We start from the raw sequence: 137,909 nt of genomic DNA, 5'->3' as shown, positions 1-137,909 counted from the left end.
TTCAACATTCAACGTCCAGGAAGGGTCCCTGGATGGCTGGGCTGGGAAGACCCTTCCTTCCCCCAATGAAGATCCACCGAGCCAGGTAGGGTCAAAGCTCAAAGCTATGGCCACCTGTCTGCCTGCCCATTCCTCTCCCTGGCTCTCTAGCGGTCCCTCATTTTCTGCCTTGGTGAGAGATGAGCTCCAAGGTCCTCTCCTGGCTCTTCTTTTGTTGTTGTTTTTAAATTTTACTCAGCCTGTGAAGTTGGCCAGCAAATATACCACTCCTCCTCTCTCTACAGATTTTTGAAAGTCAGAGAGTTCTTGTGCAAATGGCCTTCTGTTGCAGGGCGAATTTGGGCTGTCTAGTCAAAGCGATGGGAGAAGGCAACGGCAACCCACTCCAGTACCCTTGCCTGGAAAATCCCATGGATGGAGGAGCCTGGTAGGCTGCAGTCCATGGAGTTGCTAAGAGTTGGGCACGACTGAGGGATTTCACTTTGACTTTTCACTTTCATGCATTGGAGAAGGAAATGGCAACCCACTCCAGTATTCTTGCCTGGAGAATCCCAGGGACAGAAGAGCCTAGTGGGCTGCCCTCTATAGGGTTGCACAGAGTCGGACACAGCTGAAGCGACTTTGAGCTTAAAGAAAGCTGGGCCCTAAAAATTGATATTTTCCAGCTGTGGCGCTGGAGAAGACCTTTGAGAGTCCCTTGGACAGCAAGGAGATCAAACCAGTAAACCTAAAAGGAAATCAGTCCTGAATATTCATTGGAAGGACTGAGGCTGAAGCTGAAGCTCCAATACTTTGGCCACCTGATGTGAAGAACTGACTCATTGGAAAAGACCCTTATGATGAGAAAGATTGAAGGCAGGAGGAAAAGGGGACAACAGAGGATGAGATGGTTGGATGGCATCACCAACTCTACGGACATGAGTTTGAACAAACTCTGAGAGATAGTAAAGGACAGGGAAGCCTGGCGTGCTGTAGTCCATGGGGTTGCAAAGAGTCAAGAAAGACATGACTGACTGACTGAGCAACAGCTGGTTTTCTCTAAGTATAGGTGTGGCATTGCTGGGTGATATGTTGGTTCTATTTTTAGTTTTTTAAGGAGCTTTCATACTGTTCTCCATAGTGGCTGTAATAATTTACATTCCTGCTAACAGTGTAAGAGAGTTCCCTTTTCTCCACACCCGCTCCAGCATTCATTGCTCGTAGATTTTGTGATGATAGCCATTCTGATCAGTGTGAGGTGATACCTCATTGTAGTTTTGATTTGCATTTCTCTAATAATTAGTGATGTTGAGCATCCTTTTATGTGTTTGTTGGACATCTGTATGTCTTCTTTGGAGAAATGTCTATTCAGGTCTTTCGCCCATTAAAAAAAAATGCATTTAATTTTTATTGAAGGATATTGCTTTACAGAATTTTGCGGTTTTCTGTCAAACTTCAACATGAATCAGCCATAGGTATACATATATCCCCTCCCTTTTGAACCTCCCTCCCATCTCCCTCCCCACCCCACCACTCTAGGTTGATACAGAGCCCCTGTTTGAGTTTCCTGAGCCATACAGCAAATTCCCGTTGGCTATATATTTTACATACGGTAATGTAAGTTTCCATGTTACTCTTTCCATACATCTTACCCTCTCTTCCCCTCTCCCCAGGTCCATAAGTCTATTCTCTCTGTGTGTTTCTCCACTGTTGCCCTGTAAATAAATTCTTCAGTACCAGTTTTCTGGATTCCGTATATATATGTGTTAGAATATAATATTTATCTTTCTCTTTCTGCCTTAATTCACTCTGTATAATAGGTTCTAGGTTCATCCACCTCATCAGAACTGACTCAAATGCCTTCTTTTTTATGGCTGAGTAATATTCCATTGTGTATATGTACCACAACTTCATTATCCATTCATCTGTCAATGGACATCTAGGTTGCTTCCATGCTCTAGCTATTGTAAATAGAGGTGTGATGAACAATGGGATACTTGTGTCTCTTTCAATTTTGGTTTCCTCAGGGTATATGCCTAGGAGTGGGATTGCTGGGTCATATGGTGGTTTTATTCCTAGTTTTTAAAGGAATCTCCACACTGTCTTCCATAGTGGCTGTATCAATTTACATTCCCACCAATAGTGCAAGAGGGTTCCCTTTTCCCCACACCCTCTCCAGCATTTATTGTTTGTTGACTTTTTGATGTTGGCCATTCTGACTGGTGTGAGATGATATCTCATTGTAGTTTTGATCTGCATTTCTCTAATAACGAGTAGTGTTGAGCATCTTTTCATGTGTTTTTTAGCCATCTGTAGGTTTTCTTTGGAGAAATGTCTGTTTAGGTCTTTTCTCACTTTTTGATTGGGTTGTTTGTTTTTCTGGCATGGAGTTGTATGAGCTGCTTGTATATTTTGGAAATTAATCCGTTGTCAGTTGTTTCATTTGCTATTATTTTCTCCCATTCTGAAGGTTGTCTCTGAACCTTGCTTCTAGTTTCCTTTGCTGTGCAAAAGCTTTTAAGTTTAATCAGGTCCCACCTGTTTACTTTTTATTTCTGTTACTCTAGGAGGTGGGTCATAGAGGATCTTGCTTTGATTTATGTCATCAAGTGTTCTGCCTATGTTTTCCTCTAAGAGTTTTATTGTTTCTGAGCTTCCATTTAGGTCTTTAATTCATGTTGAGTTTATCTTTGTTTATGGTGTTAAGAAGTGTTCTAATTTCAATCTTTTACATGGATCTGTCCAGTTTCCCCAGCACCATTTATTGAAGAGGCTGTCTTTGCCCCATTGTATATTCTTGCCTCCTTTGTCAAAAATAAGGTACCCATAGGGGCATGGGTATATTTCTGGGCTTTCTATCTTGTTCCATTGATCTATATTTCTGTTTTTGTGCCAGCACCATACTGTCCAGATGACTGTAGCTTAGTAGCATAACCTGAAGTCAGGAAGGTTGATTCCTCCAGCTCCAGTCTTCTTTCTTGAGACTGCTTTGGGTATTCGAGGTCTTTTGTGCTTCCATATGAATTGTGAAATGTTTTGTTCTAGTTCTGTGAAAAATGCCACTGGTAATTTGATAGGGGTCACATTGAATCTGTAGATTGCATTTGGTGGCATAGTCATTTTCACAATACTGATTCTTCCTACCTAGGAACATGGAATATCTGTCCATCTGTTCATGTCATCTTTGATTTATTTCATCAGTGTCTTATAAATTTTCTGTGTACAGTTCTTTTGTCTCCTTAGGTAAGTTTATTCCTAGATATTTAATTCTTTTTGTTGCAATGGTGAATGGGATTTATTTCTTAATTTCTCTTTCCGATTTTTCATTGTGAGTATATAGAAATGCAAGCTATTTCTGTGTATTGATTTTGTATCCTGCAACTTTGCTAAATTCACTGATTAGCTCTTGTAATTTTCTGATACTATCTTTAGGGTTTTCTATGTACAGTATCATGTCATCTGCAAACAGTGAGAGCTTTACTTCTTTTTTCCCTATCTGGATTGATTTTATTTCTTTTTCTGCTCTGGCTGCTGTAGCTAGGACATCCAGAACTATGTTGAATAATGGTGGCAAAAGTGGACACCTTTGTTTTGCTCCTAGTCTTAGAGGGAATGCTTTCAGGTTTTCACCATTGAGAATAATGTTTGCTGTAGGCTTAACATATATGGCCTTTACTATGTTGAGGTAGGTTCCCTCTATGCCCATTTTTTGAAGAGTTTTGATCATTAATGGGTGCTGAATTTTGTCAAAGGTTTTTTCTTTATCTGTTGAGATGACCATATGGTTTTTATCTTTCAGTTTGTTAATATGGTGCATCACATTGATTGATTTGCATATATTGAAGAATCCTTGCATCCCTGGAATAAACCAAACTTGATCATAGTGTATGAGCTTTTTGATGTGTTGCTGAATTCTTTTTGCTAAAATTTTGTTGAGGATTTTTGCATCTTTGTTCATCAGTGATATTGGCCTGTAGTTTTCTTTTCTGTGTGTTGTCTTTGTCTGGTTTTGGTATCAGGGTGATGGTGGCCTCGTAGAATGAATTTTGAAGTGTTCCTTCCTCTGCAGTTTTTTGAAAGAGTTTTAGAATGATAGGCATTAGCTCTTCTTTAAATGTTTGATAGAATTCTCCTGTGAAGCCATCTAGTCCTGGGCTTTTGTTTTTTGGGAGATTTTTGATCACAGCTTCAATTTCAGTGCTTGCAATTGGGTTGTTCATAATTTCTATTTCTTCCTGGCTCAGTCTTAGAAGATAGAACTTTTCTAAGAATCTGTCCATTTCTTCCAGGTTATCCATTTTACTGCCATATAGTTGTTCATAATAGTCTCTTATAACCCTTTGTATTTCTGCATTGTCTGTTGTAACCTCTTCTTTTTCATTTCTAATTTTGTTGATTTGATTCTTCTCTGTTTTGTTCTTGATGAGTCTGGCTAAGGGTTTGTCAATTTTGTTTATCTTCTCAAAGAACCAGCTGTTAGTTTTATTAATCTTTACTACTGTTTCTTTCATTTTTTTTTTTTTATTTTTTTCTGCTCAGATCTTTATGATTTCTTTTCTTCTACTAATTTTGGGGGTTTTTTGTTCTTCTCTTTCCAGTTGCTTTAGATGTAAAGTTACGTTGTCTATTCGATGTTTTTCTTGTTTCTTGAGGTAGGATTGTATTGCTGTAAACTTTTTGCTGCATCCCATAGGTTTGAGTTGTCATGTTTTCATTGTCATTTGTTTCTAGAAATTGTTTGATTTCCCTTTTTATTTCTTCAGGAACCTGTTGGTTACTTAGAAACGTGTTGTTTAATCTCCATGTATTTGTGTTTCTTATGGTTTTTTTTTCTTGTAATTGATATCTAGTCCATAGCATTGTGGTCAGAGAAGATGCTTGATACGATTTCCATTTTTTTTTAATTTACTGAAGTTTGATTTGTGACCCAAGATGTGGTCTATGCTGGAGAATGTTCCATGTGACTTGAGAAGAAGGTGTATTCTTCTGCATTTGGAGGGAATGTCCTGAAGATATGAATGAGACCCATTTCATCTAATGTATTATTGAAGACTTGTGTTTCCTTATTAATTTCCATTTTGATGATCTGTCCATTAGTGTGAGTGGGTGCTAAAGTCTCCACCTATTATTGTGTTACTATTAATTTCTCCTTTTATGTCTGTTAGTTTTTGTCTTATATAATGGGGTACTCCTATGTTGGGGCATAGATATGTACCATTGCTATCTCTTCCTCTTGGATTGATCCCTTGATCATTATGTAGTATCTTTCCTTATCTCTTATAATCTTCCGTATTTTAGGGTCTATTTCATCTGATATGAGGATTGCTGGTCCAGCTTTCTTTTGCTTCCTGTTTGCATGGAATATGTTTTTCCATCCTCTCACTTTCAATCTATATGTGTCTTTAGGTCTGAAGTGGATTTCTTGTAGACAGCATGTATATGGGTCTTGTTTTTGTATCCATTCAGCCAGTCTGTGTCTTCAGGTTGGAGCATGTCATTTATTTACATTTAAAGTAATTATTGATATATATGTTCCTATTGCCATTTTCTTAATTATTTTGGGTTGATTTTGTAGATCTTTTTTCTTCTCTTGTATTTCTTGACTATATAAGTCCCTTTAACATTTGTTGTAAAGCTCATATGGTGGTACTGAATTCTCTTAATTTTTGCTTGTCTGAAAAGCATCTTAGTTCTCCATCAATTTTGAATGTGATCCTTGCTGTGTACAGTAATCTTGGTTATAGATTTTTCCCTTTCAGTACTTTAAATATATCCTGCCATTCCCTTCTGTCCTGCAGAGTTTCTGCTTAAAGATCAGCTGTTAAGCATATGGGGTTTCACTTGCATGTTACTTGTTGCTGCTCCCTTGCTGCTTTTAATATTCTTTCTTTGTGTTTAATCTTTGTTAGTTTGATTAGTATGTGTCTTGATGTGTTTCTCCTTGGGTTTATCCTGTATGGGACTCTCTGTGCCTCTTTGACTTGACTGACTATTTCCTTTTCCATGTTGGGGAAATTTTCAACTATAATCTCTTCAAAATTTTTTTCAGACCCTTTAATTTTCTCTTCTTCTTCTGGGACCCCTATGATTCAAATGTTGGTGCATTTGATATTGTCCCAGAGGTCTGTGAGACTGTCCTCAGTTTTTTTTCATTCTTTTTACTTTATTCTGCTCTCCAGAGTTAGTTCCACCATTTATCTTCCAGCTCACTGATTTGTTCTTCTGCTTCATATATTCTGCTATTGATTCCTTCTAGAGGATTTTTATTTCTTGTAATTGTGTTGTTTGTTTTGTATGTTTATTCTTTAATTCTTCTAGGTCTTTGTTAATTGATTCTCACATTTTCTCCATTTTGTTTTCGGGGTTTTTGATTATCTTTACTATCATTATTCTGAATGCTTTTTCAGGTAGTTTGCCTATTTCCTCTTCATTTATTTGGAGTTCTGTGTTTCCAGTTTGTTCCTTCATTTGTGTAGTATTTCTCTGCCTTTTCATTATTTTTTTGTAAGTTATTGTGTTTGAGGTCTCCTTTTCCCAGGCTTCAAGGAAAGTTGAAATCTTTCTTTGAAGAAAATTGAATGCTTCCTTTTGGTTTCTGCCCTCCTAAGATTGGTCCAGTGGTTGGTGTGAGCTTCATATAGGGTGAGATTTGTGCTGAGTTTTTGTTTGCTCGTTTGTTTTTCCTCTGATGGGCAAGGCTGAGTGGGGTTTGTAATTCTGCCTGCTGATGATTGGGTTTGCATTTTTGTTTTGTTTGTTGTTTAGATTAGGCATCCTGCACAGGGTGGTACTGGTGGTTGGGTGATGCTGGGTTTTGTATTCAAGTGGTTTCCTTTGTGTGGGTTCTCACTATTGGGTACTCCCTAGGGTTAGTTCTTCACATGAGGTGGCCAAAGTACTGGAGTTTCAGCTTTAGCATCATTCCTTCCAAAGAAATCCCAGGGCTGATCTCCTTCAGAATGGACTGGTTGGATCTCCTTGCAGTCCAAGGTATTCTCAAGAGTCTTCTCCAACACCACAGTTCAAAAGCATCAATTCTTCGGCGCTCAGCCTGAAGAGTTGACTCACTGGAAAAGACTCTGATGCTGGGAGGGATTGGGGGCAGGAGGAGAAGGGGAAGACAGAGGATGAGATGGCTGGATGGCATCACTGACTCGATGGACGTGAGTCTGAGTGAACTCTGGGAGTTGGTGATGGACAGGGAGGCCTGATGTGCTGAGATTCATGGGGTTGCAAAGAGTCAGACACGACTGAGTGACTGATCTGATCTGATCTGAGGGTTAGTTCTCTGGTAGTCTAGGGTCTTGGAGTCAGTGCTCCCACTCCAAAGGCTCAGGGCTTGACCTCTGGTCAGGAACGAAGGTTTCACAAGTGGTTTGTTATGGCATTAAGTGAGATTAAAACAAATACCCAAAAACAAGAAACCAAAGATGAACCCCAAGCAAATGGCAGTTACAAAATAATAATTAAAATAATGGATTATACACATATACACCCATAAGCAAAGTCAAAATAGTCCAACTAAAATACAGTAGATTGACCCAGCAAACAAAAGAAACCAAAAATTATACTTACCAGTTAAGAACAAAACTAACCTAAGCACCAACTGGAAAACAGAACTAAAGCAAGTGGGGAATAAAGCAATGAAAACAAGACTAACAGATATGTTGAGAGGAAAGGAAAGAAAGAAAAGAAGGAAAGAATAGATATGTAACTTAAATGGATGTAGATAAAGAAGATTTATATATGTTAAAGTTTAACTGCAAGGGGAAAAGAACAGTAGGAAAGGCAAACAAAGGAATAAATGTAGAAAAATATAATAGGTTAAAAAAATTAAAATTATAAGAAATAAAAGAAAAAAAAACAGAAGAAAAAAAAAAGGAAATAAAAGGAAAACTCCACAGTACTGCAAAAGCCCAACATAAAGGCAGAGGTGTATAACAACAATAAAAAATGTGACTGAATATAGACATATACATATATACCCATAATCAAAATCAAACCAGTTCAACAAAAATAAAGTACAATAGATTGACCTAGTGAACAAAGGAAACCAAAAATTATACCCACCAGAACAAAATTAACTAAAACACAAACTGGAAAACAAAACTAAAGCAAGGTGCCAATTGGGGAATAAGGCAATGAAAATAAAACTAACAAATATGTTGAGAGTAAAGGGGAGAAAGAAAAGAAAGAAAGAATAGATATGCAAAGTTAAATAGAGATAGATAAAGAAGATTTATATATATAAAGATTAACTCCAAGGAGAAAAGAACAGTAGGAAAAGAAAACAAAGGAATAAATGTAGAAAAAATAATAATAGGTTTTAAAAATTAAAAATGAGAAAAATTTAAAAAAAAAAAAAAAAAGATGGGGGAAAACTCAACAGAACTGCAAAAGCCCAATGTAGAGGCAGAAGTTTATAACAGCAATAAAAAAATATGACTGAAAAAAAAAAGCAAAAAATCTTAACTGGATTTCTTAGTGTCAAAAATATAGACAACTACAACAGAGTGGGGGTGAGGGGAAGAGAAAGAAAAAAAAATACAAAAGAATCTACAGAATAAGTAAAAAAATAAGAATAATAAATGTTTTTCTTGAGTCGCTGCTGTAAGCACCCTTTCCCTCGCTGGGAGTCACAGCCCACCTCACCTCCCTAGGATGCCTTCCAACACTGTGCTGATCTCTGGACCTGCTGTGGGGGCAGCTCAGAGTCTAATCTGGTCCTACCCCTGTGTGTTCTTGCCTCCAATGTCCAAAGCTATCTGAAGTAGTTCATTTTCTTTTGTGGGAACTCTCAAAGGCCTTTTATATATTCTATAGATACAGAGTCTGCCTAGTTGATCATGTGTATTTAATCTGCAGCTTGTACAGCTGGTGGGAGGGTTTTGGGTCTTCTTCCTTAGCCACACTGCCCCTGGGTTTCAATTGTGGTTTTATTTTCACCTCTGCATATGGGTCTTCCACTGGGGTTTGCTCCTGAGGCTGCCCTGGAGGACTTGGGTTTGTTCCTGTGAGGGCCAGGTGTGGAGGTAGTGCAGCTGCTTGGGTCCCAGGGGTTCTGGCAGCACCAGGTACTCAGGGGAATTGGAGGCTAGGGCAGCAGGAAATACAGTGCTCTATAAGAGTGTGGCAACCAGTATTGGCCAATACACTCCAGTATTCTTGCCTGGAGAACCTCCCCCCCCACCCCCCCCGCGACAAAGAAGGCTGCCAAGCCACAGTCTACAGGGTTGCAAAGAGTTGGACATGAGAGAAACAACCCTGAGTGCATAGACACAAGAGTTTTTTTTTTTTTTTTTTTTTTTTTGCCTGTGGTAGCTCTGCTCCACTGAGGGTTGAGCATGAAGTTGGCACAGCTGCTTGGCTTGCAGGGACCCTGGCGACACCAAAAGTGCAGGGACATGGACTGCCTCCACCGCAGGAGTTGTGGCCTGATCAGAGTCTTTTTTCCAGCCTCTTGTAGCTGGTGATTAGAAGGCCTCTTTGGCCAGTCTTTCTCCATAGCTCCGCCCGTTCAGTCACTTAGAGGGCTCCCTTGCTTGGGGTCCTTCTCTGTTGTTTGCTGTGTCAGGCACATAGAGGGGCTCCCCTGGCTGGGGTCCTATTCTGTAGATTGGTGCATCAGGCATTTGATGGGCCAGCCTGTCTATTGTTCTGCTGCCTATGCTGGCATGTGAAGAGAGAGAGGCTATGGTGATGGCTCCACCCCTGTGCCCCCCCTCCCCTGCCCCCATGCATGACTCACATTATCACCTTGCTTCCATGGTTCCTGGCTTTCCTCCACAGGCATTTCCCACCACGATCTCCTCCCTCACATCCCCTCAACCCATGTCTCCACAGTCAACAGCAGCCCATGCCCTGGGATTTTTCCATAACCCCAAACTCCAGCTCCCAGTCACTGCGCCTTCCAGAGGACCAGAGTTCCTGCCTGCTCTATGTATGGCAAGAAGAGGTGGCAAGAATACACAGAAGAACTATACAAAAAAAAAAAAAAAAATCTTCAGGACCCAGATAATCACAATGGTATGATCATTCACCTAGAGCCAGACATCCTGGAATGCGAAGTCAAGTGGGCCTTAGGAAGCATCACAAAGAACAAAACTAGTGGAGGTGATGAAATTCCAGTTGAGCTATTTCAAATCCTAAAAGATGATGCTGTGAAAGTGCTACACTCAATACACCAGCAAATTTGGAAAATTCAGCAGTGGCTACAGGACTGGAAAAGGTTAGTTTTCATTCCAGTCAGAAAGGCAGTGCCAAAGAATGCTCAAATGACTGCATAATTGCACTCATCTCACATGCTAGTCGGAGAAGGCGATGGAACCCTACTCTAGTACTCTTTCCTGGAAAATCCCATGGATGGAGGAACCTGGTAGGCTGCAGTCCATGGGGTCACGAAGAGTCAAGCACGACTGAAGTGACTTAGCAGCAGCAGCAGGAGCACACGCTAGTAAAGTAATGCTCAAAATTATCCAAGTCAGTCTTCAACAGTACGTGAACCGTGAACTTCCAGATGTTCAAGCTGGTTTTAGAAAAGGCAGAGGAACCACAGATCAAATTGTCAACATCTGTAGGATCATTAAAAAAAAAAAAAAAAAAACCCACACACAAGACAGTTCCAGAAAAATATCTATTTCCGCTTTACTGACTATGCCAAAGCCTTTGACTGTGTGGATCACAATAAACTGTGGAAAATTCTGAAAGAGATAGGAATACCAGACCACCTGACCTGCCTCTTGAGGAATCTGTATGCAGGTCAGGAAGCAACAGTTAGAACTGGACATGGAACAACAGACTGGTTCCAAATGGGAAAAGGAGTATGTTAAGGCTGTATATTGTCACCCTGCTTATTTAACTTATATGCAGAGTATATCATGAGAAATTCTAGGTTTGATGGAGCACAAACTGGAATCGAGATTGCTGGGAGAAATATCAATAATGTCAGATATACAGATGACACCACCCTTATGGCAGAAAGTGAAGAAGCACTAAAGAGACTCTTGATGAAAGTGAAAGAGGAGAGTGAAAAAATTAGCTTAAAACCTAACATTCAGAAAACTAAGATCATGGCATCTGGTCTCATCACTTCATGGCAAATAGATGGGGAAACAGTGGAAATAGTGACACTGTTTGGGGCTCCAAAATCACTGCAGATGGTGACTGCAGCCATGAAATTAAAAGACACTTGCTCCTTGGAAGAAAAGTTATGACCAACATATAATATGACAGCATATTAAAAAGCAGAGACATTACTTTGCCCACACAGGTCCATCTCGTCAAGGCTATGGTTTTTCCAGTAGTCATGTATTGATATGAAAGTTGGATTATAAAGAAAACTGAGCACTGAAGAATTGATGCTTTTGAACTGTAGTGTTGGAGAAGACTCTTGAGAGTCCCTTGTACTGCAAGGAGATCTACCCAATCTATCCTGAAGGAAATCAGTCCTGAATATTCATTGGAAGGACTTATATCAAAGCTGAAACTCCAATACTTTGGCCACCTGGTGAGAAGAACGGACACATTTAAAAAGACCCTGATTCTGGGAAAGATTGAAGGCAGCAGAAGGGGACGACAGAGGATGAGATGGTTGGATGGCATCAGCGACTCAATGGACATGAGTTTGAGTAAACTCCAGGAGTTGGTGATGGACAGGGAGGCCTGGTGTGCTGCAGTCCATGGGGTCGCAAAGAGTCGGACACGACAGTGACTGAACTGAACTGACTGTATGGCTGTGGCAAGCAGCCATATGTCTGATTCTCATTCCATTTAGGCTGCCACAGATCAGCTGTTTCACTCTCATACTTAAATGTTTCTCCTCTGACTCAGACAATTGCCCCGATGTGGGGATTTGGACCCCTGCATTGAAATGCCCCCACCTGCTGAGGGCAGGTCTAGTCCTACTAACACTCCTGTTTTCCCCCTAGTTCCTTCATCCTACTAAGTTTTGTGTGTTCTATATATTCTTTTCCACTGGTCAGGTCCTCCTGTCTGCTCTCAGCTGGTGTTCTGCGTGCCCTTTTGTGTCTAAGCTGTATTCCTGATGTATCCGTGGAGACAGACATACTCCATGTCCACCTACTCCTCGGCCATTTTTGTATCTGCCCATTATTTGACTGGATTGTTCATTTCTTTGATATTGAGCTGCATGAGCTGCTTGTATATTTCAGAGATTAATCCTTTGTCAGTTGCTTCACTTGCAAATATTTTCTCCTATTCTGAGGGTTGCACTTTGAATTTTGAACATGCTGCTTCCTTCATCTGGACGTCACTTCCACCATCCCTTTCCCTACTTGCTCTCTATTCAAGTCTAATGTTTCTTGTGTGTTTTTGTTCTGGAGTGATTTTTAACATATTTTTAAGCTTCCAGGACTAATTCTGTCAAAGAGCAAAACTTTCTCAAGTTATAAGTCTAAGTATTTAAGTTTGCACAGTTGTTCAGAAAAAAAATTTAAAGCTATTTTCCCCCCATTCCCTCAATGACTGGGTAGACTTGAACAAGTGGTTGTCATTGGGTGGAAGATTATTCTCCTCGTATACTAATGACTTTATAATGTCTTCTTCAGAGCACTGGTCTTGGCCATTAGACTTTATCTTTAGGTCTTTGGGCCACTTGTAAGATCCCAGTTATGCAGACATTTCAGTAAGAGCTCAAACTTCTTCATTCTCAAGACCAGCAGGTGAATTATTTTTGGAAGTGTGTATGTGTTATTACATATTTCTGAGGAGAAAGAGAGGAAATTCATGAGAAGATCACAAACCCACTTGGGATATGTCCCTTGTATAATTAAATCTCCTTAACAATATAAGTGGAATATTGCCTATTCTGAATTGAAATTGATGTTCAGTTTCATATGCCACATTTGCACTTTTCCAAAAGTGTCACCCTCCTCTCCAGCCTACCTTCTGCCAAACCTCACCAAGTTCTGTCTTAAATACAAAGAAGTAGACCGAAAACTGGCTACTCTCTTAAGAAGCTCAGTTCAGTTCAATTCAGCCACTCAGTCGTGTCCGACTCTGTGATCCCATGGATGGCAGCACATCAGGCCTCCCTGTCCATCACCAACTCCTGAACTTTGCTCAAACTCACTTCCATTGAATCAGTGATGCCATCAACCACCTCATCCTCTGTCGTCCCCTTCTCCTGCTGCCTTCAATCTTTTCTAGCATCAGGGTCTTTTCCAATGAGTCAACTCTTCGCATGAGGTGGCCAAAGTACTGGAGTTTCAGCTCCAGCATCAGTTCTTCCAATGAACACCCAGGACTGATCTCTTTTAGGATGGACTGGTTTGATTTCCTTGCAGTCCAAGGGACTCTCAAGAGTCTTCTCCAACACCACAGTTCAAAAGCATCAATTCTTCGGTGCTTACTTTTCTTTATAGTCCAACTCTCATATCCATACATGACTACTGGAAAAACCATAGCTTTGACTAGATGGACCTTTGTTGGCAAAGTAATGTCTCTGCTGCACAAAAAGACTTGGGGAAGAAGTATAAGAATATACAATGAAAAGAGAAAGAGCTAAAAGGGAAAAGACCTTTGTTCTCTAGTACTTTGAGTATGGCCACTTTCTAAGTGCTGCCTAGGTGTCCATGGCTGATGGTGTGAGTTAGAAATAAAATGTGACAAGCCAAGGAGCTCCTCCACAGATGCATCCCACCGTAGTCTTCTTATGACTGATATATAGATTATTCAGTATGTATATATGTATATACACATATATATACATACTGATATATATAGGATCTTGTGCAGGAGAATGAATGCTTTCTATTGAACTGTACCTCTCCCTTCAAATGTCAAGGCCCAAATGAGAATTATAGAACATTTATAATTTTATTTGGTTTAACTGTTCCTCATTTAACAATTAACTTTTAGGTTTCAGTGCTAAATACAAAACTACACAAAACCTAGAACTTTTCTCTAGATATCAAAATTAAATTAAAGAAAACATATAAATTTGTAAATGTCAAAACAATAATGTAAAAATCTATAGTTCAGAGTTAAGTGAAAGTAATTACATAAGTTTTAACTCTCTCTCTCCTGTTATCTTCTAAATAAAATAGAGTTGTAACACTGATTTGCCTAAGAGCTATAACACGATTTGTCCAAGACCCGAGAGCTGTGACGCGCTGAGGGCTTTAATGTCCGTCGCTCCAAATCTTTGTTGTGACGAGACAAAGAACCGAGGAACATACACTCGCGTGACATCTATGGTGCTGTGACTCAGGTTTAACCTGGCTGAAACAACCTCCGCATGGAAGAGGCCAAGCACAGCAGGAGCCCAACTCAGCGAAGCTCCCGCACTAGAAGCAGAATGTGAGGAAGGAAATGGCAACCCACTTCAGTACTCTTGCCTGAAAAATCCCATGGACGGAGGAGCCTGGTATACTGCAGTCCATGGGGTCGCGAAGAGTAGGACACGAATGAGCGACTTCACTTTCACTTTACTAACTAAGCATATAAATCTGCTTAGGAAAGTCTTAAGCCTGCTGACAGTTAAACTAAATTCCTTTTTTAATTTTTAAAGTAAAGAAGTAAAAAATCATTTAATTGCAAGTGTGTGCTCACTTGTTAAATTCCTATAATTGGTCTCATCATTTGTAGGAAAATTCAATTAGGTCAGGGATTCTGGGTTCTCTGGGCACTCTGTAAAAATGATATGTTAATAAATTATTAAAATCATTGTGGAATACAAAAGTCCTAATGTACTCAAAATATTTTTCAAAAATAACAAAGTTAGAAGATTTACATTACCCAGCTTAAAAACGTATAGTACATTTACTGTAATGAAGACTATAATGAACACAGAATGTGGTGTTAGCATAAAGTGAAATATATAAATACGTACAACAATGAAGCAGAGTTAGAATCCAGAAATAGATAACACCATGGTCAACTAATTTTCAACAAAGATACCAAGATAAATAAAAAAATGGAAAGGACAAATATTTTCCACAAATAGAGCTTAAACACTGAGACTATATGCAAAATGAACCTCATCCTCACATTATACCATATAAAAATTTAACTAAAAGTGGATCATTGATCTAATTGTATTTATAAAAAAGAAAAATTAGTGACCTCGTGTTAACAAAGATTTCTTGCACATGGCACCAAAATGAAACAAAATAAAAAGCTGCTAAATTGTATTCATCAATATTAAAATTTTCATTCTTCAAATGAGATATTTAACAAAATTAAAAGATAAGCTATAGATTGAAAGAAAAAAAATTTGTGAAACATGTATCAGCTAAGGGTTTTGCATCCAAAAGAGCACTTACAATTCAAGAAGACCAATAATCCAAAGGAAACCATGGTACGAACTAGAAGACTTGAGTAGACACTTCACCAAAGAAAGTATTAATATCTCCATGGCAAATAAGGACCTTGCCTTTGTCTGTTCTAGCTTCTAGGACAAAAATACCATAGACTGGATGGCTTTTAAGCCCCAGAAACTTATATCTCATAGTTCTAGAGGCTGAAAAGTCAAAGGTCAAGATGCTGGCAGATGTGCCGTCTGCTGAAGGCCTGCCTCCTGGTTCAGTGTCTCCTGGTGCCCTCACAGGTTAGAGTGAGTAAGGGTGCTCTCTCTAATAGGACTCTAATTCTATTCATGATGGCTTCACCCTTATAACCTAGTCATCTCCAGAAGTCCTACCTCCAAACATTATTACAATGTTGATTAGCCTGTTAGCCTCCTCTGTCCTTGGAATTCTCCAGGCAAGATACTGGAGTGGATAGCCATTCCCTTCTCCAGGGGATCTTCCCAGCCCAGGGATTGAATCTAGGTTTCCTTCATTGCAGGCAGATTCTTTACTGTCTGAGCCACCATGTAAACCTGATTAGGCTTTAACATATGAGTTTTGAGGGAAACAGACATCTAGTCTAGCATACATAAAACGATGCTCAACATCCTTAGTTATTAGTAATACATGTGCATATTAAAACTACGATGAGATACCATTACACAGTAAAAAGTGAAATGGCTTAAGTAATGAAGGCAAACAATACTAAATGCTGGTGAGAATGTGGAGGAATTAGAACTCTTGTAAATAGCTGGTAACAAAATAAAATGGTCCAAAAATAAACAAAATGGTCCAGCTATCTGAACAACAGTTTTACAGACTCTTAAATGATTAAATATATAAAACAAGTAACTCAGCACTTCCACACATCAATATCTACCCACAATAAATGAAAGACACATGAAATTTCATAGCAGTGTTATTCACATTAGATAAAAACTCAAAATAATCCAAATGCCCATTATTTAATGGATAATTATGTAAATTACAATATATTCATAAAATGCAATGCTATTCAGCTAAAATGGAATAAACTACATTGACGAAAAAGGCACAATAAACTCAAAATATTTTGTTAAGTGAAGGGGGCCAGACACAAAGGACTATGTGCCGGGAGCCGGTGAGAGACATTCCACTCGTGACAAAGGTCATGAGGAAGGAGGCTCGGCATTCGCAAAGGCGGGATCAAGCCTCGGGAGTCCCCCCGGATATTCTTGAGCATCTACCCCCAACAAACCAGAGTCTGCCTACTTTATTGCTTTGTGCTCTCACCTCTGACTTTACTGGGGGCTGTTGCCCACCACCATCTCGCTCTCTCTGTCAAAGAGTTAACTTACAGCTCCAATTAATATAGTTCCTGGGCAATTAGGAATGTTTAAATCCAAACCCCTCAGATGGCTCTCTAACTTGCCTGACAAGTTTACCCGGACTCCTACAGCTATGCATACGATTGTTTACAGTCTCCCAGCCTCGAGGGGCACGGGAAGCTTAAGATATTCAAATAGCTTAGAGCCTCTCAGAGAGTTAGAAACTGTCAGAATAAAACTAGTAAAAGATTTCATTGATGAGCCAATGCTTGCTGCCAAGTTTCCACATCCCCTGTATTGTATCCTTGAATGTGTATTAATTAATATAGTTGGTATGTAGAAAAAATAAGTGGTGGCCTTGGTGTTAGTAACTTTAGACCCTTAAGGTAATAAATTTTTTCCTTTGTTGTAAACCCATTACACATCTGCCCTATAGGAATGCAATTTTATCTAACACTTTCGGAAGATGGCGCCAAACCTTAAAATAATTGCTCTTAGAGAAAATAAGTCTTAGGATTGACAAACCTTTGTCAAGAGTCATAAAGTTAATAGGCCTTCTGGCCAGAAGATGATGTAAATCACCTAAACCATTTGTATACGATAAATTTGCAGGATAGAAACCCTGGTTTTTGATAAGGATCAAAGACTGCTGACTTTGCATCCCCTATTATCCTCTATGTGTAACTTAGGGTATAAAAACCCCTGTTGAAAATAAAGCTACGGGCCTTGCTCACCAAAGCTTGGTCTCCCCATGTCATTCTTCCCCTCAGTTTCCAGCTGAGTCTCCATCTGGAGCGCGGATATCCTCTGTGACCATTTATTTGCCTGGGCTTCTAAGACCCACTTGAGAAGATGTCTAAGGTGGGGCACCTTCCACTATTTGAGAGGGCACCTGCGGCCTCCGTGGTCAGAGCTAACCCGGTGTCACGGGTTATATTGATTTTCCGCGTAAAGCTACTCAGCTTCTTTTCTCCACTGAATTTTCCTACTGAGCTATCCTCATTCTATTATTCTTTACATCTTTGATAAATAAACAAATAAATAGGTCGCCTACGCCGTCTCTCCTTCAAATACCCTGGATCAGCTGGGGCCGGGCCCCGGCAACTATGTGTAATATGATTTCATACATGTGATGATTCTAAAAAAATAAAACTAGAGAGACAGAAAGGTATCTGGTTGCATGGAGCTGAGGATAGGAGTAGGGACTGACTGTGATAGATCAGGAGGGATCTTTTGGAAAGACAGATGTATACTAGAAGTGGACGTGATGATGGTTGAATAAAATAAACTTAACAAACATTTATTAGAAGTCATTAAACTGTACATATTAGGTGGGTGAATTTTATGGTATATACATTGCACCTCAGTTAAACTAATAAATTATTGTACAGTCCCACAAGCTTTTTGTTAACTGGGCTTTTTTTTTTTTTTTTTTTTTTTAATATCAGAATATGCCATATCCCCTGGAGAAGGGAATAGCAACCCACAACAGTATTCTCGCCTGGAAAATTCCATGAACAGAGGAGCCTGGTGGGCTACAGTCCATGGGTTGCAAAGAGTCAGACACAACAGAGACTAACACACACACACACCATATTAGAAATTAAACCTAAAAATAATTAAATATTTATTTACTAAATAATTTTATAAAATTAATTACTAAATAATTTTATAAAATAATTTATAAAATAACATTTATAAAGCCATCTAGGCCACAGGACAAATATTCTCTAAATATTATTTTAAATATAATTTTGACCTCACAGACTCCCACAATTCTCAAAAACACACTTTGAGAACTGATGTAATAAGGACATATTTCCTGTGAAGTTGGGATAGGGAAAGGAATGATCCAGAGGTGGGGCTGCCTGGGCCCCTGGACGAGAGGCCTGTACCTTGTTGCTAGATTTTCTGGGCCCTGCAAGCTAAGGATGCATGGTGGTACTCCTGCATTCCTCTCAAGGCCCTGTAGCTATATGGGAGAAAGAGCCAGCATTTTCGGCCACTTTATGCTTTCCACCACAGACTATAAAAGGCGATAGTAGCAAGGTCAGCAGCAGCAGCAAGGTCACAGTGTGCTTCCAGCCTGTGCTTGGCAATAAGATTCTTTATAAACTATCCTTCCTGTACAACCTAAAAGTATCACCTGTAATAGACATAGTCTCAGTCAGAGATTCTCAAATTATGGTCCAGGAAACAGCACCTTGTGAGCTATGCAAACTCGCCTCTCATTAGATATGCAAACTCGCCTCTCACTAGACGTGCAAACTCTGTGACCCCAGACCTACTGAATCAAGAATCGTTGTGGCTGAAGCCTAGCAGCCTGTGGTCTACCAAGCCCTGCAGGTGATTCTGATGTACCTACTAGGCTACGTCGGCCTTGACAATTAACATCAAATGGGCCTAGCATCCCTTTTAAGAAGGGAAACAGCACAGCTGGGAAGGGGAGCTTCTTTTGCTCTCTCTCATCTCCTCACCTTCCTGAATGTGGACAGCGGGCAAAGACAGAGAATCAGTCCCTGGTGTTGGGGACAAACAAAATCAGGCCACAGAGGTTCCTTGAGAAGAAGCACCAACTGAAAGGTGAGAAATGTGAGTTGTATAAAACAAGATTGCCTTGCTTTTGGTTAGTGTTTGTCTTTCCTTGTAGTTTTAATTGAGCTTTTAAGAAAGCCTGTAATCAAAGTTCCAGCCTCCTCTCTGACCCTTGTTTGAATAAAAATGAAACCAGGACCATATTATGTGGAAAAACCCCACCTGTGGTCCCCTCAAGGGTTATCCAGAAAATCTTCAAAGAAGTGGAGTTGTGGTGAGAGCTGCTCTCTGCACCTGGAGACCCCCTTCTGGATGCCTTGGTGGTTCTGAGTTTGCTTCCATTAAAGGAGGCTTTATTACAGTTCATTCCAAGGTCTGTGGATACTGCAGAGACAGCCATCTACATCCTCTTTCCTAACACAGTCTTGCACTAATATTTTTGCTACTTGCAAATTTGTAAAGTACCAAATAACAAAAATAAACTACTTTAACTCATAATACATAATTAGCACCTATTAGTGATTTTTTAAATATTTGTTTATATTTTTGGTATGAGTATTTTCTTTATTTTAATTTTGTGTTTCATTGGAGAAAGTTTTATTAAAAAAAATTAGCCAGCAAAATTTATTGAGATGGACTGGTAAGGTTGCTTTCATAAATATTGAAATAAGGATTGAGGGGAAGATAAATAGAAAAGATCCTCATGGTGTGAAATCAGTTATAGGGTTGATACCCTTTTTGGGAAAAATTCTGAGCACATATCAGTTCAGTTCAGTCGCTCAGTCGTGTCCCACTCTTTGCCACCCCATGAACCGCAGCATGTCAGGCCTCCCTGTCCATCATCAACTCCCAGAGTCCACCCAAACTCATGTCCATTGAGTCGGTGATGTCATCCAACCATCTCATCTTCTGTCGTCCCTTTCTCTTCCTGCCCTCAATCTTTCCCAGCATAAGGGTCTTTTCAAATGAGTCAGCTCTTTGCATCAGGTGGCCAAAGTATTGGAGTTTCAGCTTCAACATCAGTCCTTCCAATGAACACCCAAGCACATATTCTAGGGATTAAATAATGTTTTAAAATGTATTTCACAAATCGCAGCAATCTCTGCATTTTTGAAAAACTCTTGAATGTTAGTGTTTGGTGGCAGGCACAAATTCACATGAGAAGGGTAGAAAAGAAAGTCTGATATTCCCACTTTTCCAAAAGATTTTGTCATCTTTGAGGGGAATCTTGTCTCTGGAGAAAAATAGCCTGGTGGGCTATAGTCCATGGGCTCACAGAGTTGGACACGATTGAGTGACCAAGTATAGCACAAGATCCTCTTTTTCCCCAAAGACCCAACTCAGCCCACAATCAGAATTCAACTTTCCTTTTGCTTGATAAGACCCATCGTCCATCAATTGTCCCTGAATACAGGGAACTTAGAACCCTGAGTTTGGAAAACAAATGAAATCCCCAACCTGGATTATAAACATAGATATATGTTTTCCTACATCATTCTTCTATAATAAATTTTAAAAGTTTCAAAAATCTTTTAAATGCTTTTCCTGAACTCAGCTACCTTTTGACGAGGGTGTTTTCCTTTCATCAACTACCATCTCAAATTTGGTTTTTCTTTTCTCTCTTTGCTTTATTTTTATTAGCTTTTCCTTAAGACTCTCTACTTTTCTTCCAATTCTTACATTGTTGTCTTTCTCGTGACTGAGCTCCCTTTCTCTTTTGTTGTCATTTTTACTTGATAATTAGTAGAAATTAACTCTTCTACAAGATGCTGATCCAATTATCCCTCTTTCAAATAGGTACCTGGTTTGTTTTGCAAGTGAAGATACAGAATCGTCTCAAGATGGCAGGGTCTAGAGAACAACGGGTCTAACTCAGCAATGTAGCTTCAGGATCTGTACTCTTATCCACAGACCATAGTGGTCTCCAATGTCTTTTTCACTTTGGGTGTTAAACTGCAGAAGCTTCATGCCAACTTCTTGAAATGGGAGTTTTCTACCACCAAGAATTGGAGAAGGAAATGGCTACCCACTCCAGTAATCTTGCCTGCGAAATCCCGTGGACAGAGGAGTCTGGTGGGCTATAGCCCATGGCGTCACAAAAGAGTTGGACGCAACTCAGCAACTAAACATTAACCACCAAGAATAGTTTTGAAATGTGCAGAAAATTTTGCCTGTTGCCTCCTTTATCAGTATCTCATAGTCTCTACAATTTTGCTGATATTGCCCAAGGGTTGTCTTTCTCTTGGGTTCATCAATTAAAGCAAGGGTAGTTTACTTTGGACCAGGCACTGTTTGAACTTCTTTTTCTCTATAACTGCCCGCAAGGTCACGTAACCCTGTTATCCAATTTTCTCTACAATTACATTTCTTTTCTTTTTTCATACTGCTTTCTCTAAGTGCCTCTCTACTCCTGGTATCTCTTGTTTCCCTCTCATCTCTGATCCTTTGGACGTTACTTTCTTCTTCCTCTCTTCCTATGATATAATACCCCAAATCCCTTGTCCTGTAAGTCACGACCTCCTCACGTTTGTGGAATCAGTCAAAACAAGAGAAACGTCACTCCAGTTTCTTGAAGTCACATCATAGGAAAAAGACTGAACATTCTGGAAAAGCTTCACCTTTTGCCACCTCCTCTTTGCTGCTGTTGCTGCTAAGTTGCTTCATTCGTGTCCGACTCTATGCGACCCCATAGACGGCAGCCCACCAGGCTCCCCCATCCCTGGGATACTCCAGGCAAGAACACTGGAGCAGGTTGCCATTTCCTTCTCCAATGCATGAAAGTGAAAAGTGAAAATGAAGTCGTTCAGTCATGTATGACTCTAGCGACCCCATGGACTGCAGCCTACCAGGCTCCTCCTTCCATGGGATTTTCTAGGCAAAAGTACTGGAGTAGGGTGCCATTGCCTTCTCCACACCTCCTCTTTAGGATCCTATATATTTATTGCTGGTTCTCAGGTAAGAACTGGCAGCCCTGACTCTTCATTCTGGCATATTTTGACGATCAACACACCTTATGTTATGAAAGCAAACAGAAAGAGCAGAGTCCTGGAATGTGGCTTTTTGCTGAGATCTGGGCCAGACAGAGAATGAAGGAGAAGGGAAAGGATTTCAGGGTGGCTTTGTCAGACATCCTGATTCAGTAGGCCCAGAGTAGAGATACACACAGGAACACTCAAAACTGTGTGGCAAGGATGGGGCCTATTCCTTCACAGCAGAATGATAGTACAGACACTAGATGTTAGCAAAGAGATGCCATGTCTCAGAGACCGCATCAGAAATTTCCAGAGTCCAGAAGAGTGGGAGGTCAGAAGAACTCGCCTGACTGTCCTTCAGAGTATTGGAGGCACAGGGACTGTGCAAACAGAGCAGTTTCTAAAGATGGGGCCACGTTTCAAGCTCTGCAGGCCACACTTAGTGGTAAGGTCTAGGGGATGGCTTAGCTACGGATTTTGAATATCTGTCTACTACAGGCTGGATATGCTACCCTCTCCTCAGGAAGACGCACATGGACACAAGTCCACAAGGCCTGCCTTTTTATTTTTTATCATTTTATTTACTTATTTCTGTCTGTGCTGTGTCTTCATTATAGTGCACGGCTTCTTAGAGTGGTGGCTTCCTTTGCTGCTGAGCATGAGCTCCAGTAGTTTCAGCGCGTGGGCTCAGGAGTTGCTGTTCCCCAGGTCCAGAGCCCAGCTTCCACAGTTGTGGCACCTGGCCTTAGTCGCTCCTCGGCGTGTGGGATCTTCTTGGGCCAGAGATTGAACATGTGTCTTCCACATTGACAGGCAGGTTCTTTTACCACTAAGCTCCCAGGGAAGCCCCAAGACCTATATTGATAAGACTTTTCAGTGAAATATGGAGACATCAGAAGGGGCTTCCTGCTGAAGAGAGGTTCTGACCTTCTTCACTCCATTGGCCTGGAATTATCAAGTCTGTTCCTGGTGCCCTGTGAGGAAACGAACATCTCTCCCATTCAGAATTATGCATATCTGTATCAATATGCCTTTTATTATGTTGTATTCAGAGTGATTGTCCAGTTGACACCAAACCCTTAAAGGGCCCTCTCACATAAAAAATATTTATTGTACCAAATTTCCAGAGAGCTAGAGAACCATTTAATAGAAATCTGGAGCTTGAAAGGTAGATCTATAAAAGACTCATTGAATCCAGGGCCTTCACTCTCTGGATCCAGATCCCTGAAGTCAACTTATCAGGAAGAGCAGATATAGCAAGATTTATTCCTCTCCTCCTCATCCCCAAAGAGATTCAACAATATCCCATTTCCCATTCTTTTCCTACAGTGTAACTTCAAAACTGCTCACATTTCAAAGTGTTCCATCCCTTTGAATCTGGGTAGGGTTATGACCATAACAGGTGAGATACGCTGTGTTGCACAATTCCTCCTGACAATATTGGGATGGAAATAACTAGGAAACTAATTACCAGGCTGTGAGGAAGCCCATGAAGCTACATGAGTGATTAGGTGAAGATATTCTGGGCAGCAGCCCCAGCAGAGGTAACCCAGACAGTGTCATCTGCCAGACTTGTGAGTGAGGTCTTTTGTGTCCAGTACATATTCAGCTTCCAAGAGAATGCTATTAGGTGAGTCTATAGACCCAAGAGACTCAGGATGCTCAGGAGTCTTCCAGAGCTGCTTTTGTTAAATGATTCTCATTTGTTTTTAGTCTAACATGAGATGAGGATTATGCTTCAGGTCTTCAAGTGTCAATGAAAACTCCTACCTTGTTTGAAGTCAAACTGAATGCATTTTCCTAAGTCATTTTCCTAAGTCATTTTGGTTATTGACCATAGGTCCCTTTGGATAAGGATTGGGTAGTCTCTACAGTACATACTTTTCATGATGTCACAGAGAACTTATTCCAAGGGATGTGGTCACCTTATCAATCAAGGAGCTCTAAGTCTGAAAATAAGGAAAGTCTGGCAAGAAGGATCATTAACTAGAGAAAAAACCCCTCTGCCTCTTGATAATACTTTCTTGCCTTCTGTTCATATCTTACAGCAGTATTATTGGCTTCTCTTGTATCTATTCTGCCCCTGGAGGTGCTATTCATTTTATTAACTATCTCTGCAATTCCATGTGGGTCAAGTCATCTTGGTTCCTGCTCAACCCTTGCTAGTCATTACACAGATTCAGTCTGCTGGCACCTGGTAGTTAAATACCCTATCATCTGATTGAGATCAGTAGCCAAGCTACCTAAACACTCTTTATCACTGTCCTAATCCTGGAGAGGACAGCTACCATTGAACGGCATTCTGATGCTATCTCTCTTGGCAGCACATTTGTGATAATCTTGGTGGATAGTGTATCCTCTTGGCTTTATTGATAAACACAATGCTGTGATTGATCTTCTGATTTCATAACATATTCACTTTAACATGAAAATGCCCTTTGGCTTTTTAATCCTGTCCAGTCCCATCTTACACAGCAGTTCTTGCATTTCATTGTTAAGCATGGGCCATCATTTTCCTAGGGTTGTAGGAGCCTGCAAGCATCAAATGTGCCCCATCTTCTAATGTCCTTGTCAAACTATTATATTCTGTATCCTGAGGAAGTGTCCCCATCCAGTAAACTCTCTCTTATCCTGTTTTATGTCCCAGCCCTTTGATCAAGTATTTCAAAATCTAGTCCTAAGGGAACTCTCACAATCTCTGCCAGTGCACACTGGATAATTATCCCAGCTTCTTTGGGATACAGTCCCTTAATTCTCAGTTAGACCCAATGTCTTCATGGTTAGGTTTTGCTGAGGATTAAATAAGCCAGGAGAGAATCTGAAGGGCTCCCTATTGACTCTTAGGGGAGAAACTTCTACTGTGTTTACATAGCAGCTCCAGGTTTAATAGGAAGAGTGAGATATCTCTGTAATCTTTGTGGATCCAGAGAAGTCTTGTCTTGTCTTGTCAGTCTTTTCAGTTCATTTGGATAAATACTTTGGAGTGAAATAGAATCTGCCTGCAATACAGGAGACCCAGGTTTGATCCCTGGATCAGGAAGATCCCCAGGAGAAGGGAATGGCAACCCACTCTCCAGTATGCTTGCCTGGAGAATTCCCTGGACAGAGGAGCCTAGTGTGTTAATTTCTTTCATGGATTGTGCTTTTGGTGTTTTATCTGGATAAAGGCTATTCTTTCTCCAGTGAAGTGCTGATGAAAGTTAAAGTGAAAGTCTCTCAGTCGTGTCCAACTCTTTGCGACCCCATGGACTATACCATGGAGTTCTCCAGGCCAGAATACTGGAGTGGGTAGCCTTTCCCTTCTCCAGGGGATCTTCCCAACCCAGGGATCGAACCCAGGTCTCCCATATTGTAGGCAGATTCTTTACCAGCTGAGCCACAACGGAAGCCCAAGAATACTGGCTACAGTTAAACACTTGTAAAAAAAAAAAAAAAATCAGCTGACTATATCTTTGCAGGTCTCTACTTTCAGTTTCGTTCTAATAATCAGTATGTCTTTCCTTTTCCCAATACTGTGTGTTTTTAGTACTATAGAATTCTACTAACTTTTAAAATCAAGTAATGTGAGTATTCTGATTTTATTTCTTAGGATTGTTTTGGCTATTCTATTTGTTTGGTATGCCATAAAACATTTCAAAACCAGTTCGTATATACCTATAAAATTTTTCTAGAGTTTTATCAGAGATTATGTTAAATTTATATATCATATAGAAGAAGATTGCCATTTTAACAGTATTAAATTGTCCAGTGTATAAACATAATTCTCCATTTATCTAGATCTTAATTCTTTTCTTCCGTTGATATTTTATTAAAATTATAACTAGTTATTTCATTTTTTTGGCATGCACATATGCCAAGTCACTTTACTTGTGTCCAACTCTTTGTGACCCTACAGATGTAGCCCCCCAGGCTTCTCTGACCACGGGATTCTCCAGGCAAGCATACTAAAATAGGTTGCCATGCGCTCCTCTAGGGGATCTTCCTGACCCAGGGATTGAACCTGCATCTTTTATGTCTCCCGCATTGGCAGGCACGTTCTTTACCACTTGCGCCACCTTCATTTTCTTAAAATTTAATAATTGTGTTCAGACATAATTGACAAAAAATAAATTCTGCATACTTAAAATGTACAATTTGACAATCTTTTGATACATGTATACACTTACAAATCCTCCATCAAAACCAAGATAATGAACATATCAATATATTACCTGCAAAAGTTTCCTTTGCCCTTTTTTTTAAGTTGTAGTATAAGAACACTTAACATGAGATCTACCCATTTAACACATTTTTAATGATACAATACAATATCACTAACTATAGGTACAATTTTTTTTTTTATCAAATCTCTAGAACTTATTGCATTTGACTAACTCATTATTTGAAGTTATTATAAATGTGAAGTTTAAAGAAATTCAAATACAAAATTTTCATACAGGTGTGTGGCATTAAAATCAATTTTTATATATTGGCCCTTTGTTTTCTGACCTTGCTAAATTTGCTTATTACTTCCAGGATGTTTTATATTAGATTCTGCCAGAGTCCAACTCCAGCAGCCAGGGATTCAACCTGAAGAGATGGACAGTGTCTGCAATGAGACAGCCTCTCATTTTTCTGTGGACTGCCTGTTTATTCCAAGTTTAAGATTCTCTTTTATATTTTTACAAAAACACTGGGCCAGAGGTTTGACATTTTCAGTCCCTCCTCTCCCAGATTTATTATCTCCATAAATCATTGTTGCTCTTCAAACAGAGTTCCTGCTTTAGTGATTCTCTGGGAATCAGCCTTATCATCTATTATCTACCTCTTCTAATGTGTCCTGTAGTTAACTTGTGATTACATTGTAACTCATGCTACATTCCTCAGTTTACTACTTATCTTCCTAAATCCTGTTTGCCCCTAACATCCTGAGCTCACTATCTCTTAAAAAGGCTTCTAGCTATAGCATCTCTAAAAATTCCTAACTTCTATAAGCTATAGTAAAATATGCTAACTTTACAACATTCCTTAAATCTTTAACTTCTGTTTTAATTATTTCTAAGCCCTAAATTCAGTAAACTCCTTTGTCATAAACATTCTCCTCACAAATAAGCTTCAGATAGCAATCCCTCCCATGGCCTCAAGCTATGGCCTCTGTGCTCATCCTGGAACACTCTTTTGTAAAAGTCCTTGAACAAATGTCAGTGATTAACTTTATGAATTATTTTCTGAGCACAGCTACAGAAGGCTTTTGTGCCTTCTTACGCTCCTCTCAAGAACAATAAGCACCTTAATATTCCTTTTCAGTCAACTCAGCTGAGGAGAAGAAAAGACAAGTCAGAATTACAAGGCCTAACTCCTTCATCCCGGGATCCGTGCCTGCGGAATGAGGAGAGGGGTCTGGGGCCATGCCTCCATTTTGTCAGTAATGCCTAACGCAGCTCCCGACAAGATTCTTTGGGATTTTCTACACTCATAGCTTTATCATCTATGAATATACATAGTTAGCTTAAAATGTTCTTGTTGTTTAGTCACTAGCTCGTGTCCGACTCTTTTGCGACCCCAAGGACTGTAGCCTGCCGGGCTCCTCTGTCCATGCAATTTCCCAGGCAAGAATATGGAACGGGTTGCCATTTCTTTCTTCAGGGAATTTTCCTGACCCAAGGATCAAACCTGCATCTCCTGCATTGCAGACGGTTTCTTTACCACTCAGCCACCAGGGAAGCCCCGTTCAAAATATATCTCTTTAAATAATCTTTGTCCACTTTCAGTAATACTATATTGCTTTTCATTTAATGTAAAATCCTTATAATATTTCCAATTCCTCTTTTCTATTTCTTGTGTCATTTTTGTCATAAGTTTCATAAACACATGGTTCATTGTTAAGCTGTTGCTTTAAATAGTTGATATATGGCAAAACCAATACAATATTGTAAAGTTTAAAAAAAATTAAAAAAAACAGTGAGTTAAAGAAAAATATAAGAGCTTATGTTTTGCCTTTATTCAATTTCCAGTATCACTTATTTTTTGTGAGTAGATCAATTTTCTTCTTAGCACACCATATGCTTTTAAATGAAGAGCTTCTTTATCTCTTTCTTATAGATTAGACCTGATAAAACTGAATTCCCTCAAGTGTTCTTTCTTCTTTTTGAAAAATTCTAATACTTTACTTTTGAAGTATATTTTCACTAGATATGAGAATTTTGGGTGAATAGTTGTTTTCTTTCAGCAATCTAAAGATGTCACTTAATTGTTTTCTTGTCTGCATGGTTTCTGCTCTAATTTTTATCTTTATTTTTCTGTGCATAATCTTTATTTTTCCTATTTCTGTGACTCCCTTAATGAATTTATCTTTGTAAAAAGAAAGAAGGAAAGAAAGAATTTCTCTTTGTTATTTGTTTTTATTTAGTTTTAATATAACTTGCCTAGTTGTGTTTTTGTTTGCTTATTCGTTTTGTATTTTTCTGTCTGATATTCTCTGAATATCACAGATCTCTTTTATGCTGTCTGTCACTAATTTTGGAAGAGCCTCTAAAATTATTTCTTTAAATGCTTCTTTTGCCCTGTTGGGTTTCCCTGGTGGCTCAGCTGGTAAAGAATCTGCCTGCAGTGTGGGAGACTTGGGTTCGATCCCTGAGTTGGGAAGATTCCCTGGAGAAAGGGAAAGGCTACCCACTCCAGTATTCTGGCCTGGAGAATTCCATGGACTGTATAGTCCATGGGCCTGCAAAGAGTTGGACATGACTAAGTGACTTTCACTTCACTTTGCCCTATTATATCTTCATTTTCTTTCTGGAAATCTAATCACACAGATGTTAAACAATGTTAAACAACATTTAATGTTGTCTTACTGCTCTTTGATGCTCTGTTCTGTTGTAATTTTTTATTCTTTGTTTTTCCTTTTTGTGTTTAGTTTTTGTATTTTACACTGACATACTCCCATGCTCACTGGTAATTTTCTTACTTGTACCTACTTCTGAACCCAAACATAAAATTCTCTGCATATGTTATATCTAGCCTATCTGCTTATCTTATACTTTTCATCTGTTTCCTGAAATTACCTATCTTGCATGTTGTCAACATTTTTTTAATAAAAGTCTTTAACATACTAATCATAGTTATTATTATTTAAATTGATTAATTTATTTTAACTGAAGGCTAATTACTTTACAGTATTGTAGGGTTTTTGCCATACATTGACATGAGTCAGCCATGGGTGTACATGTGTTCCCCATCCTGAACCCCCCTCCCACCTCCCTCCTCATCCCACCCCTCAGGGTCATCCCAGTGCACCAGCCCTGAGCACCCTGTCTCATGCATAGAACCTGGACTGGTGATCTGTTTCACATATGATAATATGCATGTTTCAATACTATTCTCTCAAATCATCCCACCCTCGCTTTCTCCCACAGAGTCCAAAAGTCTGTTCTTTACATCTGCGTCTCTTTTGCTGTCTTGCATATAGGGTCATCGTTACTATCTTAGTTATCTTAATAGTTCTAATATCTGTTTTATATCTAAGTCTGGTTTTGATGACTGCTTTGTCTGTTTAGACTAAATTTTTCTTGCCTTATGATATGCTGCATGATTTTTGTTGAACCCCCGACATGTATATGGCAGTAGATCCTGTGCAAAGTTCTTTTTGTATGTGGTGGTAAACACAAACTTTCTTCTGCTAGGATTTTAAGTCTAGAGATTTGTGTTAATTTAGTTGGGAATTGGCTTCTTCAGAATTAGTTAACTATTGTTCAATGCCATTGTTAAAAACCATTTCTTTCTGTTTTTGTTATCCTTAGACTATTGGCTTTTCTCCTCAGGCCAACTCATTCTGTGATCACAAAATGGCTATGCAAGTGGGCATTATATCTGGAAAATGACCAGAAACAGAAAAAGCCATCCGTTAATTCTGTGCATCTCTTCTGGAACAAGAAAATTTTTTCTAGAATTGTCCTAGGAATTTTAGCGTCTTATTTCATTGGCCAGGATTTGAACAAATACCTTGTGTTAACCAATCAGAGAGAGTAAAAAAGGGGAAAATTGTGATAGTTTCGGACACAATATGATTAGCTACCTATGAATGATCCCAGAACCTCTGATTCTTTGTCTTTGAAAAAGAGATAATATATGTGGAAAATACTGGATTTCTAATAGGGAACTGAGAAGTAGTGCTGGAGGCCAATGGTGGAAAATAATAACACATTTTACTGGTCTATAGGACTCTCTTTTCTTCACCATCCTCAAAACATGGGCTGTCCTCCTATAGGACATATGTGTATTGGCGAGAGAAAGCTTAAGCTCAGCTCACATGCTGAAAGTCAAGAAAGTCCTTTCCTTTTGTTTTCTTAGAAACATGGCATCTGCTTCCGCACAGTGTCTCCCCACTGAGATCATCTGCTCCATCTGCAAGGACACGTTCACAGACCCTGCCACCATTAGGTGTGGGCACCGATTCTGTACTCCCTGCCTCTGTCTCTTGTGGGAAGATGCCCCAACAGTTACTTGCTGTCCTGTGTGCAAGGCGGCATCTCCAAAAATGGACCTCAAAAGCACTATTCTTGCTAAGAAACATATTCGTTCCACCGGAAACTCAGTTATCTGCCAGTTACCTGGCTCTGCCAAGCAGATGTGTAGGACACACCAAGTGATAAAGCTCTACTTCTGTGAAGCTGACAAGAGCCTGCTGTGCTTGTTCTGCTCTCGTTCCACAGGGCATGCCACTCATGAACACTATTCAGTAATGCAGGTTGCAGAGCACTACAGGGTAAGTAATATCTCTGACTGAACTTTAAAATGTGGAAGACCCTGTATCTGATAGGCACTGAGGAAAATACATTGGTTAACAACCATTATCACTTTATGCTATTAACAAATACAATTTTTGAACACCATGTGCCAGGCACTATTCTGAAATCTAGAGATAAAGCAGTGAAGAAACTAGATATCATCCTTGCTTTCCTGATGTTTAAATTCTGTTGAGCTGAAAGAGAGGAATGATGATGAAATTGATGAGGATTAGGATGCTGGTACTTCAGAAGTAATGTGGTAGATGGGCTTCCCTGGTGGCTCAGACAGTTAAGAATCTGCCTGCAATACAGGAGACGTGGGGTTGATCCCTGGGTCAGGAAGATCCCCTGGAGAAGGGAATAGCTACCCAATCTAATATTCTTGCCCGGAGAATCCCATGGACAGAGGAACCTGGTGGGCTACAGTCCATGGCGTCGCAGAGAGTCAGATACAACTGAGCCACTAAGCGTGCACACAGTGTGGAAGATAAATATCTAGTTTCAGTAAAAGTCATTGGCTACCACAAACATGATTATAATGGTCCTGTTCTAATTATAGCAGATTTAGAAACACTGGCCAACATTTTCTAACAGTGCCACAGGAAAACTGAGGGCTAATATTTCACAATTAAATATAAAGCAAGAGACCTCACAGAATGAACGAAAAGGTAGTCCTTCCTCTTCCGCTATTTTAGAAGACTTGGAGAAAGATTAGTATTGATTCTTCTTTAAACGATTGGTGCATTTCATCAGTGAAACCATCTGGTTCTTGGCTTCTCATTGTTGGAAAATTTTTCATTATCGATTCACTCTCTCTACTACATACAGGCCTGTTCACATTTTCCATTTCTTCTTGAGTTAATTTTGGTAATTTGTGTCTTTCTAGGAATTTGTTCATGTTGACTTAAAAAAATGTGTAACATGAAAAAAAAAAAAAAAAACAAACAAACCCAGAAACAAAAGCAAGATTCACTTCTGAAAACTGACCAGGTTATTATAAATTCAATGCTAGATTCCTCAGATAATGGATTACATTTTTTCAAATTTAGACATTCCATCTTTGTTTGATCTCCCCAGATTTAGGAGATAGTATTCCAAAGGAAAATTACTGACATATCTGCTCTTTTTACTGTTTGTCCCATGTTCATCCCCTTATATCTTCTTTAAAATATCTGAAATGTACTAACTTTGCTATTCTAGTGCTACAAATAATAGTTATTTTGCAGGAGCACCTTCTGATGCAAATGAAGTCTATTTGGAAAAAGAAACAGGAAAATCAACGAAATATAAAAAAAGTGACCAACACATTCAGAGCATGGGAGGTAAGCCGCAGACCCTGGATCCCTTAGAGCCAGTTTGGAACAAATAACCTGGTAACTTACAGTGTAAGAACTTGAATTAAATCATAATGTCCCCTGAGAGGGTGATCAAAGAGAGCTGCATATGGAAAAACATGACCTTCCATGTAGGATTTCATGTTGAATGACCCCAATAGGTAAATAAAAGATTCTTCCTGATTATCTTGGTAAAGCAATATCTACCACTAATACTTCAGTAGAGACAAGAAAATGCAGTATCACAAAACAAAATGCAAGGGTCACTCGGATGAAGGTAAAAAAACAGTTCTGTAGGACTTTAATAAACTTTGAATGTAAAGCTTCTCAAAAAAATAAAAATCACCCTGAAGCTAATGTTTTAGTAGAACCTGTAAATTCATAACACAGAGATCTAAGGGACAAGAAAGCTAAATATGAGAAAAAATCATAGAATTATTTGGGGCATGTAGATAGCTCCTATTAATTAGTACATATGGTACGAGGCAGGCAGTGAGAGATATGGCTGGCAATGTAATTATAGCCATGGCAAGATGCCTAGCTAAGGATTTGGGGTTTTATTATTCATTGGTTCACATTTATGAATGGAGAGCCTGAAACTAAAGAAGTTGAACTACATTTTCATTTTCAAAGAACTCAATGACTTCTAAAGAAGATACATCAGCAGGCTATATTACAGAATATTTCATTAAAGAGAAATCTGTACATAGTGCTGTAAAAATACTGCAGGACAATAACAAAATTACCTTGATCATTTAAGATGGTTTTCCTAATGAACCATTCTTTCATAGGAGGGCATGTGATATGTTGCTCACTGTTATAGGTCCACAGAGAGATATGGAAATGGACAAAAAGAAACAAATCAATGACTTCAGTAGGATATAATCTTGTAAAAGAAGTCATACAACAAATAAAGAAGAATAACATTTATAATACATCACATTTGTAAAGTTCTTGGAAGAAAATTAAAGCAGGGATATATATAAATAGTACAGGTTTGGGGGATGTATGCTGGCCAGAGAATACCCATCATGAAGGTTACATCTGGGTAGAGATCTAAAAGGATCAAAGGGAGTGAGCCAGAAGGTCTCTGAGAACACATCCTTCTGGAGCACAGAAGACAGAAGCTATGGTCTGAAAGTCTGGGTCCCCCACAGTTCAAATGTTGAAATTCTAACCCCCAAAATGATAGTGTTAGGAGGTTTGGCCTTTGGAAAGTGATTAGGTCATTAGGAAAGAATCCTTATTAATGGGATTCTTATAAAAGAAGCCCTAAAAAAAAAAAAAAAAAAAAAGAAGCTTAGTAGAGACTTGCCCCTTCTGCCATGTGAGGACACAACCAGAGGATGGCTATCTAGCCAAGGCATAGAAGAAACCTAAATGTTCGTTGACAGATGAGTTGCTGAAGAAAATGTAGTATATTTATACAATGAAGTACTGCTCAGCCATAAAAAGAATGAAATAATGCCCTTTGCAGTAGCATGAATGGACCTAGAGATTATCATACCAAGGGAAGTAAATCAGAGAAAGGCAAATATCATATGATATCACGTGTGGAATCTAAAAGAATGATACAATTACACTTATTTACAGATCAGAAAAGGCCAATAGTCACAGAAAACAAGCCTATGGTTATCAAAGGGGAAGGTGAGGGGAGGGATAAATTAGGAATTTAGGATTAACATATATACACTATTCTACATAAAAACAGATAAACAACAAGGACCTACTTTATAGCACAGGGAGCTATCAGTTCAGTTCAGTTGCTCAGTTGTGTCCAACTCTTTGCAACCTCACAGACTGCAGCACGCCAGGCTTCCCTGTCCATCACCAACTCCCAGAACTTGCTCAAACTCACATCCATCTCATCCTGTCGTCCCTTTCTCCTTCCACCTTCAATCTTTCCCAGCATCAAGGTCTTTTCTAATGAGTTGGCTCTTTGTATCAGATTATCAAATTATTGGAGCTTCAGCATCAGCCCTTCCAATGAATATTCAGAGATGATTTCCTTCAGGATTGACTGATTGGATCTCCTTGCTGTCCAAGGGACTCTCAAGAGTCTTCTCCAACACCACAATTCAAAAGCATCAACTCTTCAGCACTCAGCAGGGAACTATAATCAATATCTTGTAATAACCTATAGTGAAAAAGAATTGGAAAAAAGAATTAGCTATACACATGTATATGGATAACGGAATCACTTTACAGTATATCTGAAACGAACACAATATTGAAAATCAATAATACTTCAACAAAAAAATACATGCATATGGTAAAAAATGAAAACCAAGTATGTGAATGTGCTTTGTAAAGTGGAGTATATTTTAATTATTATTAAGCCAAAAAAAAAAAAAGATGCCTATTTAAGAGGAGGGCTCTCACTCTACACCAAACCTGCTGGCACTAATTTTGTATTTCTTACCTTACTGAACAGTGAGAAGTAAATTTTGGTTATTAATAAGCACTCGGTCTTTAGTACTTTTGTTAGTAGTCCAAATGAACGAAGACAAGCATTCTATATACAACACATAGACAACAGATAATAAGGGAAGAATAAAATCCCATCCAAATACATGATCTAATTCATCCAATGTCACTGCAGGGTTTTATAAATCTACGACTGGTGATGATACGAGCTGAATACCCTCAAGTGTGTCAGTATCTCCAGGAAGAAAAGCAAAAACATTTAGAGATGTTGGCAATTGAAGGCACAGTTATTTTTCAGCGACTCAATAGAAATGTAGCCAGAATGATTCATATGGGAAAACTCCTGAGAAAAATATATGAGGAACTGAAGGAAATGTGCCTTAAAGCAGATGTGGACATGCTCCAGGTAAGGACTAAGGACGGATGTTGGCTGCAGAACACCAACCTGCTTGGAAAACACTTGTATCATTTGACATTATATCTTCCTTGACTTCCGTTATTTTTCTGACTCCAAAGTCCAGATTCTGACTCTTCTACCTCTGTGATGGTAGGTTTTGTTCCTCCAGTATAACCTGGAGACAAAACATCAGTTTTGCCTTCTATGGAAGAAGGAGGGCTATGTGGCAAGATTCAAGTAACAGAGCCAGAAAAAAAAATCTCCCAAACCTTCTTATATCCTTCTACCATACAGTTGCCCTTCCAACTCTCTACAGGTTTTGCATCTAGGGACTCAACAAACCACCAATGGAAAATATTTTTTAAGAAAATTCAGAAATTTCAAAAAAGAAAAACTTCAATTTGCCAATGCTGACAATGATTTACATAGAATTTACATTATATTAGATCTTATAAGTAATCTTGTTATTTAGTCACTAAGTCGTGTCCAACTCTTTGCGACCCCATATATAGCCTGCCTGGCTTCTCCGTACATGCGACTTTTCAGGCAAGAATACTGGTTGTTCATTGTTCAGTTGTTAAGTTGTATCTGACTCTTTGCAACCCTGTGGATGGCAGCACGCCAGGCTTCCCTGTCTTTCACTATCTCCTGGAGAATCCTGGAGTGGGTTGCTATTTCTTTCCCCAGGGGATCTTCAACTCAGAGATCTAACCCTTGTCTCCAGCTGGGCAGGTGCACTTTTTACCACTGAGCCACCTGGGAAGCCTTTAAGTAATCTAGAGATGCTTAAAGTATACAGGAAAATGTGTGTATATTATACAGATATACTGTGCCATTGTATATAAAAATTTGAACACCCGATGGATTTTAGTATCCAAGGGGGTTCTTAGAATGAATTCCCTTCATATAATGAGGGATGACTGTGTTGAACAGATAAGTTAACTTTATATTTGCACTTGATAATATGTGTAACATGTGTAACCATAGGATGCATTCATCCTTTCTATTTTGAAGTTCTAGATTCAGAGAAGGCAATGGCACCCCACTCCAGTACTCTTGCCTGGAAAATCCCATGGATGGAGGAGCCTGGTAGGCTGCAGTCCATGGTGTTGCTAAGAGTCGGGCATGACTGAGTGACTTCGCTTTCACTTTTCACTTTCATGCTTTGGAGAAGGAAATGGCAACCCACTCCAGTATTCTAGCCTGGAGAATCCCAGGGACAGAGGAGCCTAGTGGGCTGCCATCTATGGGGTCGCACAGAGTCGGACACGTCTGAAGCAACTTAGCAGCAGCAGCAGCAGCAGATTTGGAGTCCACACACCAAAGAACTTTGGGGAAACCCCTGTGAATACTTCTGTATATCAGGACAAAGAACAGTCATTCATGCACCCTAAGAACGTTTGACTTTCAATTTTATTAAGATTATGATCTTGTCAGTTAATGTAAATGTGAGATTGGATTTCATATTTATAAGGAGAAGGGAAATGACAAATGATTTTAATCTAAGGAAGAAAACTGGAAATAATGAATTTTTCAGTATAATCTCATATCCTGAAACTAGACTTAAGAGGAGAGTTTGTGCTGAAAACTAAGCCTCCCTCTCTTTTTCTTTACAGGGTGTGGAAGACACAATGAAAAGGTAAGTTTGCTCCTCTATTCAAATCATGATAATTGTGACAGTGATCAGGCTATTTCTGCTAAGATGAACCCTCCCTTTCAATACGAAGTATCTTTCTCTCTGTATTTATTCCTTCCTTCTCTAATAGTCTGCCAGGTTTTATATAGTCTACCCTTTGGTGACCGTATGGTGGAGAGGAGCGCAGTTTCTATTGCAAGGCTTTCTGTAGAAGTTGCAAAGAGATGACGATTTTTCCTGCCCCTAATTTCCAAATCCTAGTTATCCAAGGATTATTCCTGGTCATCCATGGGAAAGGCAGATAAGCTCAGAGAAACAGTAGGTAGAAGGATGCTGAGAAAAGGAGTGAGGTAGAATTCATAAAGAAAGAACATACAATAGTGCTGAGCTTTCATATGTATTAAATGATAAGTTCCAACAATTTTCCGCCTATTAGATTTCAGGAATTAGATGTGAATTGCTGTGTGGATCCTCTAGGGAAGCTAGAAGGAAGGAAACACAGTTTTGATTGCGGCGGCACATTCTACTAGGTTTGATATGCCAAGAGCAAGGAAGTAGATTGTAAAATATCATAGCAACTGCAGTGTTCATCCATCTGAGCAGTTAAATTCATACCCTTTAAAGGTAATTATGAGGATTCTGTTGAAGCATCATCAGTGGGTTGCTAATGATACCTTTGGGCCTATTAGTAAGTGGGCCTTTCTCTTTACAGGAGTCAGTTAATGCAGCTGTATATTCCCCAGCCTTTGGACCCACAGCTCAGTACATGGACCATCACTGGGATGCTGGAAAGGCTTAACAGCTTCCGAGGTGAGAGGCAGCACTCTGCGTGAAGGCAATCACATTGGAAATCACATAGGAAACTACATGAATAGATAACACATTGATGATATCTCTTCACCGCTCTGTCTGTTCTTTGTAGAGAACATATGCAAACCCTTTTAACTTATTTTATTGCTAATTATCAGTCAGAAAAGTTAACTGAAGGCTGTCAAAAATAATCAAATATGACACATAGTTTTTTATTTAGCTACTTGCAGTGAGTTAATAATAAAAAGAACACTTTGACTTATAAAAATGCATATCCATTCAGTGTATTTCATCTTGTAGTTAGCTGTGGATATTTAGATTATATCTGGATATTGAGACTCTTAGAATCACCTTAATGCTGTTATTTAAATGTTTACCTGAATATTAAAGGTAATGCTTGTATATGAAAAATCACAAGACTTTCAAAAAGCTTGAAAACAATCCATAATTCATTGTGTAGAGGACTCCCTGAGACAAATGCAACTGACAGTGAGCCCAGCGGACAAAGGAGAAGCTGGACTGAGATGGGATGCGTTGGATTCTGATTTAGCAGTGACTCCGTTAGAAATTCTGAGAGAAATCACTGCAAAAAAAAAGCACATATAGATATTTGGTTTATTTTATTTTTACTTCTTTAAATGTTAAACCCTTATATCCTAGGCAATGTGATCCCTGTTCAGGACTAAAAATAACAATGTCATATAAAATATAATATATATTTATCATGATTATTTTTTTATTTTGTGATGATTGATTAATGAGATGACTTAAGGGCCATTTTGCTATTTTCTTGACATCTATGAACGGACTCCCAAATTTTTGGTGAGGTAGTGAAAATAAGCCAGAGTCGGACATCCTATATCTTTATGTATTCTCAAAGTTTTCCTTCCTCCAGTTGTATAATTAGGGATTTCCTGGCTCTTTAGATAGATAACAAGCCCTTCCTGTTCTTTCTATGTATTTCCAGTGACACACTCTGTATAAAAGGGTGTGGTAACACAGGGTGTCTAACATCTGTGATTAAAGGGTATTCTGGAACGAGCCAGTACTGCCACACTTGTGGGAGCTAATTGTTACAAGTTCCAGAACTTTAGGAGCAATTATTAAAGGACTGGCGCCTTGAAACCAGTCATGGTGGGTTGAAACATTCCCAGCAAATGAAACAAATCAGTTTGGCTTCATTTCAGAGATTTGGTTGCTACACATTTGTCACAACACCACTGCAGTTATATGTTCTTCAGAACTTGAAACGCTGTTCTCTGACTTCATTGCTTTCATTTTCCTGAAGTGTATATTACGTTGGATGGGAAAATAAGAAACGGTTGCGTGCCTCTGATTGAAGCCCTGAGACGTCTGCAATGCGGTCCTGTCCATCGAGATGTGCCTTGGGACGCAGCATGTCCAGAGAACACGCCTACATGGGGTGCTCAGACCTTCACCGCTGGCAAGCACTACTGGGAGGTGGATGTGGGAAACTCCGGTGACTGGGTTATAGGGCTCTGCAAGGAGTCCTGGACAAGCAGGAATGATATGCTGCTCAACTCTGAGGACATTTTTCTACTTCTCTGTGTCAGTAAGGATGGCCATTTCAGTCTCTTTTCTACCTTCCCATTCTTACCCCACTATATTCAAAGACCCCAGGGCTACATAGGGGTGTTTCTAGATTATGAATGTGGTATGATAAGCTTTATTAATGTTGCCAGAGGTTCCCTCATTTGTAATTTCCTCTCACGATCTTTCTCTTTCCCTCTCAGACCTTTCATTTGGTGTGGACCCAAATGATCAGGAACAGGTCACAAACCTAACCAAGGTTTTGGGAATTCTAGTAGCTGAGGGGGCTCCTATCCTGGTGACTTCTAGAATGGGGAAAATCAATTATAACTTCACTGTGTTTAACTTCATTTTACCTTTAGGACTTATAATGGCTGCATTATTTTTTAAAGTGGTGGTAGTGTTAATGATGTCCATTTGTCTTTTGTATTTTATTTAAATAAAAGCAATCACATTCATTTTTTTGGGTAGGATATAGGCACTTTTCATCTGCCATCTGAACTTACTAGAGATGAAAGAACACACAGGTGTGGAAACCCAGTCAAATGCATGAATGCAAAGCACAGAGGATTCTTCTTCCAGAGAATCCTTGTCAAAACTCAAGGGCAGCATAGAATTTTCCTCTCCTTCCACTCATCTGGCTAAATTCTACCCCTCCTTTAATCCTGGGTTTCCTGAAGTAGAGTAGATCAATTATAATATGACCTCAAGAACAGCTTATTCTTTCCCTTTGCAAAGCTCACAGTAGATTTTGGATCTTCTTTTGTAGTTTTCAGACTGCAAAAAAGGAAGGCCAATGTCCATCCTCTTCATAACCACATTCCAGGGACGAAACACCAGGTTAAGGATATGAAAGACATCTGAAAAATATTTGAACAAACGAATATGTAGGAAAAACATTAAAAGCAAAGGCTATGTAACCAAAAACATTTACTATCGTGTAGACACAGTCAGTAGCTCGAGAAGTGATGAGAAACATTAAAGAAGTGAATTAAGTTATTGTTCAGGTTCGTGGTGCAGAAATTCAGTTTAGTGGGCGAGATATAGACTGTGTATGATTTGATTCCCAGTGTTGCTCTTAGTAGTTCTCAATGATGAACAGATTTTCAGGAATACACACATGCTTTTACCAGAGGGATCGTAGTACAGATAATATGGCTTAGCTGCTTGGAATCTGCAGTATTTTTAAGGAAGATACATAGAGTGAAAATACTCTGAATATTTATTTTCAAGGATGGACAATGCACTTTATTTCTCACATATAAAAAACATCCAAGCTGTCAAAAAATTTCATTTCAAAGAGTGTTACTGACTTAGAGATTAAAACTTTGCAAAATAATCAGACATTGAAATTCATCTCTTTGGGGATGTATTGCCCAGTATAATGACTCTAGTTAACACTATTGTATGATAGATAAGAAAGCTGTTAAAAGAATAGATTCTAAGAGATCTCATCATAAAGACTTTTTTCTTTTTTCTTCTATTTTCATATATATATATATGAAGTGAAGTGTGAAAGTGTTAGTCACTCTGCAGTCTGACTCTGATTCTGTCAGTTGTGTCCAACTCTTTCTGACCCCATGTACTGTAACCTCTGTCCATGGAATTCTCCAGACAAGGATAGTGGAGTGGGTAACCATTTCCTTCTCCCGGGGATCTTTCCAACCCAGGGACAGAACTGGGGTCTCCTGCATGGCAGGCATATTCTTTACCGGCTGAGCCACCAGGGAAGCCCATATATATACATATAAATATTTCTCTTCCCACTCTCCTTTCTTCCATCTCTGCATCTTTTGTTCACTCTCTTTACAGAGAAAGTGGTTTAGGGAATAATCTTGGGATTAAATGTATTTTTATGAAATTGTAGTGGAAAATAAATTTTAATTAGAGTTTCAAGTAGTTGCTTAGGGATTATTTAAAGCAGTCCAATAATGCCCAGGTGGCGCTCAGTTCAGTTCAGTTTCTCAGTCCTGTCCGGCTTTTTGCAACCCCAGGAACTGCAGCACGCCAGGCCTCCCTGTCCATCACCAACTCCCGGAGTTTACTCAAACTCATGTCCACTGAGTCAGTGATGCCATCCAACCATCTCATCCTTTGTCCTCCCCTTCTCCTCCTGCCTTCAATCTTGCCCAGCATCAGGGTCTTTTCCAATGAGTCAGTTCTTTGCACCAAGTGGCCAAAGTATTGGAGTTTCAGCTTCAACATGAGTCTTCCCAATGAATATTCAGACTGATCTCCTTTAGGATGGACTGGTTGGATCTCCTTGCAGTCCCAGGGACTCCGAAGAGTCTTCTCCAACACCACAGTTCAAAGGCAGCATTTCTTGGGCGCTCAGTTTTCTTTATGGTAAAACTCTCACATCCATACCTGACTACTTAGAAAAACTATAGTTTTGACTAGACCGACCTTTGCGGGCAGGTGGCGCTAGTGGTAAAGAAACCGTGTGCCAGTGCAGGAGAAATGATTTGAGGTTTCCATCCCTGGAGGAGGGCACAGCAACTCACTCTAGTATTTTTGCCTGAGAATCCCAGGGACAGAGGAGCCTAGAGGGCGACAGCCTATAGAGTCCCAAAGAGTTGGACACGACTGAAGTGACTTAGCACACACACAATAATGCCCTTATTTTTGGAAGGGATCCAAAAATTGTTGCATACCTAAACTTTTTAGATTGATTCTGACACCTGCCCAAACGGGATAAATTGTCAACAGTAGGTCTCACGCACAGATAACTGAAAACTCAGAATCGACTATAAACAGTAACTATGTGAGGGCTGCGAAAAATGAAAAGTGAAATGAGGAGAGAAGTTAAAACTGGACTCATTACCCGCAATGGAGTGGGATTTTGTGGCATGTTTTTCCGCTTCTCTTTCCCGGCATTGACTGAAAGGAAGGGAGACAGAGCCCTCTGGTTTGCACGGCTTGGGCATGCAGCAAAAGGTCACACACAGACGCCTGCTCTCTGGTCAAAGAACCGGGAAAAGACGTTTCTGGAAAAAGAAAAGTGTGGCAGAAAGATTTTTTTTTTTAAATCTTTTTTCTTTCTATCTGCTGGGAAGTTTCCCTCCGGGCCCTGGATGGGTAGGCCTCCCGGCTCCCCGCGGCCCCCGCGGGCCTCAGTTCCATTTAGGAGGCGGGGGAGCCCTGGCCACCGGCCTCTCCGAACTCAGGGCTGCCGCTCCTCCCGGAGGGGAGGGTCGCACTGCCCCGGGGCTCGGGAAGCACTGCGGCCGGCCGTGCTCTGAGTCCCGGCGCAGCTAGGTCCCCGCCGCGCCGGCTTGGTCTACTGCGCTCGGCCGAGTCCCGCCTTGCCCCAGGTGACTGCTGCAGCCCCTCTGGCCGCCTCCCTTCCCCACACCTAGAAGAAGAGTTTACTAGGTTGTCGGTCACCTATGCACGCGTGCTCAAGCGTCTGTGCTCCTTGACTGCTGTGGTGGCCTTCTCTCGGTGACAGCATGGACTGTAGCCTACCAGGCTCCTCTGTCCATGGGATTCTCCAGGCAAGAGTACTGGACAGGGTAGTCATTCCCTTCTCCAGGGGATCTTCCCGACCCAGGGATCCAATCTAGGTCTCCTGCATTGCAGGCAGATGCTTTACCATCTGAGTCACCAGGAAAGCTCCAAACCACTTATTCTTCAATTTAAAAAGGAGGGGAAATTTTTCTTTCGCAATACAGTTGTTCAGGGGCCCAGTCATCTGGGACTCTCTGCAACCCCATGGACTGCAGCACGCCAGGCCCGCGTCCCCCACCGTCTTCCGGAGTTTGTCCAAGTTCGTGATCATTCATTGGTGATGTAGTCTAGCCATATCATGCTCTGACACCCTCTTCTCCTTCTGCCCTGAATATTTCCTAGCATCAGGGACTTTTCCAATGAGTTGCCTATTTGCATCAGATGACCAAAATACTGGAGCTTCAGCATCAGTTCTTCTAACAAAGTATTCAGGGTTAATATCTCAAGATTGACTGGTTAGATCTCCTTGCTGTCCAAGGGACTTTCAGGAGTCTTCTCCAGCACCACAGTTGGAAGGCATCAATTCAGTAATACAGTAGTAATCAATTAACAATACAGTACACCATATAAAAAAACTGTTTAGATCTTTCAGAATTCAAAGATATTGCTGGCCATGTCCACACCTCAAATTTCTCACATTGTTAAACAGCTTGGTATTGTGACTGATGATTTCTTTTTACTGTGGCAAAAACAGAACATTCCAGTCAAAGTCAGATTTTGAATTATTATAAAGGTTTCCCAACTAAGAGTCATCCTCCTCTCCAACAGTTTTCCTCCTGTATAAAAAAACAAAACAAAATAAAAATATGGTTTTGTTGTTGGTGTTAATTTCCTCCAAATAGCTTGGACTTCCACAGTTTGATTCATCCTATAGCTCCAGGAGGTGAGTCCTATTTGGTCTGGAAAATCAAACAATAATAGTACCAGCCAGGGACTGGTTTAGCAAAGAGTAGTTAACTAAACTTTTCTACTTCCATTGTTTGATTTAAGTGTCACAACCATCCCAGCAGGATTTCTTGTTCAAAATCACCCTGCTGAGAAGTGCGGGAGTAAGAAATCACTTTTGACCCAAATTAAAATCCACAAGTCATCAAGTCTCCTAGATCAGGCAAAATACAAGCAACATGTTGTTTTCTAAGCAACTATGTTAATTCATTCAACAAGTGTTTTCTGGCAAGCTGACAGTTCAAGGGACAATCTACCAGCTTGAGAATGTAATGGTTAATAAAACAACATCCTTATAAGAGATAATCAAAGATTTAAAAACAAAACCACAGCTGTTAAAATGAAGAAATGTACACAGTGCCACTGATCTGTACTTCTTCTGCCCTCACCCACGGTCTAGAAAATGCTTTAAGGCCTCCTCTGGTGGTCCAGTGGCGAAGACTCCTCACAACCAATGCAGAGCGCCCAGGTTCCATCCCTGGTCAGGGAACTAGATCCTATATACCACAACTAATATCAAAGTTCCAGTGTGCTACAACTAAGACTCAGCACAGCCAAAATAAAATAAATAAAAGTAACATTAAAAAAAATTTTTTAAATGCCTTTATTGCAACCCATTGATTAAAATGTGGGAAAGTGCACATACACAAGATATAGTCACAAACTAAGTGGTTTCCTTTGATGCCCTTTATCTCAAATAGAATTTGTCATTAAAAATAAGTTTCCAAATATATGAATTAATAGGGTTAATTTTTGTAAAAATGGTTTGGATTTCAACTAAAGTCTACTTATATGAATATAGCTACATTTTTAAATTTGCCCTTCTATCTTTATTATTGACACCCTTGCATTTAAAAACAAAACAAAGGGATTATTCTAAAGTTCTCTGAAACTATTATCAGGAACTCCTCGCCACCGTGATGTAACTCTCATTCGTAACAGACAACACCAGAAAACAAATCCTTTTAACATTTTCTTTTGTAAAAAACATTTCAGTTCAGTTCAGTTCTGTCTGACTCTTTGCGACCCCATGGACTGCACCACAACAGGCTTCCTTGTCCATCACCAATTCCCGGAGCTTGCTTAAACTCATGTCCACTGAGTCGGCGATGCCATCTAACCATCTCATCCACGGTCGTCCCCTTCTCCTCCTGCCTTCAATCTTTCCCAGCAACAGGGTCTTTTCTAAGGCGTCAGTTCTTCCCATCAGGTGGCCAAAATACCGGAGCTTCAGCTTCAGAATCAGTTCTTTCAATGAACTTTCAGGGTTGATTTCCTTTAGGAGGACTTCCCTAGTGGTTCAGATGGAAAAGCATTTGCCGACAATGCGGGAGACCCAGGTTCAATCCCTGGGTTGGGAAGATCCCCTGGAGAAGGAAATGGCAACCCACTCCAGTACTCTTACCTGGAAAAATCCCATGGAAGGAGGAGCCTGGTAAGCTACAGTCCATGGGGCTGCAAAGAGTGGACATGACTGAGCGACTTCACTTTCTTTCTTTCTTTTCCTTTAGGATGGACTCATTCAAATTCCTTGCTGTCCAAGTGTCAGGGGACGTTCAACTTTAAGGGATCCAATGTGTTCTTCTTTTGTGTGCTGTTTCTCAAGGACTCTCATTTCCTTATCAGTTCCTGGAAAACAGGAGCGGGCAGAGCTACATGCAGTTCTGAGATCATGAGAGAGGGCACCTGCTTGGATTCCTTTTAGTGACTCCCTTCCTTGACCTTTTACTTAAAGTAATCTATTCAGTTATGCCCCTCTTACTCAGGATACAGAATGCTTTCTGGCCCTTTGAAGACTGCTATTTGCTTGACTTTGTTTTGCTCATTTTTTTTTTACTGCCTAATTTCTGCTTTATTGACTATGCCAAAGCCTTTGACTGTGTGGATCACAATAAGCTGTGGAAAATTCTTCAAGAGATGGGAATACCAGACCACCTGACCTGCCTCTTGAGAAACCTATATGCAGGTCAGGAAGCAACAGTTAGAATGGGACATGGAACAACAGACTGGTTCCAAATAGGAAAAGGAGTACGTCAAGGCTTTAACTTATATGCAGAGTACATCATGAGAAACACTGGGCTGGAAGAAGCACAAGCTGAAATCAAGATTGCCAGGAGAAATATCAGTAACCTCAGATATGCAGATGACACCACCCTTATGGCAGAAAGTGAGGAGGAACTAAAAAGTCTCTTGATGAAAGTGAAAGAGGAGAGTGAAAAAGTTGGCTTAAAGCTCAACATTAAGAAAACAAAGATCATGGCATCTGGTCCCATCACTTAATGGGAAATAGATGCGCAAACAGTGGAAACAGTGTCGGACTTTATTTTTCTGGGCTCCAAAATGACTGCAGATGGTGACTGCAGCCATGAAATTAAAAGATGCTTACTCCTTGGAAGGAAAGTTATGACCAACCTAGATAGCATATTCAAAAGCAGAGACATTACTTTGCCAACAAAGGTCCGTCTAGTTGAGGCTATGGTTTTTCCTGTGGTCATGTATGGATGGGAGAGTTGGACCGTGAAGATAGCTGAGTGCCGAAGAATTGATGCTTTTGAACTGGGGTGTTGGAGAAGACTCTTGAGAGTCCCTTGAACTGTAAGGAGATCCAACCAGTCCATTCTGAAGGAGATCAGCCCTGGGTGTTCTTTGGAAGGACTGATGCTAAAGCTGAAACTCCAATACTTTGGCCACCTCATGCGAAGAGTTGACTCATTGGAAAAGACTCTGATGCTGGGAGGGATTGGGGGCAGGAGGAGAAGGGGATGACAGAGGATGAGATGGCTGGATGGCATCACTGACTTGATGGATGTGAGTTTGAGTGAACTCTGGGAGTTGGTGATGAACAGGGAGGCCTGGCATGCTGCAATTCATGGGGTCACAAAGAGTCAGACACGACTGAGCAACTGAACTGAACTGAACTGAAAACTGCCTTGTATGAAGATATATAAACATGCGTTTCTGCAAATAAAGCACCCTTGCTTCACTTGAGACTTGGGTCCCCTGCATCCCTCTTCTTGTCTACTGCAGTCCCCAGGTCCTGGTCTACAAAGACCATGACATCCAAGGGACTCCAAGAGTCTTCTCCAACAACAGTTCAAAACCATCAGTTCTTGATCTTAGTTTCTACATCCCATGAACGGTCACTTTAATTTCTCATATTTATGCACAGTTACAAATGTCGCTTTCCTATAGATACATTCATTATTGCTTGCTCCAAGTCAGAGGTTTCTGAAGAGTCATTTGCCAACACTCAAAACCAACTTCTTTTTTTTTCTCAAATCATTTACTGCACTATCTACTTATCTATTGCTAAACATTCTTTCTAACACACACACATATTACCACTTGTAATATATTTATATGAGTAGAGCAGGAGACCCTTTTTAGGAACTACACTAAATAGAAAACTAAACAGTACTTGGAAACTACTTTCTGAGTCCTTAAAATCTATGTAAACAACCAAGGAATTCATAGATAACAGACCTAAAATTAATCATCAAATTATTCCAAAAATATATAGCAAGACAAGATGGCTAAATGGTTTAATTTATAGAAAGGTTGAAAGAATGTAATACTTTAAAAAATTTGACAAATGAGATAATTACATAGAAACAACCTCAGCTTGTATAGGAAAGCTTGGTCTCTGAATACCTGTGCCAAATTAAGTCCCAGAGACAGAGTTTTGGGTGAAGCAGAAAAGGATAGCTTTATTGCCTTACCAGGCAAAGGGAGACATACCAGGCTTCTGCCTCAATAAGCTATGTGCCTCAACCCCAGAGGATTTGATGAAGGTTTTTTATAATATTGGATCAAAGGTGGGGTCTGACAAAATTAGGGTGTGAGCAAGGCTTGCACTCGTTTAATCTCATCTCAGCTAGTCTGTCCCCTAATCTTGATGAGCTTCTCTGGTCCCTTTAATCTTACCTCAGGTGTTTTTTTGGCTGTCCCTCCCTCGATTAGCAACTGTTTGAATCCACCCTTTGGAACTCAGGGAACATTATGGCCTACAAGAAATGGAGGCACAGAAAAGCCTCCATCTTTGGGACTGGTCCCCAGCCTTTTCGGTGCTAGGGACAGGTTCATGGCAGACAGTTTTTCATGGACTTGGGAGGGGGCATGGCGCAGGCTGTAATGTGAGGGGTGGGATGGGCAGACAACCTTCACTTGCTCACCCGCTGCTCGCCTCCTGCAGCGTGGCCTGGCTCCTTCCAGCCCATGGACTGGTGCCGTCCACACCTCAGGGTTGGGGATCACTGCTCTGATTCCTCTGAGGTCTGGGAGCTTCCCTGGGGTTAGCTATGCAGGGTTAAGGCAGGAGGTGCTTTTTTGGTTCTGGGACCAGAGAGCAGGGCTTCAGCAGGAGACATGAGCGGGTAACCAGAGAATAAGTTCTCCCTGATTCGAACTGGGAATTGAACTGGGGTCTCCTAATCAACTGAGCTATCAGGGAAGCCCTGTTTTGATGCTACTAGACTGAAAATCCCAAGAGGGTAGGGAAAATATTTTTTATTATTCCCACTATCTTATACATGCTTAGAACATAGAATACTATAAAAGTATGGTGAATGAATGAATAAATAAATGAATGAAAGAGTGAATATAAACAATATTATTCTGGCAAAGTTTTCCAAAATGCAGCTAACATAATAGGACTGAGAATAATAAAGCATGTCAACAAAAGGCAAGTCATAAATTGATATCCAGATTGAAAGGCCAAGGAAATTCCATTATTTTGAGATTTGAAATGATTATATATACTACAATTTTATTCTACAAGTTTGATTTTGAGATTTCCTCAGAGATGGGCTTCCCTGATAGCTCAGTAAGTAAAGAATCCGCCTGCAATGCAGGAGACCCCAGTTCCATTCCTGGGTTGGGAAGATCCGCTGGAAAAGGGATAGGCTACCCACTCCAGTGTTCTTAGACTTCCCCTGTGGCTCAGCTGGTAAAGAATCCACCTGCAATGCGGGAGAACTGGGTTCGATCCCTGGGTTGGTAAGATCCCCCGGAGAAGGGAAAGGTAACCACTCCAGTATCCTGGCCTGGAGAATTCCATGGGGTTGCAAAGAGTCTGACACGACTGAGTGACTTTCACTTTCAGGGATGGCAAATATATAATATGGAAGATAATGTTCCTAGTGATAAGAAAATGGAAAACAGTACTTAGAAGGAGACAGTCAGGATTTTTAGTTCTAAAGTTTTTATTGGAGTATAGTTGATTTACCATGTCATGTAATTAGTTTCAGGTGTACAGCGAAGTGACTTGATTATACAAATATCCACTCTTTTTTAGATTCTTTCCCCATATAGGCCATTATAGAATATTGAGTAGATTTCCCTGTGCTATCCAGTAGGTCCTTTTTAGTTATCTATTTTATATATAGTAGTGTGTGTATGTTGATCCCAATAGCCCACTTTATCCCACACAAACACACTTACCCCTTGGTAACCATAGTTTTGTTTTCTACATCTATAACTCTACTTCTGTTTTGGAGACAAGTTCATTTGTACCCCTTTTTTAGATTCCACATACAAGTGATATATGATATTTGTCTTCCTTCAGACAGTCAGGATTTAAATAGGCATATATACAAAATCACTTACTGGGACTTCCTTGGTGGTAGTTGCTAAGACTGCACTCCCAATCCAGCGTGCCAGGGTTTGATCCCTGGTCAAGGAACTAGATCCCGTATGCCACAACTAAGACCCAGCACAGCCAAATAAATAAATATTAAAAAAAGAATCCTTATTAAAACTTTAGATGATATAAACATTACACATTGAAAAAAACAACAGATTTGCTTTTGAAAGAATGATGCACATGACTAAGAATTCACATTTCTATAAACAAAATGATAACATGACTCACAAGAAAGAAAAGCAAAGAAAATATTTTGGGATTTGGTTCTTGGGCTCCAAAATCACTGCAGATGGTGACTGCAGCCATGAAATTAAAAGACGCTTGCTCCTTGGAGGGAAAGCTATGACAAACCTAGACAGTATATTAATATTCATTGGAAGGACTGCAGCTGAAGCTGAAGTTTCAATACTTTGGCCACCTGATGCGAAGAGCTGACTCATTGGAAAAGACCCTGATGCTGGGAAAGATTGAGGACAGGAGGAAAAGGGGATGACAGAGAATGAGATGGTTGGATGGCATCACTGACTCAATGGATATGAGTTTGAGCAAACTCTGGGAGATAGTGAAGGACAGGGAAGACTGGTGTGATGCAGTTGGTGGGGTTGTAAACAGTTGGACACAACTGAGCAACTGAATAACAACAAGATGGTGCATTAAAAACCAAAGACATCACTTTCCCTACAAAGGTTCATCTAGTCAAAGCTATGGTTTTTCCAGGAGTCATGTATGGATGTGAGGGTTGGACCATAAAGAAGGCTGAGTGCCAAAGAATTGGTGATGAATTGTGATGATGGAGAAGATGCTTTTGAATTGTGATGCTGGAGAACACTCTTGAGAGTCCCTTGGACTGCAAAGAGATCCAATCGGTCAATTTTAAAGAGAATCAGCTCTGAATATTCATTGAAAAGACTGATGCTGAAGCTCCAACACTTTGACCATCTCATGCGAAGAACTGATTCATTGGAAAAGACCCTGATGCTGGGAAAGATTGAAGGCAAAAGAAGAAGAGTGTCACAGAGAATAAGATGGTCAGATAGTATCATGGACTCAAAGGAAGGAATTTGAGCAAACTCTAGGAGATAGTGATGGATAGGGAAGCTTGGTGTACTGCAGTCCATGGAATCAGAAAGAGTTGGACATGGCTTAGCGACTGAATACCAGCATGGCCTTGGGATAAATGATGTCTGAAATGTGAAAAAATTACGCAATTTGTAATGTGTTAAATTCCATGAAACCAGGAGTTCACTTCTTACATATATTTCAGGCAAGTGAAAATCTCTCAACAAGTTAGAGGACAGGCTAATTTTCTCTAACAAACACCCCCAAACTTAAACGAATCGGAATGTGTATTTCCCAGGTTCTCCTCCTGTCACCTTTCCTTTGATTTGTCACTAGTGACTAAGAATTCAAGATTATGTTCAATATAGTTACTGTTATTAGATAATGAAAGGTGAAGAAAAATGTGATTTTTTGGCCCCACTTCTACTACTGATGTAAGTATGATTTTTATCAAATTTCTTCATATCTCTTTGATTAAAATTTTTTTCTTTCCTTTTTAAATTTGGCTACATTTCATGGCACATTGGACCTTAGTTCCCCGACCAGGGTTCCAACCACAGCCCCTGCGTTGAAAGGCGGGGTCTCAACTACCAGCTCACTAGAGAAGTCCCTTGTTTATTGCATGTTTAATAGAACATTTTTAAAGCATTTTATCTAAGTTTCTATCCCTTTAATAGGATTTAATTTCCAGCCACCTAAAACAGTGGTCTTTTAGACTATGGAAACTTTCAAACTTTGGAGAGTGGGGCTCTGAATTCTACAAGCATGCTGTTGTTTTAAAGGGAAGGGCTTGAGTTTATTGTTTTCTTACTAGAGAAAATAATAAAGGAAATTTCTTTTTTGAAAAGATAGGCATAAGATCTACAAAAAAACTGGGAGGAGGGACAAGTTATTGGTATGTTGAAAGGAGATTAGTAGCAATTGTTCCCTTCAATCTCATTTTAGGAAAAACTGTTGTTCATTCATTCTCTGTTTCTTTATTCTCAGCTACTAGGAAATCTTCCTTGATGAGTTTTTCTCCTCACAGTTCATTTCCAAAGATGCCTAGGAAACATCCACAACTAAATACTGTATTAACATAATCCTTTTAAGAAGAAAAATATTTATCTTCCTTCCATTTACAGAAAGAAAGCAGCCCAGTAAGAATCAAGAAGGACGTGGAGAAAAAATTTGCCTGATTTGTGTAGCCTGTGGTCGGAAGATCAACACAGTTTCTAGAGAGCTAGAATCCAGAAAAGCTTCTTACATGGAGTAAAGGAAGGATTGCCTCCATGAAAGTTCAGACTAATCCAGCAGCATTTCTCAACAATTTTGTGTGAATATTGTTCTTCATCAACCAGGTAAGAAGATACCACAGAGTCTGTTATTTTCCTCAGCATCTTATCTTTGAACACAAATCTGTAATTCTGTGTATGAAAAGTGGGAATATTAGGAAATATGTGACTGGACTATATACATTTTTTTGGTATTTCTTTTCATTTCATTTATTTATTTATTTGACCGAGCTGGCTCTTCCTCTCTCTAGCTGCGGTGACTAGAGGCCACTCTAGTTGCAGTGGGCTGGCTTCTCATTGCGGTGGCTTCTCAGAGCACGGGGCCTAGGTGCTGCAGCTTCAGCAATTGTGGTTCAGGGGCTTAGTTGCCCTGGGGTCTTCCTGGACCAGGGACAGATTCTTTACCACTGGACCACCCCAGGGAAGTCCCCTTTTTGTATTTTTCTTTCATATTATTACTTATTTGCTTCATTAGCTTCTGTATTGTTGCCTTGCATGCTTTAGATTTTACAGTTTTAAGAATCAGCATATCTAAGCTATGTTATGGATCTTACTGTTGTTGAAAATTCAATTAACAATCAAGGGGGGAAAACAGAGCATTTTATTCAAGCCAAGCTGAAGAGTATAACTCAGGAGACAGACTTGCAGAAGCTCTGAGAATTACTCTGCTTGTTAGATGTGGAAGGCACAGTCACAAACCTTTCAAGACAAAGTAACAGACATTAAACCTATATATTGATATTTTATATAAAGTTCACCAAAGGTATATAGTCCAGGTGAAAAATGAAAGTGTTAGTCATTCAGTCATGTCTGACTCTGCGACTCCATGGAATATAGCCCACCAGGTTCCTCTGTCCATGGAAGTCTCCAGGCAAGAATATTAGAGTGGGTTGCCATTCACTTCTCCAGGGGATTTTCCCAACCCAGGGACTGAACCCAGGTCTCCCACATTGCAGGCAGATTCTTTACCATCTGAGGGACAGTAGGGGAACCCCCATTCTTTTAACACTAGCAGTGTAACCTTTTAAAGAAGAGTGTTCTTTCCCAGCTCTGTATTGGGGTGTCATGATGACTTGCTACTCATTTTGCGTGTTGTTACCTAGACTATGAGCATCCCTGGTGGCTCACACTCCACCTACAATGTGGTAGACCTGGGTTTCAATCCCTGGGTCAGGAAGATCCCTGGAGAAGGGAATGGCTACCCACGCCAGTGTTCTTGCCTAGAGGATTCCATGGACAGAGGAGCCTGGCAGGCTACAGTCTATGAGGTCCCAAAGAGTCGGACACGACTGGGGAACTAACACTTTCAAGAAGTTACGTTGCTAGCGTTAGAAAAGAGGGAAAAGGAATTTCTTTGTGTTCGTGTAGACACCCACATCTTTGAGGAGATCTGGTTAGAGTGGAATGCAGATGGACACTGCACACTAGAGAAGGAGGAAGGAGGCCTGAATGAACACGGAAGAGAAATTCATGTTTACATTTTCTCGTCATAACTAAAAATATAAATTTTATCATGAGCAATGTCTCATTTCTTTTTTCACTGCCATGGTTTCAACTGGGGGTGATTTTTCCTTCCAGAGGGCAATTGTTGATATGTGGATAAATGTTAGGTTGTCACAATTGGATGTTACTATTATTTCATGGGTAGACACCATGGATTCTGTTAAGCAGCCTACAAGGCAGAGGAGAGCCCAACAAGAAAGAAATAAGCAGTTCCAAATGTCAGTTGTTCTGATTTTGGAAAATCCCTGAGCTAGAGAATCTTAACGTGGATTAGTAATAAGACTTTTAATTAGCCAGTTCCTGAAGAGAACAGGCGATCAGTCAAAAGTCCTGAATAAATAGAAAGCTAAGACTTTAAAGAGAATATTGTTTTGCCCAAGATTTATGTGGAATTCCTTGAAATCACTCTGGATTATTAAGTTCACATCTACTAGCCAACAGTATTTTGACTTGAGATTTTGTCACTGTTATTTGAGACTGTCTTTCAGTCTGTAAATATATTTTCAATACTGTGAATACTGCATCTGAATGCATTCTTGGGTTATTTTGTTGCTTATGTATTAACATTTGTTTTAAGTACCGAGGGGGAGTTATGAACAATACAGTCATCCTTCCTACCCTTATGAAGGCTATAGTCAGAGAGCAAGGAATTGAATAAAAGTTATAGGAATTCTAGTTACAATTTGAATCAATGTGCTGCTGCTAAGTCGCTTCAGTTGTATCCGACTCTGTACGACCCCATAGATAGCAGCCCACCAGGCTCTCCATCCCTGGGATTCTCCGGGCAAGAACACTGGAGTGGGTTGCCATTTCCTTCTCCAATGCACGAAAGTGAAACGTGAAAGTGAAGTCGCTCAGTCGTGTCCGACTCCTAGCGACCCCATGTACTCTAGTACTCTAGTACTCTTGCCTGGAAAATCCCATGGACGGAGGGGCCTGGTAGGCTGCAGTCCATGGGGTCGTGAAGAGTCAGATACAACTGAGCGACTTCACTTTCACGTTTCACTTTCGTGCATTGGAGAAGGAAATGGCAACCTGTTGGGGGCCAGAGTGAGGTACTCCGCCCATGACAAAGGTCATGAGGAAGGAGGCTCGACATACGCAAAGGCGGGATCGAGCCTCAGGAGTCCCCCTGGAAATCCTCGAGCGTCTACCCCCATAACCAGAGCCTGCCTACTTTACTACTTTGTGCTCTTACCTACACCTCTGACTTTACGGGGGGCTGTCCCCCACCACCTCTTTTGGAGAAGGAGTTAACCTAGAGCTCCAGTTAATAATAATTCCTGGGCGTGATAAGAGTGTTTTAACCTACAAACTCCTCTGAAGGTTCTCTAGCCTGCCTGACAGGCTTGTCCGGCCACATGTGATTGCTCACAGCCACCCAACCGTGAGAGGCAGGAGATGCTTTAAATCTTCTAAAAACAGGTTCCTTAGAAAAGTTAGAAAACTATTAGTATAAGTATAATGGGCTAATTAGAAATTGTGTTGGTGAAGGGTTTTTCATTTGTTGAGCCAATGTTTGTTGCTAAGTCTCCATATCCCCTGCCCTTACACACATTAATGAATATATAGAATTAACCTTTGATATTAATCACGTTAGACCTTAGGCTAAGTAAATTCTTTCCTTAACTAAAACCCACTACACCCTCACCCTGTAGGAATGTAACTTTATTTGGGTGGCGTCTGTTTTAAGAATAATCATCCCTGGAGAAATAAGTGTCCTGGTTGACTGACCACTGTCACAAGGAGAGGGTCATAAATTGTCTGCAGGCCCCCCTGGCCAGAAGATGATGTAACACCCCTAAGACCTCTGTATACATTTGTATGAAGCACCTGACTTTGATAAAAGTCAGGACTGCTGACCCCGTGTGACTTTTGCATAACATCTCAGTGTATAAAAGTAGACCATGGAAAATAAAGAATTGGAATCAGTTTCTCGAAATACTGGTCTCCCCATGTCGCTCTCTCTCTCACTCTGGCTGAGTCTCCATCTGGAGCGCGGAACCCACCATGCTTACTAATTATGCCTGGGCTTCTAAGATCCGACCGGGGAGGCCTCAGTGTCTCCTCTCCTTCGGGAGAACGGAAGGATGCCTGTGGCCTACGTAAGTGGTGCAAACTTCTTGTCTTGAAGTTTTATTGGTCTCCCGCATAAACCAAGCTACTCAGCCTCTTTTCTCCACTGAATTTTCCTACTGAGCTATCCTTATTCTATTACTCTTTATATCTCTAATTAATATCTAATTGAAGCTATCGTATCCTGACCCTCTCCGATGCTGTCTCTCCTTCGAGTACCCTGGATCAGCCGGGGCTGGTCCTCGGGCAGCAACCCACTCAAAGGAATGCATAATGAAGTATAAACTTAAGGCAGTGGCATAAGGGAGTGGCATCTGAAGACAGACTTGAAGGATAAATAGGGTGGGGTGGGTGGATATCCTGAAGTGGGAAAGAGCTGTGATGCTTTTCAGTACATGCCTGAAAAAGCCATTGAATCAAACAGAGCAAGAAAACAAAGTATAATGAAGTAAGTAGGGCTGAACTGGCTTCCTTGGTGGCTCAGTGGAAAAGACTCTGCCTGCCAATAAAGGAGACTTGGGTTTGATCCCCATGTCAGGAAGATACCTTGGAGAAGGAAATGGCAGCCCACTCCAGTATTCTTGCCTGGGAAATCCCAAGGACACAGGAGTCTGACAGCTACAGTCCATGGAGTTGCAAAAGACTTGAACACAGCTAAATATCACAACAAAAGCCTAAATATTCAGAGTTTTGTTAGAATCAAAAAGTATTTTAATATTGAATATGTATTCCTACTTCTTTGCTACTTTTGAAAAATAATCTATTGGTATAATAGTTTTTCCTTCTTATAAGATCCCCTACAGATATCATCTTATGCACAGTTTTCTTTTCAATACTATAATTTTGTTTCCTTCTCTTTACCACCACCATTTTTATAGATTACGTCAGCTTGGACCTCCCAAGAGAATTGCATGGATGCAGTGATAGTAGCTGTGAGTAAGTGAAGGTTGCTGAGTTGTGTCTGACTCTTCGTGACCCCCATGGACTGTAGCCTGCCAGGCTCGTCTGTCCATGGAATTCTCCAGGCAAGAATACTGGAGTGGGTTGCCATTTCCCCCTCCAGAGGATCTTCTTGACCTAGGGATCAAACTGACATCCCTTGCATCTCTTGGATTGGCAGGTGTATTTGATTCTTTACCACTAGTGCCACCTGGGAAGCTCAAACTCCTGAAAATGACAAGTTACTTCACTATCTCCATATTTTTGTTTTTCTAGAATGTCTTACAGTTGGACTCATGAAATACATATTATTTTCAGATTAGCTTCTTTTACTTAGTGATGTTTATTCAAGTATACTCCGTGTCTCTTTCTAGCCTGATCTCTCATTTCTTTTTAGCACTGAATAATGTTCCATTGTCTGTAGGTAGTGTAGTTTCTTTATCCAGTCAACTATCTAAAGACATGTTGGTTGCTTTCAAGTTTTGACAATTATGAACAAAGCTGCTAAAGCATCCCTCTGCAGTTTTTTTTTTTTTTTTTAATGAGGTTTTCAGGTTTTTAGCCAATTTGGTTAAATACAAAGAAACATGATTACTGAATAATATTAAAAGGATATTTAGTTTGATAAGAAAGTTCCCTATTACTGTTCAGAATACCTGCATCATTGTGCATTCCCATTAACAATGAATCAAAGTTGCTGTTTTTCCAAATTCTCTCCAGGATTTCGTAATGTCACTGTTTGGGATTTTGGACATTCCAATACAGGTACCATGGTATCTGTGGAGGTGATGCAATTCCAGTTGAGCTATTTCAAATCCTGGAAGATGATGCTGTGAAAGTGCTGCACTCAATATGACAGCAAATTTGGAAAACTCAGCAGTGGCCACAGGAATAGAAAAGGTCAGTTTTCATTCCAATCCCTAAGAAATGCAATGCCAAAGAATGCTCAAACTACCACACAATTGCACTCATCTCAGATGCTACTAAAGTAATGCTCAAAATTCTTCAAGCCAGGCTTCAGCAATATGTGAACCATGAACTTCCAGATGTTCAAGCTGGTTTTAGAAAAGGCAGAGGAACCAGAGATCAAATTGCCAACATCCGCTGGATCATGGAAAAAGCAAGAGAGTTCAAGAAAAACATCCATTTCTGCTTTATTGACTATGCCAAAGCCTTTGACTGTGTGGATCACAATAAACTGTGGAGAATTCTGAAAGAGATAGAAATACCAGACCACCTGATTGCCTCTTGAGAAACCTATATGCAGGTCAGGAAGCAACAGTTAGAACTGGACATGGAACAACAGACTGGTTCCAAATAGGAAAAGGAGTATGTCAAGGCTGTATATTGTCACCCTGCTTATTTAACTTCTATGCAGAGTACATCATGAGAAACACTGGGCTGGAAGAAGCACAAGCTGGAATCAGGATTGCCGGGAGAAATATCAATAACCTCAGATATGCAGATGACACCACCCTTATGGCAGAAAGTGAAGAGGAACTAAAAAGCCTCTTGATGAAAGTGAAAGTGGAGAGTGAAAAAGTTGACTTAAAGCTCAACATTCAGAAAACGAAGATCATGGCATCCAGTCCCATCACTTCATGGGAAATAGATGGGGAAACAGTGGAAACAGTGTCAGACTTTATTTTTCTGGGCTCCAAAATCACTACAGATGGTGACTGCAGCCATGAAATTAAAAGATGCTTACTCCTTGGAAGGAAAGTTATGACCAACCTAGATAGCATATTCAAAAGCAGAGACATTACTTTGCCATCAAAGGTCTGTCTAGTCAAGACTATGGTTTTTCCAGTGGTCATGTATGGATGTGAGAGTTGGACTGTGAAGAAAGCTGAGTGCCGAAGAATTGATGCTTTTGAACTGTGGTGTTGGAGAAGACTCTTGAGAGTCCTTTGGACTGCAAGGAAATCCAACCAGTCCATTCTAAAGGAGATCGGTCCTGGGTGTTCATTGGAAGGACTGATGCTAAAGCTGAAACTCCAGTACTTTGGCCACCTCATGCGAAGAGTTGACTCATTGGAAAAGACTCTGAGGCTGGGAGGAATTGGGGGCAGGAGGAGAAGGGGACGACAGAGGATGAGATGGCTGGATGGCATCACTGATTTGATGGACGTGAGTCTGGGTGAACTCCGGGAGTTGGTGATGGACAGGGAGGCCTGGTGTGCTGCGATTCATGGGGTCGCAAAGAGTCGGACATGACTGAGCGACTGAACTGACTGAGTGACTGACCATGGTATCTCAATGGTATTTTAAAGTCCTTTCCTTTTCAGGAATTTTAATTTTTTAAATTTTGTTTCATTTTCACTTATTATTTGTCCCCTGAGGGGGCAACCAGTCTTTTGTTTTGTTCATTTGTATGTAAAACACCCTGTGGTAAGACTGATTAGAAGGCATGTTGGGAAAGCGCCTGAGGATTTTTAATTATGGAAAAGAAGCTTCATAATGTTCAATAAGAGTCTCAACTCAGAGGTTGGGCCAGTTTTCATTTACATTCTTAAGGGTAAATGAAAGGATAGAAAGGACATATCTCAAGCAGGGTGTGCTTCTCTCATGTATCACATAGGAGAACTTTCCTTTTCTTTCTCCACAGAAACATAGAATTGCACACTGCAAGACTTCGGAAATAACTCATCTGCTGAATTTTGAGAGTGACGAAGCTGAAGATTCTACTGAGGTGCCTGAACTGCTGGGACCATTTAAGTGTCCCAAAGACCTAGAAATGGCGATGCCTGAAAGTCAAGATGACTGGTCCAAGGAAGACATTATGCAGTTACTGGAATGTATGGAGAAAAACATTCCATCCAACGACAGGCACACATTCAAAGTGACCCAGTCAGTGATGGACTGGGGTAAAGTAGCTTTTAAAGATTTTTCTGGGGAAATGTGCAAACTCAAATGGTTAGAGATTTCCTATAACTTGAGAAAGTTCCGCACTTTGAAAGAATTAATCTTGGAGGCTAAGGAAAACATTAACAATTCCAAAAGAAAAAAACACAAGAAACATCCTGATTTACCCAAGAAGCCCCTGACAGCTTACCTCCGCTTTTTAAAAGAGATGAGACCTCAGTACCTCCAAAAGCACCCCAAGATGAGCAACCAGGAGCTGATCAAAGTTCTGTCTGAGGAATACAGGAAGCTGCCAGAACAGCTCAAGCTGAAATACAGTCAAGATTTCCAGAAAGAGAAACAGGAGTTTCAGGAGAAAATGACTCTGTTCAGAGAACAGCACCCTGAACTTGTCCAGAACTCCAAGAAACCTAATGTCCCCAAAGGAAGTCAAAGCAAAGTGCCAAAGAAGTTTCAGGAACATGTCCAAAAAGTGAAGCCTCCCCCAGAAAACCATTTACCTGTGAAATGGAAATTCCACGGAGAGCCCGAGAAGCCCCCGATGAATGGCTATCACAAGTTCCACCAGGATCTCTGGTCGAGCAGGGAGCTGAAAGTGGTGCCCCCAAGGGAGCGCATGGTGGAGATCAGTAGACGCTGGCAGAGGGTCCCCCAGGACCAGAAGGAGCTTTATAAGAAGCAGGCAGAGGAACTGCAGACACAGTACAAGGTGGACCTTGATCTCTGGGTCAGGACTCTGTCTCCTGAAGAATATGCTGCTTACAGAGAGGTGACCTGTGCTAAGCCTAAGAACATGAGTATGATGGGGGGCCCAAACCCCAAGATTAGAAGGATGGGTCTGCAGTCCCCATCATCAGGGAATTTGCAAGGAAGGCTTAAAGAGGACCCAGTGTTTCAGGCTGCAGAGTTAGCATCATCAGACACGACTGGAGAACATTCTCCTACCTCAGGGAGATCAGAGGAAAATGAGGAAGATGCAGAGGGGGATGCCACTAACTCCTCAGACCAGTGCAGAGAAGATGAAGACTGCAAATTTGAAAGCACTGGGGATGAAGATAAAGATTGTGATGTTGAGAGTACTGTCTGTAACTCACCTTCCTAAGGGGACTCCTCTGACTCAGACTCCAAAATTATTTTTTTATCCCTTAAATGGTGGAACAGAGGACTTTGCAGCAAAACTCTAGGGAATCTAGAGTTACCAAAGGGAGTGGAGTCTCCTCCTTGCCCGTTTCCCTCCCTCTTTTCCTTGCTTCTTTCTTTCTTTCCTTTCCCTTCCTCCTCCATATAAAGTAGGATAGGTTGGGAAGAAGAGAACTTGAGAAGTATTCACTGCATCAGGTCCATATACATGAAAGAAGGGGATATTGCTGGGAGAATAACTGTAAATATGAACTAGCGTTGCTCCAACCTCCAATACCACCCACCCCTCCTCCTGCAAACCAGGATATATTTGAAAATCTGTTTAAGGTTAATGCCCTCTCATTATACTTTCTTTTTTTTCCCCTAAAAGTTCCTGGCTTCTTTTGTTTTTTTTGTTTTGTTTTGTTTTCATGAAAACTTGCATTTACTAAGTAGTTGCATCTTTTATAGTGTTAATTTTGTTGCTAAAAATCTTAGAGGTTTATTTTATTGTTCATAACTGTGTTTCTTGGTAAACAATTATAATACCAGAAATAATGATAATATTTATACTTGTTATACCTGAAATTTATATCATACTATGTCTTGCCATATGTCTAAAACGATGTTAAAAGTAAAGATACGTTATTGTCCTGACTGTGACTTTAAAGCTGATGCTTCAAAGCATTAAGGCAGGATTTCCCCTGATGATGCCTGGAGACTGAGTCCTAGTACCTGCTGCTCTTGAGCTTCCAGGAGCACTTCCAGCCCTGTGCATGCACTGCTTGAAGGCCATGTTCTCCTTCAAGCTACTGCAACCCACTGAAGCCCGAACACACCTGCAGCTTGGCTCCCTGCTGTTTCTTCACACTGAGAACAGAGAGCAGGCAGGTAGCCACCTGGAGAGGGCAGGCTGACATTAAAGCAAAACCCGCTGTTTCAAAGATGCTAAATCAGAAGCAGCAAGGCTTTTGTCTGAATTATGCTATCAAGAGACTTCCATTGATTCAGGAAAGTCTCTGCTGTGAGAAGCAATCTAGATCTCACGCAGACCCTGTCCTGGCACTGCCGCTTGGTCTTCCAGCTTACACGACTGCACACACTTGAGAAGGACCCCCTGTCAGCCTGCAGCCTCCTGCGTGTGGGGCTGCGTACGCCTAGGTGGTCGGATCTGAGTACACATGGGCGCTGTTCCCGCTCAGCAAGGGATGCGGCTGCTGTTGCAGGAAGTCCACCCACTGTTGAACCTCCGTGTACAGATAGTAGAGGACCCGCAAGGGAACCCCACTCAGAAAGTCTGTGTATCTTCTTCCTGGTGCTCCAGGTAGGTGCTCCTGATGCCAGGCAGGTAAAGGGCATGAGCAGCAACAGCAGTGCATCTAGACCATCTCCACATTGCACACGAAGAGATCCTGCTGATCCAGCAAACCCACCGACCTCTTCCACCCGACATCCAAGGAGCACGTGTGCGCACTTGTCAGATGGAGACTGTGATGCGCTCCTTTCAAGCCAGCTACCGAGAGAAGGTGCGGAAACACACAGACTTGTCCTCATGGCTGGAGAAGCTTAAAATGCTCGATTGCAGTCCATCCTGTCCTCCTTCCAAAAAATCCTGCGTAAGTACACCAGCATGTGTAGGCTGGGCAGAGTTTACAGGCCACTGGACTGCAGGAGATCTCCCAGGTCTGTTGGCTGCGCCGGCACCGCGACCCCCGCCTTCCGACCCTCCTAGCCGCAGAACTCAGCTGCGTACCCTGCGGGGCCTGGCCTGTGTCTCTGCCAAGGGCATGGACAGCGCTGAAGTCCAGTTCACCACAGCTTTGAGGCTCACTAATGACTGGGAGCTGTGGGCCTTCATCGTCACCAGCCTGGTGAGTGGATATATGAAGGAGGGAAACAGACACCCAGAGGGAACTGAACAGTTCGCTGGAGAGGGTCAGTCCAGACCACAGCCTCGCTGTCAGCTCCTACTACCTCTGAGTGTGTGGCTTTTTTTTACCTGTGTGTGCTCTTCTCCTTCTTCCAGAGCCGATACAAGGAGGTCAGACACACTCTACATTATGTTTATCTCTCTATGTTTAAGCCTTTCTTTGCTTCTAGGGCATTTTGTATGTAGAGCAGTTTAAATAAGAACCTTAACATTTAACATCTGTTTTGATATTAAAGTGCTTGTAGTGACCATTCTGTTATCTGTATACATGTAAAGTTAGGGACAAGCTCTTAAGTTTACAGTTAGAAATTCAGTGTGTGCCTGTGTGCTCAGCCACTTAGTTGGGTCCAACTCTTTGTGACCCTCTGGACAGTAGCCTGTGAGGGTCCTCTGGAATTTTTCAGGAAGAATACTGGAGTGGGTTGCTATTTCCTCCTTCAGGTGATCTTCCTGATTCAGAGATCGAACATTATCCTGCATTGGCAAGTGGATTCTTTACCACTGAGCCACCTGGGAAGCCACCCCCAAAATTCAGTACTTGATATTTAATATTCCACTCTAGCTTCACAGAGGCCAACGCAAGTGTACATGCATGCGTGCATTTGTGTGAACTTTGAGCCTCCCCTTCACCTTTCAGTTATGTAAAGCTGTTGTAAATACCATCCCAATTCAGTGCCTCAAAGTTTTTTAATCATAAGAATTTAAAACAGACAGCAAGCAAGCCCCCAGGGAGCCATTACAGCTAGTCTCATACAGCTAAAGTGAAGGTGAAAATTTCTCAGTCATGTCCGACTCTTTGCGGCCCCATGAACTGTAGCCCACCAAGCTCCTCTGCCCATGGAATTCTCCAGGCCAGGATACTGGAGTGGGTAGCCATTCCCTTCACTAAGTGTTTAGGAAAAACAGATAAATAAAACTTCAAAGCTTTACAGGAATGTGAGGAGGCGGCAGAAAGATTCCTGTGGGGAGGTGAACCACTGAAAGCTAGTCAGCCCATTTGTGTGCGCCTCCCACTTCTTCCGACTGGTTGGGGTGGCCCTCAGGGCCTGCGGTTCTGGAGGTGCTGGTCCAGGAGCACCCCGTTGTTGAGTCCTGACAGTCACCATGAGTGAGGCTCTGGGGTCAGCACTCCTTGTCCAACTTACTGGGAATACAGGCAGGGAAATTGGAAAGAGCTGCCTGGCGCGGTGGGTAAATCTGTTCGCTGCATGGTTTTTGTCTCCTTAAAGGGTTTTTTAAAATAAGTATTGGGTTGGCCAAAAAGTTCATTTGGGTTTTTCCACAACAGCTTATGGAAAAGCCTGAACGAATTTTTTAGCCAACCCTATATGTTTGGCATTGTTGTTGCTGTTCACTCACTGTGGTGTCCGACTCTTTGCGACCCTGTGGACTGCAGCACGCCAGGCTTCCCGGTCTTTCACTATCTTCTGGAGTTTTCTCAAATTCATGTCCATTAAGTCACGTTTGGCAAGCTGTCTTTTAATGGGTTTGTAATGTCTCATGTTTTTAGCAGCCTGTATCTGCAGCTGGTGCTTTTAATTAGGAAAAAAATTGTAAATAAAAAACATTGTTTAAAAGACATAACCATAGAACACAACTTCTCACTTGTGGATTTTTTTCTGTGTATTCCAAGTAAGATAACTTGAAGCAGCCAAAAAGTAAAGTGAAGTACTTTTTTTTTTCCCCCATCTAGATCCTTGTAGGTGCTTTTGTTATTGTGGTAAATATAAAAACACACTTTCATTCTCATGACTATGAAGAAATATCTATACTTAAATGAATTCTAAATGGTTGAAATGCTGAATGTATTTGGAAAACCATGCTGCAAATTATATGATTTGCTTCTCTGCTCAATATGAAATTTGTGAAATTAGCGCCAAAGACATGATTATTTTTATTTCAAATAGCAGGTAATATAGGGGACTCTTGCTATTAAGATGTAGTAAGGTTTTTTGAAGAAAAGTTAAATTTTACCTAACCTCCTTCTCCTTCTGCCTCTGTAACTCAGCTTGCCCCTTGCAAAGTCTAGATCACATAGGTCACGTAGTCTCAGAAAGTGGGGACTTGCAATACTAGGAACTGGACTTTACTCACTCACCCTTGTCCTACTCTTTGCAGTCACCCAGCCCGCAATCCTGCTTAATCATGCCTGTCCAGGTCAGACATCACCCTCCCCATGCTGACCATTGTTTCCGTGTGTGAAACACCTTGTTTAAACCAGCCTATTAGCAGCTAGTGTTGCCTACTACACTCTGTCTATAAAAACTCTGTAATCCCTTTGTTCAGGGCTCAGAGCTTGGAGTGTTAACTCCTCTGTGCCCATTGGTGTAATAAACCTGAGTTTTCCAACTCTCTGAGTGTGGTGCTTGGTTTCTTGAATGCTGGTTTCGGCAACATTTCAACATGAGCTAGAGAGTACGTTTAAAGAACCAGTATTGAAAAACTTATCAATATATATTTAGGAAGTATCTTTAGTGTTAGAAATACAATGGTGACTATGTAATTCAGTGTGGGGCAAAAATATTTAAATTAAAAGAAATGCTCTATTGTGTGATCAGAAAATGGGAACAGACATGCTCCCTGTCATACCATCCCATCCTTCATGCCCAGGTGATAATCCTAAATTAAAATAATAAAAAAGAGTAACATACCACCAGTGTGATTGCAATGCCCACAATCACCCCCACACTTATAATATCTACGCTTAACAGAGCCTCCAACATACAAATACACTTAAGCTCAATGTGTGTAATCTACTTAGTTTTTGACATCCACTTTCAAATCTTGAAAACTTAAACTTTTAGACTCTAGTCCCTAACTTTTACTGCAAAACTCCTTTCCAATAAGGAGTATTTATTTATTAATTTCTTCAGGCAAAGATTTGTCCAGTGCCCCTCATGAAGCACTTTCTTTTTATTATTGTAGACAAAAAGGACCTGCTAATTCTGGATTCTCTGAAAGAAATGACCCAGTCTCCAGGTCAGTGGAGATTTCCCTGCAAATCGGTTTTTGCTTGGAGGGTGAATAGATGTGTAGGACAGAGTAGTTTTCAAGGAAGGAGGAGAAGGTTGGGGGCTGACCTGGATCTGGTTAGAGACCAGGTCTGTCCATCCTGTTTAAGCCGTGGGGGGCAGGAAATGGGAAGCACATGGTCATATTTTGTTGAGTCCAGCAAGCTCACAACACAGGTGAATAACCATCTCATATACTCCAGACAAATGGCTATAATGGAAGATGTCACTGTCAAGACGATAGAAACCAACAAAAGTTGGCAGTTAGCACCTGCTTTATAATGTAGAACTAAAAAGGAGGGTCCATTACAGTAGAAAGAGCCTAAAGACAACGAAGTGTTCTTTTGCAGCACTGGACAAGGGCTCCGCCAGAGAAGCAGTCCTGAGCACCCCGTCTGGGCCGTGACTCAGCCTCCTCACCTGTGGCCAGTGCAGATGAAGGGCCTGACAGGGAAAGTGCACACGCCATCATCGTACCTCCAAAGGAGGGAGTGCTTGGCAACATCCACAAAACTTACATTCCCTCTGTCACAATCAAGGAACACCCCAACCCTGCCCAGAGGTCTCTCTATGTACAGAGGCGTGGTGGGGGCGGTGGTCCAGAGTTGGTAATGGTCATCCTGCTTCACACACACAAGGAGAAAGTTGTCCCTGTTGGACTCGTCCAGTATGCCATCGTCCTTCCTTATCCAAGAATCCTTACAGACACCTACAGCCCAGTCCCAAGAGCTGTCCACAAGCGTCTCCCAGAACTGTTTTCTGGAGGTGAAGCTCTGGGCTCCCCATGAGGCAAAATACTTCAATGTTCCACCATCCAAAGACGCATGGAGGCTGTCATGTTCATACTTCAGACTTCTTGCATCATCAAACAGCCTGATGTGGTAACTGCTTACTTCATTACTGAGTGAAAAAGTTACTGTGGAGAGATGAGAGAATATGCCAGTCAAAATTAATATTAAAATAAAATGACCTATGAGAGAGGAGGGTTTATCTAGAGTCTCATTGGGTGAAAAGTCTTAAGGTTATTAGAAAGGTAGTTTTAACTGGAAAACATTGGATTCAAACGTTGCCAGGATATCTGCCAAGGAAATAGATTATTAGTTACCATGGAAAAAACTGCTTAAAAACTCAGAGATTATAAACAATAGGGAGGTCATGTCTACTTCTGTCTGGGTACTTTTTATTCCATCTAAAAGACTGGACAACAGGCATTGACCATCTCCAAGACCATGACAATATACCTTGTCTCCACCTCCATTACTTCTGCTCAAGGGAAAAAAAATACATTGTAGAATAGAGAATTTGTGATCATTCTTCCATTTCAGTTAAATTAGCAAGTGGACATTGAGGAAACAAAACCTAAGTATGGCTTCTTAAAAGTGATTTCCTTATAGGCTTTTTTCTGCTTTTGATCTGCGGTTCCAGCCTAAGGTCTAGTCTTCCACTTCCTGACCTGGTCACCCTCCAGGCTGAAGTTTATCATGGAGCTCTGTGGGGCCCATCCACCAACCATTTGCTTTCTTGTGGTTTCCATACTTTTTTGAGGCTTATATGTTTGTTCATATCATATCAATGGGAAAACATATCATACATTCAATTGCTAAGAAACTTTCTCTATGTAACTGCACTTAAACTCTGAAACTGGAATACCCTGGATTAATAAGCAGCTTTCAGTGAACAACCCACATGGTAGGTGATGATATTTTTAGGGATCCAGGAGCCATTTTGGAGTATGTCCGTTTCTTCATTATACAAATTATTCAAATTTATAAGTAATTGATGAGGCAAGAATCGCATCAAGCACCAGCCTGGGTATATTCTGTAGAGGGTTTTAGTGATTGCAGGCTGTTCTGCACAAGCTGAGACATGAAGAGGGAAAGACTGTCTACAGAAACCAACACTGAGGGACCCTACAGGGCAGACACATCGGTGGGGTGATACTCTGGAAGCGGCTGAGCCAGTCCATCAGCCCGGCCATAGGTCATGCAGGGAGTTCTGGGAGCAGAGGCTGAGGCACGTGCAGCTGTGCTGACTCACTCCTGTAAGAGGGAGATGTGGTTCATCCTTCTGCTGCCCAGGGCTTCTTAAATACAGCCTTTAGGATAAGACAGCATCCTTCAGCTCAACTTTCTTCATCTAAATCCTTTTCCCACAAGCATGGGATAGGATCAGGCTATTCTTGGGAAATTTTTTTCTCATTTTTCTCATGGTCTGTTTTCACCCCCGTTTCCCAGAGGTACTTACCTTTCTCACCTAATGCCTGGAAATACTAGGCCTTGAGCTTCAACATGTTTATGATCTTGAAATTTAAATCAGTAAAAACTGGCCTTTTGGAAAAGTCTGCATTGGGCATGGCAACATATACCTCCCTCAGCCACAGGAGCAAAATATGCTATTAATTACTTCAATTCAAGTATAACAGGAAATCATATTCAACAAAACAGACACCGATATGTGCGTGTTAAGTGAAGTGAAATGAAGTCGCTCAGAATGTCCGACTCTTTGCGACCCCATGCTCATGTTAAGTTGCGTCCAATTCTGTGTGACCCTATGGACTGTAGCCCTCCAGGCTTCTCTGTCCATGGGATTCTCCAGGCAAGAATACTGGAGTGGGTTGCCATGCCCTCTTCCAGGGGATGTTCCCAACTCAGGGATCGAACCTGCATCTCTTGTGTCTCCTGCATTGGCAGGCGGGTTCTTTACCACTAGCGCCACCTGGGGAGCCCCATAGACACATATACACACAAGCAATGTAGTATTGTCTGGCACACTATGTGTTCCCTTTGTTAAATGCAGCTCGATCTCTTACACAGCCCTCACAGTGCCATCATCAACATTGCAAGATCAGACTTACCATTTCAGTTTGTCTCCCAATTCCTGTCAAAAATAAAATAAGGAAACATAAGACTAGACTTCTTCATAAATAGCCAACCAGTATTTGGGTTGGGGAAAACTTCAGAAAAGTTCTTATCACTACCATGAGAAAACAGTCAGGACACCCATTGTCTTTTTTCTCCCCAAAGCAAATTGGCACAGCATGTTGAGATAATCCAAATTCTCGGTAAATTAAGAAATTTGGAGGGCAATGAAGAGAGAGAAGTACAAGGGTAGTGATTGGACAACCCTCAGCTCTCTGTAAATTGATGTTTCCTAGGGCTTGTCCTAAAAGTTTAATATGCCCCAAACTAAAGGCAACTCAAACCTGGGATATTCCAACAGGAGGTGAAAACTTATGAATGTGTCTAAAATTTCCCCCATTGCCCAACTGGAGATCAAAACATTGAATGGTAGTATAAACATTGTTCCCTTCTGGTTTTTACAGAATCAAATTACAAAAGGAGATTTTGAGAAGGGAGTATTCCCTGAGGAGTCTCCATCTTCACAATTCTGCAAAGCTTGCTCAATCATGATTTGCACGAGTTGCACTTTCTCTATAGTATTGCCCACTAGGAGAGACTCCCACCTTATAATGCAAGAGATGAAAAAATAGACCCCTGGTACCATCTAATGGGCATCAAAGCTGTGAGCTTCAGACAATACATTTTCAGTCCTTGGTCCTTACCTGGAGCAGCTCCACATTTGGTTTATAGGACATTTTTCTTGAATTCTTTCTATATTACTTTCAGATCTGTCTTCTTTCCAATCAGTTCCTTTTGTTTCTTTCTGATTTGCTTACAAATCTTTTAGCCTTCTTTTGTAATAAACCCTTTGTAGTAATTTTCTCCCTCCTGAAGAATTAGAGTTACCATCTGATAATCATGTCTCCATATCCATTAACGTCAAACAGTTGGGAGAGGGGTTTCAACAGCATTTAATTTGCACTGACTCATTCTGTCTCCCAAGAAGCTATGCCCATCTTAAATTCATATCTTCCCTCTTCTCAGAAATCAAACTTTTCCCTCTTTCCTTCACTTATTTTTCATGGTTTTTGACTAGGTAAAGAGTCAAACCCACCCTTTTCTCAAATAACTTCCATCCATTTCATACAGATGTTTCTGAAACATCTGGAGAAAATCTTTTCATGGGTCATTTCTTTCATATGCCTCCTATCAAATCTATCAGACCCATGCAAGCAATTGAAATCTATGGGTAATTCATACATCATGTGCATTTTCCTGATTTCAATGTTAAGTAGTAAACTGATGCCTCATCTTAAACCTGCCAAACTCCATAGCCTGCCTTCTCTCTGGGCAGCTATGTTCCATTTTATCCTCAGGGTGGGTATCCTAAGGAACGATCTTCAGATTTTCATCTACTGCCTTCAAGGAGATGTTCATCCTCCCAGTCCTTTATTTCTGCCCTCCTTTTCTCTACAAACAGGTTCTGTAAGGTCACAGGCTCCTACCTACACTGTTTAGAAGGTCATTCATCCTCATTCCATTGCATATTCCTTCCCAGCATCGATGGATTCTCTCTCTCACTCTTTATCTGATTCTCTTTATTCCTTTCCTTCCTGAGGTTTGTCTTTAACATGTCACATTTTCTGCTTACTCTCTAGATAGTGAGCTGTCACTCTTCACCATGATACTCACACCCCTTAAATTGCTGTTCAGTTTCCTTTGTATCTACCTGAGCTCAGGTACTAATCAGATTGAAAATACCTGTGGTTCTCAATAACCTGTCCCTTACTTTCTAGAATGTACAACTTATACAGAAATCTGTGCCTGAAATAACCCATAAATTTTTAAACGCCCCCTTGATCTTCAGAATGAGAACTGATCTTAAACCTGAGAAGTTTCCCCTGAGATCCTGAATCCCGGGTTTGGAGTCGTCCACGTCCTGTCATGTCCTCCATCTCAGCACTTGTGCTGCATTCTTCTAATGGATCTTTTGCTGTAGTTCCTGATCCATTAGATTCCAAAAAGTCCAAGAGGCTTGGAATTGTAGGTTGAAATGGTACATGGGATATTATTCTAAATAGTGTTCGACCCATTCTCTGAATTTTTTAGCACATGATTATTTCACCTCAAACTATTAACGGACAAGTTTCTAGCATGTCTACTTTATCTTTTTCAAAGAGAAATGCATTCTCCTATTTACCATCCAAGCGTCAGTTTTTTTGCCATATTTTTTGAGGTTTCTTTCAACATCTTGTATCTTTTCCCATAAAGATCCCATTTGGTTTGCCAGCTTCTCCTGTAAAAGAATTGAATTTTAGCACCAGAAAAGACTGAGGTTTCAGACTCCAAATGAGGGAGTGTACTAGGGAATGTCAGATACAGGAACTGAAGGAAGACTAGCAAGGCCATAACAGATCACCACATTTCCTTGTTCTTCCTCACTAATGATCAATTTCAAGAAATTCCGCACCACAGAACCACACCAAGGGAATCATCTGTCTAGGGAAAGGAACAAGGTTTTGTTGAAGATAGCTAGTTTTCAGATACTGTGGCATCTTGTAACCAGAGTTTGATTCTAGTGATGCTTGTCCCCTGCTAATTCCAATGTACTGTATCTTCCTTCATTGTCCAGGGTTAGGAAACCAGGATCCAATGGCAAAGACTTTTTACACTTGTAGATTTTGGAGTCAAAGACTCTTCTCAAAATGAAGGCTTTATAGAGCCTTGAGCATAATAATGTGTCATCCAAATAATCACGGGGGCTTCCCGGTGGCTCAGCAGTAAAGAATCCACATGCCAATGCAGGAGATGTGTGTTCAACCCCTGGGTCAGGAAGATCCCCCGGAGAAGGAAATGGCAACCCACTCCAGTATTCTTGCCTGGGAAATGCCATGGACTGAGGAGCCTGGTGGGCTACAGTCCATGACATCACAAAGAGTCAGACATGACTTTACAACAAATTGACTTCATAACCAAGCCAGTGGATACAAGTTCCATAAAGGCAGGTGGGCTGTGGCATTTTCTTCACAACTTTATCATTGCTAACTAGATTTGTACTGGCACTCAGTAAAGAGAAGTTTCAGTCATCATCATGATCATAATATCCTTTTAGTCTCTTAGGTGTACCATCCCCAAGCTTCCTAAATGCTCTCAGAGGCCATCACTCACCTAGGATTCCTCAGCAGCCTCTGTGAGTCTTGTGCTCCTGACCTTGAGAGCAGACCAAACAGAGCAAGCTCTTGTCAGCTTCACAGAAGATCGTCTTTGTCTGCTTGTGGGTCGCACACAGGTGTTCCTCACACTTCAGGAATTGCCTGAGGTTGGCTTTTCTGACAGTGGACACCAGAGTCTTCAGAAGAAAGCTGGTTTTGAGGTTTGTCTGTTCTGATCGTTGTCTGTATACAGGACAACTGGCAGGGACTTTGGCTTGTTCCCAGAAAAGACAAAGACAGGACCTACAGAAGCTGTGCCCACAGCCTATGGTGACTGGGTCTAGAAGGAAATTCAGGCAGACAAGGCAGGTGAGCTCCTTCTGGAAGGCTTCTGGGATTTCTGAGTCCATTTTCCTGAGGGAAGAACATCAGGAGTTTATTCCTTTTTCCCCAAGACATAAAGGAACAAACAAATTAGACTCAGGGGATGACTCAACTGTGGAATTGTATTGGGAACAGAAGAGACTGGAGTTTGCTTTGACGAAAATGGAAAACTGAGACACAAAGAGAGCTCTCAAGAGCTGCAGGAAATTTTCTCGACTGCCAAACAAACACTATATACTTCCTGCCCCCTTTTCCTCTACCTAGAGGAGAACTTCAATTTTGTTGGGGTCTTATTTTCCTCTAAGTAGCATGAGCTTCAGGAGTTTGACTTAATTTATAGCTCTTTGTTATGGGTCTTGATTGCCCTAAACAGTCAATCACAATACTTGTGCCAGTCATTGATTTAGCACATGATACTTGACTAAATTTGTATTTTATTCTTTCCTGTGATTGTCAGTATTCCTGTGATTGAATGCCCTTTGTTTTATGTCAATCTAAATTCACATCCACAATCACTTTTTTTCTCTCCAAAACACTTTCTGAATACATTCAGAGTTAATGAAGATGAAACTGCTGTTGCTGCTGCTGAGTAATTTTATCAAATAGGATCCTATGTAACAGAAACTACTGCATTGCAGGCAGATTCTTTACCTCTGAGCCACCAGGGAAGCCCTTCATGAATCGTAACATATACTAATTCCATATACTGATTGGTTGCCTTTGCCTTCCTGTTTAATCTGTATCATACTCATTAATCAAACCAAAACTGAAACCATAGGGTTATATCTTCCAAGTCTTTAAAACTATTATCAGACACCCCTTTCATCTTGTGGTAAGATGCAGTTTGCATGTAATGGTGATAATCAGCAGCAAAAACCAAATCATACTCTTTAAAACTGACTTCGCTAAAATATCGGATCCTTGTGTCTGTGCTAGTTAAGTACAGACATTCCTCAGACGTCCCAAGTGTCACTTTTCTGCCTGCTAAATTATTTCTTAGTTTCTTTAAAATTTCAGCCATAAAAACTCACATTTCTGAAGAGAAAACAGTTACTTCACTTTAAAATAATATTTTTCTCAAATTATTGCATTCCTTACCTACTTCAATAGAATACAGTAGTGGACAATATTATCTCTCCTGTGTATACAGGCACACTCCATTTTTAAAATAGACCATTTTAGGTATTACACATGGAGATAAATAGCTCTAAAAATTATTTTTAGGATCTATACCACTTTCTGAGTCCTTGTAATGCATAGGAATAACTAAGAGATGAATGAAATTAGAGAACTAAAATTAGTCACAATTAATTCCAACATGTATGCCATTTAGACAATATAGAGATACAATAATTTTACTAAGTTGTCACACACAGTTACTTCAATGAAACAACCTCAATTTTCTGTTAAAATTAGTAAATTGTGTCCCCCCACCCCCTTCCTCAAGAGAGTCCCAGGAGCTGCTCTGTGGTGAACTGTGTACTTGCCTAAGGAGATGTAGAAACAGTTCATCCTGGAGAAGAACGTAAAGTTGGCTTAGGGATCAAGAGTTCCATTGTGGTCGTGATAGCTTTCCAAAGTCTCAAGATCCAGGTGAGCTCCAAACACACCCTCTGAGTACTGGAGAAAACTTTGTGTCCTGGAGTCTCCTTGTACTGAATCTCTGAACCCCACCCATTTGTTCCAAATGATTGTATTTCATCAATCTTCCAATGGGATTAATACAGATGATGAGATTCCCTGAAACAAGATAAAATTGCTTTAACACCTTGGCTTATCTTCATAAACATGTCTCTGCAAACATCCTCTCATCAAGAGTCGCTGACTGTACTACAAAGTGAAAGTGAAAGTTCACAAACCCACCCTGAAATATACTGATATGTGACTTTCTGAATATTAATCATTTTTATTTTTAACTTACCAAAAAAGTTGGAAAGATTATTTTATCACTTAGAGAGTTTAGCTAAATGTCTTGGAAAACTTGGAAGTCTATTTCTTGAGGTTAGTTTAAATACGTTCTGTCGTGGAGGAGGAGCTTTATTTTATCAATTGATTGATTTTTGCATTTTAAAGGAACACTGTAATGTAAGAACTCCTGTGGTCACCACTCCAGAATGGAAATATCTCTTGCCCCTCACCCCCACACTCCAGATCAAGCCCCCCAGCTCCCTCCAGCAACAACAGCACAGGGGTTTCTGCCTGGTGCTCCCCACCCAGCTCATGTGGGACAGTAGAGGAAGGCCCCAGCTCAGACACACCTTCAGGCCAATGACATTAAAAGGTTGCTCTGGAACAAAACAGAAACATTAGTGACCACAGTGGGAAAATTAGGACAAAGACATATTTTGAAGCAATAACACATGATATCCTCACTTTTCTTTCCTGATATATTTCCCATTGGACAATAAGCTGGAGAATGCAGAATTTTTGGGAAGAGTGGGAATCAGGACCCTACTTTTAACTCTTTCAAGACACTTGTACTATTTATATACATTTTAAGGAGTTGATGGCTTCCCAGGTGGCTCAGTGGTAAAGAACCCACCTGCAATGCAGGAGACACAGGAGACATGGATTTGGTACCTAGGTAGGGAAGATCCACTGGAGAAGGAAATGGCAACCCACTCCAGTATACTTGTGGGGAGAATTCCATGGACTGAGGAGTCTGGAGGGCTACAGCCCATAGGGTCACAAAGAGCTGGACTCAACTGAAATGACTGAACATGCATGCAGGCAAGGCGTCGATGCTCCTAAATGTTTATGAATGTGCATTTAAAAATGATCTTGAAGATTCATAGACTTAGAGAATGAACTTGTGGATGTCAGGGGGAAGAATGGGAGGAAGAGGGATAGTCTGGGAATTTGGGATGGAAAGGTACACACTGCTGTATTTAAAATGGATAATCAACAAGGACCTACTATATAGCACATGGAACCCTGCTTAATGATATGTGGCAACCTGGATGGGAAGAGGGTTTGTGGGACAATGGATACATGTATATGTATGGCTGAGTCCCTTTGCTGTTCACTGGAGATGATCATGACATTGTTTGTTAATCGGCTATACTCCAATGCAAAATAAAAAGTTTTTTAAAAATGAAAATGATCTTGAATTGCAAAAGCACAACCACTGTCTTAGGGGGGCCCACAATTGTTATAAGCATCCCCAGGTCATTATTTTTCAATTCTTAACCAATTTCCCTAGCACTGTTCTTTGGTAAGTGAAGTATGGCAGTATAGGTTAATTTCTACAATAATATTTTGTGTTCCAAATTAGTCATAAAGTGTTTTTAGGAATGCTGACATAAAAGTGACTTTATATTATTTCTCCGTTTTTCTGTATTTACAAATTGCAGCAGTCACAAAAATCAGGGCACCAGACACAAGTGTACAGTTTCCTCTTTGGAAGACACGGGTGCTCTGGATCTCCTCAGTGGTAGAGTTTGATGACGGTGTTAGCCCAGAGTTCTCAGAAGTGGATGACATTAGGCCTGTAAGTGCATGTTCAATGAAACGTCTGCCCCTGCTGTGGGACGGGTGGGAATGAGGCTTAAGGGAGAGGGGATACATATATATATATATTTATATATGTGTGTGTGTGTGTGTGTGTGTGTATATGTATATATTCTCCAATTAAAAATATACTTAAAAAACGCCAGCTGCTCAGACAGCAGCTAGGAAGATAAATTAGTGTAAGCTCTCTAGTTTAGAATCAGGCTGAGAGACTTGTGTCTGCAAACTCCCTTCACGATAGCCCTTGGATTAGTTTAGTGCTTGTGTGAATAATCAGAGACCGGGTGACCCTGTGGGCATGTTTCAACTTGGCTATGGCCTTCACTTCCCCTCTGTCATGTAGCCCTGCCAATTTGGCATGTCACAAAGTCATTGTGAGTTTATATGCCAAAGAATTTACCAAATATAAAAATACCTCCTTGTTCCATTATAAGTTTATTATGAAGACCTACACTGAGTAAGTGTACTAGGTAGATAGTCTGGAACTCAATACATTGATCATGTCTGATCATACACATTTCTGAATGCAAGAGAAAGAAACTAAAATTTTGCCCACTAATGTTACTGTTTGTGAACTTGACTGATTTCAGTGGATTTCTCTTTCGAACCTCCTAACATTCAGTATGGTGAGTTGTTTTTCAGTATTTTTTGCTGTCATATGGAGTCAACTGCTTTAGAATATTAACTAGTTAAAAAATATACAAGAGATCACAGACTAAGTGCAAACTATTGTCACTTATATAGTTTAATGTGTAGCATATTTTGTTCAATGATATCCCACATATCAGAAATTTTGATTGATTTTCTGTTTACTGATTTAGTCATTGTAAATGCTATGTAATACATTCTTTGGCCCATGTATCCTTGCTTGTTATAATTTCTGTTGGAAAGAATGCTAGAGAAGATGTTTCTAGGTCAAAAGATTTATATAATTCCTTGGAAAGCCCCAGAAGCCCCCGATGAGTGGATATCACAAGTTCCACCATGATTTGAACTATACACTAAGCACCATTCCTTTTACTTACTAACTTGATATAAATAAGTATACCACTTCATTCCTGCACCCGTCTGGTTCATTTATGCAATTAAAGCACACTGCTTACTATGTAGATGAACCTTGAAAGCATAAGTGAAAGTAACCAGATATAAATAGTCATAAATTGTGTGAACCCATTTAATTGAAGCTATATAATAGAAAAATTCATGAAAAATAAAACTGGATTAAGGGGGTGACAAGACACAGGAAGGGATATGGGGAGTAAATATGTGCATTGATTTCTTTTTGGAGTGATGTATATGTTCTGAAATTAGACAGTTCTTGTTTCACAAATTTTTGTATATTACTAAAAAACACTGAATTATGTACTTTAAATGGCATAATCGTTATGGTATATAACTTTTATGTTAATAGAACCATTATTTAAAAGAGAAACACAATTGATTATATTTAATGAAATACTCCATAATAAATTTTTATTAGAAGAAAATTTAATTAACAAACTTATACGTTCAACATGGTCATACCATTTTATATAAACATGCAGTCATTATGCTTCATTAAATTACAGTGTGCTCAGAGATAGTCAGGGATTATCCTGTGGTCTCACATGAGGTTTTGGAGAACACCTCAGAGGAGAAGTAAAAATAATGGTCACAGAATTTGACAATTCATGGAGACCTAAGACAAAGGAAAGGCTTCAGAGGGAAGGAAAAGGGGGAAGGAAGGAAACTGTATATGAGGGATCCTCTGCAAACATCATAGAAGCTCACAGTTCCATTGTCATAATCCAGAAACACCCCAATCCTACCCAGAGGCCTTTTCACATACTGAATGTAGGGTGGGGTGTTGGTGAAGAGACTATAATGATTGTTCACCTTCTTGGAAAACAAAACACATGCTTCTTCAGAATAAATACTGATATTAGTATTGGTTATCAAGATATCTTTGCAGATGCCCAGAATCCAGCTGGAGGAGTGAGTCACATCCAGCTCCCAGTAATGCCTCCCAGAGGCGAAGGCCCGAGCTCCCCAGGACACGACACTCTCCACAATCTGAGGCTGTCTGGATGCGCCGTGGTGCTCATCTCTGAACATCACACTTGCATCATCACCATCCTCAGAAAGGCTCATGTGGTGAATGGTCATTGTCTGACTCAGAATGTTATCCACTGCAGAAAGAGCAGAAATCAGGTTAGCAAGTGGGATTTCCATGTCTCTGAGAGGCAGAAGGCAGAGGTTCCCTACCCACTGAGATTTTTTTTTCATTTTCCCTCCTTCAAGAAAACCCAAAACAAAGTGAGTTCAGACTGCCCTTCTCCGAAGAGGAAGAGTTACTACTATATATATGGCATATAGAAACACCTTAAATCATATCAAAAAAAAAAAAAAAAAAAGACAGATATATCATGAACTGCATGACGTCTGATTTAATCTCAGTCTCTTGATGATCACTCTGAAAACTGAATATTCTGTTTCTTTATAACCATATGAGCAACGTGATTGCTCTCTTTTGCTCTATGTCAGATGTAACTAAATATATGTATATGACTTTGCATTTTCATTAAACTGTAGGTTGTAAAGTACAGGCTTGATATTTGCAATCCAAATATACAGGCAGAAAAGATACAACAACTTGGGAAAGTCATATAGTGTCATAATTTCAGATAAAAATAAAATAACATTAAAAGAAGGCTCCTTCCCAGGAAGCTCTAATGAAGCAGAGTCCTGATCACCAGAGGGCTGACTCTTACCTCTGAAGTTGTTCAGCATGTCTAGGATTCCAGTGACAGGCAAGCAAGTGAGCTCTGGGTTCACTGGCTGAGGCTTCTGCATCTCTGCCAAGTCAATCCTGTAACAAATGACATAGATACAAGTCAAGGCCAAAGGCTAATCATATGACCATTATGTAAAAAGAAGTTTTTAACCCAGGACATTTTGTTAGAAATCTATTTTTGGTTAATTGCATATACAATATATTCTACACAGTTTGGAATATAAAAACATTACCAGATTCTTTTCCTAAATATCAGATCAGATCAGTCGCTCAGTCGTGTCTGACTCTTTGCGACCCTATGAATCTCAGCACGCCAGGCCTCCTTGTCCATCACCATCTCCTGGAGTTCATTGAGACTCACGTCCATCGAGTCAGTGATGCCATCCAACCATCTCATCCTCTGTCGTCCCCTTCTCCTCCTGCCCCCAATCCCTCCCAGCATCAGAGTCTTTTCCAATGAGTCAATTCTTCGCATGAGGTGGCCAAAGTCCTGGAGTTTCAGCTTTAGTATCATTCCTTCCAAAGAAATCCCAGGGCTGATATCCTTCAGAATGGACTGGTTGGATCTCCTTGCAGTCCCAAGGGACTCTCAAGAGTCTTCTCCAACACCACAGTTCAAAAGCATCAATTCTTCGGCGCTCAGCCTTCTTCACAGTCCAAACCTCACATCCATACATGACCACAGGAAAAACCATAGCCTTGACTAGATGAACCTTTGTTGGCAAAGTAATGTCTCTGCTTTTGAATATGTTATCTAGGTTGGTCAAAACTTTCCTTCAAAGGAGTAAGCATCTTTTAATTTCATGGCTGCAGTCACCATCTGTAGTGATTTTGGAGCCCCCCCAAATAAAGTCTGACACTGTTTCCACTGTTTCCCCATTTATTTCCCATGAAGTGGTGGGACTAGATGCCATGACTTTCATTTTCTGAATTTTAAGCCCACTTTTTCACTCTCCACTTTCACTTTCATCAAGAGGCTTTTTAGTTCCTCTTCACTTTCTGCCATAAGGGTGGTGTCATCTGCATATCTGAGGTTATTGATATTTCTCCTGGCAATCTTGATCCAGTTTGTGTTTCTTCCAGTCCAGTGTTTCTCATGATGTACTCTGCATATAAGTTAAATAAACAGGGTGACAATATACAGCCTTGATGAACTCCTTTTCCTATTTGGAACCTGTCTGTTGTTCCATGTCCAGTTCTAACTGTTGCTTTCTGACCTGCATACAAATTTCTCAAGAGGCAGATCAAGTGGTCTGGTATTCCCACCTCTTTCAGAATTTTCCACAGTTTATTGTGATCCACACAGTCAAAGGCTTTGGCATAGCCAATAAAGCAGAAATAGATGTTTTTTTGGAACTCTCTTGCTTTTTCCATGATCCAGCAGATGCTGGCAATTTGATCTCTGGTTCCTCTGCCTTTTCTAAAACCAGCTTGAACATCTGGAAGTTCACGGTTCACATATTGCTGAAGCCTGGCTTGGAGAAATTTGAGCATTACTTTACTAGTGTGTGAGATGAGTGCAATTGTGTGCTAGTTTGAGCACTCTTTGGCATTGCCTTTCTTTGGGATTGGAATGAAAACTGACCTTTTCCAGTCCTGTAGCCACTGCTGAGTTTTCCAAATTTGCTGGCATATTGAGTGCAGCACTTTCACAGCATCATCTTTCAGGATTTGGAATAGCTCAACTGGAATTCCATCACTTCCACTAGCTTTGTTCGTAGTGATGCTTTCTAAGGCCCACTTGACTTCACATTCCAGGATGTCTGGCTCTAGGTCAGTGATCACACCATCATGATTATCTGGGTCGTGAAGATCTTTTTTGTACAGTTCTTCTATATATTCTTGCCATCTCTTCTTAATATCTTCTGCTTCTGTTAGGTCCATACCATTTCTATCCTTTATCGAGCTCATCTTTGCATGAAATGTTCCTTTAGTAGCTCTGATTTTCTTGAAGAGATCTTTAGTCTTTCCCATTCTGTTGTTTTCCTCTATTTCTTTGCATTGATCGCTGAAGAAGGCTTTCTTATCTCTTCTTGCTATTCTTTGGAAGTCTGCATTCAGATGTTTATATCTTTCCTTTTCTCCTTTGCTTTTCACTTCTCTTCTTTTCACAGCTATTTGTAAGGCCTCCCCAGACAGCCATTTTGCTTTTTTGCATTTCTTTTCCATGGGGATGGTCTTGATCCCTGTCTCCTGTACAGTGTCATGAACCTCGGTCCATAGTTCATCAGGCACTCTATCTATCAGATCTAGGCCCTTAAATCTATTTCTCACTTCCACTGTATAATCATAAGGGATTTGATTTAGGTTATACCTGAATGGTCTAGTGGTTTTCCCTACTTTCTTCAATTTCAGTCTGAATTTGGCAATAAGGAGTTCATGATCTGAGCCACAGTCAGCTCCTGGTCTTGTTTTTGTTGACTGTATAGAGCTTCTCCATCTTTGGCTGCAAAGAATATAATCAATCTGATTTCGGTGTTGACCATCTGGTGATGTCCATGTATAGAGTCTTCTCTTGTGTTGTTGGAAGAGGGTGTTTGTTATGACCAGTGCATTTTCTTGGCAAAACTCTATTAGTCTTTGGCCTGCTTCATTCCGTATTCCAAGGCCAAATTTGCCTGTTACTCCAGGTGTTTCTTTTCTTCCTACTTTTGCATTCCAGTCCCCTATAATGAAAAGGACATCTGTTTTGGGTGTTAATTCTAAAAGGTCTTGTAGGTCTTCATAGAACCGTTCAACTTCAGTTTCTTCAGCATTACTGGTTGGGGCATAGACTTGGATTACTGTGATATTGAATGGTTTGTCTTGGAAATGAACAGAGATCATTCTGTCGTTTTTGAGATTGCATCCAAGTACTGCATTTTGGACTCTTTTGTTGACCATGATGGCCATTCCATTTCTTCTGAGGGATTCCTGCCCGCAGTAGTAGATATAATGGTCATTTGAGTTAAATTTACCCATTTCAGTCCATTTCAGTTCACGGATTCCTAAAATGTCAACATTCACTCTTGCCATCTCTTGTTTGACCACTTCCAGGACCCTGACATTCCAGGTTCCTATGCAATATTGCTCTTTACAGCATCAGACCTTGCTTATATCACCAGTCACATCCACTCAACTTCCCCATTGTTTTCAGATATTATTCCAGTTTTCAACTCATTGAACCTCATTCCCTTCCTCTGTTCCATATGGGTAATGCAAAGATACTGGGCATTTTACAGACAGAAAGTTCAGGCTAAGCCTTTGAGACTTCAGTCAGTATGTAGTCATCAAGGATACATTCAGTGTCTACAAGGAAGAGTCCATCAAGCCAGACCTGTTTGCTCTTGTCAGCCCAGCAAGGGATCCAATTCCAACCTGGTTATTTTGGTCCAAAAAGTCTACCTTCTCAGTGGGCAGCAGAAAGCCACTCCCTCTGAGGTTCTGCCTACTAGGGACCTTGCAATGATGGAACAAGCTGAGTCACTGCTACTCCTCAAAACAAAAGGACAGTTCTGTTCTCATTCTTAGGGAATTTGCCTCTTTCAGGCCTTTTCCACTTTCCAACTCATTAGCATAGGTGCTTCCTCTGTGATATCTTAGAAAATCCCTTCACTAAGCTTAACGTGGTGAGGTTGGAGAGGATGCGGTGAGTGGGTAAAATAAAGCCCAGAATGTCAGAATGTTTTCAGGTATATTGGATTTCAGCCAAATGAGAAGGAAACTTTTGAGGCCAAGGATTGAAATTCTTTTGAAATAAAATAGAAAATAGCCATAAAGACAATATTGGTCATCTGTATATGAGGGTGCTGCACCTATGGATGTACACGTGGATTCAATTGATAAATTCTCAGTTATTTGTTTATGTACTTGTTTATTTACACATTTATTTATTTCATGGGAGGTACTTCTTGGACCAACTATTTTAAATATATTTTAAAAACAGCAGTGTATATATGTCAACCCCAGATTCCCAGCCTATCCATTTCCCCCATCCTTACTCCTGGTTCTGAATGGAAAATATTCAGAAAAAAAATTCCAGAAAGTAAAACTTGAAAATGCCACATACTAGGGAACTATTTACAATGCGTTTAATTTACATTTTATGTGTTAGTTGTTATAAGTCATCTAGAGATGACAAAGTGTATGGCAATATGCTTGTAAGTTAACTGCAAATACTAAGGCATTTTGTATAAGGAATCCTGCATCCTGGAGTTTAAATACTGAGGAGGACTTGAAAACAATCTCCCATGGTACCCTGCGTCTACTTCATCAGAAAGATAACAAGTTTTCCAGAAAAAGAACTTTAGTGTATACTCACATTTCCAATACATTTGCCAAGACCTGCAAAGAAAAACAAAGATCATGTTAATCATGAGACTTTTGTCGTTTTGCATCTTCTTCTCTATTCTTTATTAAGTGTTATTGTTTTTTACATTATCTTCTAAGGAATACTCAGAAGGCATCCTAGTAACATAGCCTAAGCTAAAACATGGGAGGCTTCCTCAGGGCACATTATGAAAGGAAGGAGGACAGAAGAGTCTGCGTAATGATGCAGCAACATCTAGGATTCCAGTATCGCCCGCTGCCAGTGCTGTTCTCAAGGACAGAGCTCCCCATTTAACAAAGCAATAGGAAAAACAGCGAACCGTATTTAACTTAGAGTGAAATTGATGACTGGTTGTAACAACCTTGCCTAGAGAACAGGTGGAACTTCAGTGTCTCTGGAAAATTTGGGATAACAGGGAGTGACAAAGCTTTAGGGGAACACATACTGAGATTTACTCCAAGAAATTTAACTTTCTGCTGGTCACAGAATTTTGCTGATTTTAGATCATCTGTCTGGATAGTACTCCTGATCACACTGAAAAAATATAGTCCTATTTTAGCTAAGACATGGACAAAAATCTTTCAAAGATTACCAGAATATTTTGAACTAGGGGACTGGACTAATACAATAATGGGGGTCAAGGAGCACCATCCCTCAGCTGAGAGTATCGGTTTAAACAGTGAACATTCCAGTGTCACAGCAACTCGTCTAAAAGAGTGTTTCTCTCTCTGAGGACTAACCCTCCTTTCTCACCTGGAGCAGCTCCCTGTCCGGCTTGCAGCACATCCCAGTCAGCTCTCTGTACATTTCTTTCAGACTTGCTCTGTACTGAGTCATTCTGAACACACTCTCCTCGAGTTGTTCACACATCTCCTTGGCTTCTCGCTCCAGGGCCTCCAGATGCAGTTGCTCCTCCTCCCGGAGAAACAGAAGCATCCTCTGATATTCAGCTGTAATCATCTCCTTCCTTAAGGCCACGTAGTCCTGTGGGGATAGTGGATTCAAAGTATTGCTTATGCTCACATTCAAAAGAAAACTTCCAATATTATTTCCTTGATGTCATCAAGAATGTTCTAGACAAACTGTCGGCCTCAAGTATTTTCCTGTCCAAGGTTTCTCTGAGTTCCTAGTCTCTGGCCCTGTTTGATTCAAGCCATCTGAGGGGTCCCAAGCTCTCCCCTTAGAAGGATTCTTCAAGGTTATTACTCTATCAATTATTTCCTCTTTAATTTGGATCATGTTTTTCTCTTGTTCCTTGCCCTGATTTTTCTAAATATTCTTTAATGTGGTAAACCCCATTTTGTATAGTTTTACAAGATGTTCTCTTTTCCCTCTAGGTACCTCTATATTCTTCTCCTCTACTACAGAGTAACATTTAGGACAGTGTTGTCTTATACTTCATTTCTGAATTTTAATCAAATCCTCAAAATTTTGCCTAGGAACACTTTTCATGCCAAGGTTTTCCCATGTACTAGCATTCCTTGAACTAGCCTGTATTGGCCCGTTTCAATTGTGACCACTGATAGGTCGTTTGAAATCACGCCTTTTCAAGGGAAGAGATCAATATCCTTTAATGGAAATGTAAATAGACCTAAAAGCTAGAATTATATCACTATCTATAGAAATAAATAGGAGCGTTTTTATTCTTACCTTAAATGACCAAGTTTTTTTAGCTTCCTGGTTCAGAAGGATTTGCATTTCTTCTCTGATTTTCCATAAAGAGCCCATTCTCTTTAGAAGTTTCTCCTGCAAAATACCCAGGGGATTTAGACACAGAAGATGACACTGTAAATTTCATCCCCTTATTCCTGAACAAAGGCAGCTGTTGGTTACACAGAAACCTTGAGTTAGAATGCTGTGGTCAGATTTTCCCACATTAATCTGCATCTAACACCAAGATGATGGTGACAAAAGTGTATGCCACACAACTGGGGAAATGTTACAGATCATGAAATCCAGTCCCTAAGAAACTGAGACTCACGTATTTATATAGCTTGATTAGGAAAGCCTCAAGTTCCCATCAGAAGCCTGTGTCCCTGGCACCACCCGCCCCGGGATGCTGCATTTCCACACGTGTGGACAATTGGGCAACAACACTGAGAGGACACATTATATGTGAGGATCCACATTCAGAAATCCCACCTCCACTATCTCCACCCCCATCACCATCACAGCATCCTCGTCTTCCTCTCTGACTTAGGAGTCTCTAGATCCCGAACTGCTCTAGAGGCATCACCTACCCGGGACTCCTCAGCAGCCCTGTGTATCGGACTGTGGCTGTGAGCTGTGTGCTCGGGGCGTTCAGAGCAGGGCCCACAGAGCAGGGTCTGGTCAGCCTCACAGAAGAAGCCTTTGGCTTCCTGGTGTGTCACACAGATCTGCTCCTCAGAGCTGTGGTCGTGGTCAGCTCTGGCCTGTCTGGCAAGGGAAGCCAGCCTCTTGAGCACAATATTGGTTTTGAAATCGGGCCTCTCTGCTATTCCCCTGCACTCCGGACACCTCCTTGGAGTCTGGCCTTCTTCCCAGCAAAGGCTCAGACAGGGACGGCAGAAGCTGTGCCCACAGTCTATGGTGATGGGGTCCAGGAAGCAGTTCATGCAGATGGAGCAGGTGAGTTCACTCTGGAAGACCTGCAGTGTGTCTGAATCCATGTTTCTGAAAATTAAAGATAGAAATAGAAATGATAAGAGAGGAAGTCTTTCTTCTGCCCTGATCAGGGAAAATAAAGCCTTTGGCACAGTCCTGTCTTGAACTCTGTCTAATTTCCGTATTTGCTAAACCCCAACCTGCATGCTGAGTCGCTCAGTCATGTCCAACTCTTTGTGACCTTATGGACTGTAACCCACCAGGCTCTGTTCATGGGATTCTCAAGGTAAAAATACTGGAGTAGGTTGCTGTGCCCACCTCCAGGGGATGTTTGCTACCATGGATTGAACCCATGTCTCTTAAGTGTCCTGGATTGCCAGGTGGGTTCTTTACCAATATTGCACCTGGACTTCCCCAATGGCTCAGTGGGTAAAGAATCTGCCTACAATTTAGGAGAAATGGGAAATGTGGGTTGGAGGCCTGGGTTGGAAAGATGCCCTGGAGAAGGAAATGGCAACTGGTCCTAGTACTCTTGCTTAGGAATTCCTGTGGGCAGTGGAGCCTGGTGGGCTACAGTCCATGGGGTTGCAAAGAGTTGGACATGACTGAATGACTAAGCAGAAACACAGTACAAACCTGGAAATGGTGACTACAGACAGGTTGTATTCCTGCTATAATAAAAAGGATGCAATTAGATAAGAGAGTCACTTGCAACTATTTTCTTTTTTTTTTTTGTTTAAAGTTAACCTGAAGATAAATATTAGGATGACTCCAGAGTAATTTTTGTCAGCTGATTTGTACAAAAGCATATATATAATCTCAATCTGTCTCTCTCTCTCCATTTTCCCCTACTTAAAACCCACACTTTGTCTCTTTGCTAATGTTCTCTATGCCTTCTGCCTTTGAAGTGACATATATGCTTTTCTAAAGCCAAATAAAATTGTTTATGAATAATTTAAACTTAATATAATTAATGTTTTTTTTAACTTTGACATTCTGAAGCTGTAAACTGGTCAGTGTTTACTTATAACTTAAACTAACAAAACTATTCCTTTTAAGACAAAAAGAAAAAATAAATATGTCATTGCTAGTTCAGGAAGACAATTTTTCCTGGAGTCATTTCAGATAATCAGAGTATGTCGTATTTTGAACTGGTGAATGTTCCCACTATAACAATAATCTGTAAAAAAAGAATCAATTGTTTAGTAAAGAAAGTGATGGGGAAACAGTGTCAGACTTTGTTTTTGGGGGCTCCAAAATCACTGCAGATGGTGACTGCAACCATGAAATTAAAAGATGCTTACTCCTTGGAAGGAAAGTTATGACCAACCTAGATAGCATATTCAAAAGCAGAGACATTACTTTGCCAACAAAGGTCCGTCTAGTCAAGGCTGTGGTTTTTCCTGTGGTCATGTATGGATGCGAGAGTTGGACTGTGAAGAAAGCTGAGCGCTGAAGAATTAATGCTTTTGAACTGTGGTGTTGGAGAAGACTTGAGAGTCCCTTGGACTGTAAGGAGATCCAACCAGTCCATTCTGAAGGAGATCAGCCCTGGGGTTTCTTTGGAAGGAATGATGCTAAAGCTGAAACTCCAGTACTTTGGCCACCTCATGCGAAGAGTTGACTCATTAGAAAAGACTCTGATGCTGGGAGAGATTGGGGGCAAGAAGAGAAGGGGATGACAGAGGATGAGATGGCTGGATGACATCACTGACTCGATGGACGTGAGTCTGAGTGAACTCCGGGAGTTGGTGATGGACAGGGAGGCCTGGCGTGCTGCGATTCATGGGGTCACAAAGAGTCAGACAGGACTGACTCGGCAACTGAACTGAACTGCAGCAAAGTGAAAGTGAAATCGCTTAGTTGTGTTCAACTCTATGCTACCCCATGGACTGTAGCCTACCAGGCTCCTCCATCCACGGGATTTTCCAGGCCAAGAATACTGGAATGGGTTGCCATTTCCTTCTCCAGGAGATCTTCCCAACCCAGGGATTGAACCCGGGTCTCCCAAATTGCAGGCAGACACTTTACCATCTGAATCACCAGGGAGGTTCCAATTTGACTATACATTGTTTACTAAAACCATAGAAATAAGTTTGAATATACACAAGGATTTCCGCTCTACACTGGAAATTCCAAATATCTGGTTAATAGAAGCAACATCAGATTTTTTGTTTTTTGATGTTTCCCTCTGCCCATTCCACTTCTTTGGAGTCCCTACTGGTTGATTGGATCTATTTTGAACACTTTTCACTTATGGACTGCAAAGTGATGTCTTTAAAATGATAGCAACTGTGACCATTTCAAGAAGGTTTTCTGATTAATTTAACCATTTAACTCATATTCATCCTTTAAAGACTATGAAATGTATTCATTATGTTGAACATTTTAGGAGTATTATGTGTTTTATAAATACTTATGTATTTATAAATATGTGCATCAAATGAGGAGATAGCTGATGAACAGGGAGAAAGTATAAAGAAGCCATGTGTAGAGTGGGCTAGAAACTGACCAAGAATTCTTTACGAATAAAATCATTTTTATGCTAATGACACTGGGAATCATGATAGCATTAAAATAATAGAAGAACTAAATGGGCTTCCACTTTGGCTCTGTGATAAAGAATCAGCTTGCCATTAGATTAACTCCTTTTATATGGATTAACTCTTTTAATCGTCTAAACAATATTCATTAATTTTCTATTTTTACCCACATTTTATAAGGAAATTACTTGGCATAGTATAGATAAAAGACATTACTTGTTTGCAAATCCCAGAGGGAATAAATGCTTGATGCATTGCATACATACAGATATTATTGATAGTAAAAAAAATTCCATTTCTGTCCATAATCACCATTAGAGTTTCATTCCTAAGTGAACATAGCTGAATTTCATTTACTTTGATTAGAACTCACCACTGGGTACAGTTGATGAAATGTTCTACTCCTATGCTGTAAGTAACTCTGCACGATTCAGTTCAGCTTTAGGTGTTCACCTCTGCCTGGCAGAAACTTCCCGAAGTCTCCACAACGCAGCCAACTCCAGTCTAGACAGCTCTGGACTCTGGAGAAAAGTGAGTGTGGATCTTCAAGGATGCTATATATAGTCTTTGAAGACCACGCCCATCTCTTCCAAGTGATAGTGTTATCAGCTCTGTGAAAAGGTATAGGTGCATATGATTAGATTTTCCCAGGGTTGAAAACACTTTCAGATGCCAATGATTGAAGTCCTTTGAAACCTACTTAATCCAATTGTCACAATCCAGTCTCTGCTAAAAAGTCACATTTTGAATTTATAGTTGTAATCCATGAAGTTGCTGTTTGGACAATAAATAAACTCCCCAGATGTGAATATCTCCATTTAATGAACTGCATCATAGTTCTAATTTCAGATGACCAATATATCTATTACTTTGGGCAAGAATCCCTTAGAAGAAATGGAGTAGCTCTCATGGTCAACAAGAGTCTGAAATGCAGTTCAGTTCAGTTCAGTGGCTCAGTTATGTCTAACTCTTTGTTAGTCCACCCCATGAACTGTCGCATGCCATGATTCCCTGTCCATACCAACTCTGGGAACTTGCTCAAACTCATGTCCATCGAGTCAGTGATGCCATCCAAACAGCTCATCCTCTGTCCTCCCCTTCTCTTCTTGCCTTCAATCTTTCCCAGCATCAGGGTCTTTTCCAATGAGTCATTTCTTTGCATCAGGTGGCCAAAGTATTGGAGTTTCAGTTTCAGCGTCAGTCCTTCCAATGAATATTCAGGACTGATATTCTTTAGGATGGACTGGTTGGATCTCCTTGCAGTCCAAGGGGCTCTCAAAAATCTTCTGCAACACCATAGTTCAAAAGCATCAATTCTTTGGCACTTAGCTTTCTTTATGGTCCAACTCTCACATCGATACCTGACTACTGAAAAAACCATAGCTTTGACTAGACAGATTTTGTCAGCAAAGTAATGTCTCTGCTTTTTTTTTTTTTAATTTTATTTTATTTTTAAACTTTACATAATTGTATTAGTTTTGCCAAATATCAAAATGAATCCGCCACAGGTATACATGTGTTCCCCTGTCTGCTACTGCTACTGCTAAGTCACTTCAGTCGTGTCTGACTCTGTGCGACCCCATAGATGGCAGCCCACCAGGCTCCCCTGTCCCTGGGATTCTCCAGGCAAGAATACTGGAGTGGGTTGCCATTTCCTTCTCCAATGCATCAAAGTGAAAAGTGAAAGTGAAGTCGCTCAGTCATGTCCGACTCTTAGCGACCCCATGGACTGCAACCTACCAGGCTCCTCCACCCATGGGATTTTCCAGGCAAGAATACTGGAGTGGGGTGCCATTGCCTTCTCCAATATGCTGTCTAGGTTGGTCATAACTTCTTCCAAGGAGCAAGCGTCTTTAATTTCATGGCTGCAGTCACCATCTGCAGTGATTTTGGAGCCCTGCAAAATAGTCTCTCACTGTTTCCATTGTTCCCCCATCTATCTGCCATTAAGTGATGGGACCAGATGCCATGATCTTAGTATTTTGCATGTTGAGTTTTAAGCCAGCTTTTTCACTCTCCTCTTTCACTTTCATCAAGAGGCTCCTAAGTTCCTTTAGTACTTGGGTGCAATCACAAAAATGACAAAATGATTTCAGTTTGTTTCCAAGGCAAATGATTCAGCACTACAGAAATCCAAGTCTGTGCTCCAACCACTGATGTGGAAAAAACTGAAGTTGACCAATTCTATGAAGACCTACAGCACCTTCTAGAACTAATGTTAAAAGAAAGATGTCTTTTTAATCATAATATATTGGATTGCAAACGTATGAAGTCAAGAGAAACCTGGACTATCAGTCAAGTTTGGCCTTGAAGTATGAAATGAAGCAGGGCAAAGGCTAACAGAGTTTTGTCAAGAGACTAAACTGGTCATAGCAAACACCCTTGCCAAAAGCCCAAGAGATGACTCTATGCATGGACATCACCATACATAGAGTGCATTTTGATCAATACCAAAATCAGATTGATTATTATTATTATTATTATTATTTTGTAGCCAAAGGTGGAGAATCTCTATACAGTCAGTAAAAACAAGATGTGGAGTTGACTATGGCTCACATTGTGAGTTCTTATTGCAAAATTCAGCCTTAAATTGAAGAAAGTAGGGAAAACCTCTAGGACCTTCAGATATGAGCTAAATCAAATCCCTTATGATCATACACTGAAAGTCATAAATAGACTCAATGTATTAGATTTGACAGACAGAATGCCTGAAGAACTATGGAGGAAAGTTAGTAACATAGTACAGGAGACAGTGACCAAAACCATCCCGAAGAAAAAGTAAATGCAAGAAAGCAAAGTGGTTGTCTGAGGAGGTTTAACAAATAGCTGAGGAAAGAAGAAAAATCAAAGCAAGAGTGAAAAGGAAAGATATGTTCAACTGAACACAGAGTTCCAAGACTAGCAAGGAGAAATAAGGCGGCCTTCTTAAATGAACAATGCAAAAAATAGAGGTAAACAAGGGAATGGAAAGACTTGAGATCTCTTCAAAAAATTGGAGATATCAAGGACTGTTTCATGCAAGGGTAGGAATGATAAACAACAGAAACATTAAGGACTGAACAGAAACAGAAGGGATTAAGAAGACATGGCAAGAATACAGAGAAGAACTATTCAAGAAGGTTCTTAATGACCTGGATAGCCATGATGCTGAGGTCACTAACCTAGAGCCAAAGATCATGGAATATGAAGTAAAGTTGGTCTTAGAAAGTATTACAGACCTTTGGTTTCTGATCACTCACTTGTGATGGCTCGTACTAAGCAGACTGCTCGGAAGTCCACCGGTGGCAAGGCGCCGCGCAAGCAGCTGGCCACTAAGGCGGCCCGCAAGAGCGCGCCGGCCACCGGCGGCGTGAAGAAGCCGCACCGCTACCGCCCCGGCACGGTAGCTCTGCGCGAGATCCGCCGCTACCAGAAGTCCACGGAAAAAAAAAAAAAAGAAAGTATTACAACAAACAAAGCTAGGGGAGGTGATGGAATTCCAGCTGAGCTATTTAATTCCTAAAGGATGATGTCATTAAACTGTTGCATTCCATATTTCATCAAATTTGGAAAGCTCAGTAGTGGCTACAGGACTGGAAAAGGTCACTTTTCATTCCAGTGAAGGGCAATGGTAAAGAATGTTCAACTACCCTATAATTGCCCTCATTTTACATCCTAGCAAGTTTATGCTCAAAATCCTTCATGTTAGACTTCAGCAGTACATGGACCAAAAACTTCCAGATGTACAAGCTAGATTTCAAAGAGGCAGAGGAACCCAATTTCCAATTGCCAACATTTGTTGGATCATGGAGAAAGCAAAGGAATTCTAGAAAAACATCCACTTGTGCTTCACTGACTACACTAAAGCTTTGACTGTGTGGATCACAACAAGTCGTGGACAATTCTTAATGAGCTTGGAGTACGAGACCACCTTACTTGTCTCCTGAGACACCTGCTGTGTGCATCAAGAAGGAAGAGTTAGAACCAGACATGGAACAGCAGACTAGTTCCAAATTGGGAAAGGAGTATGGCAAGGCTGTACTTTGTCACCACGGTTATTTAACTTGTATTCAGTAAATGTGTGTGTGTGCTCAGTCGCTTCAGCCGTGTCTGGACTGAAGTCCACCAGGCTCTTCCGTCCATTGGATTCTCTGCCCGCCACAGATGTGATGGAGCTCCCAGGAGTCTGTGACTCCCCGTTTCTCTGTGAGTGATCTTGTCCCTCAGGACTCCTGCAGTGAACTGCGGAGGGGAAGATATGATTGACTGGATGTAGAGAAGTTTCCTTTAGCAACATTGTCAAGCTTCTGACATCTTTCTCCCTTCTCTCTGAAGTGAGGAGTTGGCCCTTACTTATTTTCGAAATGGAGATGGGCATGTGGGCAGTAACAATTCTATATGTATTTTCTTACTTTTAGCTGTCAATGAGATTTTCTTATCTCAGTCATTAGAAATTAAAAATTTAAAACTCTTTGATCTGCATTGCTGCAGCTGCTGCTAAGTTGCTTTGGTCTTGTTCAACTCTGTGCATTAGCTTTTCCTTAAAACCAGCCTCCTGTGACTCAGTGGCAGTAAGTTTCTTGGCCACATTTAAATTTCTCTGATTTCTGTTCCAACCCATTCCTCATGCTCCTTGTTGTAAGGGAATCATGCTTTTTGCCATACATTTCATTTATTTGTACTATGCTATGCATTTCTCTATGATCTGGGTGAGTATCTTAGTGCAGAGATTACTAAACTATTTGGGAATTCATGTACCATTATGGGACTGCTTTTATAATTTTAGTTTATTTTAAAATGTGTTTAAAGCTACTGCCATCTCATTAAACTTTTCTAAATATTTTTGGTTCTCACGGACAATCGATTAGTATCACACAAGTGCAAGCGTGCATGCTGAGTCATATCTGAGTCTTTATGACCCCATGGACTGTAGCCTGTCTGGCTCTTCTGTCCATGGGATTCTCCAGGCAAGAGTACAGTAGGTTGCCATTTCCTCCTTCAAGGGATCTTCCCAGCCCAGGGATCAAACCTGGGGTATCCTGCATTGGCAGGCAGTTGGACTTCCCCGGTGGCTCAGATGGTAAAGCGTCTGTCTACAATGCAGGAGACCTGGGTTTGATCCCTAGGTGGGGAAGATTCCCTGGAGAAGGAAATGGCAACCCACTCCAGTACTCTTGCCTAGAAAATCCCATGGATGGAGGAGCCTGGTGCAGGCTACTGCCCATGAGGTCGCAAAGAGTCAGACACGACTGAGCAACTTCACTTTCACTTTTTCACTTTCTTTACCACATGAAATTGTGCTCCTATATATGAAAAGAGTAGTTTTGAGGGTTCATCTTACTCCTTGATGCCTTAGTGAAATACTTTATTCTTTATAAATATACAGGTTGGGCACCTACTACATAGCACATGGAACTCTGCTCAATTGTTATGTGGCTGACTGAGTGGGAGGGAGGTTTGGAGGAGAATGGATGCATACATATGCATGGCTGAGTCCTTTTATTTTTCACCTGAAACTATTACAGCATTTTTTTTTTTTTTTCCTAAAGGTTTATTTATTTTGGCTTCCTGGCTGTGAACCTGCTTTCTCTAGTTGCAGTGAATGGGGGCTACTCTTTGTTGTGGTGCTTGGGCTTCTCACTACAGTGACTCCTCTTATTTCAGTGCACAGGCTCTGGAGTGCTGGCTCAGTAGTTATGGCGCATGAGCTTAGTTGCTCCGAGGCATGTGGGATATTCCCAGAGCAGGAATGGAACCGTGTCCCCTGCATTGGCAGGGGGATTCTTAACCACCAGACCATCAAGGAACCATTGTACATTGTTTACTACATTGTACATTTACTCCAAAATTATAAGTTGGCTGTTCAGTTCAGTTCAGTCGCTCAGTCGTGTCCGACTCTTTGAGACCCCATGAACCCTAGCATGCCAAGCCTCCCTGTCCATCGTCAACTCCCGGAGTTCACTCAAACCCATGTCCATTGAGTCGGTGATGCCATCCAACCATCTCATCCTCTGTTGTCCCCTTCTCCTCCTGGCCTCAATCTTTCCCAGTACCAGGGTCTTTTCAAATGAGTCAACTCTTTGGATCAGGTGGCCAGAGTATTGGAGTTTCAGCTTCAACATCAGTCCTTCCAATGAACACCCAGGACTGATCTCCCTTAGGATGGACTGGTACTACAGTACAAAATAAAAAGCTTCTTTTTTAAAAAATATAAATACTAAATGAATATAGGCTTAAATTCTGAATTTTCTAATGGAAGAAGATGGCATTGGTTAAAATGATGAATCTATATTTATTACCTCACCTATCCATTCATGAACTGGAAATAAAACTCCAGTAGTTTAAGATCTAAGATTAGATTTAGTGTTTCTAAAGTGACTGGCTCACAGTTCATTCACACTCACAAAATTTTAAGTGTATTTCTTTCCTCCTGGCAAATCTAAACATATCTTTTGATTGAAAAAACTCAAGAAGAAGAGTGCGAGGCACTGCTCACACTGCCAGAGAGCTTCGTCCTTTTCCCCTAGAAATGGAACTGAAGCCAAGGATCTAGAAACTCAGCCCCAGAGATATTTCTGCCTCTTTGGCTGAGAGACCCAGCTGCTCCATGTCATTAGATCTTCCGTCTCAGAACCTGCCCAGCTTGCATTTCTGACCCCTTCACTCAGGTGCAGGGCAGCAGCAGGAGGAAAACAGGGGTCAGGTACTCACCTCTCAGGATTCTCAGTCTCCCCTTTCCTTGTCTACAGCTTCTCTTTCAATGAAGGGCAGGAGTTCTTGAACTCTCAGTCCTAGAGCCCTTCCTAGTTATTCTGCCCCCTCTCTCTAGGAGTGGAGCTCCCTGGTTCCCCTGGGGATGCAGGCCCTGGAGGTGAGTGGTGCAGCCTGAGTGTAAAAAGCAGCTCCAGGACCCCTGCAGCCCCCCTCCCTCGCCCCCTCCTGCACATCCTCCAAGGGGGACTCTGGGCTGAGCAGAGCCTCACCCCTGCTTTCCCAGATGTGCCAGGTACACGAGCCGGTCTGGGCTTCAGGGAAAAGCTCCTTCTCTGGACAAAACCACATTGGACTGTCAGAGTTTCAGTGCCTACAGAGGCAGGGACGAGAACACAGAGCCCAGTGTTGCCCTCTCAAAGGTCTGCAAGGTCCCTTCCTGCCCTGAAGGAAGGTCACAGTGGGCAGCGACCCCTTGAGTCCAGGGCTGAGTCTACTGGGACCCCGCACCACTGGGGGCAGATTGGCCTTGGGCAGGTAGGAGATCACCTCCCTCCTGGGTCTAGTCCCTTTGGAAGCTGCCAGGATTCCTCAGTACCACAGGGTTTTCTCCACTCTGGAGATATTTGTGAGCTCCTGGAGAACCACAATTTTTAATCCCTAAACTTCCTCTTGGTTCCTGGGCCTTGGTTACTCCTGGGGATTTTCCAGAGCTAATGGAGCAGAAGGCTTTTCCTCAGACCCTCTTGAGATCCAGTCCTTGGGAAAAGAGAGGTCTCTCCTACCACCAGACTCTGGAAGCAGGTGTCTGAGACTCTGCAGCTGAAAGAGCTGGGTCCCCAGTCCTCTGGCTCCTCCTACTTGTTTCTGTGTTCTGTCCAGGGGGCTTCAGAGAAGTGGGCCTCTCCATGCTTTGCTCCAGGAGATGTGAAATTCCATTACCACAGCCTAGAGCTGGAATTGTCGGAACCAGGGTCTCTCAGGTACCTGATTGGGGGACCAGGAACGGTGCCTACCTTCCTGTTGAACTTGATCTTCACCTGCCCGGGAGCTACATGACACTTAACCCTGAGTCATCAATGTCTTTCCATAGATGGACTTAAACATGTAGCTACATATTTTTCTGAAGAAAATAGAAAGGTAAATGAAATAAAATGATTTGTGTTTTAAAATATAACAAATAAACACAGTGATATATATTTATATATACAGTGATATATTTTTGTTATTTCTGTCTTTAAACAACAACCCTCACACTGGATCCATAAATAAACTCGTGTTAGCAACCAAATGTCAATTTTCTCATAGGTAAATTCAAATCCACCTTGAAGGAGTAAAATTTTTATGCCAAGTAAAAGCTAAAGTGTTAACATTCATTATGTATCTAGAAAAAATGGTTAACTTTACCAGCTGAGCCACAAGGGAAGCCCTGGGTAGCCTATCCCTTCTCCAGCCAATCTTCCTGACCCAGGAATTGAACCGGGGTCTCTTGCACTGCTGGTGGATTCTTTACCAACTGAGCTATCTGGGAAGCCCAACTTTATTCTACAAGACCTAAATAATAATAGTAGAACAGTACAGATTAACATCCTTTTTAGTTGATAATTTACATAGTATCTGCAAATGCTGCTGACAGCCATGATACCTCTATTCATCCTCCTAGCAGCTTTTCAACAAATCTCAGGTACTCTGACTTCAGGTTTGGGCTGTGGGGTACTTAGATACTGGATAAATGGCAGATGACAAGGCTGAGAGGTCCGGCCACCAGATAGGTCACAAAAATTTTCTGTGGCTCCCTTGGTCTAAGAAGCATAAACTCTGCAGATTCACGGACCACATGGTTCCATGATTATGGTGCAAACAGGAGAGGAATCCACAAGTGTGATCTGTGTGTATGTGTGTGTATGTGTGTGTGTGTGTGTATCTGGTGAGACCAGGAATACCGGGAAAGACTGATTGGAATCATTGCCCTCCCTGCCACACACACCACACCCAGGGCTCTGACTCCTTTGCTAAACCTGCTTCCAGTATTTCCCCCACATTCCAGTTGATATTCTACCTAATTTCTGGCTATGCCTCACTGTGCAAGCCTGCTGAACCTCTGGTCCTGTGATTCCATTCTCTGTGCCCGCTCCCTGCACTCCTGATTCAAGGGATGGGATAGGACACAGGATCAGAGGAGTCTGAGACCACTCCAGCCAGGGAAGGACCAGCACCTTCTCTAACTGCACTGTACTGTGCTGCCTAGCGAAATCTTATATTCACAAAAACAAGCCAGCAATAACATTCTAGAGTATTTCACATAGGATTTCTCAAGAAAATGATGTACAGAAAGAGATTTATTTAGTAGCACGGCTTTTAATTGTGTTGTTCCCTGTTATATTCCTCAAAGTCTGTGTCCAGTTTAAAAATAAGACCCGACACAGAAATTGGATAACTAAGCTGAGTATAAGGGGACCCTTGGCAACACTGAAGAAAGTGAAACCCCTACCTTCAATATCAAGGAACACACCAATCCTGCCCAGAAGTTTCTCTGTGTAAGGAGAAAACGCGAAGGATGGTGCAAAGAATATGAAGAATGCCATCCTTGACACTTTAAGTAACTGAATGACTGTGTGCCAACTTTCTTATCCAAGAAACCAGACACACACCTGGACCTCAGTCCCGGGAACCCACTTCATTCTGCACCCAGTGATGTTTTCTAGACAGCTTTCCCCTTGGTCCTTCCCACGGCAAACTAGTTAGATCTTTTGGAATTCATGTCTACACCTTCAACTTCTCACATTGTCAAACAGCCTGTGATTGGAATTGGTGATTTTGTTATTTTAGGAAACTTAGCACTGTGAAAACAAAAGAAGAATCCAGTAAAACTCAATTTTAACGTGGCAATTGTCTTTGACATAATAGAGTCACTCTATGTACATAAAGTGACTATTATGTCAAAGACAATTAGGTGTCCTTTTCATTATAGGGGACTGGAATGTAAAAGTAGGAAGTCAAGAAACACCTGGAGTAACAGGCAAATTTGGCCTTGGAATACGCAATAAAGCAGGGTAAAGACTAACAGAGTTTTGCCAAGAAAATGCACTGGTCATAACAAACACCCTCTTCCAACAACACAAGAGAAGACTCTACACATGGACATCACCAGATGGTCAACACCGAAATCAGATTGATTATATTCTTTGCAGCCAAAGATGGAGAAGCTCTATACAGTCAGCAAAAACAAGACCAGGAGCTGACTGTGGCTCAGATCATGAATTCCGTATTGCCAAATTCAGACTTAAATTGAAGAAAGTAGGGAAAACCACTAGACCATTCAGGTATAACCTAAATCAAATCCCTTATGATTATACAGTGGAAGTGAGAAATAGATTTAAGGGCCTAGATCTGATAGATAGAGTGCCTCGTGAACTATGGAATGAGGTTCGTGACACTGTACAGGAGACAGGGATCAAGACCATCCCCATGGAAAAGAAATGCAAAAAAGCAAAATGGCTGTCTGGGGAGGCCTTACAAATAGCTGTGAAAAGAAGAGAAGTGAAAAGCAAAGGAGAAAAGGAAAGACATAAACATCTGAATGCAGAGTTCCAAAGAATAGCAAGAAGAGATAAGAAAGCCTTCTTCAGTGAGCAATGCAAAGAAATAAAGGAAAACAACAGAACGGGAAAGACTAGAGATCTCTTCAAGAAAATCAGAGATACCAAGGGAACATTTCATGCAAAGATGAGCTCGATAAAGGACAGAAATGGTATGGACCTAACAGAAGCAGAAGATATTAAGAAGAGACGGTAAGAATACACGGAAGAACTGTACAAAAAAGATCTTCACGACCCAGATAATCACGATGGTGTGATCACTGACCTAGAGCCAGACATCCTGGAATGTGAAGTCAAGTGGGCCTTAGAAAGCATCACTACGAGCAAAGCTAGTGGAGGTGATGGAATTCCAGTTGAGCTATTCCAAATCCTCAAAGATGATGCTATGAAAGTGCTGCACTCAATATGCCAGCAAATTTGGAAAACTCAGCAGTGGCTACAGGACTGGAAAAGGTCAGTTTTCATTCCAGTCCCTAAGAAAGGCAATGCCAAAGAATGCTCAAACTACCGCACAATTGCACTCATCTCACATGCTAGTAAAGTAATGCTCAAAATTCTTCAAGCCAGGCTTCAGCAATATGTGAACTGTGAACTTCCTGATGTTTAAGCTGGTTTTAGAAAAGGCAGAGGAACCAGAGATCAAATTGCCAACATCCGCTGGATCATGGAAAAAGCAAGAGAGTTCCAGAAAAGCATCTATTTCTGCTTTATTGACTATGCCAAAGCCTTTGACTGTGTGGATCACAATAAACTGTGGAAAATTCTGAAAGAGATGGGAATACCAGGCCACCTGACCTGCCTCTTGAGAAACCTATATGCAGGTCAGGAAGCAACAGTTAGAACTGGACATGGAACAACAGACTGGTTCCAAATAGGAAAAGGAGTATGTCAAGGCTGTATATTGTCACCCTGCTTATTTAACTTCTGTGCAGAGTACATCATGAGAAACACTGGACTGGAAGAAACACAAGCTGGAATAAAGATTGCCAGGAGAAATATCAATAACCTCAGATATGCAGATGACACCACCCTTATGGCAGAAAGTGAAGGGGAACTAAAAAGCCTCTTGATGAAAGTGCAAGTGGAGAGTGAAAAAGTGGGCTTAAAGCTCAACGTTCAGAAAACGAAGACCATGGCCTCCGGTCCCATCCCTTCATTGGAAATAGATGGGGAAACAGTGGAAAGGATGTCAGACTTTATTTTTCTGGGCTCCAAAATCACTGCAGATGGTGACTGCAGCCATGAAATTAAAAGACGCTTACTCCTTGGAAGGAAAGTTATGACCAACCTAGATAGCATATTGAAAAGCAGAGACATTACTTTGCCAACAAAGGTCTGTCTAGTCAAGGCTATGGTTTTTCCTGTGGTCATGTATGGATGTGAGAGTTGGACTGTGAAGAAAGCTGAGCACTGAAGAATTGATGCTTTTGAACTGTGGTTTTGGAGAAGACTCTTGAGAGTCCCTTGGACTGCAAGGAGATCCAACCAGTCCATTCTGAAGGAGATCAGCCCTGGGATTTCTTTGGAAGGAATGACGTTAAAGCTGAAACTCCAGTACTTTGGCCACCTCATGCGAAGAGTTGACTCATGCTGGGAGGGATTGGGGGCAGGAGGAGAGGGGGACGACAGAGGATGAGATGGCTGGATGGCATCACTGACTCGATGGACGTGAGTCTGAGTGAACTCCAGGAGTTGGTGATGTACAGGGAGGCCTGGCGTGTTGCGATTCATGGGGTTGCAAAGAGTCGGACATGACTTAGTGACTGATCTGATCTGATCTGGTGTAGAATTCTCCTAGATTAAAAAAAAAGAAACACTAAAAACCAAAAAACAAAGACTTTCTGGACAGTTCTGTCTGGAAAAAATATCAGATTCAGGTACTACCAGCATATCTGCTGAAGAAATTATATCTAACCCCAGTAGACAATTCCTCAAAACTCTGAGATTATAAAGGGGAAGGGGGATCATGGTTATTTCTCTCTGGTTGCTTTTCAGGCCACAAGGAAGTTCATGACCTGTGCATTGCTGCAAGTCCTTAGTAATATGAGTTACCTCCACTGCGTCTTTGGTTTGGGGGAGAAAGTGACTATTCTTAGACTGAAATATCTGGTGATAACATTGTCAGGATTATTATGAGATGGTAGTTGAGAAAATTTACACTGAAAAGAAAAACTTAAATGCACCTCCTTAGAAGAGATTCCCTACTAGTGATTTTCTGCCTTTCACTCCCTGTCACGTAGGAGGTCTGGTTTTCCCTTCTCTTCCAGTTGTCCTCCAGGTTTGGCTCTACATAGTTTTTTTTCAGTCACCAACTTGTATTATTTTCTTGTTCATAAAAATTGCTTTGCATACTTAGTTATTTGTATATCAACTGTAGTGTTCATTGTAACAAAATTACTTACTGAGAAATGTTTAGGGGAAATTTTTTAAAATGTGAAGTACCTTATCCGTGTTACTGTTTGCTGTGCTTAGTTGATCAGTTGTGTCCCACTCTTTGAGACCCCATGGGACTGTAGCCTGGCAGGCTCCTGTGTCCATGTGGATTCTGCCAGCAAGAATAGTGGAGTGGGTTGCCATGCCCTCCTCCAGGGGATCTTCCCAACCCAGGGATCGAACCCAGGTCTCCAGAATTGCAGGCAGATTCTTTACCATTTGAGGTACCAGGGAAGCGCATCAGAGTGACTGAACAGAACAGAACTGAACTGAACACAATGGTTATCATCGCAGCACTGTTTATAATAGCCAGGACATGGAAGCAACCTAGATGTCCATCAGCAGATGAATGGATAAGAAAGCTGTGGTACATATACACAATGGAGTATTACTCAGCCATTAAAAAGAATACATTTGAACCAGTACTAATGAGGTGGATGAAACTGGAGCTTATTATACAGAGTGAAGTAAGCCAGAAAGAAAAACACCAATACAGTATACTAATGCATATATATGGAATTTAGAAAGATGGTAACAATAACCCTGTGTACGAGACAGCAAAAGAGACACTGATGTATAGAACAGTCTTATGGACTCTGTGGGAGAGGGAGAGGGGGGGAAGATTTGGGAGAATGGCATTGAAACATGTATAATATCATGTATGAAACGAGTTGCCAGTCCAGGTTCGATGCACAATACTGGATGCTTGGGGCTAGTGCACTGGGACGACCCAGAGGGATGGTATGGGGAGGGAGGAGGGAGGAGGGTTCAGGATGGGGAACACATGTATACCTGTGGCGGATTCATATTGATATTTGGCAAAACTAATACAACTTGTAAAGTTAAAAAAAAAAAAAAGATTGCCAATGCAAAACCATGTTCAGAGGATGGGGATGTGTGGTTTCACCAATGGGCTACATTGTCTTGGAAATGGTTGAGTCTGTCCCTCAGTCCAGTGATGGCTCCTGGATTGAATTCTGGGTTCACAGACTGGTACATGGAGAGCAGCGCTGACTCATTCCTGCAGAGATTCCTCAGGATGGGGAACAGATGTGCACCCATGGCTGATTCATGTCAATGTAAGGCTCTTAAAAACCCCTACAATATTGTAAAGTAATTAGCCTCCAGTTAAAATAAATAAATTTATATTAAAAAAATAAAGAAATTAAAAAATTTAAAAAGAGCTTCTCTTTATGTTTCATCATAGTGTTTATGAATGTCATACATATTCACCTGAAAATGTTTCATCAAACCTTTTTCTCATGCACAAACACCAGATAAATTTGCATCATTCTTAGAGTATCTTTCTAATTTTTCTTTTGTCTGCTTCCACTGGCCTGACTTTCAGAGGTTCTTGCCTTTCTCACCTGTTACTGAAACAGAGCAGGACCCTACGCTCCTTTCTCCTGCCTCCAATGTCCTTAGCCTGCCTTTTATCTCTCAGTTCAGTTCAGTTCAGTCGCTCAATCGTGTTCAACTCTTTGCGACCCCATGAATCACAGCATGCCAGGCTTCCCTGTCCATCACCAACTCCCAGAGTTCACTCAGACTCACGTCCATTGAGTTGGTGATGCCATCCAGCCATCTCATCCTCTGTCATCCCCTTCTCCTCCTGCCCTCAATACCTCCCAGCATCAAAGTCTTTTCCAATGAGTCAGCTCTTCGCATGATGTGGCAAAAGTACTGGAGTTTCAGCTTTAGCATCATTCCTTCCAAAGAAATCCCAGGGCTGATCTCCTTCAGAATGGACTGGTTGGATCTCCTTGCAGTCCAAGGGACTCTCAAAACCACAGTTCAAAAGCATCAATTCTTCAGTGCTCAGCTTTCTTCACAGTCCAACTCTCACATCCATACATGACCACTGGAAAAACCATAGCCTTGACTAGACAGACCTTTGTTGGCAAAGTAATGTCTCTGCTTTTCAATATGCTATCTAGGTTGGTCATAACTTTCTTTCCAAGGAGTAAGCGTCTTTTAATTTCATGGCTGCAGTCACCATCTGCAGTGATTTTGGAGCCCCCCAAAAATAAAGTCTGACACTGTTTCCCTATCTATTTGCCATGAAGTGATGGGACCAAATGCCATGATCTTTGTTTTCTGAACGTTGATCTTTAAGCCAACTTTTTCCCTCTCCTCTTTCACTTTCATCAAGAGGCTTTTTAGTTCCTCTTCACTTTCTGCCATAAAGGTGGTGTCATCTGCATATCTGAGGTTATTGATATTTCTCCTGGAAATCTTGATTCCAGCTTGTGTTTCTTCCAGTCCAGCATTTCTCATGATGTACTCTGCATATAAGTTAAATAAACAGGGTGACAATATACAGCCTTGACATACTCCTTTTCCTATTTGGAATCAGTCTGTTTTTCCATGTCCAGTTCTAACTGTTGCTTCCTGACCTGCATACAAATTTCTCAAGAGGCAGGTCAGGTGGTCTGGCATTCCCATCTCCGTCAGAATTTCCCACGTTTATTGTGATCCTCACAGTCAAAGGCTTTGGCATAGTCAATAAAACAGAAATGGATGTTTTTCTGGAACTCTCTTGCTTTTTCGATGATCCAGCAGATGTTGGCAATTTGATGGTTCCTCTGCCTATTCTAAAACCAGCTTGAACATCCTCTTGTCTCTAGAAAAATTTTTAATCAAAATATGAATTTAATCAAAGAAGTGAGAAAATCCAGAAACAAAGGAAAAACAATGAAACAAGATGAAATAATAATAGTTTAGTGATTAAGCAAAGTGAAGGACCTTTAGTTCCTCTTCAGGGACTATAAATAATATTCTGAGCCATATGCTTTGAGCGGTTTTGTAGAAACTAAAATTCCCACTTGATGGAAGAAGTTAACTGCCTGATTACCATACTGTCCATGACATGTTGTTGTTGTTCATTCACTAAGTTGTGTCCAATTCTTGGCAACCCCATGGACTGTAGCACACCAGGCTCCTCTGTCCTCTACTATCTCCCAGAGTTTGCTCAAATTCATGTCCATTGAGTAGGTGATGCTATCTAACCATCTCATCCTCTGCTGCTTCTTTCCCCTTTTGCTTTCAATCTTTCCCAGTATCAGGGTCTTTTCCAAAGAGTTGGCTTTTTGCATTAGATGGCCGAAGTATTGGAGCTTCAACTTCAGCATCAGTTCAGTTCAGTCGCTCATTCATGTCCAACTCTTTTCGACCCCATGGACTGCAGCACACCAGGCCTGCCTGTCCATCACCAATTACCGAAGTTTACTTAAACTCATGTCCATTGAGTCGGTGATGTCATCCATCCATTTCATCCTCTGTCATCCCCTTCTCCTCCCACCTTCAATCTTTCCCAGCATCAGGGTCTTTTCAAATGACTCAGTTCTTCGCATCACGTGGCCAAAGTATTGGAGTTTCAACTTCAACATCAGTCCATCCAATAAATATTCAGGACTGATTTCCTTTAGGATGGACTGGTTGGATCTCCTTGCTGTCCAAGGGACTCTCAAGAATCTTCTCCAGCACCACAATTTGAAATCATCAACTTTTCAGCACTCAGCCTGCTTTATGGTCCAACTCTCACATTTGTGGGGCTTCCCAGGTAGCACTAGTGGGAAACAACCTGCCTGTCAATGCAGGAAGTGTAAGGGATGCAAGTTCAATCCTTGGGTTGGGAAGATCCCCTGAAGGAGGAAATGACCTACTCCAGTATTCTTACCTGGAGAATCCCATGGACAGAGGAGCCTGGCGGGCTGCATAGTCCATAGGGTCACAAAGAGTCAGATACAACTGAAGCAAGTTAGCATGCTCGCCTTCTTATGTTTGTACATAACTACTGGGAAAACCATCACTTTGACTACATGGGCCTTAGTTGGCAAAGTGATGTCTCTGCTTTTTAATACTCTATCTAGGTTTGTCATAGCTGTTCTTCCTAGGAGCAAGCATCTTTTAATTTCATAGCTGCAGTCACTGTCCACAGTGATGTCAGAGCCCAAGAAAATAAAATCTGTCACTGCTTCCACTTTTCCCCCTTCTATTTGCCCTGAAGTGATGGGACCAGATGCCATGACCTTTCTCTTTTGAATGTTGAGTTTTAAGCCAGCTTTTTCACTCTCCTTTTTCATCTTCTTAGAACTCTTAAGAGGCTCTTAGTTCCTCTTCACTCTCTGCCATTAGAGTGACCTGTGTGCTGTTTCTCCATGGAGTCCCCTCCTTTCTTCTATATACCCCTGGAACTCCCCATGTAAAAGTTCTTGCTTACAGACTGTCAATGGGGAATGGGCCTTTGGACATACAGGATTACTCCGGCAGTTGCTGGTCTCCAAAGTAAAGCAATCTTTCCTTTCAACAGCCTTGCCTCTGGAGTATTGCCTTTCAAGTGGTGAGCAGCCAGACCTGCCTTTCATTTAATACTACCTGGGGAAAATTAGCCTGTGCACTAGAGTAAATTTATCCATTTGAATAATTTTATTAATTTATTTATTTTTGGCTGAACTGGATCTTTGTTGCTGAGCGGGCTTTTCTCTAGATACATCAAGCAGGGCAACTCTAGTTTCTGTGCTTGAGCTTCTCATTGCCCTGGCTTCTCTGGCTGTGGAGCCCAGGCTCTAGGATGCTCTGGCTTCAGTAGCTATGATGTGTGGGCTCCGTAGTTGCAGCTCCCAGGCTCCAGACCACAGACTCAATAGCTATGATGCTCAGGTTTAGCTCCTCCAGGGCATGTGAGATCTTCCTGAATCAGGGATCAAACACGTCTCTCCTGCATTGGCAGGTAGATTATTTTTACCACTGAGCCCCACCAGGGAAGCCCTGAATTGGAATCTTAAAAACATAAGTAGCAATTTATTACCCATTGACTCCTTCAAGACAGACTTCTGCAACACAGGAGGAGAGGAAAAAGCCCAGACTAATTTCTGGTAAAGAGACACGGGAAATCAAATTCACTACAATGAACATTGCAGTATGTGTTATCTTTTTCCAGCTGGTCTTTTTGTTTTCTTCAAAAAGTAGAAGTGGATTTGCTGGATCATGTGGTGTTTATGAATTATATAAATCATATTGTAGTAATGTACTATTATATTGAAACTTTCAAGATTTTATCAACTTAAAAAAAATTTTAAATATGATTTTCTTTTTCTTCTGTATTCTTTATTTTACACTGCAAAAAACTTTACAGTCTATTCTGGTAAGTGAACTTTCAAGATTCCTGTGTCTTGAGGTCTCTCCATTAAAATATCTGAAATTTCCAAGGTACCCAGTCTTATTTTCTCTGTCAGTGTTATTCTGTTAATATGTGTATATATATATATATATATATATATATATATATATATATATATATATAAATATTTAATTATCTGTGATAGAGAATTTCTTTATCTTATGAATTTTAAAGGTAACATATTTCACTTTTTTCCATCTGTTATTGGCTACATGTAATAAGAAACAGAAGATATTAAGAAGAAGTGGCAAGAATACACAGGAGAACTGTATCCAAAAAAAAAAAAAGATCTTCATGTCCCAGACAATCACTATGGTGTGATCACTCACACTCAGCTAGAGCCAGACATCCTGGAATGTGAAGTCAAGTGGGCCTTAGGAAGCATCACTATGAACAAAGCTAGTGGAGGTGATGGAATTCCAGTTGAGCTATTTCAAATCCTAAAAGATGATGCTGTGAAAGTGCTGCACTCAATATGTCAGCAAATTTGGAAAACTCAGCAGTGGCCACAGGACTGGAAAAGATCAGTTTTCATTCTAATCCCAAAGAAAGCCAATGCCAAAGAATGCTCAAACTACCGCACAACTGCACTTATCTCACATGCTAGTAAAGTAATGCTCAAAAATGAATCACCAGTTCAGGTTCGATGCATGATACTGGATGCTTGGGGCTGGTGCACTGGGATGACCCCGAGGGATGGTATGTGGATGGAGGAGGGAGGGGGGTTCAGGATGGGGAACATGTGTACACCCGTGGCGGATTCATGTTGATATGTGGCAAAACCAATACAATATTGTAAAGTAATTAACCTCCAATTAAAATAAATAAATTTATATTAAAAAAAATTCTCCAAGCCAGGCTTCAGCAATACGTGAACCGTGAACTTCTGAATGTTCAAGCTGGTTTTAGATAAAGCAGAGATCAAATTGCCAACATCCACTGGATCATCGAAAAAGCAAGAGAGTTCCAGAAAAACATCCATTTCTGCTTTATTGACTATGCCAAAGCCTTTGACTTTGTGGATCACAATAAATGGTGGAAAATTCTGAAGGAGATGGGAATACCAGGCCACCTGACCTGCCTCTTGAGAAACCTGTGTGCAGGTCAGGAAGCAACAGTTAGAACTGGACATGGAACAACAGACTGGTTCCAAATAGGAAAAGGAGTACGTCAAGGCTGTATATTGTCACCCTGCTTATTTAACTTCTATGCAGAGTACATCATGAGAAACGCTGGGCTGGAAGAAGCACAAGCTGGAATCAAGATTACCAGGAGAAATATCAATAACCTCAGATGCTGGGAGCCAGCGAGAGGCACTCCACTCGTGGCAAAGGTCATGAAGAAGGAGGCTCGGCATACGCAAAGGCGGGATCGAGCCTCAGGAGTCCCCCTGGATATTATCGAGCATCTACCCCCAAAAAACCAGAGTCTACCTACTTTATTGCTTTGTGCTCTCACCTCTGACTTTACTGGGGGCTGTCCCCCACCACCATCTCGCTCTCTCTGACAAAGAGTTAACTTACAGCTCCAATTCATAAAGTTCCTGGGCATTAGAAGTGCCAAACCCCTCAGATGGCTCTCTAACTCGCCTGACAAGTTTACCCGGACTCCTACAGCTATGTGTACGATTGTTTACAGTCTCCCAGCCTCGAGGGGCACGGGAAGCTTAAGATATTCAAATAGCTTAGAGCCTCTCAGAGAGTTAGAAACTGTCAGAATAAAACTAGTAAAAGATTTCATTGATGAGCCAATGCTTGCTGCCGAGTTTCCACATCCCCTGTACTGTATCCTTGAATGTGTATTAATTAATATAGTTGGTATGTAGAAAAAATAAGTAGTGGCCTTGGTGCTAGCAACTTTAGACCCTTAAGGTAATAAATTCTTTCCTTTGTTGTAAACCCATTACACATTTGCCCTATAGGAATGCAATTTTATCTAACACTTTCGGAAGATGGCGCCAAACCTTAAAATAATTGCTCTTAGAGAAAATAAGTCTTACGATTGACAAACCTTTGTCAAGAGTCATAAAGTTAATAGGCCTTCTGGCCAGAAGATGATGTAAATCACCTAAACCATTTGTATACGATAAATTTGCAGGAAAGAAACCCTAGTTTTTGATAAGGATCAAAGACTGCTGACTTTGCATCCCCTATTATCCTCTATGTGTAACTTAGGGTATAAAAACCCCTGTTGAAAATAAAGCTACGGGCCTTGCTCACCAAAGCTTGGTCTCCCCATGTCATTCTTTTTCTCAATTTCCAGCTGAGTCTCCATCTGGAGCGTGGAGGTCCTCTGTGGCCATTTATTTGCCTGGGCTTCTAAGACCCACTCGAGAAGGTGTCTAAGGTGGGGCACCTTCCACTATTCGAGAGGGCTCCTGTGGCCTCCGTGGTCAGAGCTAACCTGGTGTCACAGGTTATATTGATTTTCCGCGTAAACCAAGCTACTCAGCCTCTTTTCTCCACTGAATTTTCCTACTAAGCTATCCTCATTCTATTACTCTTTATATCTCTAATTACCATTTGAATAGGTCGCCGACGCCGTCTCCCCTTCGAATACCCTGGATCAGCCGGGGCTGGTCCTCGGCACTTTGGTGTTGCATTTCTTAGGGACTGGAATGAAAACTGACCATTTCCAGTCCTGTGGCCACTGCTGAGTTTTCCAAATTTGCTGGGATATTGAGTGCAGCACTTTCACAGCATCATCTTCCAGGATTTGAAATAGCTCAACTGGAATTCCATCACCTCCACTAGCTTTGTTCATAGTGATGCTTCCTAAGGCTCACTTGACTTTAGATTCCATGATGTTTGGCTCTAGATGAGTGATCATACCATGGTGATTATCTGGGTCATGAAGTTATTTTTTGTACAGTTCTTCTGTGTATTCTTGCCACCTTTTCTTAATATCTTCTGCTTCTTTTAGGTCCATACCATTTATGTCCTTTATTGAGCCAATCTTTACATGAAATGTTCCCTTGGTATCTCTAACTTTCTTGAAGAGATCTCTAGTCTTTCCCCTTTTATTGTTTTCCTCTATTTCTTTGCATTCATAACTAAGGAAGGCTTTCTTATCTCTCCTTGCTCTTCTTTGGAACTGTGCATTCAAATGGGTATATCTTTCCTTTTCTCCTTTGGTTTTCTCTTCTCTTCTTTTCACAGCTATTTGTAAGGCCTCCTCAGACAGCCATTTTGCTTTTTTGCATTTCTTTTTCTTGGGGATGTTCTTGATCCCTTTTTCCTGTACAGTGTCACGAACCTCTATGTATAGTTCATCAGGCACTCTGCCTATCAGATCTAGTCCCTTAAATCTATTTCTCACTTAGACTGTATAATTGTAAGGGCTTTGATTTAGGTCATACCTGAATGGTCTAGTGATTTCCCCTACTTTCTTCAAGTTTGAATTTGTCAATAAGAAGTTCATGATCTAAGCCACAGTCAGCTTCTGGTATTGTTTTTGCTGACTGTATAGAGCTTCTCCATCTTTGGCTGCAAAGAATATAATCAATCTGATTTCGGTGTTGACCATCTGGTGATGTCCATGTGTAGAGTCTTCTCTTGTGTTGTTGGAAGAGGGTGTTTGCTAGGAGCAGTGCATTCTCTTGGCAAAATTCTTTTAGCCTTTGCTCTGCTTCATTCTGTATTCCAATGCCAAATTTGCCTGTTACTCCAAGTGTTACTTTCTACTTTTGTGTTCCAGTACCCTATAATGAAAAGGACATCTTTTTTGGGTATTAGTTCTAGAAGTTCTTGTAGGTACATGGAACCGTTCAGCTTCTTCAACAATACTGGTCGGGGCATAGACTTGGATTAATGTGATACTGAATGGTTTGCCTTGGAAATGAACAGTTGTTTTTGAGATTGCATCCAAGTACTGCAGAGTACATTATGAGAAATGTGGGGCTGGAGGAAGCACAAACTGGAATCAAGTTTGCCAGGAGAAATATCAATAACCTCAGATATGCAGATGACACCACCCTTATGGCAGAAAGTGAAGAAGAACTAAAGAGCCTCTTGATGAAAGTGAAAGAGGAGTATGAAAAAGTTGGCTGAAAGCTCAACATTTAGGAAACTAAGATCATGGCATCTGGTCCCATCACTTCATGGGAAATAGGTGGGGAAACAGTGGAAACATTGTCAGACTTTATTTTTCTTGGCTCCAAAATCACTGCAGATGGAGACTGCAGCCATGAAATTAAAAGATGCTTACTTCTTGGAAGGAACGTTATGACCAACCTAGACAGCATATTGAAAAGCATAGACATTACTTTGTGAAGAGAGGTCCGTCTCATCACGACTATGGTTTTTTCTTGGCCATGTATGGATGTGAGAGTTGGACTATAAAGAAAGCTGAGCACAGAAGAATTGATGCTTTTGAACTATGGTGTTGGAGAAGACTCTTGAGAGTCCCTTGGATGGCAAGGAAATCCAACCAGTCCATCCTAAAGGAAATCAGTTCTGAATATTCCTTGGAAGGACTGATGCTGAAGCTGAAACTCCAATACTTTGGCCACCTGATGTGAACAGCTGAATCATTTGAGAGGACCCTGGTGCTGGGAAAGATTGAGGGCAGGAGGAAAAGGGGATGACTGATGTATAGGGAGGCCCGTCATGCTGTGGTTCATGGGGTCACTAAGAGTCAGACACAAGCGAGCAACTTAACTGAACTGAACTGTGTTTCTGACTCTTTTACTGACTATGATGGCTACTTCATTTCTCCTAAGGCATTCTTTCCCACAGTAGTAGATATAATGGTCATCTGAGTTAAATTCACTCATTCCAGTCCATTTTAATTCACTGATTCCTAAAATGTCGACGTTCACTCTTGCCATCTCCTATTTGACCACTTCCAATTTGCTTTGATTCATGGGCCTATCATACCAGGTTCCTATGCAGTATTGCTCTTACAGAATTGAAGCTTGCTTCTATCACCAGTCACATCCACAACTGGGTGTTGTTTTTGCTTTGACTCCATCTCTTCCTTCTTTCTTGAGTTGTTTCTCCACTGGTCTCCAGTAACATATTGGGCACCTACCAACTTGGGGAGTTCATCTTTCAGTGTCCTATCTTTTTGCCTTTTCATACTGTTCATGGGGTTCTCAAGGCAAGAGTACTGAAGTGGTTTGCCTTTCCTTTCTCCAATGGACCACATTCTGTCAGAACTCTTCACCATGACCCATCTGTCTTTGGTGGCCCTACTCAGCATGGCTCACAGTTTCATTGAATTAGACAAGGTTGTGGTCCATGTGATTAGATTGGTTAGTTTTCTGTGTGCCCTCTGATGGAGGATAAGAGGCTTATGGATGCTTCCTGACGGAATAGACTGACTGAGGGGGAAACTGGGTCTTGTCTTAAATCCCTAATTTTAAACCCCTATAAGACCTGCACTCCTGCCAGCCCATCTCTGTTACTTGCCTTCCATCACCGCTCTGCCACTTTGCTTCATCTCCTCTGTCCTCTTGGTTTACTTAGAATGTATGAAAACTGCTCTCACTCTAGGACATTTGCACTTCTTGTTTCCTCTGTCTGGAATGCTTTTCCCCACTCCTTTCAGGTTTCTCTCCAAATGCTTTCTTTTTGGTGGAGAGATCATGACTGACTACTTTTAAAAATAGTAACAATGATGTCACCTCATTCCTCTCTTTGCAAATTACCATGCTTTATTATTCTACTCATGTACAAAAGGCCACAAGCACATGAAAAGATGCTCAGCATCACTGATAATTAGTAAATTATAAATAATTTTCCACTCACCAAAATAACTATAATCAAAGGGACAGATAATAGGTATTGACAAGGATATGGAGAAAATGAAACCCTCATACATTGCTGCTGAGAATGTAAACTGCCTCAGTCACTTTTGAGAACAATTTGACATAATATTGAGAAGTTAAACATAAACATTGTGTAGTTCAGGAATTCTACTCCTAAGAATCTACCAATGATAAATGAAAAAATATATTCACACAAAAACTTGTACATGAATGTTATAGTAGCATTATTCAAAATAGTCCAAAACTTGAAGCATTCCAATATCCAAATGGTGAATGAATTAAAATGTGGTATATCTCTACAATGGTATATTATTTAACAATAAAAAGGAATGAAGTACTGATAAATGGTATAACATGAATGAATCTCAGAAATAGGCTAACAAAGAAGCAAGAGGCTAAAGATTACATGTTGATTCCAGTTGTATGAAATGTATAAAAAAATCAAATGTATAAATACAGGTATCAGGCCAGCTGGAGGTAATTAGGGCTGGTAGTAAATGAGAGAATTGACTGAAAACAGGATGAAGGAAATTTTTGAGGGTTAATGAGAATGTTTTAAAACTGGATTTTTGCAATGCTTATACAATTTAGTGTACTTACTAAAATTTTTTTCCTTTCAATGGATGAATTTTTACAAAATGTGAATCATAACACAATAAAGATAAAATGCTTTCTTATTAGTTCTCACTATAATTTACAGGCAGTGATATGCAGGAGCTATAACATTCTTTCTCTGTATATAGATATATAGAAAAAATGTGGAGTGCTTACATTTTCTTCTGGCATAAAATGTAAATACTACACACCTTTTCTGGGTATTTATTTTTATTTAGTTCTTGTTGCAGTATAGCTGATTTATAATTTGTTAATTTCTGCTGCATAGCAAAGTGAATCACTTATACATAGACAAATACCCACTCATTTTTAGATTCTTTCCTCCTGTAGGTCACTAGAGAGTAGTTCCCAGTGCTATGCAGTACCTCCTTATTAGCTTTCTGTTTTATATACACTGGTGTGTATATTGGAGAAGGCAATGGCAGCCCACTCCAGTGCTCTTGCCTGGAAAATCCCATGGATGGAGGAGCCTGGTAGGCTGCAGTCCATGGGGTCGTTAAGAGTCAGACACGGCTGAGCGACTTCCCTTTCGCTTTTCACTTTCATGCATTGGAGAAGGAAATGGCAACCCACTCCAGTGTTCTTGCCTGGAGGATCCCAGAGATGGCGGAGCCTGGTGGACTGCTGTCTATTGGGTTGCACAGAGTTGGACACGACTGAAGCGACTTAGCAGTAGCAGTGTGTATATGTTAACCACAATCTCCAAAGTTGTCCCCCTTCCCTTTGCTCTTGGTAACCATAGTTGTTTGTTTGTTTTTTTAAATCTGTGACACTATTTCTGTTTTGTAAGTATGTTCATTTGTACCAGTTTTTTTTTTTTTAAGACTTGACATATAAGTGATGACACATACTTATCTTTATCTGACTTACTTCACTCAGTGTGACAATTTCTAGGTCTATCCATGTTGCTGCAAATGACATTTCATTTTTTCATGACTGAGTAAAATTCCATTGTGCATATGTAGTCACATCTTTATCCATTCCTCTGTTGATGGATATTTAGGTTGCCTCTGTGTTTTGACTATTGTGAATAGTGCTAGTATGAAAACTGGGGTGGGTGTATCTTTTTGGATTATGTTTTTCTCCAGATAGGTGCCCAAGGAATGGGAGTGCAGCATCAAATGGTGGCTCTATTTTCAGTTTTGTTAAGGAACCTACATTATGTTCTCCAAAGTGGTTGTACAGATTTGCATTCCCACCAATGGTGCAGGAGTGTTAATTTTATGCAAAAATGCTCCACAAAATATCAGCAAACCAAATCCAACAATACATTAAAAGGATTATACTTCATGATCAACTGGGATTTATCCCATGTATGCAAGAAGTTTTCAGGATCCACAAATCAGTGTGATACACCACATTAACAAACTGATGAATAAAACCAGATGATCATATCAGTAGATACAGAAAAAGCTTTTGATAACATTCAAAAGCCATTTATGATAAAAAAAAAAAAAAACTCTCCAGAAAGTGGGCATAGAGGCAACCTACCTCACCATAATGAAGCTATATATGACAAATCAACAGCTGACATCATACTCAATGGTGAAAAACCGAGGGCTTCTCTGGTGACCCAGTGGTTAGAAATCTGCCTTGGTATACAGGGAACAGCAGTTCGATCCCTATTCCAGGAAGATCCCACATGCTTCAAGAGCAACTAAGCTTGTGTGCCACAAGTACTGAGGCCATGCGCTACAACTACTGAAGCCCGTGAACCTAGAGTCCATGGTCCATGACAAGAGAAGCCACTGTCATTGAGACGCCTGCACAGAGCAAAGAGAGAGTAGCCCCTGCTCACCACAACCAGAGAATGAAGCCTGTGTATAGCAACAAAGACCCACCACAGCCAATAAGTGAATAAGTCTTTAAAATAAAAAGCTGAAAGCATTGCCTCCAAAATCAGCAATAAGGCAAGGAGACCCAGTGCAAACCTTATTAAAGACCAAGTCAGAGCAGGGTCTCCTTGCTCTCATCTTCCCTACTACCCTTTTGTTAAGAGCCGTACTGGCAAGAATTTATCAGAAATTTAACAAGTAGATTACAAAGTTATATTTTATCACTGTCACTCTCAGACTAACCCATATGTATGCATTTGTGTCACTCCAGAGACAATAGGCCTTGAGAGAGCTTAGTGGGCTTCACAGGGGGCACAGTGGTGAAGAATCTGCCTGTAATGCAGGAGCTGCCAGAGACACAGGTTCGATCCCTGGGTTGGGAAAATACCCTGGAGGAGGACATGGCAACCCATTCCCGTATTGTTGCCTGGAGAATCCTATGGGCAGAGGAGCCTGGCAGGCTACCATCCATGGAGTCACAAAGAGTTGGACATGACTAAAGCACTTAGCAGCAGCAGCAGGAGCTATAGGAAATTCACCTGACTACATTCTCTTCCACATTCAAAATGGAAAGCATCCTAAAGCTTATCACAGGGTCCTCCCCATTCCCCTGCAATGTAATTTCATCCTTGTTAGCAAGAAATAGTATTGAAGGGAATTGAAACTGACAAGCCTCCTTGATTTAGGAAACTAGATTAAGCATTCATTGATTAGCAAATGAAACTCCATGCAGCACTTCAAAGTAAACCATTCACTAATCTTACAACTAATGAATGTAGTCCAGACATGAAAGTCCCCCAATACATACAATGTAACATGTGAGGCAATCAAAGCATGAGCTATTTTATGAGCAACAACACAGAAAATTTTTTCCTACGTTATAAATCAGGTTTGGTCAGTTTCCATGTTTCCACTGAGGTGAGGGACAGAGAGAAGGATAGAGGCCCACTCAACAGAGATTAGGCCTTCGTGCAGAGACCATAAAAGGAGTGCATGACTAATTGAGGTTTCCTTAAGTCTTCTATATTTACATATATTTGAAGTAAATTACAAATACATGTAATGTTTCAAAAAGATTTGAATTTTGTTTTCACAGTGACTGAATTGACTCCTGGGTGTATTTTAGTCACTGGAAGAAGGTAGGTAATTTTTTTAAAGAGCAGTTCAAACTTTGATAATGTATCTGATTTTTTAAAACTTGCTCTGGGACTTCCCTGGTGGTCCTGTGGCTAAGACTCCAGCTCCCAGTGCAGGGGGCCCAGGTTCCATCCCTGGTCAGGGAATAGATCCCATATGTGGTAACAGAAGATTGCTCAGCCACAGTGAAGATCAAATATCCCATGTGCCGCAGCTAAGACCTGGCACAGCCAAATAAACATATTAAAAAATAGCTCTAATTTCAGATGGCTGGTTTCTTTTCTTAAGTAGGGAAAATACTATTGGGTATTGACACCCACCCCCCAACCCCAGTCAGGCTGCACTCTGCAGGCCTGTACTTGCCCAGATTCAAGACTGAGGAAACAGCCGGCCGTCATTGACATAAGCAAGGTGTTGGAGCAACATCCACAGCATGCCCTGGGCAGCCAGCAAGAGGTGGCAGCAGTCTTCATTCTGGGGGAGAGGGAGATGGCGGTGGCCAGTTATAGGGGAAATTGACATCAGGTTAGCTCATCAGTTACCAGGGAAACCAAGAGAGGGCCAAGCCCACCACCGCCTCTTTGATAAGCCCTCCAGGTGGAAATGTTCTGATCTAAAGGTTAGAATGGGCTTCCCTGGTGGCTCGCAGTAAAGAATCAGCCTGCAATGCAGGAGACCACCTGCAATGCAGGAGATGGGGGTTTGATCCCTGGGCCAGGTAGATCCCTGGAGACAAAAATGGCAACAAACTCCAATATTCTTGCCTGGGAAATTCCATGGACAGAGGAGCCTTGTGAGCTACACTCCATGGGGTCGCAAGAGTCGGACTCGACTTAGTGACTGAATCACCACCAAAGGTTAGAATAATCATTAGCTGGGGCCTGGGGCAAGTACATAGAAGGTCAGTCCTGTAAGTAAGGTGCAGCTGAAGCAGGCACTGGACTGGCAGAGGATGGACAAAGCACCAGAGAACAGCCATCACGAGTGGCCTGACCGTACACCCACCTTGGCAAGATTATAATCCTCAAGAACTTTGAATTATCACTATATTTGTGTGGATCACACTAAAACATATATTGATATAAAAGTTGGTATTAAGATTCTAAAATATAAACATGTGTAAAAGATAGTGGGAATGAGTTACATAGGAAGTAGTGACTTTTAATATAAAGTTTATTCACTTATATATTCCTTTACTTAGAAAATTTAAACATTTATTTGATAAACGCCAGAATCCCACCAGGTGTTGGAGATACAATGATTAAGCAAAACAGTCATCTCCTGCTCTCATGGAGCTTAAAATATCAGATTAATAACTTAGCAATTATAAGATAATTTATTTCATATTATCTGAGCTAGACAAACGTACTTTCTACTGTCAGTTCATTAAAATAATGTTTGATTACTATTTTTGTGGACGTCATTTTTATTACTTATATGGGGATGAGGAAAAAGGAACATTTATGGTAGACTGCATTTTCTGAAAATATTCACAGCAATATTTTTGGTATTTAAATCTCTTTAAATCTTTGTCACACCAACAATCATGACAAGGAGTGCATTTTCTCCCTTTCAACTCGGAAGGGGTTGTATATGCTTTGAGCTATAGAGTACAGCAGATATGATACTATGAAGCCTCCAAGGTTAGATCTAAAAATTACACAGTTTTTGCTTTCCTCTCTCTTGGGATACTCACCGCTGGAACACAACCACCATGCTGTAAAGAAGCCCAAGTTAAACAAAGGGTTGTGTGTCCGTATTTCTGTTGATAGCCCTGGTTAAAGTCTTAGTGGCTAGTGAGAGCAACTGAGAGATGTGTGAGTGAGCAAGCTTTCAGATACCTATATACCTCAGCCTTAAAGCTGCCTCAGCTGAGTGGAGCCAAGACCAGCTATTACTTCCCATGCCTTGCCCACATGGCGCATTTGTGAGCAAAATAAACGCTTTTGATGTTTTGTCTTTGAGATTTTTTAAATGAAGAAATAATTTTTAAAAAAGTCTCTATATCTAAACTTTTAAATTGATGCTTTTGAACTGTGGTGTTGGAGAAGACTCTTGAGAGTCCCTTGGACAGGAGATCAAACCAGTCAGTCCTAAAAGGAAGAAATCAACTCTGAGTATTCACTGGAAGGACTGGTGCTGAAGCTCCAATAATTTAGCCACCTGATATGAAGAGCCAACTCATTGGCAAAGACCCTGATGCTGGGAAAGACTGAGGGCAGGAGGAGAAGAGTTTGACAGAGGATGAGACGGTCGAATAGCATCACTAATTCAATGAACATGAACATGGGCAAACTCCGGGAAATGGTGAGAGACAGGAAAGCCTGGCGTGCTGCAGTTCACGGGGTCGCAAAGAGTCGGATATGACTGAGAGACTAACACTTTCTCTTTTCATTGGGGTGAAAAGCTATTGCCATGAGAGTTCAGGAAATTTGAGAATGTTTCTTAAAAACCCAGTTTATAGTTTGGTGTGAAAACCTATTATCGATGATATAGAGGCAGGAAACCAGGAGAGGGCGCCCTCACGTCCTCCAAAGAGAGCAGAACCTAACAGGAAGAAAAGCTTCTCCCCTGGCAACAGTGAAGCCAATGAAGCGCTACAGAATCTTTGTTTACTATAACATTCCCATTTCTTTTTCCCCTCTAGGGAAGATATCTTCAGTTCAGTTCAGTTCAACCACTCAGTCGCGTCCGACTCTTTGTGACCCCGTGAATCATAGCACGCCAGGCCTCCCTGTCCATCACCAACTCCCGGAGTTCACTCAAACTCACGTCCATCGAGTCAGTGATGCCATCCAGCCATATCATCCTCTGTCGTCCTCTTCTCCTGCTGCTCCCAATCCCTCCCAGCATCAGAGTCTTTTCCAATGAGTCAACTCTTCGCATGAGGTGGCCAAAGTATTGCAGTTTCAGCTTCAGCATCAGTCCTTCCAATGAATATTCAGGACTGATTTCCTTTAGGATAGACTGGTTGGATCTCCTTGCAGCCCAAGGGACTCTCAAGAGTCTTCTCCAACACCCCAGTTCAAAAGCACCAATTCTTCGGCCCTCAGCTTTCTTCACGGTCCAACTCTCACATCCATATATGACCACTGGAAAAACCATAGCCTTGACTAGACGGACCTTTGTTGGCAAGGTAATATCTCTGCTTTTAAATATACTATCTAGGTTGGTCATAACTTTCCTTCAAAGGAGTAAGCATCTTTTAATTTCATTGCTGCAATCATCATCTGCAATGATTTTGGAGCCCCCCAAAATAAAGTCTGACACTGTTTCCAGTGTTTTCCCATCTATTTCCCATGAAGTGATGGGACCAGATGCCATGATCTTAGTTTCCTGAATGTTGAGCTTTAAGCCAAACTTTTCACTCTCCTCTTTCACTTTCATCAAGAGGCTTTTTAATTCCTCTCCACTTTCTGCCATAAGGGTGGTATCATCTGCATATCTGAGGTTATTGATATTTCTCCCGGCAATCTTGATTCCAGCTTGTGCTTCTTCCAGGCCAGCGTTTCTCATGATGTACTTTGCATATAAGTTAAATAAACAGGGTGACAATATACAGCCTTGATGTACTATTTGGAATGAGTCTGTTGTTCCATGTCCGGTTCTAACTGTTGCTTCCTGACCTATATATAGGTTTCTTAAGAGGCAGGTCAGGTGGTCTGGTATTCCCATCTCTTTCAGAATTTTCCACAGTTTATTGTGATCCACACCAGTCAAAGGCTTTGGCATAGTCAATAAAGCAGAAATAGATGTTTTTCTGGAACTCTCTATTACTTATTTCTTTCAGCTAAGGACGACCTCAGATACGGGTTTCATAAGCAACAGTCAGGTTTCTGATTTATTCCTCAACAATTTGTGTCTAGTTTACAAGAAAACCTGACAGAGAAATTGAAAGACTCATCTGAGTAGGCGGGAAACTTTAGGAGCATTCAAGGCTGCTACCTCTACCTCAAGACACCTCTACCTTCAACATCAAGAAACACCAACCCTGCCTAGAAGTCATCTATATAAGAAGAAAGCTTTGGAAGGTGATCTTGAGGAATATCCTTTTCCACACATAAGAATTATGACTTTGGGTAGATTCAGTGTGCAATCTTTCTTCTCCAGCAATCTGAACACATGCCTGGAGCTCAGTGCAGGAATGTTTGCATAGAGATGAAGATCTTGGTTCCTCTTATAGATCTTCTACAATGTAAAGCTGCATCTTTTTTTAATTGGAGGCTAATTACTTTACAATATTGTGCTGGTTTTTGCCATAAAAAACCATGGTGTACATGGGTGTACATGTGTTACCCATCCTGAATCAGCCATGGGTGTACATGTGTTACCCATCCTGATCCTCCTTTCCACCTCCCTCCCCATCCCATCCCTCAGGGTCATCTCAATGCACCAGCCCTGAGCACCCTGTCTCACGCACTGAACCTGGACTGGCGATCTATTTCAAATATGATAACATATATATTTCAATGCTATACTTTCAAATCAGCCCATCCTCGCCTTCTCCCACAGAGTCCAAAAGTCTGTTCTCTCCATCTGTGTCTCTTTTCTTATCTTGCATATAGGGTCATCATTATCATCTTTCTAAATTCCATATATATGTGTTAATATACTGTATTGGTGATTTTCTTTCTAACTTATTTCACTCTGTATAATAGGCTCCAGTTTTATCCATCTCATTAGAACTGATTCAAATGCATTCTTTTTAATAGTTGAGTAATATTCCATTGCATACATGTAACACAGCTTTCTTATCCATTCATCTGCTGATGGACATCCAGGTTGCTTCCGTGTCCTGGCTGTTGTAAACAATGCTGTGATGAACATTGGGGTACACGCATCTCTTTCAATTCTGGTTTCCTCAGTGTGTATGCCCAGCAGTGGGATTGCTGGGTTGTATGGTAGTTCTATTTCCAGTTTTTTAAGGAAAAACTGTTCTCCATAGTGGGTGTACTAGTTTGCATTCCCACCAACAGTTTAAGAGGGTTCCTTTTTCTCAACACCCTCTCCAGCATTTATTGTTTGTAGACTTTTTAATAGCAGCCATTCTGACTGGCCTGAGATGGTAGCTCATTGTGGTTTTGATTTGCATTTCTCTGATAATGAGTGATGTTGAGCATCTTTTCATGTGTTTGCTAGCCATCTGTACGTTTTCTTTGGAGAAATGTCTGGAATCAAGATTGCTGGGAGAAATATCAATAACCTCAGATATGCAGATGACACCACCCTTATGGCAGAAAGTGAAGAGGAACTAAAAAACCTCTTGATGAAAGTGAAAGTGGAGACTGAAAAAGTTGGCTTAAAGCTCAACATTCAGAAAACAAAGATCATGGCATCCAGTCCCATCACTTCATGGGAAATAGATGGGGAAACAGTGGAAACAGTGTCAGACTTTATTTTTGGGGGCTCCAAAATCGCTGCAGATGGTGACTTCAGCCATGAAATTAAAAGACGCTTACTCCTTGAAAGGAAAGTTATGACCAACCTAGATAGCATATTCAAAAGCAGAGACATTACTTTGCCAACAAAGGTCCGTCTAGTCAAGACTATGGTTTTTCCTGTGGTCATGTATGGATGTGAGAGTTGGACTGTGAAGAAGGCTGAGTGCTGAAGAATTGATGCTTTTGAACTGGGGTGTTGGAGAAGACTCTTGAGAGTCCCTTGGACTGCAAGGAGATCCAACCAGTCCATTCTGAAGGAGATCAGCCCTGCGATTTCTTTGGAGTGATGCTGAAGCTGAAACTCCAGTACTTTGGCCACCTCATGTGAAGAGCTGACCCATTGGAAAAGACCCTGATGCTGGGAAATATTTAAGGCAGGAGGAGAAGGGGATGACAGAGGATGAGATGGCTGGATGGCATCACTGACTCGATGGACGTGAGTCTGGGTGAACTCCGGGAGTTGGTGATGGACAGGCAGGCCTGGCATGCTGCGATTCATGGGGTCACAAAGAGTCGGACACGACTGAGCGACTGAACTGAACTGAACTGAGCCTGAACACCTTCTTAGAAGCCTCCAAATTATTCACCGATGATTTCTATTAATTTTTTGGACCTTTCAAAATATAATGGGTAGAGAATATACCCAGATAAATATCCCCATGATAGCAAAATGTGATCTACATGTTTCATCGTATTAAATACAAAGGACACAAAGAAAGCTTTCTAATATAAATAAAAAACAATATTTTAAGTGATTCCTGAAGTAAACTATCAAGAGAATGCCATTAAATCTGACTTTACATGGTTCATTATATAGCTCTTTTTTTTAAAATTTTCTATATGACTTGATGTGTTTCTGTATGCCATAGAGATAGTAATAACTTTTATTCTTCAGAGAAGAGTCACCCTGAACTCCCTTTGCTGTCTTTGTTTTATGCTTCCTTGAAGGAGAGAAAATGGAAAAATTTACTGAGTAGAGAGCTTATGCCTCTCAGAGACATGGAAATCTCACTGGTTAACTGCAATTTTGCTCTTTCTGCAATGGACAACGTTCTGACTCAGACAATGACCACTCACTATATGAGCCTTGATGATGGACACATGATGTTTGAAGATGACCACCACGGTGTGTCCAGACAGCCCTGGGGTGGGACATGGGTTGTGTCCTGGGGATTTCAGGCCTTCACTTCTGGGAGGCATTACCAGGAGCTGGATGTGGCACAGTCCTCCAGCTGGATTCTGGGGGTCTGTAAGGACATCTTGTCTAGTGATACCACTATCAGTATTGATTCTGATGAAACATTTCCTCTATGTTCTGAAAAGGTGAACAATCATTATAGTCTCTTCACCAACTCTCCACCCTTAGTTCAGTATGTCAAAAAATTCCATTATTTTGAGTTTAAAAATAACTACTGCATATTTTTGATAATGTTGATTTTGAGTTTTCCTAAGTAAAGTAATGCTCAAAATTATCCAAGCCAAGCTTCAGCAATACGTGAACTGTGAATTTCCAGATGTTCAAGCTGGTTTTAGAAAAGGCAGAGGACCAGAAATCAAATTGCAAACATCTACTGGATCTTCAAAAAAGCAAGAGAGTTTCAGAAAAAACATCTATTTCTGCTTTATTGACTATGCCAAAGTCTTTGACTGTGTAGATCACAATAAACTGGAAAATTCTGAAGGAGATGGGAATACCAGACCACCTGACCTGCCTCTTGAGAAACTTGTATTCAGGTCAGGAAGCAGCAGTTAGAACTGGACATGGAATAACAGACTGGTTCCAAATAGGAAAAGGAGTATGTTAAGGCTGTATATTATCACCCTGCTTATTTAACTTATATGCAGAGTACATCGTGAGAAATGCTGGGCTGGAGGAAGCACAAGCTGGAATCAAAATTGCCGGGAGAAATATCAATAACCTCAGATATGCAGATGACACCACACTTATGGCAGACAGTGAAGAACTAAAGAGCCTCTTAAGTTGGCTTAAAGTGAAATATTCAGAAAACCAAGATCATGGCATCCAGTCCCATCACTTCATGGCAAATAGATGGGGAAACAGTGGTAACAGTGGCTGACTTTATTTTGGGGGGCTCTAAAATCACTGCAGATGGTTTTTGCAGCCAGAAATAAAAAGACTCTTAGTTCTTGGAAGGAAAGTTATGACCAACCTAGACAGCATATTAAAACGCAGAGACATTACTTTGTCCACAATGTTCTGTCTGGTCAAGGCTATGGTTTTTCCCATAGTCATGTATGGATGTGACAGTTGGACTCCAAAGAAAGCTGAACGCCAAAGAATTGATGCTTTTGAACTGTGGTGTTGTAGGATTCTTGAGAATCCCTTGGGCTGCAAGGAGATCCAACCAGTCTGTCCTAAAGCAGATCAGTCTTGGGTGTTCATTGGAAGGACTGATGTTGACGCTGAAACTCCAATACTTTGGCCACCTGATGCAAAGAGCTGACTCATTTGAAAAGACCGTGATGCTGGGAAAGATTGAGGGCAGGAGGAGAAGGGAACGGCAGAGTATGAGATGGTTGGATGGCATCACCTACTCAATGGACATGGGTTTGGGTAGACTCCGAAAGTTGGTGATGGACAAGGAGGCCTGGCGTGCTGTGGTTCATGGGGTCGCAAAGAGTCGGGCATGACTGAGCGACTGAACTGAACTGAACTGAACTGAAGAAATCAATATAATCTAATGGAAGATGAAGACCCTACATAAAATGATATGGAAGCAGAAAATACGGCTTCACATGATGGTGACCACCAGTATTTATGTTGACAATGAATTATAGTAAGTCTAAAGTGGTATATTCCTTAGCAGTGGAGAGGCCAAAACCACTTTACATTTGAAAGAATAATTCAGATGACAAAAAAACAGAACTCTGTGATATAGTGTTATACTTAGTAAATACTGTAATTGCTGTATAATGCTCATTGTACCTTGGTCATTTGAAAGGAGAAGCAGTATGGTTCACTAGAAAGCATTCCTTCTCAGGCACATAAGAATATATGAAGTGACAGTTTCAAGTTCAATTTATAATATACCAATTCATAAGATCTTAAGAGCCAGACGTGTTTTCTTGTCTTATTACAGAGTTCAGGAAGGACCTTCTCTGTTGATCTCATTTTATCTCCATATCCTTTATTGTACCCTCAGGCCTGCAATTCACTGGAGACCATTCAGTGCCGTATGGAGTGAAAATCCTTTCCCTTCAGCCACTTCTCTTTTCATTTTGACCTTTTTACTCCACTTTTTACACCTGGATTCCTGGATTACATATCTGATCCTAAACTTCTTGATTGAATGATTCACTTTTTTTTAAGTTCCATTTAGGATAAACCCTATAAAACTGGGTGTTACACAGGCTGAAGAGGCAAGGGACATTTCAAAGAGTACAAATAATGCATCTGATAACCAAACATAAATTTCAAATTAGATTTTGCAACAATTTTCATTTTTATTCTTAAGTGTCAGTTAAATTATAGAATTGACATATAAAGGTGTGGTGTGATTATATCATGTATGAAACAAAGGAAAGGAATTTTCTTACCTTGCTTTGTTGAATCATTGCATCATACATACTACAGAACTTCAAGAAATAATTCATCTGCTGAGTCTTGAGTGTGAGGAAGTTGGAGCTTTTGTTAGGATGACTGCATAACTGGCCTCTTGTAAGTGGCCCCAAATCTTTGAAATGGAGTTCCCCAATGGCCAAGATGACACTGAAGTTACTGGAAAATACAGAGAATAATCACCTGTTCAATGCTGGCCACACATCCACTCATCTCAGTCACTGATAGATTGAAATAAAGTAGCTTTTAAGATATTTCCTAGTCCTTCCCCACCCCGTGTTCTGACCCATTGTTCCCAATTGCTTTGTCCTCTCTCCTTGAAATTCTCACTGTTACAAAAAAATTAAAACTATCTTAATGTGGGGGCACACACACACAAAAAATCCCTATTTATTTTTTTCCTTTCTAGATCAATAGGGGGAAATAGCTGGCATCCATTATTCTGGAGATTGAAGCCACTAGTTACTGTCCTATTTCTTAGTTCCTGAACATAGTCTGAAAATTCTAATCCTGGTGTCATATACAATATATCATATGGAATATATAATCTAAGACATGGAATTTTGAAATTAGATGACTGTGTCAGGAATTTTATTGATTGGAAAGTAGTTGTTTGGATAAAGGTGTGGACTGATTAATTCTCTCTCTAGAGTGAGACCAATAACTTGTTATAAATTACTTGATGAAAAAATGCATGGAAGAGTAAAGGCAAATAGTGAGTTTTGTCCAAAATAGCTAAAAATGACAAAGCCTATAAATGAGTTTGATGAATTTGAGTTATATAAAATTTGAGGACATTTCCACATTAGATGTAACTTTTCATAAAGTAGTAAGTATTATCTTTGTAATATACATAGGTGAGAAAACTCATTTCTGTCTTACTATAAACAAGTGCAGTTTCCTCTCTCATGAATTTATGATTTGGGAAACTGATTAGATTCATTATTTGTGTTTATTTTTATCTGTTTAATTTAAAGCTTGTCCTGTATTTGTTGTGTAATCTTTTAAAATATCAAGAGATTCTGTTCTAAACAAAAACAATATGAATAAAAATGTAAACATTTCTAGCAAAAAATGTAAGTGGTGTTACAGAAAAATATTGAATCAAAGATAGCATATAAAGGCTTTAGGGCCCCAGACTGAGCTCCTATAACCGAGGAGTGGGATGGCTGGATCAGATAGCAACTCCACTTTTAGTATTTGGAGGAACCTCCATACTGTTTTCCACAGTGGCTACACTAATTTACATTCCCACCAACAGTGTAAGAGACTTCACTTTTATTCACACACATATTAGCATTTATTAAGTAGATTAACAGTCACTTTTATTTATCACTGGACTGGAGGTGCTGACTCCAAGGGGAAGAAATGTGAGCCTTTAGAACAATACTGCTTTTGGATCTCATAAAAGCTGTGATTGTATAGAAACATCCCAAGTCCAGACTTCTCAAATTCCAGATTTCCAAAAACATCACATGAAGTCTCTCAGACAGCCATTTTCAACATAGGTTTCCTGGCTACTTGGGAGAGCCCTTCTGACCCCATCAACTGATCATTCTCTGCACATAAAAGGGTAATAACTCTACTTAGCAGTGACCTAAAAGTCAAAGGCTTTGGCATAGTCAATAAAGCAGAAATAGATGTTTTTCTGGAACTCTCTTGCTTTTTCCATGATCCAGCGGATGCTGGCAATTTGATCTCTGCTTCCTATGCCTTTTCTAAAACCAGCTTGAGCATCTGGAAGTTCACGATTCACGTATTGCTGACGCCTGGCTTGGAGAATTTTGAGCATTACTTTACTAGCGTGTGAGATGAACGCAATTGTGTGGTAGTTTGAGCATTCTTTGGCATTGCCTTTATTTGAGATTGGAATGAAAACTGACCTTTTCCAGTCCTTTGGCCACTGCCGAGTTTTCCAAATTTGCTGGCATATTGAGTGCATCACTTTCACAGCATCGTCTTTCAGAATTTGAAATATCTCAACTGGAATTCCATCACCTCCACTAGTTTTGTTCATAGTGATGCTTCCAAAGACCCACTTGACTTCACATTCCAGGATGTCTGGCTCTAGCTGAGTGATCACACAATCATGATTATCTGGGTCATGAAGATCTTTTTTGTACAGTTCTGTGTATTCTTGCCACCTCTTCTTAATATCTTCTGCTTCTGTTAGGTCCCTAACATTTCTGTCCTTTATTGAGCGCATCTTTGCATGAAATGTTCCCTTGGTATCTCTATTTTCTTGACAGATCTCTAGTCTTTCCCATTCTGTTGTTTTCCTCTATTTCTTTGCATTGATCACTGAGGAAGTCTTTCTTATCTCTCCTTGCTATTCTTTGGAAGTCTGCATTCAAATGGGTATATCTTTCCTTTTCTCCTTTGCTTTTTGCTTCCCTTCTTCTCACAGCTATTTGTAAGGCCTCCTCAGACAGCCATTTTGCTTTTTTGCATTTCTTTTCCAGGGGGATGGTTTCGATCCCTGTCTCCTGTACAATGTCATGAACCTCCATCCATAGTTCATCAGGCATTCGGTCTATCAGATGTGGTCCCTTAAATCTATTTCTCACTTCCACATTATAGTCATAAGGGATTTGATTTAGCTCATACCTGAATGGTCTAGTGGTTTTCTCCACTTTCTTCAATTTCAGTCTGAATTTGGAAATAAAGAATTCATGATCTGAGCCACAGTCAGCTCCTGGTCCTGTTTTTGTTGATTGTATAGAGCTTCTCCATCTTTGGCTGCAAAGAATATAATCAATCTGATTTCGGTGTTGACCATCTGGTGATGCCCATGTGTAGAGTCTTCTCTTGTAGTGTTGGAAGAGGGTGTTTGCTAGGAGCAGTGCATTCTCTTGGCAGAACTCTATTAGCCTTTGCCCTGCTTCATTCTGTACTCCAAGGCCAAATTTGCCTGTTACTCCAGGTGTTTCTTGACTTCCTGCTTTTGCATTCCAGTCCCCTATAATGATCAAATTGCCAACATCCGCTGGATCATCAAAAAAGCAAGAGAGTTCCAGAAAAACATCTATTTCTGCTTTATTGACTATGCCAAAACCTTTGACTGTGTGGATCACAATAAACTGGAAAATTCTGAAAGAGATGGGCATATCAGACCATCTGACCTGCCTCTTGAGAAACCTATATGCAGGTCAGGAAGCAACAGTTAGAACTGGACATGGAACAACAGACTGGTTCCAAAAGGAGTACGTCAAGGCTGTATATTGTCACCCTGCTTATTTAACTTCTATGCAGAGTACATCATGAGAAATGCTGGGCTGAAAGAAGCACAAGCTGGAATCAAGATTGCTGGGAGAAATATCAATAACCTCAGATATGCAGATGACACCACCCTTATGGCAGAAAGTGAAGAGGAACTAAAAAGCCTCTTGATGAAAGTGAAAGAGTTAGAGTGAAAAACTTGGCTTAAAGCTCAACATTCAGAAAACGAAGATCATGGCCTCCGGTCCCATCACTTCATGGCAGATAGATGGGGAAACAGTGCACATAGTGGCTGACTTTATTTCTCTGGGCTCCAACATCACTGCAGATGGTGATTGCAACCATGAAATTTAAAGTCTCTTACTCCTTGGAAGGAAAGTTATGACCAACCTAGGCAGCATATTAAAAAGCAGAGACATTATTTTGCCAACAAAGGTCCATCTAGTCAAGGCTATGGTTTTTCCAGTGGTCTTTTATGGATGTGAGAGTTGGACTCTAAAGAAAGCTGAGCACCAAAGAATTGATGCTTTTGAACTGTGGTGTTGGAGAAGACTCTTGAGAGTCCCTTGGACTGCAAGCAGATCCAACCAGTCCATCCTAAAGGAGATCAGTCCTGGAAGTTCATTGGAAGGACTGATGCTGAAGCTGAAACTCCATTACTTTGGTCACCTGATGCGAAGAGCTGACTCATCTGAAAAGACCCTGATGCTGGGAAAGATGGAAGGCAGGAGAAGGGGATGAAAGAGAATGAGATGGTTGGATGGCATCACTGACTGGACAGACATGGGTTTAGGTGGACGATGGGTGTTGGTGATGGACAGGGAGGCCTGGCATGCTGTGGTTCATGGGATTGCAAAGAGTTGAACACGACTGAGCAGCTGAACTGAACTGAACTGAGCAGTGACCTTGTTTCACCAGCCTAGAATGGGGAAAAGTCTGAGTAAAGTTTAGCTTTTCCCTGAAGGTTATCTGAAGGAGTGAAGAAGAAGTGCCCACATGGTGGCTCACTCAGTTTCTGTTCAGTAACAGACATTTATGCTTATTATTGTTACTAACCTCACTCAACTGCATGTTATTAATAAAAGGGATTGCTGACCTGGGATTTAAAACACCTATTGAGTTGAATCCATTAAACCCTTTCTTATGCTAAGGCTATTCATACCCATGGCAGAAATATGGTGAAAGGGATCGTCCCCAAAGAGACCAAGTGGGAGGACACCCTTAGCAGAGTCATCACCTTGGCAGCCAGCGGTATGTAAGAATTGCTTGGGCATCAAATAAATGGGCTGGGAGAGAGGCATGGGAAATTCTTGGAGATGGGGAAAGCATCTCCCTTTGTGTATGACCTTAAACTTCAGAGGTATCTTTGCATGATGCAGCCCAAAGTGGGTGTCATCCCCGAATGTAGCAGAAATTTGGACACCAAGGAGAGCTTCTGTACTTAGTGCAGAAAAGGTGTTGGTACTTATGAAGAGAAATCAGAGAATTTTATTTCTGTGCCTAATTCCATCACCTTGGTCCGAATTTGTGTTGCTCTTAGCTAAGTTTGAGTAATGATGTAAATACAGTGGAAAGGGGTCAATAAAATTATGGTTTGGCTTCTAAGATTCTGGAAAAATGGCTGGGGAAATCTGCCTTCTGGAAAATGTCCTTAGTGAGAAAAACATAAAGAAATAGGTGGATGTCTCCTGGTAACAGCTGCCTCTGGATGACCATTTGGGAATGGCCCATGTTTATTTCTTCTCTGACTCCAAATTCTCAAAGTGCCCTGCAGGGCCCACCTTCTGAGCCTCTTGGTCTTGGGAAAAGTCTTGATGACAGAATTTGCACTTCTTCCTCTTCTCATATTTTAGCCTGAATCTTTGCATGCAGTTTGCTGTGCTGATCCCAACTTTCTGAGAAAAAACACTAAGGTGACTCTGTCTCCTCTGAGCCACTCTCCTTTACTACCTTTAAAAAAAAAAAATCAAAACTGTTCTATTTATTTTTTGTTGCCCTAGGTCTGTGGTGCTGAGTACACTTTTCTCTAGTTGATGGAAGTGGGGGTGCCCTGTGGTTGAGGGGCCCCTCCCTGCAGCGCCCTCTGTGCTGTAGAGTGGGCTCTAGAGGGCATGGGGTTTCAGTAGTTTCATTCCCAGCTCTAGAGCACAGGCTCAGTAGTTGTCGGGCTCTGGGTTAGTTGCTCCTTGACTTGGGCTATCTTCTGTGACCATGGATCAAACCCCGATCTCTTCACTGCCATCAGATTATTTACCAATGAGCCACTGGGCAGCCTTCTTTCACTACCTTAATATCACCCTGAATAGTGTCTTTGTGAATCAGTGAATGGGTCCTTGATGACCCAGCCACCCTGTCTTTCTCTGCCTCCTGAATGTGTATCAGATTCAATCAACTAACCTAGAGAAATATGATGATCCAATCAGGATAAATCCAATGGGTACTCAGTAATCTAAACATGTATCCCTTTCTGATTGGGTTAGTAGTGAGACAGAGGGATGATGGGAATAAAAGGTTGTACTGGAGAAGAGATGCAGAATCTTCATACTCTGGAGACAACAGCAGGGTTCTCCATGCGTCTGACGTCTGAGCACCTTTCCAGACACATCAGAGCAGAAAGTCACCTCCCTCATATGAGAACACCTTTTTTTTTTTTTTTTATATTACCATTGACTAGCTAACATTGAAGGGTGGCCTGTATCTCTGGATGTAGTGAGAGTTTTCAAAAAAAACTATTTCTCACATGAACACATTTCATGTCTTGATTTTGCCTATGCTATGCTATGCTAAGTCGCTTCAGTCGTGTCCGACTCTGTGCGACCCCATAGACGGCAGCCCACCAGGCCCTGCCGTCCCTGGGATTCTCCAGGCAAGAACACTGGAGTGGGTTGCCATTTCCTTCTCCAATGCATGAAAGAGAAAAGTGAAAGTGAAGTCGCTCAGTCGTGTCTGACTCTTAGCGACCCCATGGACTGCAGCCTACCAGGCTCCTCCGTCCATGGGATTTTCCAGGCAAGAGTACTGGAGTCGGGTGTGATTTTGCCTAGCAGTGCAATTTAGCCTGAATCTCAAACATTTTGATTTGTGCTTTAGCTGATATCAATTTTTTAATGTAAATTTATTTATTTTAATTGGAGGTTAATTACTTTACAATATTGTACTGGTTTTGCCATACATCAACATGAATCTGCCACAGGTATACATGTGTTCCCCATCCCGAATCCCCCTCCCTCCTCCCTCCCCGTACCATCTCTCTGGGTCATCCCAGTGCACCAGCCCTAAGCAACCAGTATCATGCATCGAACTTGAACTTACGATTCGTTTCATATATGATATTATACATGTTTCAATGCCATTCTCCCAAGTCATCCCACCCTCTCCCTCTCCCACAGAGTCCAAAAGACTGTTCTATACATCTGTGTCTCTTTTGCTGTCTCGCATACAGGGTTATTGTTACCATCGTTCTAAATTCCATATATATGCGTTAGTACACTGTATTGGTGTTTTTCTTTCTGGCTTACTTCACTCTGTATAATTTTAAATGACTTTACCAAGGAGATATTTTTAATGAAAAACATCCATTTAGCATTTTATTTCATGAAATTTAAGATATTCTGACACAATGGCATTCATGTTGGGGGTAACTGAGGTTAGCTGTGCTGGTCCACATGACTCTCATCTGCCCATTAATGTAGGGCTCTAAGGATGATGTGCAGCTCTTCCCCAAACAAAGACTGGAGTGAGCTCTCAGGCCTCTAGGTACCCACTTTCTAGGGGGACCTGCATCATGCAAAACAATGGATGGAACTGAACAGGCTAGTGATTGTCTTTTTTCCTCTTTGGCCAGAGTGTCATATGGGCTAACTGGGCACTTCCACCCCTGACAGAGCAGTGACCTTGGACCTAGTAGGTCCTTCTGAAAGGTTGGGAGATTGTCTTAGGTGTGCTGCTGCTTGGCCTGACATGGATGCCTTGTTCCTTGGCGGTTTCCACAGGACTTCGTTTCTTGTAGAGTCAGGACTAATGTCTGGAATCCACCCAGACTCCTGGATCTGGCAGGAAAGCACCTGCTGAGGAATGATCCTTTGGTCTTTTCTGCTTTGGAGGATCTGCCCAGGGAGCTCTTCCCACCCCTCTTCATGGAGGCAGTCTATGGGAGACACATTGAGACCCTGAGCCCATGGTGAAAGCCTTTCCCTTTGTCTGCCTGCCTCTGGGGAGCCTCATTTCCCTGCCTCATGTGGGGCCCTTACAAGCAGTTCTGGAAGCACTTGATGTCCTGCTGACCCAGAAGGTTCGTTCCAGGTGAGTGTGATCAAGGCACCCTGATAAAATCCTGGGTGTCCCAGAGGAGACAGCTGGGTTGAGGGCAAGTGGATGGAAAGGGTTCTGAAGATGGCAATGAAGAAGCCTTTGCATGCTAAGGGAAATAGCTTCTGGAAGCATATGAGTGCCTTTAGTGAATGGGAGCCTGAAAGAACATTCCCTACCTCCTCAAAGTCATGCATAAGTTACTAAAGTGGAGAAATAGAAAGGATAAGAGGGCAAAGGGAGTTGGAGGAAAGTGAGGCAGAGAGGTAGAGAGCAAGGCAGCAGACAACATCAGGAATGTTAAGTTACAGCAGAGGAGCAGAGGTGGGCAGGCTGTTGTCAAATTATGAGGCTGTTTTTTTTTTTTTTTTTTTTTAATTCTGTGAGGATTTGAATGCATCCCAATTAGTCTCCTTTCCCTACGAGGTGCAAACTGAGGGTCCTGGATTTACGACATACTGGCCAGAACTTCTGGAGCATGTGGTCTGGTGCTCAGGCTCACAAACGGCACCAGTGGCTGAGCAGAGCTCAACTACAAAGCAGCACTTGGCTCCACTGACGGTTTTGCCTGAAGAAAAGGACTCTGGACAACTTCCTCACCTACATCCTCAGGTGGGTGGAGCAGAGTAAATCCTCCATCCACCTGTGCAGCAAGAAGCTGAAGACTGTCTCTATGCCCGTGGATGGCACTGTGAAGTTCCTGAGCATGGTGCAGCTGGATGTGTCTAGGTGAGTGGGAATCGGCCCTGGCATCTGTCCATGCTGGCCACGTTTGCTCCTTTTCTGGGAAAGATGAATAATTTGCAGAGACTCTGCCTCTCTCCCATCCACCTGACTGCCTTCACGAAGCAGGAGCAGGATCACTTTGTCCAAATTACGTCTCAGTTCCTGAGGCTGGGCCACCTCCTGGATCTCCACCTGGAGTCTCCCTCCCTCCCTGAAGGATGCCTGAACCACATGCTCAGGTGAGAGTGGACCACAAGCTGGGTAACACTGAACACAACCCTAGAATTTCAAAAGTACCCTCTCCTTTCTTGCACTCTCCTAAAGTGTGGCATCCCATAACCACACTAATGTAGGGGGTAGGGGGCTGAATTTGTCTCGTGGCTCTTGTGAGATACCCGGCTGGGGAGATACAGAGGATTGACTGGGATGTTTCCATCCCAGCATTTGTAATTCCCTCCTTTTGTGGAGGTGTCTATGTTGAAATGATAAAATTAAGTAAGTTAGAAATGACATTGGAGTGAGGAAACTGCATCAGATCCAAGCATTCTTGAAGAGAAGCTCTATGCTCCACAGGTTTGTGCCCACAGTGGACCTGTTAATTAACATGTGGGAAAAGCATGATTCTGGAGATGATGTTAATCAAGCTGAGAGAAAAGGATAATAAAAAGTGATTGAAAGTTGAAGATGATGCAGGGATGTATGTAAGCCCCTTTGGTCTGGCATCACATTTCATGTTGTGGAATCTTGTGTAAGTTGGTTCCTTATGCATGTCTCGCTAGAGCCACCCTGGCCAGAGATATAGGCATCCAGAGCTCAACCTCGACTGAAGCCTTAACTGGAATCATTTTTAAATCTCATCTCGCAACACTAATATTCAGTGATGTCCAGACTCGATGGAGACTCTCTCTGGCTCTCATTGTTCTAGTGATTCCATGACCTTCATTCATCCTCATAAGGAAGTGGGGTGTGTTGACTCTACTTGATAGATGAGGAGGTGTACCTTCCAGATTCTGTGATGTGACTTAACCCTGCAGTGAAGGTGACAGTGCTCAGCCTAGCATGAGACGTGACAGTGTATTGACCCTGAATTGATGGTCAGACGAATGTTAGTTCTGTACAAACCATTTGTCTATCGCGTGTGTGCAACCTAGCACTCCAGTTTCCAAGAACTAATTATTTGGTTTCTCCCCAGGTGCCTGCCGTCCCCCTTGAATAACCTGTCAATAACCAACTGCTGGCTGATAGAATCAGACTCGACCCCCAGTCCCAGAGCCCAAACATCAGTCAGCTAAAGGCCTGGACCTGAGTGGGGTCACCGTGACTGACTTTAGACCTGAGGTCCTCCACATTCTGCTGGAGAAAGTTGCAGCCACCCTGCAGGACTGACTGGACTTAGGTCTGTGTGGGATCAAGGACTCCCGGGTGGAGGCCATCTTGTCTGCCCTGAGCCACTGCTCCCAGCTCAGGCACTTCAGTCTGGGCAGGAAACCTCCTGTCCAGGCTGTCACCGAGAAGCTGGTCCAACACCCCACTGGGCTGCCCCGTTTAATGCAAGAGCGTCATCCTGCCCCTCAGGAGAGTTACAGACCTCAGGGTATTTTCCTGGAAGCGAGACTTGCCGAGCTTCGGGCTCAGCTGTTGGAGATTCTGAGAGCCTCAGGATGCCCCAGGGCCTGTGGCTTAGCTTCAGCCCCGTCCTCCCTGTGGTGAGGGCATCACGTGGTGCCCATTTTACACAAGTATACTGCCCCTGCCTAGAGCACTGGCTCCATCAGGAGCTTTCTTCTGTGTGCTTGGATACTGAAATCTAAAACATGGGGATATCGTGGAGGGAAAACAGCATGGTTTCAGACATGTGCTCAGTGTGGATGTGAAAAGGAACAGCGATCCTCGGGGGCGGGGGTTGCTGTGGAAATGTAGACTCTGGAAGGGGTCGGACTGGCATGGACATGTGCTTCTAGAATCTAATATGACACCTGGATACGTGCTGGACACCCACATGTTGCAATTATCCTTGGGAAGATAGTTGTAAAGAAACTGTCAGGAAGAAAGTTATCTTCTTGGTGATCTAAACAGGAAGGAAATCTAAAACGAGAGTGGATAAACAGATCAATATGACTTATTTCGTTGTTAAGCAACAAACTAACATGACATTGTAATGCAAATCTACTCAATAAAAATGAATTAAAAGATAAGTAAATAAAGAGATGCTCATGGAAAACCAACTGCTGTCCTCCATGATATATTGTTCTGTGTGTGTGTGTGCATGCGTGCTTAGTCATTCCGTTGTGTCCAACTCTTTAAGACCCATAAAGAGTAGCCTCTTCTGTTCATGGGATTCTCCAGAGAAGAATATTGGAATGGGTAACGATTGCCTTCTCCAGGGGACCTTCCCGATCCAGGGCTTGAACCCCAGTCTCCTGCACTATAGGTAGATTCTTTGCCATCTGAGCCACCATGTAATGTAAGCCTCCTGGGGCCAACTCTTACCTCCTTGCTTATTTCTTTGGCTGTTCAGTGGCTTAATACACACAGAGGGTAACACAGCATCTGATGAACTATTGGAATGAAGACGTCTCTGCAGGGCTCTCCCTGCTGACTCAGGCCATGACCTTGGGCATGGGTATTCTTCATGCTTCTATCAGTCGGTGTATAAGTCACAGTTTCTTGCCTTTGTGTGTCCTTCACTGTCAAAGGCAAGGTCCTCAGTTCTATTAAGTTTTGCACACTGCCAACAAGATTGAGACTGGTTCTCACCGCTCCATGCCTGTCAGGGAGGAGGAGTTATAATCTATATAATCAATTATAGGAGTGATATATAGAAGTGATATAGGAGTGATTATAGGAATGATATAGGAGGAGATATAATTGAGTTGTGACCAGACATTCAAAGTCTTTTAAGTAAAATGCTAAAATGTAAAAAAAAAAAAAAAAAAATTGACATGAATTTTATTTCCACACCACATTCTAGATTTATATCAGTTTGGGTGGTTGATCATATCAGAATAGGTTGATAGTTTCTATTACAGTTCCAGTCTCTCCCTATTAGAAAAGTCAAGGGTAGCTTGTCTGGACATCAGAATGTTCAAATATAAAAGAAATATATGTTATGTATTACATATAACTCACAGTCAGCTCTCCCTATCCTCTGTTCATCATCCTCAGATTCAGTCAACTACATATGATTTTTTTAACTACTGTTAAAAAAATAAATCTTTGTCTAAGTGACCCTGAGCAGTTGAACCATGTGTTGTTCAAGATTCACCTGGTACAGACACATACATAGTTTCAGAAGAAGCTGACATGATTACAGACTCTATAGTCCCACTGTGATGTTGAAGACTCTGGAGAGTCCCTTGGACTGCAAGGAGATCCACCAGTCCATCTAAAGGAGATCAGTCCTGAATATTCATTGAAAGGACTGATGCTCAAGCTGAAGCTCCAATACTTTGGCCACTGATGCACAGAACTGACACCTTGGAAAAGACCCTGATGGTGTGAAAGATTGAAGGCAGGAGGAGAAGGGAATAACAGAAGATGAGATGGTTGGATCGAATCAGCAACTCGATGGACATTAAGTGAGTAGGTTCTGGGAGTTGATGATGGACAGGGAAGCCTGGCGTGCAGCAGTCCATGGAGTTTCAAAGAACTGGACAAGACTGAATGACTGAACTGAACTCACAGTCCCACCATCTTCTATCTGTTGCCTAGAGAACTAGAAAAGGCTGTGGTATAATTCAGACCTAATCTTAGTGGTATTCACTTCAGTTCAGTTCAGTCACTCAGTCGTGTCCGACTCTTTGCGACCCCATGAATGACAGCACACCAGGCCTCCCTGTCCATCACCAACTCCCGGATTTCACTCAGACTCATGTCCATCGAGTCAGTGATGCCATCCAGCCATCTCATCCTCTGTTGTCCCCTTCTCCTCCCGCCCTCAATCCCTCCCAGCATCAGAGTCTTTTCCAATGAGTCAGCTCTTCGCATGAGGTGGCCAAAGTACTGGAGTTTCAGCTTCAGCATCATTCCTTCCAAAGAAATCCCAGGGCTGATCTCCTTCAGAATGGACTGTTTGGATCTCCTTGCAGTCCAAGGGACTCTCAAGAGTCTTCTCCAACACTACAGTTCAAAAGCATCAATTCTTTGGCACTGAGCTTTCTTCACAGTCCAACTCTACATCCATACACGACCACAGGAAAAACCATAGCCTTGACTAGATGGACCTTTGTTGGCAAAGTAATGTCTCTGATTTGAATATTCTATCTAGGTTGGTCATAGCTTTCCTTCCAAGGAGTAAGCGTCGTTTAATTTCATAGCTGCAGTCACCATCTGCAGTGACTTTGGAGCCCAGAAAAATAAAGTCTGACACTGTTTCCACTGTTTCCCCATCTATTTCCCATGAAGTGATGGGACCGGATGCCATGATCTTCGTTTTCTGAATGTTGAGCTTTAAGCCAACTTTTTCAGTCTCCACTTTAACTTTCATCAAGAGGCTTTTTAGTTCCTCTTCACTTTCTGTCATAAGGGTGGTGTTATCTGTATATCTGAGGTTATTGATATTTCTCCTGGCAATCTTGATTCCAGCTTGTGTTTCTTCCAGTCCAGCGTTTCTCATGATGTACTCTGCATAGAAATTAAATAAGCAGGGTGACAATATACAGCCTTGACGTACTCCTTTTCCTATTTGGAACCAGTCTGTTGTTCCATGTCCAGTTTTAACTGTTGCTTCTTGACCTGCATACAGATTTCTCAAGAGGTAGGTCATGTGGTCAGGTATCCCCATCTCTTTCAGAATTGTCCACAGTTCACTGTGATCCACACAGTCAAAAGCTTTGGCATAGTCAATAAAGCAGAAATAGATGTTTTTCTGGAACTCTCTTGCTTTTTCCATGATCCAGCGGATGTTGGCAATTTGATCTCTGGTTCCTCTGCCTTTTCTAAAACGAGGAGTATCTCCTCACCGCCGCCCCTCCTGACCTTGACGTGGTATAGCTCCTCTACGCCCTCCTGGGCCCGCGCAGCCACCGCTCCTTGGACGTGGGGTTGCTCCTCCCACCTGCCGCCCGTGGTCTTGGGTATGGGGGTAGCTCCTCCCTGCCGCCGCCCCTGGCCTCCTGCGGCTGTATCTCCTCTCCGCTTTTGTGATGTCGCAGCTTGGCATTCTTGGCTGCCGCCCCTGACCTCGGACTTGGGGTAGCTCCTCCCGGCTGCCACCCCTGACCTCGACGTGTGGTAGCTCCTCCCGGCCGCTGCCCCTGACCTCGGACGCAGGGTAAGTCCTCTCGGCTGCTCCTGCGGTGTCGCAGCCTGGCGTTCTCGGCCGCCGCCCCTGACCTCGGACATGGGGTAACTCCTCTTGGTCGCCGCCCCTTTGCATGGGGTCTTCCCGGTCTGCCCCTGACCTCGGACGTGAGGTAGCTCCTCTTGGCCACGCTCTGTGTGCCGCTGCAGCCGCCCGCGCTCTGTTCTTAATGGTATCCTGCTACTGCTGCTAAGTCGCTTCAGTCGTGTCTGACTCTGTGCGACCCCATAGACGGCAGCCCACGAGGCTTCCCCGTCCCTGGGATTCTCCAGGCAAGAACACTGGAGTGGGTTGCCATTTCCTTCTCCAATGCAAGAAAGTGAAAAGTGAAAGTGAAGTCGCTCAGTCGTGTCCAACTCTTAGCGACCCCATGGACTGCAGCCTACCAGGTTCCTCCGTCCATGGGATTTTCCAGGCAAGAGTATTGGAGTGGGGTGCCATTGCCTTCTCTGACTTAATGGTATAATTCAGACCTAATCTTAAGGTTGAAAAGCAATGGAAGTGATGATGTAGCTCTAAGTCAAAACTAAAGATCTGAGAACCAGGGAGACACTTGTGTATGTACTGGAGTTTCCAGGTTCAGGAACTAGAAGCTCCAGTATTCATAGCCAAGAAGAGAGAGAAGGCGAATAGTTGCCTTTGTTCCATCCAAGCCCCAGATGATAAAGTGATGCCCACCCACACTGGTGAGGGCTAATGTCTTGACTCAATTACTGATTTCAATGCTAATCTCTCCCAGGAGTTCCCTTGCAGATTCTCCTAGTGTTAATCTTTGACCTGTGATCTGGTCATCTCAACTGACAGTGAAGTTGACACATAAATTTAACCCTCACAGTGTGTCTAAACTAATGGAGACAAATAAAAAGTTTCTTGCCAAGGATTCAGAGGCTGCAATTGTTTCTGATCTGATGGAAGGGAATATATGGCTTAGAGGACCTTAGGCAGATCTTTGGTTACCCCACAGTGAATATAATGATGCACGTACAGTTTATGGGATTTTTAGTAGGATCCAAAGAGATATTTGCTCTCGCTTTGGCAGCACATATACTGAAATCGTAACGATACAGAGAAGTTTGTCATGGCCC

The 137,909-nt window shown here is 41.3% G+C and overlaps 3 protein-coding genes, 2 long non-coding RNA genes, 1 other non-coding gene and 2 pseudogenes across 22 annotated transcripts in view; 4 read left to right on the top strand and 4 right to left on the bottom strand.

Annotated features, from left to right (window-relative positions):
* Window positions 1-19,004: 19,004 nt before the first annotated feature.
* Window positions 19,005-39,476, top strand: LOC147342619 (tripartite motif-containing protein 77-like). 7 transcript variants are annotated; one of them, XR_015157366.1, is made up of 7 exons: window positions 19,006-19,177; window positions 30,427-30,841; window positions 32,090-32,185; window positions 34,800-35,030; window positions 36,638-36,660; window positions 37,347-37,467; window positions 38,756-39,476. XR_015157366.1 is itself a non-coding variant. In XM_086383046.1 (7 exons), exons 2-7 carry the CDS (start codon window positions 30,431-30,433, stop codon window positions 39,247-39,249), a joined length of 1,353 nt encoding a protein of 450 aa, XP_086239172.1. In that variant the 5' UTR covers window positions 19,006-19,177; window positions 30,427-30,430; the 3' UTR covers window positions 39,250-39,476. The 7 variants fall into 7 exon arrangements, 6 of the variants coding, with proteins under 6 accessions (XP_086239177.1, XP_086239172.1, XP_086239173.1 ...); XM_086383046.1 differs by having other exon boundaries at window positions 37,370-37,467; XM_086383047.1 differs by having other exon boundaries at window positions 19,006-19,186; window positions 37,370-37,467.
* Window positions 39,420-43,732, bottom strand: LOC147342618 (uncharacterized). The gene is made up of 3 exons (XR_015157367.1): window positions 42,406-43,732; window positions 41,843-42,005; window positions 39,420-39,878 (listed from the first exon to the last, which is right to left on the bottom strand). It is a non-coding gene; the product is annotated as an uncharacterized LOC147342618 (long non-coding RNA).
* Window positions 43,733-44,080: 348 nt separating this feature from the next.
* On the bottom strand, window positions 44,081-59,426 carry LOC147342617 (uncharacterized). The gene is made up of 3 exons (XR_015157365.1): window positions 59,331-59,426; window positions 44,879-45,102; window positions 44,081-44,765 (listed from the first exon to the last, which is right to left on the bottom strand). It is a non-coding gene; the product is annotated as an uncharacterized LOC147342617 (long non-coding RNA).
* LOC147342615 (upstream-binding factor 1-like protein 1) lies at window positions 50,603-64,233 on the top strand. Of its 3 annotated transcripts, none has more exons than XM_086383043.1 (3): window positions 50,603-51,513; window positions 56,731-56,865; window positions 58,574-64,233. In XM_086383043.1, the coding sequence occupies exons 2-3, from the start codon at window positions 56,818-56,820 to the stop codon at window positions 59,930-59,932; spliced, it is 1,407 nt and encodes a 468-aa protein (XP_086239169.1). In that variant the 5' UTR covers window positions 50,603-51,513; window positions 56,731-56,817; the 3' UTR covers window positions 59,933-64,233. The 3 variants fall into 3 exon arrangements, with proteins under 3 accessions (XP_086239169.1, XP_086239168.1, XP_086239170.1); XM_086383042.1 differs by having other exon boundaries at window positions 56,686-56,865; XM_086383044.1 differs by lacking the exon at window positions 56,731-56,865.
* Window positions 60,575-64,233, top strand: LOC147342616 (MAU2 chromatid cohesion factor homolog pseudogene; annotated as a pseudogene). The gene is made up of 2 exons (XR_015157742.1): window positions 60,575-60,608; window positions 60,676-64,233. The product of XR_015157742.1 is annotated as an MAU2 chromatid cohesion factor homolog pseudogene (transcript).
* A 526-nt stretch (window positions 64,234-64,759) lies between these two features.
* On the bottom strand, window positions 64,760-66,868 carry LOC147342614 (tripartite motif-containing protein 43B pseudogene; annotated as a pseudogene). The gene is made up of 2 exons (XR_015157741.1): window positions 66,805-66,868; window positions 64,760-65,806 (listed from the first exon to the last, which is right to left on the bottom strand). The product of XR_015157741.1 is annotated as a tripartite motif-containing protein 43B pseudogene (transcript).
* A 9,364-nt stretch (window positions 66,869-76,232) lies between these two features.
* LOC147342613 (tripartite motif-containing protein 64-like) lies at window positions 76,233-116,069 on the bottom strand. 7 transcript variants are annotated; one of them, XR_015157364.1, is made up of 9 exons: window positions 115,945-116,069; window positions 114,612-114,722; window positions 84,099-84,513; window positions 83,509-83,604; window positions 82,612-82,842; window positions 81,850-81,872; window positions 77,783-78,655; window positions 77,527-77,624; window positions 76,836-76,944 (listed from the first exon to the last, which is right to left on the bottom strand). XR_015157364.1 is itself a non-coding variant. In XM_086383036.1 (8 exons), the coding sequence occupies exons 1-8, from the start codon at window positions 115,962-115,964 to the stop codon at window positions 76,445-76,447; spliced, it is 1,494 nt and encodes a 497-aa protein (XP_086239162.1). In that variant the 5' UTR covers window positions 115,965-116,069; the 3' UTR covers window positions 76,233-76,444. The 7 variants fall into 7 exon arrangements, 6 of the variants coding, with proteins under 6 accessions (XP_086239162.1, XP_086239163.1, XP_086239167.1 ...); XM_086383036.1 differs by lacking the exon at window positions 77,783-78,655 and having other exon boundaries at window positions 76,233-76,944; XM_086383037.1 differs by lacking the exons at window positions 77,783-78,655; window positions 115,945-116,069 and adding an exon at window positions 87,361-87,598 and having other exon boundaries at window positions 76,233-76,944; window positions 114,612-114,724.
* A 21,776-nt stretch (window positions 116,070-137,845) lies between these two features.
* Window positions 137,846-137,909, top strand: part of LOC147342612 (U6 spliceosomal RNA) — a 109-nt gene continuing 45 nt past the window's right edge. Inside the window, exon 1 of the small nuclear RNA XR_015158184.1 lies at window positions 137,846-137,909. This exon is cut by the window's right edge and continues 45 nt beyond it. This is a non-coding gene — a small nuclear RNA (U6 spliceosomal RNA).

The sequence above is a fragment of the Bos grunniens genome, chromosome 29 (assembly GCF_055505025.1).
Source record: "Bos grunniens cultivar Pamir isolate PY7600 chromosome 29, Bosgru_T2T1.0, whole genome shotgun sequence".
In the NCBI taxonomy this organism is placed as follows: Eukaryota; Metazoa; Chordata; class Mammalia; order Artiodactyla; family Bovidae; genus Bos; species Bos grunniens.
The sequence above is the reverse complement of the archived record's forward strand: the minus strand, read 5'-3'. Positions and strand labels throughout refer to the sequence as shown.

Coding starts and splice junctions, on each gene's coding strand:
- LOC147342619 (XM_086383046.1), top strand. CDS start 30,431: ATGGCATCTGCTTCCGCACAGTGTCTCCCCACTGAGATCATCTGCTCC. Junction 32,186..34,799: donor ACACATTCAGAGCATGGGAG/GTAAGCCGCAGA, acceptor ATGTCACTGCAG/GGTTTTATAAATCTACGACT. Junction 37,468..38,755: donor AAGGCTTAACAGCTTCCGAG/GTGAGAGGCAGC, acceptor ATTTTCCTGAAG/TGTATATTACGTTGGATGGG.
- LOC147342615 (XM_086383043.1), top strand. CDS start 56,818: ATGACAGCAAATTTGGAAAACTCAGCAGTGGCCACAGGAATAGAAAAG. Junction 56,866..58,573: donor TGGCCACAGGAATAGAAAAG/GTCAGTTTTCAT, acceptor CTTTCTCCACAG/AAACATAGAATTGCACACTG.
- LOC147342613 (XM_086383036.1), bottom strand. CDS start 115,964: ATGGTGGTTGTGTTCCAGCG. Junction 84,514..114,611: donor TTCCTCAGTCTTGAATCTGG/GCAAGTACAGGC, acceptor TTTAATTTTCAG/AAACATGGATTCAGACACAC. Junction 83,605..84,098: donor GGGCTGCTGAGGAGTCCCGG/GTAGGTGATGCC, acceptor GGTATTTTGCAG/GAGAAACTTCTAAAGAGAAT.